Raw genomic sequence first — 120,893 nt, forward strand, 5'->3', positions numbered from 1 at the left:
ATACAGTTCGTCACCACTCCAGCCAGAGTGGGTGAAGTGCCCCCGGACAGACTCTTGCCACGAGCCTGGCAGCCCAATTGTCACTTTAGAGTTGCCACTGACTTGGCTCTCATTTTGAATAAGATGCCAGATGAGGCCTCTGCCACAGGCCTAATGCTGACAATGGTGAACAGCAGAGCCAATCCTCCCCAGTCTTTCTTCTTGGGGCCACCGACTGACAGTACTAAGGTTATCTGTCAGTGTTCGGTCACCCAGATCCCCGATGGTTCGTTCAAGCTTTTCAGACAACCTGCCTCCGGGTTCTTCTTGAGCCGATCCCCCACCGCACAGCACGTAGCTTAGGATCTCTTCAGTATAGGGGGGACCCAGTAAGTCACTGGGGCCCCTGGTAGCATCAGTCGCTCCAGGCCATGAGGGCCCAGAGTCAGGAACTCTGCGTTGTGCGCGACCCCAGGCCAGGTAGGCCATAGTGGTGGGGCCCGCGATGTGTGCACACCCTAAAGGTGAGTGCCGCACCTGGAACCTGCGAAGAACCAAAAACAACGGCCTCCGCCACAGAAATACTCCCCCCCCAGCATGCCCCGCGATGGAAAACTCCTCTAATTGGCTGCTGGGGAAAAACGGCTCCGCCTGGACCCCTCTGGTGCCACCTGCCGCCCAGGGATGGTACCTCATCCCTAGAACGCAGTCTGGCACACAGAACAATCCAGATTTGGCGACAGCCAAATTTGACATAATTCAGAATGAGAGCAAATTACCTCTCTCATTCTTCCACTAACTTTAGCGTAGTGCCTTTACTGAAAGTAAGGGGGCGCTACACTTGCAGGTTTTTTTTAAATAAATACTTTAGGTTTACTTCTTCTTTAACACAGCACAGCTTATTTTATTCCGGTTGATTTATTGCGTGTGTCTCACATAAAGTTGCAGCAGTTCACCATTCATTATATATCACTCTATTCATTGATTTAGAGTGGTTCACACTCACAGACAGCGCAGTAACCTACCTTTGACAACAATCACATTGTACTCCAAAATGTGCAAAGCTAAATCACTGAACAGTGTAAAGACAAATGTCTTTGATTGGTTACTCTACTTGTCACATCATCCTAAAATGACTGAGTGGCGCTCACACTACGACCCGCCTAACTACACTAGCCCATAACCCCGCCCACTCCATCGTTCGCCTCGGTACAAGCGACATCTCCACACAGTGGCTAGAATGTCTCCCCTACCGGAAGTGATGTTCCCTTCCTCCCTGAGAGCTCGGCGCTCTGTGATGATGTCATGAACAAGGGACGGAGATTGTAAGAATCGGTAAAGAATGTCTCCGCTGTTGTTCAGCTTGCAGGAGGCGAGGAGTAAATTTATGGTGAGTAGTTCCCGCCACTGTGTGCTTGTGTCATCTCGTTTGATATTACCTGGAAACAACGTGCAAAGACGTCCTCCGGGTTCTTCAAGAATTACAGTCAGCTTCATAGGGACAGCCTGGGGTGCTGTGCCCGGAGTTTCTATGTACTTCCCCGTGGTCCCTGAGCTGCACATGTATTGTTTGGTCCTTCAGTGAATATCATGCTTATGTTTTCCCCCATTCCTATGTTCAGTGCATGTTCCTTCAGGACAGGGTTATGAGCAGCCCACTTAGGTCACATGAACACTGGGCATCCAATTGTGGGGCGTTAGGGCCACTTTACACCGGAACGCAGTGTGGGAAAGGTGCGTTCTGTGCGTGTTTCCCGCATCACATGTGAACATACTGCCCTTGCGAGATGTGCATGGGTGCCAATTGATTGATAAAGAAGTAAACTTCCTTTACTGACCTGTACCTACAGGTAATGCTTACCTGTAGGCAAGGGCGGACTGACAACTCATGGGGCCCCCGGGCAATAGGAAATTATGGGGCCCCGGGCAATAAATTATGGGGCCACACCGTATACACAGACACACAGTATACATACACGCAGAATACACATACACACACTAAAAAGGTACTGGAGAGGCGGAGCAGCTTTAATCTTGGTTTTTTTTTTTTTTAAACAAAGATTTTTACATACTATCCCTGGTTTTACTGAGGCTGGCAACCCTGATGGGGCCCCCTAGTGGCACGGGGCCCTCGGGCAGTGCCTGAGTTTCCGAATGGTCAGTACGCCCCTGCCTGTAGGTAGTGTATAGGGATGAGATCTGGTGAGTTCGCACACTCCACATGCAGATCACGCCAGGAAGTCAGCACGGCGCTGCGCTAATCACAGGCAGGGAGACATTTCCTGATCTCTGTCCCGATGCGTGGCTGCAATGTCTCCCTGATTAGCGTAGTGCCGTCTTCCTGACAGGCTCTACACGTGGAGTGTGCGAACACGCCGGATCTCATCCCTAGTAGTGTAAATATCTCCTAAACCTGAACAGTTTAGAAGATATTTACATTAAAAGCAGCCAGTGATCTCACTGGCACATGCGCTCTGAACGAACAGATGCATGTTGTCATTCCTGTGCCATGGACAGTGGCTCCTGCGTGCATGCACGGGAGTGATGTCACCGCGTCTCTGACCAGTCACAGAGCCAGAGCCTGCGAAACCCGAAAGCAAGACAGGTGAAGATGGGGCCGCCTGCAGCGCTGACATTGTGGCGCTCTAACAGCTTTGTTTTAAGGTAAGGTTCTTGTAATGTGCTAGTATGTGATGCATACTAGCACGTTATGACTTTACCATGCAGGGAGAAAAAAAAAACGTCTAACGGTATACAACCGCTTTAATAGAACCCTGAACGCATTTCGCGAATGCAACACATTTGCAGCCACCAAACCGCAAGCTACTGCAGTACACTGCGGTTTGGTTTGGCACCATCTGAAAAAGTAGTGCTTATCGCATTACGGTAAATTTGGTAGCACTTTGAAATAAATTGTCTGGCAACACGTCTGAACTCATTGCTGCTTATTTACACCAGCTCCACAAAGAAGTCCTGGGCATTATTTAACCCTTTAGCTGCTATGCAAGACACACTTATATACGTGTTTGTGTGTGTGTGTATGTGAATATGTGTGTGTATTATTCGGCCACAAATGTGGCCGATATTTAACACATCTGCATCTGTGTCAGCAGAGTGTGGAGGAACATGGGGTTCCTCCTCCCTTCTCCACGTGGCTCTGCAGAGCAGCGCCGCGTGGGTGAAACATTAAGGAGAGAGAAGGGAGCTGTCATTAGCAAGGTCTGATGGGGTGGGCGGGACCCAGCTATCCAACATCAGCCAATGGGATGAGGTCTGGGCGGACCGCTACATGTATGCGGCCCGCCCCTTTCTTTAACGGCCCGATCATTGGCTGGATAGCTGCTGGGGCCCACCCACCCCGGGTCCCGCCCACCTCCGACATCACACTGAATCTGTGAGCTGAATCATGCAGAGAGCAGTTTCACACAGCTACATTATAGGCTGTGAAACCATCCAGTGCCACCTGCCAGTGCTAACTATTGCCAATTGGTGCCATGTGCCAACCAGTGCCACCTGCCAGTGCCACCTGCCAATGCTAACTATTGCTAACCAGTGTCAATTAGACCACCTGCCAGTGCCATGTGCCACTGATAACTAGTGCCATCCAGTGCCACCTGCCAGTGTCAATTAGGCCACCTGCCAATCAGTGCCTACCAGTACTTCTTGCCAGTGCCACCTGTTAGTGCCTGCCAGTGCCACCTGCCAATCAGTGCCATCTTCCAGTGCCAATTGGTTCCATCCAGTGCAACCTGCCAGTCAGTGCCATTTGCCAATGTCACCTGTAAGTGCCACGAGCCAGTGCCACCTGTCGAATAAAAAAAAATCGTCCGCCCCGATATCTAAATATCGGGATCGGCCAGAGAAAACCCATATCTGTCGACCTCTGTGTGTGTGTATCTATCTCTATCTATCTATCTATCTATCTATCTATCTATCTATCATCACAATAAATAAATCTGTGTCTGTAGTGCATGTTTAAATCCTAATACATAAATAATAACAGGTTATTTGATTTTTAGTGCAGGAGTATATAATGAGTTTGGCAATTCCAGAGAAATTCTTAAATGCGTTACAATTTAACCACTTGCCACCAAATCGCATACCTGTAAGTCATTGGTTTGAAGCAGTTGTACCAGAGTGACGGTTGGCTCTCTTATAATAACAATCAATGTGCTAACCGGCTGCTTTGCTGTTATTACAAGCAGCAGGAGGTTGCTGGAGACCCGAACAAATCTGAAATCAGCTTTGAGCAGAGCTTGGATATGGTAACCCAGGAGCAACGTCATGACATCCCTTCCGGTTTACTCGGAAGCCAACAGCGCCAGTTTTCATAAATCAAAAGTATTCAAAAATTCCAATCTTGGCCTTTTGAACACTTTGAAGTGCAGAGAAGGGGTTCGGGGTCCTATAGAACCCAGATCCCTCCATAAAGACTACATTCCTTGTGACGGCAATAAAAGTGATCAGAACAAACACGCAGAGAAGCGACCGCATATGTAAGCCCCCATTCACATCTAGGCGTTTTTACGCCTGTAGTGCTACGCCGCTGCCGCCAGAGGGATGAAAACACATGTCCCTCTATGGAGATGGTTCACATCTCCACGCTGAACGCCGGCCGCCTGCCGCCTGAAAAAAGGTCCCGGACCTTTTTTTCAGGCGGCTTTCGGCGTTCGGCTAGGAGATGGGAACCATCTCTATAGAGGGGGTCAATCTGGGGCACATCTAGGCGGACAATACCGGCGTTTTGTCGCCGCAAATCGCGGTACAAAATGCAGCTATTTGTACCGCGATTTGCGGCGACAAAACGCCGCAAATTTGTCTGCCTAGGTGTGAATGGAGCCTAAGTCATGCCTGAAAATGTAATCGGTGTTCAAACCTCAAGTGAGGAATCGTTGGAGCGAGAGCAATAATTGTAGTGCAAGACTTTCTCTGTAACTATAAACATTTTGAAAGTGTTGCAGATGGAGATTTTTAACCACTTAAGCCCCGGACCATATTGGTGGTCAATGACCGGGCCACTTTTTGCAATTTGGCACTGCACCGCTTTAACTGACAATTGCGCGGTCGTGCGACGTGGCTCCCAAACTAAATTGGCGTCCTTTTTTCCCCCACAAATAGAGATTTCTTTTGGTGGTATTTGATCACCTCTGCGGTTTTTATTTTTTTGCGCTATAAACAAAAATAGAGCGACAATTTTGAAAAATTATTTTTGACTTTTTGCTATAATATCCCCCAAAAATATATATATAACAAAAATCCTCAGTTTAGGCCGATACGTATTCTTCTACATATTTTTCATTAAAAAAAAATCGCAATAAGCGTTTGGTTTGTGCAAAGTTATAGCTTTAACAAAATGGGGGATAGTTTTATGGCATTTTTATTAATATTTTTTTTTTTTACTAGTAATGGCGGCGATCAACGATTTTTATTGGTACTGCGACATTATGGAGGACACTTTGGACACTTTGACACATTTTTGGGACCATTGGCATTTTTATAGCGATCAGTGCTATAAAAATGCATTGATTACTATAAAAATTCCACTGGCAGGGAAGGGGTTAACACTAGAGGGCGAGGAAGGGGTTAATTATGTTCCCTGGGTGTGTTCTAACTGAAGGGGGGGGGGGGTGGGACTGACACGGGGAAATGACAAATCGCTGTTCATACATTGTATGAACAGACGATGGGTCATTTCCCCCCCTGACAGGACCGGGAGCTGTGTGTTTACACACACAGCTCCCGGTTCACGTTCTGTAATGAGCGATCGCCCCTATTGGCTGAACGGCGAGATGACGTAGTATATCTACGTGATCTCGCGCAGCAGAGCCGACCTGCCGCCATATAACTGCGGCGGCTGGTCGGCAAGCAGTTAAGTACCTAAATTTGTCAAAGCCTGACATGTTAAGTATCTATTTACTCTGCATGACATCTTTCACATTCTACAAAATAATTGGACTAACTTTGCTGGCTGTTTGTTTTTACAATTCATGAATGTGTTCCTCCCCCCCCCCCCCCCAAAAAATGTGCTTGAAAGACCACTGCGCAAATACGGTGTGACATACAATATTGCAAAACCTCAATTTTTATTGTCTAGGGTCTCTGCTAAAAAATATATAATGTTTTGGGGTTCTAAGTAATTTTCCAGCAACAAATACGGATTTTAACTTGTCTAGCAACAAATATCAGAAAAATGCCTGGTCTTCAAGTCGATTTTTAGTTGACTAAAATGGACTGGAGATTTTAACCAACTAAAACAAAGACGGCATTTTAGTCAAGACTATGACAAAAATAAATAAAATATTTGACGTCAAAACTAACAATGGTTTTGAATGGATGGTGGCCGTATTTGTTCTGTGCTGTAATCTTCTATCAACCTGCCTTTTTTCTATGCAATAGAAGGCTAAATTATGTTACCGGTGACATGTATTCATGTGATTATCACTGCTTTTATTTCTGCTTGATTTCTCAGAATGCTACCAGAGAAGCTGTGACTAGCAAGAACACCAAGCAATTGTTGACTGCGTTTAGCCAGGTGGCTGGAAGGTAATGCAGATTCTAAAGACACAGCAAATGACTAAAGGCGGAGCTCCACCCAAAAGGGGAAGTTCCTCTTTTAAGCCGGCTCCTGTTTGTGAAATGGAGCATTTGGGGGGGTGAGGGGGCGAGTATTTGATTTTGACAGGTACCCGCTCCCACTATTCCAACCGCCTAGGCGATTGGAAGTTCTCTTTCCTCCCTCCTGCAGGCTTCTAGGACCTGTCACTTGTCCCAGAAGACTGCTGGACCGTTCAGTGGGCACCCAGCTGTGAAGCAGCAAGCTTTCACAGCCAGGTGCCTATAGTAAAAATCCTGTTGTGGACACACACACACACACAGGCCGAGCACGGTGTTTGATCATGGGAAGGGTAAGTGGCTGTTTGTTAAAAGTCAGCAGCTACAAGTTTTTTTTTTTTTTTTTTTTTTTGCTGCTGACGTTTCATTTTTACATAGGAGACTGAAATCGCCTCTTTAATTTTTGTTTCCATGCATTTCATACATCTGACCTTCTCCCCTATTTTATTTGTTTGTGTGTTTTGCAGTGAAAATGAGAAAAAGCTGACACTTGACCAAGTTTTCAGAGGTGTTTTGGAGGAGGAAATTGTAAGTAAACTATTGAAATAATCATTTGAAAAAAGACAATAGTCCATTCAGTTCAGCCTGTGTGGATATGTGTTCGTGTAGATAATAAATTTCCATATCCCTGTGTTTGCTAAGAGGCACGTCCAAGAGTCTTTTAAACTATCAATATTCCTGTTGATGCCACTGAGTGTGGAAGTGAGTTCCACATCCTTACGGCCCTGACAGTGTAAGAGGGCCCTTACGCAGCTTAAAGTGGATGTAAACCCTCACATATACCCAGTGAAGTAAACAGATGATACGCAGAGATTAAACGAATCTCCCTACATACATTTTACTTGTATATCTGCTGTCTTCAGCTTGCTTTATTCGTTACAAAGTGCACATCAAGTTCGATTTTTTTTTTTTTTTTTTTTTTTTTTTTTTTTTTTCTTCTTCCCATTCGGCACTGGGAGTGAAGTCTTGGCATACACTGTGTGATAGCTGGTTGGAGTAAAGACACACACACACACTGCAGATAAAGGAAGGAATGTGCAGAGCTGTGCTGGAAATAAATCGGCTCTCTGCTAATCTATTTATAGCACTCGCCCTGACACAAATTTTAAAGATGTTTTTTTTTTTATACGATTGCCGGAGAACTTGTCAGAAGTTATCATGCTGATAACAGAAGAATGGAGCAGCAAAAAGGCACAGGACTTAGGGCTTTGGAAAGAGAGAAGTAAACGCTACAGATAGATGTGCTTGGGTCAAATTGTATGAATCAGGTTTAGACCCACTTTAAGGTTAAACCGCTTCTGTTCAAATCTCATTGTGTGGCCCTGTGTTGTCTTGCACTTTCTGAGACTGAATAGTTTCCTACCTACACTGGGACTGCCATTGAGATATTTGTATATTGCTATCATATCACCTCTCAAGTGTCTCTTCTCCAGGGGGAATACATTTAGTGCTTGTAGTCGTTCCTCATATGTCAGCATTTTCTGCCCAACAATGTACCTCAGGAGAGTTTGGATTTGTTCAAACGGCTGCATTCATACTTCGACTCAAGTCGAGCAACTTGGATGTGACTTGATGTCCCTCTGCAAAGTCAGACCCACTGTTGCAGCACTGTTGAATGTGCAACATTCATGCAAGATTTTCATTCAACTTCTAAGGGTTAACATTGAAGTCTGTGGCCCTCAAGTTGCACGAAAGTCAGGCCAAAGTAGTGCATGAACTACTTTAAAGTTGCTGCGACTTTAAGTCACACATGTATGAATAGTAATCATTGGAAAACATAGGGTATGACTTGTCATCTGAATTTGAAATCCAAAGTCGCATGACCAGTCACACGTGTGGATGGGGTTAACACCACTGAATCAAAATGACGACAATATCTATCCAACTTTAAAAAAAAAAATAGGGAAAGGGAAAGCAGGGACTTGGAAAAAAAATGGGTTTAAAGCCTTAAGGTTTTTCACCCCCCCCCCCCCTTACCTGAGCTCAATCCAGCTATGTACACAAGCGCAGCGACTCCAGCCTCTGTCAGGGCTGGCTATGGGAGTCGCTTGTACCAGTCCTGGGAGTTGACATTGGTGGGTCCTATGGTTACTGTTTGGGACTCTCCCTGTTCACACTGGTTGGCATAGATAACTGGGCAGGATTGAATTCTAATTGTGATCCATTTAATTCTGCCCAGCAGCAGCATAGCTAGCTGTGTATGACTTGGGAGGTTTGGACTCTTTCTGTAGGTTTGAATGGGCAGAATCGAATGCATCCCACCCACCATCAGAGCTGTGAAAGTTGCATCACTTGCATAGCCTAAAAGACTACAAAGGGGAGTGTTGCAGACTCTAGCTGCTGTGGAAGGGACAGAGTCTATCAGCAGGATATGCAGAGTGTCGCATGATACTAAACCCAGAATACCAGAGGATCTGCAGACAACAGAGCAGAATGGTACAGAGGTATGATCTATGCTGGGATTGATCATTCCATTCAGTTCTAGTGAAAAAGTTAGAATTCATGTTTAAAATGTTACTTTGGAAAAATAATCTGGATTAGATTAACTATTGGGAGCAACATAAAGTGGACTGTTTGTATGTGTCGCTGTTTATTGGATCTCTACTTTTTTTTTGCAGTCATCTACTGTTTTTCTATCCTGTGTTGTGTCCAATACCAGACAGTTACTTTAAGTGCTGAGGGAGGCATTTCAAAGTTGGGATAATGTTACAAGCGACATGTTTGGGGAGCAATTTAATTTCATGTGAAATGACAAACTCCTGTAATAGGAAAGAACGTGTCCGTTTCATCAGACATGGTCCTGCCGCCTTACCAATGTGACATGGGCAGATGACTTGCCCTCCATGGGGACCTGCTCTGTCTCATTCCACTGCATATGGGAAACCTGTTGGTTGCACTGGGCAGCGGAAAAGAAAAGTAATTACATAACAGTACTGCAGGTGAAACAGTTCTAGTTACATTGGTGGGGATGTGTCCACAGAACAAACTATGTATATGATATATTGGATTGAATAAATAAGCCGAGACTTTAAATATTACTGAAGCCCATGACAGATTTACGGTTCTCTTAAAATCAACAAGTCTTTGAAAGTGATGACAGGAGATTATCTTTACACTAATTATAATTACAATGGAATAAGTGTTTAATTGGATTATTGGACACTCCTATTATAAGCTTATGTTGCAAAGGGGAATATAAGTGGCTGCCTAAATAGGGACTCCATATGATAAAAGTACCTAGAACATTATCCATATATTCATAGTGCCGTCTAAAACCTAAGTACATTTTTGCATAACTACTGTTACTATACAGTTTTCCCAATAGAAAGATAGGATGTAAAGCAGGGGTCTTCAAACTACGGCCCTCCAGGTGTTCAGGAACTACAATTCCCATCATGCCTAGTCATGTCTGTGAATATCAGAGTTTTACAATGCCCCGTAGGAGGTGTAGTTCCGCAAAACAGCTGGAGGGCCGTAGTTTCAGGATCCCTGATGTAAAGGGATGGTGAGCATCTGTTCGCATATTTGCACAATGTTTTAATGGGAAATGAGAGTTTTTTTTTTATTTATATATAACTATTTTATTGTAACAAGCAAAGTGCATATTTCATGGGAATTTTTCAAGTGGTGTCTTGTTTGGGGTGCCACGTTGTGATATTTTCATTGAAAGCGCGTTACTGCATTGCATGGCTCTGAATGGGTGCTTAAAGTTTTGGAAGGAAGGCAGAATAGGTGTTCACCATTGCAGCAGTGCTTTAGCTGAGGTATTTTTGGTACCTGTATATTTTATTATGGTGTTTATTGCTTAGTGTGTACTGTTTCATTCCTTCTCTGACTTTGTAGTTGTTTGCTGGTAACAGTGATTATTTCACTTTATTTCATACATTTGTTTATTTGTGTTATTGTAGATTAACCAAGCATCTTGTGAGAACTGTCTTGCGATTATTTCTCTTGCCATCAATGGCGTTACAGAAGGTATGAACTTTAAATCTGAACATATGAAATGTATCAAAGACCGATATAAATGCCTATTTATATTTAGCAGCGCTACCACATAAACAAACATAAATCCATAAATTAATTTTATATACAATCAAACTTCATAAAGGTGGACGTGATTTACACTTTTATTACTGGGGGCAGCGCACAACCATTCAATTGTTTTTTAAATAAAATGTATCGCCTTTGTTCTGTTTGGTAAATAGGAAGCCCTCATGGTCTTGCATCACGTCCACAGCACAGTGGAGCTGGTCTTTATCTACTGGTCTACTGTCATTATCGAAAGGCAGAAACTTCTGAACCATTCTGCAGTATGTTCTTATTATGAGCACTACTGACTCTCTGGCCAGATACTTTTATTTAGAGTTCATTTCTAAGCATGTTTGGCATGCCACTGTTGTATCTGTGTGTTCCCACCTAAGCAATATACAGAAGAGACCAATCAAATTTGCACTAATTTTCCAAACATCAGAACGGAAATGCTTTGGGAGGAAGAAGTCGGTGCAACCAAAGCTGCCAGAGGTTTGAGTGGACACTGTCAACCTAAATCTCTGCACCTGGGCTCCCAAGTTTTCATTCTCATTGCTGCCATTTGAGGAAGTGTCGCTGCTAGATGGGAGAGAAGGAGATAAAGCAAGCAAATGATTAAAATTAATTTTAATATTAAAGGGGTTGTAAAGCTTCACTGGGGACCCTGCAATCGCCGAATGCATTTTTACCTTAATGCATAGGATGTATTGAGGTGAAAAAACATGAACCTTTACAACCCCTGTAATACTTTCACCAAATAACAAGTGCTTTTGCTGTCCCAGATCATACTTTTTCATTGTGTCCAAGTTATGTTTCTTTGTAACCCTGGATCATGCTGCTCTCTACAAGCAAAAGACTTAACTGGGTTTTAAAGGTTAGTTTTTTTCTTTTTTTTTTTTCTAAATAGGTTCCTTTAACCTAGTGCATTGTTGGTTCACTTACCTTTTCCTTCGATTTCCCGTCTAAATTTTTTTTTTTCTTTGTCTGAATTTCTCACTTCCTGTTTCTCCTCGGTAAGCTTGTCCCCATCATCCGAACTGTTCTAGCTGGGGGTTAGTCAACTAGAACAGCTTACTAAGGAGGAACAGGAAGTGAGAAGTTCAGACAAAGGGGGAAAAAAAACATTTAGAAGGGAAATGGAAGGAAAAGGTAAGTGAACCTACAATGCACTAGCTTAAAGGAACCATTTAGAAAATAAAAAAACAAACATTTACAACCCCTTTATAGTACTTTAAAACAATTTTTTTTTGGGGATAAAGTAAAGGGAGGGTTATAATCCCATCAAGGTGTGTTTTTATTTTTTGTCCCATTGCAACGTCATACAGTGGAAGGAACAACGTGGCAGGGGGGAGCCTGGTAAAGGCAGCGGTGGGAGGGAGGTTGGACCCTCTTCCGCCACCTGTAATGGTAATACAGCAGCTGCTTGGCCCCTCAGATAACTTTTACATAAAAGAGGATAAAAAAAATGATACCGGATCATGGTTGGAGGCTCCAACCATGATCCCGGTATAACCACTTTCTTACCGGGCTGTATACAGTATATACGCGTATGGCGGTAGAGAAGTGGTAAATGCAGGCATGTTTATCAGCTGGGGTATGCAATGATATTTTGTTCTTCAAAAAAAATTTTTATTTATGACAAAATGGATTTGTGGCAAAACATTTATTTTGAATATAGACGTTAATATGTGGTAGGTGAATTCAGAAATATTTTCATTTTTAAAGAAAGATGACTGGATTTTTAAAACCTTTTGTGTTTGTGTATTTTTTTACATATATAATTGGGTGATTCTTTTTTTGGGGTGGGGGTCAAAGGGTTTGGGACACTTATAGCTGTCATGTACGGTTGGTTGGCATACTAAGTGTTTTTACTTTTAACTATACCGTAAACTATACTTATTTTTTCATGAAGGTATTTGTACAGCTACCACACCTTTTGTGCTCTTGGGAGATGTCCTCGACTGTCTTCCTCTGGACCACTGCGATAGAATCTTTACATTTGTTGAAAAAAATGTTGGAACATGGAAAGCCGTAAGTAAAAGTGCTTTAAGGTATACTTGGATCCTGTCCCAGAAGGAGAAAACGCTAAAAAAGGCTCATAACCGCAATAATGACGAATTCCTGTTTTTCTGTATTGGTGCCCTAAAAAAAAAACCTTCGTTCCCAGGCGAAATTTCAGCTTCCGGCACTGCGTCGCTTTAACTGACATTTGCACGGTCGTGCGACGTGGCTCCCAAACAAAATTGACGTCCTTTTTTCCCCACAAATAGAGCTTTATTTTGGTGGTATTTGATCACCTCTGCGGTTTTTATTTTTTGCGCTATAAACAAAAAAAGAGCGACAATTTAAAAAATATATATATTTTTTTTTTACTTGTCGCTATAATAAATATCCCCTTTTATTTTTTTATATATTTTTTTAAATTTTTCTCAGTTAAGGCCGATACGTATTTTTCGACGTATTTTTGTAAAAAAAAAATCGCAATAAGCGACTGGTTTGCACAAAAGTTATAGTGCCTACAAAATGGGGAACAGAATTATGATTTTTTTTCATTATTTTTTTTTTTTTTACTAGTAATGGCAGCGATCTGCGATATTTTTTTTTTTTTTTTTTATTGGGACTGCAATATTGCGGCGGACGTATCGGACACTTTCGACACAAATTTGGGACCATTCACATTTAAAAAAATGCACTAATTACTGTATAAATGTGACTGGCAGGGAAGGGGTTAACACTAGGGGGTGAGGAAGGGGTTAACTGTGTAGCCTGGGTGTGTTCTAACTGTGTGGGGGGAGGGGGCTGACTGGGGGAGGTGACCGATGCTGTGTCTCTATTTACAAGGGACATAGATCTGTCTTCTCTCCCCTAACAGCACGTGGAGCTCTGTGTTTACACACAGAGCTCCACGTCCCTGCTGTTACCGGCTGTGTTTCCCACGATCGCGTGTACCCGGCGGACATCGCAGCCGCCAGGTACACGCATCGGGTCCCCAGCGATGCGGCGGCACAGTGGTTACCCGCCGCGCGCCCCCCAGTGGCGCGCGGGTAATCCTTTTAAAATTACGTCCAAAGACGTCCACTTGGCACCTGAGAACCGCGCTGTTGACGTCTTTTGTCAATAGCGCGGGTCTCAAGTGGTTAATTATACATCTTGTTTGACCATCCATGTTAGGCCGGGTTCACATATGTGCGAATTGGATGAGAGTTTTCCCGCATCCAATTCACATGACAAACGAGTGTGAACGGCTCTCAATAGAGACGGTTCACACAGGTCTGGGGCGGCCACAGTCCACAATCCAAAAGGGTCCTGTGCTTCTTTGGGTCCAGTTCAGGTGCGAATTTAGGCAAAAACTCAGACCTGATTTGCACGTGAACAAGGATGCAACGGACTCCATGCTGGGAACCGCGGCCGCACATATGTGAACCCGACCTTGGTGAATCTTCAATAGACCCGTTCTAGGTTTGGCTATATATACACTTGATTCAGTGAGGTTTTCACTGAATACTACTCAAAACAAATGATGATCATTTTCTCATATCATAACTATTTTGCTTTGGTTTTATTTTCATTATATGCTTGAAAACCTGATCTGCATGAACTTTCTCTTCTGATTTCAGAATACATTTTATTCAGCTGGCAAAAATTACTTGCTAAGGATGTGTAATGGTAAGATCCTCAAATTTTACTAGTTATTTTTTTATCCTTATGTTTCTGTTTATCCCGATGTTCATGCTTGATTAGCATTTTGGGGGCAGAGACTTATTTTAGTTCTCTGATAGGGTAAATAGTTTCAATAAACTTCATATGGTATGGAGCAGTAAAACACTGGATTTCCCCAGTTCTTTTCAGCCATGTGACTGTAACTTTCATATCTCATTGAATTGCCGTCCCTGTTTTGAAAATTAAGAATCATTATTTTGGTGTTTTTAGCTTTGTGAATTGAGCCTGTGGTCTTTGTAACCTGGGTTGTGTAGGAAACTTTATGAATCCTTTGTACTCCTCTTGCAATGTTTATTCCAGACCTTTTGAGGAGACTCTCCAAGTCACAGAACACTGTGTTTTGCGGGAGGATTCAGCTGTTTCTTGCCCGCTTATTTCCACTTTCAGAAAAATCAGGTGAGTTTCAGACTGCTGTCAGTCGGTACCATTCGTTGGGAAAACACTTTGATAAATGAGACTGACCGTTAACAAAGTAATGACTTTTTTTTTTATGATTTGTTTCTAAGGTTTGAATTTGCAGAGTCAGTTTAACCTGGAGAATGTCACTGTGTTCAATGTCAATGAGAGTGAGAGCACTCTGGGACAGAAAGTGAGTGCCATTTTCCCAATATTAATATAGTTAACAATGTTCTAACTAATTTACATAAGCAGATAAACTTTTCACATATACATTTTTTATTTATTTTTATTTTTTTAACAGCAAGTGGAGGATAGGGATGATGGAATGGAGATTGAGGAAGGTGAAATGGGAGATGACGAAGCCCCCAACAACAGTTCGTAAGTATGCCCTTTGATCCGCATTGGAGTTGATGCAAACTATTCCCGCAATGTAGTTGTAAAAGTCGTACCCTGTAGGAATTGTATTTGAGTGCTCAGATTTAGCCCTCGTTCACACTGACATGGTTTTTCTACTGGTTTCTCTATGCCTAACTATGCTCAACATGCAGAATCCTATTCTTTCTTGTCCCTCTCCGTAATTGTACACTTAGTGCCTTGCACTCAAAGAACATGAGCTTTTTAATTTTAGCATATTAAGGCAGTTTTGGCCTCATAGACTTCAATAGGTGCGCCTGTAAATGTGCGATACATGCACTTTTGTACCCAAATAATTCTCCTTTTATAGAACTGCTTTTCTCTCCTTATTCAGCCCAGGGTACAAACGTGTGAAGCTTGATACACATGCAGTAAAGGCCTGTATTACGCCTAAAAGTGCTTGAAAAACATTGCTTCATAGTAACTAGTAATGGTGTGAATGCAGGCTTTAGTCTTTCAGCGAATGTAAAGACCAGTGGGGCTTTTCAGGCCACACAAGTGTCCTGATTGGTTACTTACCTGGGAAGTCAGATTAATTTCTAGGAATAAGCATGCAGTATTCTATATAACATAATTTCATTTTTTCTAGGTCAATTCCCATAGATTACAACCTATATAGAAAGTTTTGGTCGCTGCAGGACTTTTTCAGGAATCCAGTACAGTGCTATGACAAGAGTTCCTGGAAGATATTTCTTAAGGTATACTTCCCTTATAGGTGATATATAGAGCATAGTTTCAATATTTTCTAAAGGAGATTTTTTTAAGATTTTTGGATTACATTTCAGGCAGCTAAATGTCAAATTTTGCTAATTAATAGTTTGGTTTTACAGTGTTCAGCAGATAAGGCGCTACAATATTCTGATTACAAAATGGTATTGGTTCTCAAACTGCATTCGCACAGGCTTTTAGCTGCATACACTGTAATGACAAGCTGTTAGTGGCTGCAACTGTTTGTGTCTGTGTACACGGGCTAATTCCCTGCTCCTGGGATTCACACCGTTGCTAAATGTCTGTGCAAATGGTGCCTTACATTTTGTAAAGTGCATTTTGCTCCCATGTTGTTAAGGTCTATTTAGAATCCCCACACGGCTGAATCAGTCAGAGGAGGAACACAGCCCCTCACTTTTTTATTTTGTTGTAGCTTTAGTTCACATTTTTCGGGGGAATTTTTTCAATAACTGAAAAGTACAAGGCACTACATCAAGATCTTTAACACCTGGCTTTCTTCGTTAAAAATTGTATAGGCGAGACCATATGATATTTTATAAAGTGCATTTTTTGTTTACCTTTTTATGCTATATACTATTATCATTTCGCACAAGATGAAAGGCTGCTGTATTGTATTCTATTTCTCATAAGCTTTGCTTATATAAGAATCACCCCTCCCTTTGTCTAGTTCTCGGAGGAGGTTCTTGCAGTGTTTAAGAGTTACAAGCTGGACGATACTCAGGCATCACGAAAAAAAATCGACGAGCTGAAATCGGGAGGTGAACATGTGTACTTTGCTAAGTTCCTGACAAGTGAAAAGGTAATATAAATATCGCAAGCTGTGTGCTCGCTAAGAGTTTCTATAGTAATTGGACCAAATAGCTGTCATTCTGCTTAGTTCTGTCTCGATCAAAATACACTGCTAATGACAGGCCCAAATCTATTCATTGTATTCCTGTGGTCTTATAGAGAACAAATTTGGTTCAGTAAAGTGTGTTAATTTTTTCTGTATATATTGTTTTTAGTTGATGGATTTACAGTTGAGTGACAGCAACTTCCGCCGACATATCTTGTTGCAGTACCTTATATTGTTCCAGTACTTAAAAGGCCAAGTAAAGTTTAAGAGGTAATTTATGTATTGATACAGTAATTGTATATACTGGTTCTTTTTGGGGGGGGGAGTTTAACAAAGCAACCAGGAAGGTGGGGTTTTTGGATTTGTATCTTGTATTATATCAAATATCGTCTCTGCTGTTACAATGCTTTTTTTATTATTTAAATTTAAATTGTACTTCTAAGTGAAGTAAATTGCACTGATACTGGGAATCACAAAGTGTATCAAAACCTAAAAAAGAATATGATGCAGTTTACCAATCCTTCAATGTGGTTGCTGCATTTTTTATTTTTTTTTCTGTATTTTCACCTGGGGATTGTGCCAGTAACATGCTTCCCACCCTAATGTGACAATAGTCGCTTTACTGTATGTATGGAGGAGCAGCCTTTTCGCCCTAGGACAGGACTACAAATGCCTCTTCCCTCCTTATCTCTGTAACATAGAATGAATGTGTTCTGTAGTCCACAGAAAAAATCTGGGTAGGGCTGGTAGCACTAGTTATGGCAGGATCAATAGGTATTTTATTCCAGATGAGTGTTCCTCTCAAGCTATTCTGTGGTGTAAAGGTGTACCTTCTGGTACTTTTTTACTTTGTGTAATGAAATGCTTAGGTTGAAGGTAACAAAACATTTCCTTGTTCGGGATTTCCAGTTCATCTTGGAATACCTGAACATAATGGAAACAAACTTCCAACAGCAGATCCTGGCCAATCTGGTCATTACAAAGACTGATTTTGTTTAATATTCAGTACATATTGACGTAGAAAGGGGGATTTGAGTTGATTACTTGCTGCACTTCGCTACACCATTGACAGATTAGACCATTTTCAAATGAATGTTGCTTACAATCAAGCCATGCGTTTATGAAGAGGAAGGAGTAGCCTAAAAGTGTATCTAATGCCTAAATCTTAATTTATTGTATCCTGTTGGAGATTTCCCTTCATGTCCTGTCCTGTAGACCCAGCAAGAATTGAGTAGAAATCTCTCCAAAGTAAAGGGAAATCCCTCACTAATACAGATGTCTTCTTTTGGAAGACATTCTCTAACATTTTGGATTTTCTATCACTTTCCTGTTTTGGTAACGGTGGTCACCAGGCCACAACAGTGGATTGAACAACTCAGCGGGGACACATTTGATACTAAAAATCCTAAATGATTTTTGCCTTTTTAAATATACATACAAAACGCAGAATAAAAAGTATGTATTTACTCCTAATTTTGATATGTTCCCGATGTCTTGCTTATCGCATGCAAATTCTTTTGTATTTCAGCTCTAATTATGTGTTGCTAGATGAGCAGTCTCTTTGGATTGAAGATACCACCAAGAACGTTCATCAGGTATATAGAGGAAGACTGTTACTGCTGTGCTCACTTATATTGTGGAAGGCCAAAATGGTATAAATGTATTTTATTTTCCTTATTATAGTTGCTGCGTGAGACTCCCCCTGATGGAGAGAAGTTTTCAAAAATGGTGGAGGTATGCCATATCATATAGCACTATTGTGGTGGTTACAGAATGGGCGCAATATTGAACTTACCTTCTGAAACCTTCTATTTAGCACATACTAAGCACAGAAGAAAACTGGAATTCTTGGAAAAATGAAGGCTGTCCAAGTTTCGTGAAAGAGAGGTAATGCGTGGCTTTTGTGTCTGTGTGTTAATGCTCTGTTTGTTTTTTTCTACACTACGTGTGTGTGTGTGTGTGTGTGTGTGTGTGTGTGTGTGTGTGTGTGTGTATATATGTATCCTGAAGAATCTACTCTTCAGTACTATGGAAGTTAGTCTGCATTGGTGTTAGACCTGCATGATTAATCGTTAAGAATCGAGATCGCGATTCTTTCCCCCTCACGATGTTGACAAAGCATTTTCCCAATTCTATGCAGAGTTCTCTGCTCACGCCGACGGCTGTCAAAGGAAAAAAAAGAGGCAGGCTACCAAGTTTCACAACACTCCTTGGCTGCCTAAATATAAACATTGAAAGGTTTTGTTCGTTGGATCAAAGGAATGAACTTTGGTCTGTAAATGACCTTAAAGACTGAACCTTTTTCTGACACTTGTAGGTTTCAAGTTCAAGTATTTCTGCTGGAAAAAAAAAAAAAAATATATATATATATATATATATATATATATATATATATATATATATATAATTACAATTTAGCAGAGACACTAGAAAATAAAATGGTGGTTGCAATATTTTATGTTGCACTGTATTTGCGCAGCAGATGCAATCTTGGGGGGGGGGGGGGGGGGGAATACACTTTAATAAAACATAAATAAACGGTAAAGTTGGCAAAAAAAAAAAAATTCTTGTATAATGTTAAGATGTTAATGCCGTGAGAATCGTGATCTTTATTCTAAGCAAAATAAATTGGTGTGCATAGTGCCCTATTTTTAGCAGGAACACATCTTTTTGATCTCCAATAACATTGGAGCGCTATATACTCTGTGAGTGTGGCAAACTGTTAGGAGCACTGCCCTATTTGGATAATAATAGATGTTCAAATGGATGGAAATGTCCGAGAGCCGTATAGAAGAGCTCGGAATGGGGCACACTGGGGAGGATCATAACATTAATAGTTGCACTGATCACTTTCCCTACTACAGTCCATTATTCCCAGAGCTCATTTTCCCATGGGCTGCCCCCTGGCTCATCTGAATGGTCAGCAGTGTTGATGACCAACAAAGACCGTAACAATACATTTTTCTTTAAAACATAAACCTGGTCCAAAAAGATCCGTACACTTGCTCTTTAAGTACCAGCACTGCGCCAAAAGTAACCTAAATGTGCAACAGCTGCTACTTTAAATAAAATGATAAATAGGCATTTACAGTATAAACTAAAATAGTAGCTCTAAACAGTGTAAATAAACCCAGTGAAAGGTGATGGTGATCAACACTAATAATAAAGTTTGTGCAAAAATAGTTCATAAATGTGACTGGATTGTCTCTAACAAGGAAAGCTGAATATATCCTTATGTGAAATCTTCAAAACTTTCACCCCACCACATGCACTCAGTGTTTACACTACCCTTTGGTTAAACACTCACTGAAGGACGATGTCTTGCACTCTCATGCTTGACACCAGACATCTACTCTCCATATATAATGAAACAAAGAGCTCCAATAGTGCAGTATCATTGTAAAAAGTTTATTAAAACATTGCGCTCACACAAGCTCAAATCAATGAAGCCTAGAGGCATCCAGTTGCAGCAACAAGTACTGGTGTAATGTGGTTTCAGTGGACACAGCAAAGGTGAACTGAATCTCAGCGAACGATCGTGATCCTCTGAGTGTCACTTCTGGTATAGCGTCAAATGTAAAAAACTGTTTGCCGTACAGCCAGGTCCCGACTTACTCATGGGATCCCTTGAGTAAGTTGTTATGACAAAACGTTGGGACGTGGCTGTACGGCAGCCAGTTTTTTTACGCTTGGCGCTATACCGGAAGTGTTTTAATAGAATAAACTTTTTACATCGATACTACACTACTGGTGCGCTTTTGTTTCATTTTATATATGGAGAGTATGATATCGGGTGTCACGTCTGGATATCGGTGGAGATTTAACCCTGTAAGAGTTGATGCTACTTTGCCGAGCATCGTCATTCGGTGAGTGTTTAACCAAAGGGGAGTGGAAACACTAAGTGCACGTGATGGGGTGAAAGTTTTGAAGATTTCACATCAGGATATATTTAGCTTTCCTTTGTTTTGAGACAATCCAGTCTTGTGTATGGACTATTTTTGCACAAACATTGTTTATGTATTAGTATTGATCACTATCGCCTGTCACTGGGTTTATTTATTCTGTTTAGCGCTACTATTTAATTTATACTGTAAATGCTTATTTATAATGCATTTTCTTTACCCTGTTCCCCTTAAAGAAGCTATATGTGTGAAGGCTTTGAGAAAGGAGATTCTTGTTGGTGTCAAAGTTGAATCTCTTTACTAATATACACACTAACAGCAAGCGGTTGAACACAACTGTGGAAATTGAAATTTAGCATATATTCTACATGCTATGTTCCTGCCTAGAACAGCAAATGTATATGTTTTTACAAGCATTGTGAATAACTATTGAAATATGTATAATGTTAGTATTTTGGTGTTGTATTTATGTAGGGGGTGTAGTGCCAAAACATTCCCTCGTGGCTCAGGACAGGTTGGACATAATGATATAGAGACCATGGGGCAGATCCACGTACATTTAGATCGGCGCTGCGTATCAGAGATACGCTACGCCGCTGTAACTTACTTTTGAATTCTTTGAATCCACAAAGAATTTGCGCCGTAAGTTGCGGCGTAGTGTATCTCTCGGCGCATAATTCAAATTGGCGGGTAGGGGGCGTGATTCATTTAAATGAAGCGCGTCCCCATGCCGAATGAACTGCGCATGCTCCGTTTTAAAATTTCCTGCCGTGCTTTGCGCGAAATGACGTCGCAACTACGTCATTTTTTGAACTTGGATGTGAGTTACGTCCATCCCTATTCACGGACGACTTGCGCAAAAAAAATTCAAATTTCGACGCGGGAACGACGGCCATACTTAACATGGCAAGTCTATCTATACGCCGCAAAATACCAGCTTTAACTATACGCCGGAAAAAGCCGACTACAGACGACGTTAGAAAATGCGACGGCCGCGCATACGTTCGTGGATCGTCGTAAATCGCTAATTTCCATACCCGACACGGAAAACGACGCAAGCTCCACCCAGCGGGCGCCGAAGTATTGCATCTAAGATCCGAAGGCGTACGAAGCCGTACGCCTGTCGGATCTTACCCAGATGCCGTCGTATCTTGGTTTGAGGATTCAAACTAAAGATATGACGCGGGTAATTTGAAAGTACGCCGGCGTATCAGTAGATACGCCGGCATACTTGCTCTGTGGATCTGCCCCCATGTTTTAAAAAAAATAAAAATAAGAATTGAGTTTGAACATATGTTAATTTGTTTTCTTTTTAATGCAGACCGCAAGACGGCAAACCACAGAAAGTAGCAAGAAAACGTCCGGCCCCTGAGGACTTTCTGGGCAAAGGTTCAAATAAAAAGCTCCTAATGGGAAAGTAAGATCCCCCCCCCCCTTTCTGTTGTCTTTATATGGAAATGCAATATTTTTATCTGTCACCTAGGGGCACCCTAGTGGGTGTTCTCATTTTATAGGGCTTCATATGCCACATACTGAAGGCTTTCAATTGCATCTGTATTGTGTGCTTGAAGATGTTTAAAGCGGGGGTTCACCCTATAAAAAATTTCTAACACTACATCCAGCCTGCGCGCCGAATAGAGCCGAGCCGACCCAAGCTTCTTTCAGGAAGTCGTGACGCGCTATATGCACCTTCGTTTAGCATGTCAATAGGAACGCCCACTCCCGCGGAATTCCCTACCTGGAAGCCGCGGTGAATTCTAAGGATAAACGCTATCTACGGCCAAAAAAAAAAAAAAAGGTCAGTGTAATTTCATTTGCAGAACTGGGCTGGATGTAGTGTTAGACATTTTTTATTTAATTACTCATTCTGTCACTTGACAAAATCTGCTTGTCTCTAAGGCAGTTTTTTTTTCTGCATGATTTGAAGGGGCATCAGTAAGACACTGTTGAAAAAGGTATTTGCCCACTGACAAAGAAATGATCAGTTTTATTTTAACTGTAAGCGACAGAAAAACAACAAAAATATCCAGAAAAACACATTTCAAAAAAGTTATAAATTGATTTGCATTTTAATGAGTGAAATAAGTATTTGACCCCTTTTGCAAAGCATGACTTGATGGCAAAACCCTTGTTGGCAATCAGAGGTCAGATGTTTCTTGTAGTTGGCCTCCAGATTTGCCCACATTTTGGGGGGGATTTTGTCCCACTCCTCTTTGCAGCTCCTCTCCAAGTCATTAAGTTTTCGAGAATGATGTTTAGTAACTCGAACCTTCAGCCCCCTCCACATATTTTCTATGGGATTCAGGCTTCTTGAGCCACTCCTTTGTTGCCTTGGCCGTGTGTTTTGGGTCATTGTCAAGCTGGAATACCCATCCATGACCCACTTTCAATGCCCTGTCTGGGGAAAGGAGGTTCTCACCCTAGATTTGATGGTACGTGGCCCCACCCATCGTCCCTTTTTGATGTGGTGAAGTTGTCCTGTCCCCTTGGCAGAAAAACACCCCCAAAGCGTAATGTTTCCACCTCCATGTTTGATGGTGGGGATGGTGTTCTTGGGGTCATGGGCTGCATTCCTCCTCCCCCAAACAAGGTGGGTTGAGCTGATGCCAAAGGGCTCAATTTTTTGGTCTCATTTGACCACAACACTCGTCCAGTTCTCCCGAATAATCATTCAGATGTTCATTAGCAAACTTCAGACGGGCCTGTACATGTGCTTTCTTAAGCAGGGGCGCTGCCTTGTGGGCGCTGCAGGATTTCAGTCCTTGATGGCTTAGTGTGTTGCCAATTAATTTCTTGGTGACTATTGTTGCCTTTGAGGCGGTTTATGTGCAATCTCCATTACTAACTGGAAATATTTGTGTATGTTTACATCATTATTTCTTTTTTTATGTTAAAATGTAAGGATTAGTTGGTATAAAATATGTTTTTTTATTTTTTTATTTAATGGGTGAATATAGTTATCTGGACACAAATGAGATCTAAATTGGCAGGCTTTAGTATAAGGACTTTTTTAATTGATTTACCAGTTCCTTTTGATCTGCTAGAATTTGTGTGTGTGTGTGTGTGTGTGTGTGTGTGTGTGTGTGTGTGTGTGAGAGATATGGGAGACACTGAGCTATTTACCTGTTGTAAATCCAGATGCACAAAAAGGACCACACCAAATACCTTATGGCGGACCTTATGGGGCCGAGGTAATTGGCTGGCTCAGGCTTTTTTAAACCCCATTTTATCCCCTTTAACATACACATTTGATATGTAGTGAATATGGCCATTTGTTCAGGAATAGACAATTTTCTCAGGATAGGACCTTGCATAACTAATGCCCCATTCAAGAGAAGGTGATTACCTGGCCTAATTAAGTTTCTCTCCAAGAGAGGAAGGGTGCTAGCCGTGTTAAATCAAGGGGCTGGGGGGAATTGTCTAATCCTGGATGAGATACGCCTGGAGGGAGGAAAGGGGTTAGATAATTCCACCAATCGGAGTGGCCCTGTGCAAGTCTATGAGAGATGGTTCTTTAATTAGTTTAAGTTTAAACAGATATGGCAGAAGGAGTCAGGAATCTGATCTGGGCCCTCACACAACACCACTGGTAAATATCAGGATATCTCCTAGCACTTGCATTTCTAAATGCTTTTCCTATTTGTTTGTTTTTGCTATTTTTGTATTTTAATGTTTTGAGGAATATACTCTGGATTCCTCTACTTAACCTAGGATTTTCTTCCTTTTGTCTGTACTATAGATTGCTGTGTATTTAGTTTAGACCTTCTTACTACATACCAATATATTTTGTTGTGTTTAAAGCTTTCACTCATGGTCCGAGACCTCTCATTAATCCAAATCATATCTGAGATGTATAAAATCTCAAAATATAACTTGCGGGTAACGATATGGTCCTAGCTGCCTTGAGATTATTGACCATATTCTCCCGTGTAGTTCTGGGCTGATTCCTCATCGTTCTCATGATCATTGAAACTCCACGAGGTGAGTTCTTGCATGAAGCCCCAGACTGATGGGAGATTGACGGTTATTGTGTTTCTTCTTCCATTTGCGACTAATCGCACCAACTGTTGTCACTCTCTCATCAAGCTGCTTGACGATGATCTTGTAGCCCATTCCAGCCTTGTGTAGGTCTATAATCTTATCCCTGACATGCTTGGGCAGCTCTCTGGTCTTGGCCATGGTGGAGATATTGGAATCTGATTGCTTCTGTGGACAGGTGTCCTCTGTCCCTGCCCCCCCCTTTTTTTTTTTTTTTACAATACAAGTAACAAACTTAAATTGGGCACTCCCTTTTAAAGCGCTTCTAATCTCGGCTTGTTACCTGTATAGAAGACCCCTGGGAGCCAGAAATTTTGCTGATTGATAAGGGATCATATACAGTGCCTTGCGAAAGTATTCGGCCGCCTTGAACTTTGCGGCCTTTTGCCACATTTCAGGCTTCAAACATAAAGATATAAAACTGTAATTTTTTTTTTGAAAAATCAACAAGTGGGACACAATCATGAAGTGGAACGAAATTTATTGGATATTTCAAACTTTTTTAACAATTTAAAAACTGAAAAATTGGGCGTGCAAAATTATTCAGCCCCTTTACTTTCTGTGCAGCAAACTCTCTCCAGAAGTTCAGTGAGGATCTCTGAATGATCCAATGTTGACCTAAATGACTAATGATGATAAATAGAATCCACCTGTGTGTAATCAAGTCTCTGTATAAATGCACCTGCACTGTGATAGTCTCAGAGGTCCGTTTAAAGCGCAGAGAGCATCATGAAGAACAAGGAACACACCAGGCAGGTCCCAGATACTGTTGTGGAGAAGTTTAAAGCCGGATTTGGATACCAAAAGATTTGCCAAGCTTTAAACATCCCAAGGAGCACTGTGCAAGCGATAATATTGAAATGGAAGGAGTATCGGACCACTGCAAATCTACGAAGACCTGGCCGTCCCTCTAAACTTTCAGCTCATACAAGGAGAAGACTGATCAGAGATGCAGCCAAGAGGCCCAGGATCACTCTGGATGAACTGCAGAGATCTACAGCTGAGGTGGGAGACTCTGTCCATAGGACAACAATCAGTCGTATACTGCACAAATCTGGCCTTTATGGAAGAGTGGCAAGAAGAAAGCCATTTCTTAAAGATATCCATAAAAAGTGTTGTTTAAAGTTTGCCACAAGTTTGCCACAAGCCACCTGGGAGACACACCAAACATGTGGAAGAAGGTGCTCTGGTCAGATGAAACCAAAATCAAACTTTTTGGTAAAAGCAACACAGTTCATCGCCCTGAACACACCATCCCCACTGTCAAACATGGTGGTGGCAGCATCATGGTTTGGGCCTGCTTTTCTTCAGCAGGGACAGGGAAGATGGTTAAAATTGATGGGAAGATGGATGGAGCCAAATACAGGACCATTCTGGAAGAAAACCTGATGCAAAAGACCTGAGACTGGGACGGAGATTTGTCTTCCAACAAGACAATGATCCAAAACATAAAGCAAAATCTACAATGGAATGGTTCACAAATAAACATATCCAGGTGTTAGAATGGCCAAGTCAAAGTCCAGACCTGAATCCAATCGAGAATCTGTGGAAAGAACTGAAAACTGCTGTTCACAAATGCTCTCCATCCAACCTCACTGAGCTCGAGCTGTTCTGCAAGGAGGAATGGGCAAAAATGTCAGTCTCTCGATGTGCAAAACTGATAGAGACATACCCCAAGCGACTTACAGCTGTAATCGCAGCAAAAGGTGGCACTACAAAGTATTAACTCAAGGGGGCTGAATAATTTTGCATGCCCAATTTTTCACTTTTTTATTTGTTAAAGTTTGAAATATCCAATAAATTTCGTTCCACTTCATGATTGTGTCCCACTTGTTGATTCTTCAAAATAAATGACAGTTTTATATCTTTATGTTTTGAAGCCTGAAATGTGGCAAAAAGTTCAAGGGGGCCGAATACTTTCGCAAGGCACTGTACTTATAAATTGATTTGCATTTTAATGAGGGAAATAACCTTTTTGAAATGCATTTTTTCTGGATTTTCTGCCAATGTACAAAATCAGCAGGGGATCAAATACTGTTTCCCTCACTGTAAGGAAGTCTCCTTATGTTATCACATATCTGTGGCAAAGTAGCAGTGGTATATCAGAAACCAGGATGGATTAAGCACTTCTGACTAGAGAATATCTTTTAACAGTGATGAATTAACCCGGCTGTGGAATCTTTGTCCAGACAACATAGAGGCATGCAAATTAGAAAGCAGGTAAGCCAGGATTTGTTTTGTGCTTTATTACTTTAATGCAATGTGTAACATCTCGTTCCATTTGTTTTAACCTGAAAAGCATTAGTAAAGACCATATGAAATGTATTATTCCTTTTAAGAGCTTGGGATTTGAGTGGATGCATGTGATTTGTATTTGGGTCTGGAGGAATTGGTGATGAAGAACATTGTGTTCGGTCTTTCGGTGGAGGGGGGTTGTTATAGGGAGCATTGTGTAAGTAAAAAATTTTTTTATATATAATTATATAAATATATATATATATATATATATATATATATATATATATATATATATATAATTATATGGACAAAAAAATGGAAGGAGATTCCTTTATTGCCGCAGGTTAAAGCCGGACCGGTTTTTCTAACCTAAGGTGTGTGTGTTTTTTTTTTTGTTTTTTTTGCTGCCATTTTACTGGTGCAGAACTGTTAATAGCTTGCCTGATGGCTGCTCCAGGAACCAGTGGCAGAGCACTGAAGCACCTACGGGCCCCACGGGCTTTGTCAAAAGGTCACATTTTAAGCGCAGTTAGCCAATCTGTCTGCCTGAACTCGGGTCCTGCACGTTAAGTGTGCATGTGTATCCTACCTGTGAATGTGGGTAACATGTTAGATTGGTGGTAGGGCCAGTAAGGGGGCTGTAAAATGGCTTTGAGTTGGGTGCTAGTTTTAAAGAGACACTAAATACACACTGTTTAATTTACATTGTCCCTTCTCTTTCTGTATATGGATGATTTGTTGTGTTTACAAAGTTTCAAATGATTTGTACAGTTTCTGCTAATGCAATGTAGATTATTTTTTATTCAAATAATTAAGAAAAATCTGAGAAAATAACTTTACCCAAGTCCTCAGCAGTCCAATCCCTTTACCTTTTGCAGAATATTAGACTGTTCCTGATGGTTTTCCTGGCGAGTAATAATTTCTTTGCTGCCCTTCTCGTCACCAGGCCATCCTGAGAAAGCTCTGCACTAGGGGTTCCCCCGATCCCACAGCTGAGTCAACTGTAGGAGACGGTCCTGGCGCTTGCTGGACTTCTTTGGGCCCCCTGAAGCCTTCTTCACAAATGCAGTGGAAATGTTTTTTTTATGGCATTAAAGTGGTTGTAAAGCTTCGTGTTTTTTCACCTTAATACATCCTATGCATTTAGGTGAAAAAACACCTTGCACACTCCAGCCCCCCATTTTACTTGCCTGAATCTCCGTGGGCGCGATTCCGCGAGAGTTTCCCCCTAGCTTGAGGCGGCACTTCATTGGATGATGGCAGCGCAGCCATTGGCTCCCGCTGCTGTCAATCAAATCAATGACGTGGCGCACTGGGAGGCGGGGCCTCTGTATCACACGGGAACGCGCAAGCTAACCCCCTTGGGAGAGCGCTTCCCAGAAGGGGGTTAGCTCTTGCGGGGGGGAGCTCAGGGACCCCAGAAGATGAGGATCAGGGCCACTCTTTCCAAACGAACTGCACAGTGGAGGTAAGTATGGTATGTTTGTTATTTTTATATAAAAATAAATAATAAACCTTTACAAACCCTTTTAAGTTACTTTGCATGGCAAAGATGGACTTTGCCAATTTTTTGGGATTATATGCAAATTGCCATCATAAAAACTGAGGCAGCAGACTTTGTGAAATTTAATTTGTCATATTCTCAAAACATTTGGTCACGGGTGTCTTTTTTTTTTTTTTTTTTTTTTTTAAAGCAGACTTTAGTGTCACTTGTGGCATGTAGAGGACTCTTTGAAGGGAGCCAGTCGTAGCTAACATCATAGCCTTATTTTAAACCTTTGCTCTTAACGGTGTCTTCCATATTGTGTTTTAGAGAGTTTATGCCAACGCTGGAACAGTTTTTTGAAGAGGCCATTGAACAAGCAGATCCTGACAACATGGTGGAAAACGAATACAAGTATGTGTCAAAGACACGCAGTCATTGAACAAAATATTAAATTGCACGGTTGTTGTTTTTTTTTTTTTATTATTAGGTGTCATGTAGAGCCTTTTGAAAAGTATTTGTAATCAAGGCAGGACTCTGCTACCTGCCAAAAGAAGCAATTATGTAAAGAAGGCCTGTATTTATTTTAAATTCTCTTTTTTTTTTTTTTTTTTTACATACATACATACATACATACATACATACATACATACATACATACATACATACATACATACATACATACATACATACATACATACAGTCAGTCAGTCAGTACTCCTTGAGTATGCAAACCATAAAACATTTAAAATGGCCATTAGTATACAAATGATTCCAGAATTCTCTCCAACTAAGGTGGATGACGACAAAAAAAAAAAAAACTTGAACCCAGTGTTGTCTTAAAAATTGTGAATATTAAGGGGGTGAATCCTGAGGTGACTGCTTACTTCTGTCTCCCATAAAACACCCTTACCCCCAAGTTCCCTTACTAAATATTAATCCCAAGTACTCTTATCCTGGGGAGAAGGGGGAAAAAAATAAATATAAAAAGAAGAGAGAGAGAAGAGGTCCTGTATTCTAATGCATGATACTCCTTAAGGTCTCCCGGCACCTCAGCACTGAGAACTAAGCGATTGAACACCACTGATCGCTCGGTTCTGACGGCTCCCTGAGCAGAAAGTTGCTGACTGTTAGGCACAGCTCTCTGCTCTGCCCCCTCCTCACTCACTGGAGAGCTGGGCCGTGGAGGAGACTGGAATGGCTGGCTCAGGCTCTCGTCGGCTCGCTGAAAGCCTGAGCCGGGTGTTGGACCAGGGATCTAGGTGGATCCCAACTTCAATTGGCGTGTTGACGTGGCACCTTGACCAACTTTTGTGATGTCAGTAGAGGGCGAACTTCAGCCCGCTCTCTGCTGAAAATGGGTCACAGGTGTGCAAAACTAACTGTACTGACCCCCCCGATCCCATCCCGGCTCCATCCACCACCCTAGTCCATCCTGGCTCCATCCATTTCTCCCCCGATCCCATCCGTTGCCCCTGATCCCATCCCGACTTCATCCACTACCCTGGTCTCATCCTGGCTCCATCCATTCCCAAACATCCCATGCCAGCTCAATCCACAAACCCTGATCCATCCACCACCCCGATTCCCATCCTGGCTCCATCCATTGTGCATACAATCAATTTTACACATTTTTGATAAAATATAAATGTGAGGTTGTGTTGAGTAAATGGATACCAAATGGGTCAACCCTCAAAATGCATGTGCCATGCATTGTCCATAGGCGACGCTTTGAAAGCCTTTTTTTTACAGGTCTTCAGTTTAGAGTAATATTGAATGATGATCCTAGAATTATTGCTCTCTCCGAACACTGCTGTAATGATTAACCAAAGGGTTGGGGAATCCTCACAAAACAATTCATGTCTGTGATTCCTCAGATATTCCTTCTAAGTCTTCTCACATGTGCATTTGCTATGAAATTGATTTCCTTCCAACTACATCAAAAGGTATTAAATCATGTATTTAAAGAATTTAGAAACTGTAGAGCATCTTTTAAAACTGCCATTGAAGTTTTTCCAGAATGAATACCAAGACCTCCTTGTGTGTATTTTTCACCTGCCTTTGTTATTATGGCTTCACACAGCTCTATGTGGAGAGATTTTAAGGGAGTGTTACTGGGACTGTCACCTGTATTCTGTTTCACATGTACAACATGCAATATCTGAATTCCACCAGATGATGATGGTTGGTACTAATATGTATTTTTTTCACAGGGTAGTGAACAACTCAAATTATGGCTGGCGGGCGTTGAGGCTGTTGGCTCGTAGAAGTCCTCACTTTTTCCAACCTACCAACCAGCAGTTTAGGAGTTTACCAGAATATCTGGAGAATATGGTGATCAAGTTGGCCAAGGAATTGCCAGTAAGCTGTTTTTTCTTTTACTGTTTTATTAGGTGAAATCTGTTTGTTTGCTACTAAAACAATGTGTGGGCTGGCCAGTTCTTTCTTTCTTTCTTTCTTTCTTTCTTTCTTTCTTTCTTTCTTTCTTTCTTTCTTTCTTTCTTTCTTTCTTTCTTTCTTCCTTCCTTCCTTCCTTCCTTCCTTCCTTCCTTCCTTCCTTCCTTCCTTGTAATGGTATGCCTTGGTTATCAGGAATTGTGTGGGTTTAATAAAGGATCCTTATAGCAGAGTGTACATTTTGCTGTGTTTTTAAGTGGAGTTGTATTCACCACGCAGTGAATAGAATTGCAGCATTTAGTGTACACTAAACTAATGGGAACTATATACTGTCAGCGTCAAGGAGGGCTCACAATGGGCGATACACTTTTGATTAAATACCGTAAGATAAATCAAAGGTATTAAATAGCAATAAAATATTCATTTGATTTTTTTGTTTTGTCACCTTTTACTTAGACTCCTAAACTACACAAATTGAAGATCAGGGTAAATGAGATAAAGATCATACTGTATATAAAACTTGGTGCTCTCACCATATGGATACTAACCACTCTGTTCTATTAGCCCCCATCAGAGGAAATAAAAACGGGAGAGGACGAAGATGAGGATGATGAAGACAACGAATCTTTATTAAAGGAAAACAATGAAAGTAAGTGTAGCATTACTTCTACCTGCACACGCTTTTCTTTCCAGAAATCCCAGACCGGGAGGCTGTTTTGCTTAACAAATGAAAGAAAAGAAAGGTCTTTGTTTTTATAAGGCCCTTTTCACACGGGTGGGCCGTTTAGGACCTGGACGGATGCTCCGTGCACCTCCTATGGAGCTACGGATGTCAGCGGTGACCTGTCCGCTGACATCCGACCCGCTCTGATCTGCTAAAGTGTGACGGATGAAAACCCTGTTTTCCATCTATCGGATCGGATGAAGGCAGACTCTACAGTCCATCGTTGTCCGATCCCCATAGGGGAGAGCGGCGCTCTGACCTGTCACCTGCCTGCTCAGCAGGGATCGACGGAGCGGTCCCTGCTGAGCAAAGCAGAGCACGGACACGTCCGTGTGAAAGGGCATTAACAACGAATCTTTAGGACTGTTCGTTCCTGCAGTTAAAGTGCCAGCAGTGATCATTAGGGGCCAGTTCATTACATTACAAAGTGTTTCCTCTGTACCTTTTTTGATGCCCTACAATTTTTTTTTGCCAGTTCTCCTATATGCGTTTTATGTTTTCAGACCGATTTGTTTTGCCATTAATTTTTTTCCCACTATCACACATATAACTAATGACTTTATGTAAGCTAATTGTTGATAAATTGGAGACAATTGCGCAGCATTCACAAACTCGCCCTCAAAAATCCTTGGGATTCTTCCCAGAAGCATACACTCTGACTGCAACAAGTTTGAGGATATTAACTGTTTCAAGGATTCCCCCTGGTACCATGTTCACCACCTACACACATGAAAGAAAAGAGGACAAATGCCTCTAATTAGTCTAGTATCTGATACCCAAGACCCTTCTAGCTTTTTAAAACTAAACTTTACAATGCTATCCATTTACCAAAGTCATTATCACTAAAAGGGATTGTAAAGGTAAAAAAAATTCTCAATGGCTTCCATTACCTTAGTGCAGTCCTCCTTCACTTGCCTCATCCTTCGATTTTTGCTTTTAAATGTCCTTATTTCTTCTGAGAAATCCTCACTTCCTGTTCTTCTGTCTGTAACTCCACACAGTAATGCAAGGCTTTCTCCCTGGTGTGGCGTGTCATGCTTGTCCCCTCCCTTGAGGGGGGAGGGGGCAAGCAGGAGAGTCAGGACGCTCTCTATGTTGCAGATAGAGAAAGGAGCTGTGTGTCAGTGGGCGTCCTGACTTTCCTGTATTCCAAAGGAGGGGGCGAGCATGACACTCCACACCAGGAAGAAAGCCTTGCATTACTGTGTGGAGTTACAGACAGAAGAACAGGAAGTGAGCATTTCTCAGAAGAAATAAGGACATTTAAAAGCAAAATCGAAGGATGAGGTAAGTGAAGGAGGACTGCACTAAGGTAAAGGAAGCTATTAAGGAAAAAAAAATTACCTTTACAACCCCTTTAACATGCTTTTCTCTATCTTGCTGACTGTGGTACCATATGCATAACTATGAGCATTCCTGTTGCCATGACCTGATATTATATATAGGATAGAGATTTATTTATTTTTGGTGCCAACTTTATAATATCTGTATAAGTGTCAGTTTACACACTCAGTTTAGTACCCTCAGAGACAGAGCAGGTCCTCAATGGAATAGACAATACCCTGCAGTTATCTAGTGTTATCTAAATTGGTCCATTCAAAGGTTATGCATATAGAGTAGTTTGTAAAGTCATTGTAAACGATCACCTTGTAAAACAAGCTGTTAAGTTTAAAATGGAAATTAATGGCAAATACCTTACCTTTCTTCCCTGTTTTCAGCTGCATTAGAGCTGGGAGGAGAAGCAACAGAACACTGAGCTTCCCAGTGAATGGCTGTGCAGCGGGGGCATGTCAGTGTACTCTCATCCAATAATCAGACTTGTCCTGAGTTCCCAGCATAGAGAACTGACTGTTTAGTGTGGTCAGTTTTGTAATAGGCAAGCAAGGGGACTAGCAGGAACACCAGGGATTTTGCACCAAGGAAACAATACAAACAGAACAGGATACTTTCTCATACAAGTACATGGTACAGCAGGCACATATGAGGAATATGAAATGTTGGGGTAACAAACGCGTTAATAGAATACTGGAAACTGCCTTTCTTGCTTATCTTTAATGGTGCAGAATCCAGAGCCATTTTCTTTTGCCCTTAAAATATTAGAGGCGATTTTTTTTAATTGCACAAAAAAAATGCTTGTATTTGCCTTGTGTGCAATGCTTTTTATTCATGTGTTTTTTTTTCTATGCTATGTTTATTTGAAGACGCAGAAGGAACTTTTAGGGCTGGTTCACACTGCTGCATGGTGCGAGATTGCATGTGATTTTCACCGCACTTCAGTGCAAATCGCATACAGGTCATAGGGCTGAATTCGCATTGCATATGGACCAAACTCGCACAAAACCCCCCCCCCCCCCCCCCCCCTTTTTTTTTTTTTTTTTTCCCGATTTGCAGAGGAATCGGATCGCACTTGATTCCTGTCTGAATTTTCAGATTGTACTGCAATATGCAAACTGATCTAGGGGTGTCATTAACTTTTATTTGACGCTCCCAGCAGGTCGCATAGGGCACTGTAAACTGCCGCTGGGGAGACATGTGATGCGGGAACGTGCAGTGGATTTGCAGTGTGAACTGAGACCAAGACCCATCAGAAGTACACTTGGACACACTGCCTAGCAACATTTAGAAGTTAAACAACCAAGCTGGTGTCACGTTAAAACATAAGTCCCATATAGCTATCACCTCATCCCTATACATGGCTTCAGAACAGTAAAGGTATTAACATGCACCTCATAGCGCCTGCTAAATAGGGACACATGCATGCATCAAAGCAAAAACAACGTGCCACCCAATTCTGCACATGCGTTTTCAGGATGGTATTCATGTAGGGTTGAATCGTCCCACATTTACCCCCTACCCCTTAACTACACAAGTTTGTTTAAAGTTACTACATTTTTGGTGATTTTTTTTAGATGCATATAAAACTTTTTGATGCAACAATGTGTGCTCTAAACTTATTTGCAGGTCCAGAAGTCCAGCAACAGAATCTAGTCTCTGGTGAGCTGATGGAAGCACTTGCCACCAAGCTTGGAGAGCACTGGAAAACACTGGCTCCTTACTTAGAAATCAAAGCATCGGACATGAAGGTTATTGAATCGGACAGTGAAGACGTGAAAATGAGGGCAAAATTGTTACTTATCGCTTGGCAAGATCAAGAAGGGGCTCGTGCCACCACTGAGAATCTTATTTCAGCTTTAAATCTGGCTCATTTAAATGAACTGGCAGAAACCTTAGCCAGTGATGCAGAAAGTTGCACACAAATCTAGCAAGGTGAATCTATTTTGTAGAAGTAAGTTTTTATTTTTTTTAAATCTCATTCCCTAGCTGGTACCGCTGTCATGTGACACATTGCTGTGCAATGCATTTTCCTTGCTACCAGCATGCAAGACTTTAGCTGGATACCTTTTTTTTTTTTTGTTTTTTTTTGTGACAGATTTGTATGTACATGTAATAAATAAAATAAAAAAAAGACTTGGTTAATGTGTTTTTACCTAAAAATGTGACTGTATATTCATTGATAAAATAGGATATTTTTTTTTTTGTACTTGCCATAATCTCTTTTTTTTTTTTTTTTTTTTTTTTTTGGAGTTCATTGAAGGACACGGGTAGCCTTTTACCTGCAGGCTTTACTACCATCTATTGGACACGGGCAAACTGTAGGCCAGCCCACGAAACCTCTCCTACTACTAAAATACCCTATATGGCACTGCTTAAAGCCTCCGGCATACCATCTCACAGACTCCCTCTCTGCTTCAGATGCTGGTCCCTCAAAAAACAAGTCCTGTTCCGTCCATCCACAGCAATACGAGGCCCTGGGCAGCACTCTCATCAACTACGAGTAAATGCTACAGCTACAGTTCCCATCTGTTGGCCACACCCCTCTGATGTGTTTCATCTTCATTAGGTTTAACCACTTCCCGGCCTATGGCCGATTTACGTCCGGGAAGTGGTTATGAAATCCTGACAGGACGTTCTAGAACGTCCTGCAGGATTTCATGCCGCGCGCGCCCGTGGGGGCGCGCATCGCGGCGATCGGTGATGCGGGGTGTCAGTCTGACACCCTGCATCTCCGATCTCGGTAAAGAGCCTCCGGCAGGGACTCTTTACCACGTGATCAGCCGTGTCCAACCACGGCTGATCACGATGTAAACAGGAAGAGCCGCCGATGGCTCTTCCTCACTCGCGTCTGACAGACGCGAGTAGAGGATAGCCGATCGGCGGCTCTCCTGACAGGGGGGGTTAGCGCTGATTGTTTATCAGCGCAGCCCCCCCTCGGATCGCCACACTGGACCACCAGGGATGCCCACCCTGGAGCACCAGGGTGGGCAAAAAAAAAAAAGCCAAAAAAAAAAAAAAGTCTAAAAAATAAATAAAGAAAAAAGATGCCAGTCAGTGCCCACAAATGGGCACTGACTGGCAACAATCAGTGCTGCCACCCCAGTGTCCATCAGCGCCACCCCAGTGTCCATCAGCGCCACCCCAGTGTCCATCAGCGCCACCCCAGTGTCCATCAGTGCCACCCCACAGTGCCCATCCATGCCCAGTGCCACCCATAAGTATCCATCAGTGCCGCCTATGAGTGCCCAGTGCCGCCTATGAGTGCCCATCAGTGTCGCATATGTGTGCCCATCAGTGTCGCATATGTGTGCCCATCAGTGTCGCATACCAGCGCCGCCAATCAGTGCCACCTCATCGATGTACATCAGTGCCATCTCATCGGTGCCCATTAGTGCCGCCATATCAGTGCCCGTAATTGAAAGAGAAAACTTATTTACAAAAAAATTAACAGAAAAAAATAAAAACGTATTTTTTTTTCCAAATTTTCAGCCTTTTTTTAGTTGTTGCGCAAAAAAAAAATCAAATACCACCAAAAGAAAGCTCTATTTGTGGGGAAAAAAGGACGCCAATTTTGTTTGGGTACAGTGTAGCATGACCGCGCAATTGCCATTCAAAGTGCGACAGTGCTGAAAGCTGAAAATTGGCTTGGGCGGGAAGCTGCGTAAGTACCTGGTATGGAAGTGGTTAAACATGGAGGTACTGAAATTATTAAACTTAAAGCGGACCTTCAGTAATTTTTTTCGACTTCAAACTATTAAATCTTCTGCCTTTTTAACTTTTGGATAAAGCCTTTTTTTATTTTTTTCTGCCAGTAAATACCTTTTTATCCTGTTTCTTATCTGGTCATTGGCTTAGGTTTGTGATTTCATGCACAGCTCTCTCTGGTAAGAGTTTGCCAGGAAGAAGGGGGGTCATAAGAGGGCCAATGAGAGCTGCAGAGCTGGAAGTGTGCCTTTTGTGTAAATACAGTAAGTGAACAGGCAGCGGCTTCTTCAGCTGCCCACAGGTAAAATGGTTGTAGCCAGACTTGGTGGAGGGAGATTTCTGCAGCATATTTGGCAAGTACAGAATAGCAGTATATATATAAAATATGCAAAGTGGTTGGAGGGAAGCTTCAGAATGGCAGACTGCAGTTCCTCTTTAACCACTTGCAGCCCAAGGACATCCTGGACTTTAGAGTGGGAATATCTGCATGATACCTTCAGCTGCACGCATCATTCAGATATCGTCTTTTACAGCTGGCAATTCTGTGCACTGTAAGAACAATCATAGCAGCAGTTTGATTGTTCTTACAGGCGACGGGAGGTGACATTCCTCCGGTGCTTCTACCGGCTTGCCCATGCCAGCAGGAGAATAATGAATTGGCTGCTGCCGGAAGTTAAGCATAGATTTCTGGTGACCCATCTCTATGACCCTTGAAGGGCCAGACGCAACTTTACGTGTAGAAGTAAAATAAACGATAAAACTGTATTTAAAGCGTCCCCGCATACAGAAGCGAAAGCATACATGTCGCACCCACACATGTAAACGGCGTTCAAATGGCACATGTGAGGTATCACCTCGTGTGTTGGCCAAGAGCAACAATTCTAGCCCAAGACATCCTCTGTAACTAACTCTAAACTGGTAACCTGTAAAAAAAATCGCCTAATGGAGATTTTTAAGTACCAAAGTTTTGGCGCTATTTCACAAGTGTGCGCAATTTTAAAGCATCACATGTTCGGTATCTATTTACTCGGTGTAATATCTTTCACAGTCTACTAAAAAATTGGGCTAACTTTTTTACTGTTTGTTTCATGAAAAAAAAATCCCCCCAAAAAAAGTTTGAAAAATTACTTTGCAAATACTGCATGACGTAAAAAGTTGCAACGACTGCCATTTTATTCCCTAGAGTCTTTTCAAAAAAAAAAAAATCAACGTTCTGAGTAATTTTCTAGCAAAAAAAAAAAAAAACAGCAGAATTCGGGACATTACATATGTACAGGGGTGCCACTTCATCTCTTCACACATAGAGATGTAGGCCCTCCATGTACGATGGTAAATCTTTCGTGAAGTGGACTTCTGTGCCCGTAGCATGGTAGAAATTACCGGGCCCAACAGGCCTCGTTCCTTCAACACCTGGCTCTCAACAGCCACGCCGTCAAAGCCAGCGACTGTAAAGCAGGGTGAAAGATAAGACCTGCTGTTCCAAGGTCCTCTCTCAGGGGGTAGACGCCAGGGGCCGTCTGCCACCAGACGCACCAGGGACGGCGCGGCCAATCCAGGGCGATCAGGATTGTTGGTATCCCCTCGGCTTCCACCCTGCGTAGCAGGCGAGGAAGAAGCTGGAGGGAAGGCGTTTATTAGGTGGTAGTGACCCCAAGGCGCTACCAGCACATCTGCCCACGGGTCCCTCGATCTGGTCACAAATCGTGACACCTTCCGATTGAGACGGGACGCTAGAAGCTCCTTGTCTGGAGTGCCCCATTTCTTGCACAGAGTCTGAAACACCTCCAGGTGCAGCGATCATTCTCCTTGGTCCAGCTTTTGGCGACTTAGAAAGTCGGCTTGCCAATTCAGCACCCCCGGAATGTACATCGCTGACAGAGCTGGAATGTAGCTTTCGGCCCAACGGAGGATGTGGGCGACTTCCGTCGCCGCAGCCGAGCTTCGTGTGCCCCCCTGATGATTGACTTATGCCACGGCCGGGGCGTTGTCGGACTGGATTCTGACCGGTAGGCCCAGAGACCACTTGGAGAGACATAACTTGATCGCTCGGAGCTCCAGTACATTGATCGGAAGACGGGACTCCTCCTGAGTCCAACACCCCTGGGCTGACTGGACACCCCACCAGCCGGGGAGGCTGGCATCAGTTGTGATCACTGTCCAGTGACACGGCAGAAACGATTTTCCGTTCCTGAGTACCAGAGATGTCAGCCACCACACTAGGGAGGACTTGGTCAGTCGACTCACCCGAATCTGGTAATCCAGAGACGAAGGAAGCTTGTTCCATAGTGACAGAATCTCCTTCTGCAACACTCGAGTGTGGAATTGGGCATACAGCACTGCCTCGAAATAGGCCACCATCAGACCCAGTACTCATGCAAAAGTGAAGCAACGCCCATTTCTGGGTCACCAACCGCTGCACCGCAAAATGCAGAGTCTGCTGGGAGGAAAACTTTTCCCTCCAAAGAATCCAGGATCAACCCCAGATACTCCAGCTGCTGAGACGGTACTAGTACTGACTTCTGTATATTCAGTAGCCAACCAAATTCCCGGAGGGTCTGACAGGTGATAGACCCGTCCTCTTCTAACTCCGAGCTTGAGGAAGCTCTCAGAAGAAGGTCACTAAGGTATCCCACGATAGCGGAAGCCCCTTCCACAGGCAACGTGGTAGCTTTGTTCAGCCTGGACACAGGGGGGTCCACTGACGGAGATTTCCCCCCCAAAAAAGTGGGTAACGAACTGCAAAGTACTTTGGTACAGCAAAAGCTTTCTGCGGCTGATCCCATTCCTTGTATGACAAGTCGTCCAGATACGGAACACAAGGAAACACTTTTGCGGTGCGGGGTGGCTTGCGGAACCCAAAAGGGACCGGCGTGTCTGATGCCTCCGCCAAATCCTCAAGTTTTAGAGTATCCCGCACCGCAGTGATAAGAGCTCCAACAAATTCCTGATCCTGCTTTGACCCTGAAGCAGAATCATCCTCACTGTCCGCGTGGGTTAAGTCTGCATCCTCTGACATGACAGAATTGTGGTCAAAAGCAGAAGCAGCACCTGATTCTGCGTCAGACATCCCCAGAAGCAGGCTCAGGGAGGGGGTGCTTTTTACCCCCCTTCTGGCCACTAGCCGCTTCCATCCTGGCAACAAATGCCTCCAGGACTGCCGTCACAGCATCCAGCGAGGCCGCAGGGGCACTAAGGGTTAACGCTGGCATGATTGGGGAAGAAGCCTCACATGAGGGCCCTGGTGGTTCAGACTCCATGCTGTCCACCACAAAAAATTGCCACCTTAGTCTGCAGACCCAAAACTGACCCACCGGTCACCCTCCTGGCTGATACAGAGAGCGGGGACTCACCACCCAGAACAGGCTGTACCGCAGAGCTGAGAAAAGTGCTGTCTGTGCCGTCTCCTCAGAGAAGAAACTGCGGTGTCCACGCCGTTATTCCAGGCACTAGAGGCCAAAGAATTTCTAAAATGGCCACCAACATGCACAAAACAGCATGCGGGCTACAGTAAAATGAAAGAATTTTTTTGACCACTAGTGGTAGAGGGAAAAAAAAAAGTAAGTAAAATGGCCACAGATATATAGAGCCATGGCTCCGGCAAAATGGCAGCCATACACGTGCAGTTACACAGTAAAAAAACACAGACCGAGCACCTCAATAAAAAATACTAGCCCAGTAAAACACACAGTACCCCAACAGCAGCAGAGCCCCCCCAGGTGGACCCACACCTCAAAGCCACCACCCAGAAACGGGGAAGGAGGGAGAGGAAAAGGGAGAGAGGAAAGCAGGGCGGACCCTCAGTCGACCTCCCCAGAAATGCACCAGCCGAAATCACCCCGCCAAGGTAAGGGGACACTACTTACCCATCCTGCGACCACCGGCTGGAGGCATTCCAGACAGAACCAATGCTCGCTTGCGGCATGGCTGTCAGCCCGACACACTGTGACACAGCCATAGAGACCGGTCATATGTGCGCCCTGGAACATGTAGTTCACCGGCCGCCCCTGGAGCAACGGGGCATGTCGTGGACGGCCTAGTTATAGACCAGCACACGCTCGATGGGAGGACTTCCAGGATCAAGATCCAGCATGTCACCCAGTCGGCAGTTGATAGTAGATCCCAGGAACAAAAAATAAATAAAGGTGAAAAAAATCTCCAGAGCGCATGGACTCCAGAAAAGGCCAAGCTCTCCTGATGCTAGGCAGATTAAAACTGAGGCTGGATGCTTCCAGAGAGTGGGATGTACTAAGAAGTGTTTTTAACACTTAATGTGCGGTTTTTTTCTGCCTAGTCTCTCCCAGAGAAAAGGTACATAACCTAAGGTCATTGCTGCTGTGTCCGTCCATGAACGAAAGAGAAAGTGGTCTGGTCTTTGACCAGCAATATGGTCCGGGGCTTAAGTGGTTAAGACAGTGGAATACATACTGTCATGCCCATCCATGTATTCCTCTTAGAGTCTGAAGAAGGATGTTTTGACTTTTGAGACTGCGCATTGACAGATTTTAACCCCTTCGCAGGGTAAATGGAAATACTCCTTTTGAGTGTATTGGCCACTTGCTTAATAAATTGGACAACCTGGTCGTAATCCTCATTGCTGGTTGCTTAAACAAAGCAAGATTCACACAGTCACGTTTCTCCACATCTTCCCCTTTTAGGCTGGGTTCATACTACACAACTTTCATCCTACTTTGCTCTGCGACATTGGTCTTACATCCATCCGACTTTCATGAACAGGATACTACTTTGATCCGACTTTGAGATATTCTAACTTGTTCTTTGACCAATCAAAACAATCCCACTGTGAGATAAATTCTTTTTACTTTTGCTGTAATCACATGTCGGATGTCAAAAGTCGGATGGTAAGGACAAGGCTCCTACTTCAATGATATTCAATGGGCTGACGTAGGATCAAAGGTGGACCAAAGTAGTACAGGGAGCATTTTCAAAGTCGGACCGACTTGAGATGGCTCTCATAGGGAAACATTGATTTTCACACATAATGCGACATGAGCTCCCAATGTCGGAGCGTTTGTCGGACAAATGTGAACCCAGCCCGAGTGTCAAGAGGCTGATTTGCCTGGGAAGGCTATTAGACTGGTCATTGCCAGAACATATAGCTATATAAAGCAAGATTCATACCTCCATGTTTTCTTTATTGAAGAGCCCGAAGAAGGCCTTTTGCTACGAGACTGGTCATTACCAATAGATAACCTGCTCACAGGGTTTTGCATGCCATTTGTCAAATCGGCCCATAAAAATAATTAAAGGCAGTAAAATAGTTTGCTCAGTAACAAGCCCTCAAGGGTTAACCACTGCTAGAGAGAGGTAGAAGCTTCCATCTACAGCCCTGATTCACCAGGTGGTTAATGAACTAAACCGAGCCCTGCCAGGAATCAGGACATATTGAAAGAGTTTTGTTCAGAAGAGCAACAAAAAGGTAAAAATTTACAACAGAATCACAATAATATTCTGCAATGTACACAAACCAAGGGTAGACTTCATAAACATGCTTCTCACCCCCCCCCCTTTTTTTGGGGGGGGGGGGGTGAAAAACTAGAAAGAATAAAGAGCTGTGCCGACATGGAGCCCTCAGGAAAGATTAAAATAGATGTAAAGTTGAAAAAATTATTGAAGGCCTGCTTTAAAAACACAAGTGCATCCTTTACCCGAATAGTAAGCACCCTTTTTAAATGAGACATGAGAAATTTTTGTTTTACACTGCAAAGTTGTAGAAAGGCATCCAGCCTCATAGCACTTTAGCCAAAAAACTTCAGGTGCTTGTATTGGGAGGGGTTATCCTGAGCTGGTCTAAGTTTTTTTTTTTTTTTTTTTTAGAGTGTTCAATCCTCCTGTAGGGGGCAGCATAATGCAAAGGTAAGATTTCCTGTGTCCCTCAATGGACAAGAAAGACATTTTGTTTTATGTGTAAACTTTATATCCAATGACAAAGCAGCTAGTTACTACTGAAAATGTTCAACTGTATTATTTAATTTATGTTTAGACAAAACATTGTGTATTTAGAATGGTCTGTAATAAGAGCCATATTGCAGAGCAGGCCTGAATCCGATTTATTTTCCAAATATTTTTATGCTAGATGTAAATGCCCCATTCACTAGAACAGGCAGAAAGATATTCAAATAAAAGGTAATTGGAGACAGGGGATTGATCATAATTTTATTCTGAAGTCACTGAGATGCCAGCAACAACCTGGACCAGAGAGTCAGCTGAGGCTGGACACGATGCGAGTGTGGCCACGTTGTCAGTCATGGGAAGCAGCACTGTTACAATGAGGCAACACATATCCTTTTCTCCTTCCTGGCAGTACTGTCAGATAAGGCAAGGATGGTAAGTACTGTGGTATAAACCATGCAATGGTAACAATGGATGAGTTGTAGGTGTGCAATAAATATTTTTTGGCCTCTGTTCCAGACATTGACAGTAAAAAAACAAACCAAAAAAAGAAATATATATAGTTTTAGCACCACTGTGCAGTGGCAGGCCATTTGGCATAGTCAGATTCCAATTTAAAAAAATTTAAGACGTGGTAAGAAAATATTTTAAACTTGACACAATTTTCTCAGTAGAAATGATGTGGATTCTCAAGCTTTGCAGGACATGGTGAATTGAACTATACAATTCACAACTTTGTCTAAAACAAAGAGTTCAGGGGCAGGAGATTCTAACTGTGGAACATTTATTTCACACCTAAGAAAAAAATAATGACTAAAACAGCAAAACGTCATTATTGTTCAGTGTCTTCAGAAGCTGCGATTCTTCGGGGTCCATAAAGTAGAACATAAGCTATATGCCAGTCTCCGCCTCCAGACAGCCTTAGTATATCTTCGGGAGAGACAATGCTCACTTTGTCATCGTCAAACTTAATCCATTCATCTAAAAAGGAGAGAAGTAGATACAGTGTGTAAGAAAAGCAACATAGCCACTTCAAAATAAGCAACACCTAAATGACATTTCTAGGGTACATACACATTTCACTCACTGCTCAGAAAGGAATTTTCTTTGACACTACAGACATAGGCATCAATATGGAAGGAGCCTTGCATGTATTGTCATCTGAGGCTCAACGGCTTGGTGCAGACATTATTATTACTATACAGGCTTTATATAGGACCAACAGTTTACACAGCACTTTACAACATGATGGCAGACAGTAGTTACAATACAATTCAATACAGGAGGAATCAGAGGGACTCTCTCCTTAGAGCTTACAAATCTAGGAGGAGGGGTCAAGTGATACAAAAGTTAATAACTGAGGGATGAGATGGAGAAATTCAAAGTACAGTTGTTAGGTGGGGGCAGGATAGGCTTCTCTGAAGAGGGTTTTCAGGGATGGCCTAAAAGCAAACAGAGTTGGAGATAAAATCAGACAGACTGGGGTAGGGAGTTCCATAGGATGGAAGAGGCTCTGGAAAAGTCCTGGAGGCGAGCATGGGACGAGGTAGCTAGAGAGCAGGAGGTCTTGGGAGTAACGAATAAAACGATTGGATTGGTATTTTGAGACCAGGTCAGTGATGTAGCTGGGGGCCAAACTGTGGATGGCTTTGTAAGTGGTTTAGTATTTTGAACTTGATTTGTTGGGTGAGCGGAAGCCAGTGGAGGGATTGACAGAGGGGTAGCAGACACGGAGTGGTTGGTAAGGTGGATGAGCCAGGCAGCAGCATTTCCGATGGACTGAAGGGGAGATAGACTATGAAGAGGTAAGCCAATGAGAAGGGAGTTGGAAGTAGTTGAGGCGAGAGATGACCAGGGAGTGAACTAGGAGCTTTGTGGTGACATTGGTTAGAAAGGGGCGTATTTTGGAGCTGTTGCGGAGGTTGAGGTGGCAAGATTTGGACAGTGACGGGATGTGGGGCCTACAGAATAGATCACACCTAGCATCTTGGCATGCAGGGATGGGCTGATAGTTGTGCCATTGATCTTGATAGAGATCAATGGAAGGAGCACGTGGGGGAGGAAATACAAGCTCAGTTTTGGAAAGATTGAGCAGATTAAACATCAGATTTAAGCCAGATCTGCATAGTTTTTCATTGAGACATGTATGTTTTGGGTAGCTGCATGCTAATAAAAGACACTGCATTTTTACTGTGGATTACAATTCTAAATGTGTGAAGATAACATGGTGACCAGACACAAATGAGTATGTACCCTAAAAAGAAGAGATTAGGCAGCTGCAGGAAAAGTTACCTTGTTTCCTTTTAACCCATGAAACATAGTGCCCTGATGAACTTGATCTTCCCTGGTGTGTAAGAACTGCCTGCAGTTCATAGAAACCACAATTATTAGACCCAAGATCTACAAAACAGAAAGAAAGATTTCATTTGTTACATTTCTGCCCAAGAACAGAACAGTCACCAAGAACATTACAAAATACTGTAGCTGCTGACTTTTATCAAACATGCACTGGCCAGTGCAGTGCTTAACCCGGGCCAGTGCTTCATGGATCTTGGGGTCCCTTGCACCATTATCGCAGATGTGGGTGCCTTCTTGGTGCTTCCTACTGTGAATGTGCGAGTAACACTGCGCTCCCTAACTTAACCCGCAGGGGGGGAAACGGGACTTCCCTTTTTCTGTGACGTTCTGCTTTAAGAACACAGAGCAGATCGTTTGCACCCCTTTTGTTAATGAACAGGATCTGCTTCATTTTCTCACCGTTATAACCCCCATTGAGTCTGAGCCGCCAACCCCAACTCAGAGAACCCCACAAGTATTCTTATATACAGCAGCTTATCTCCCAATGTTGCCAAGATGTAGCGTCTCTGACCTTTCCAAAGAAATCATACAATGCTCATCAGTTGCTCCATTTGTTGTATTTAGTAAATACAGTGGAACCTCGGATTGTGAGTAACGCGGTTAACGAGCGGTTCGTAATACGAGCAATACATATATATTTTTTTAATCCTGACTCTGTTTGCGAGTGTTATCTCGCAATACAAGCAGGATTCAAGACTCTACGGTGTGCAGTACCGCGTTTGGCCAGGGGTGCTGGAGACGCTCGGAAATGCTCTATTACGAGTGTTTCTGAGGACAGTCGAACGATCCTTGAGTTTTTCCAAGTCTCTCCAGCGCCCCCATCCCCATGCGGTATTGCATGCCATAGAAGTCAATGTGGAATAAATACATTTTCGTCTCCATTGACTTCTATGGGGAAACTTACTTTGATATGCGAGTGCTTTGGATTACAAGCATTCTTCTCCTGGAACGAATTATGCTCTTAATCCAAGGTTCCACTGTATATTGCTTGGTAATGCAAGTCTCTGAAAGCATTTTTTTGCTAAAAGTTGCCATTTTAAAAAGGTTTGCCATGTCTAGTGCCTCTGAAATGTTAAAAGTCACTTTTCATCTAGCTTTGTTCTTGTAATGTTATCAAATTATTTTATTTGTAATAAGTTCTTACCTTCAGGAAAGGCAAACGGTTCAAATTTTACTTCTTTTTGTATCCCTTGAATAACCTACAATACACAAAAGGACATTATATAAACTGTGCATAGGCTATTACGGTTAAATGCAATGTTAATTTAAGTGAAGCTAAAGCTGAAATCTGGGCTACAAAAATATATTATCTAAATACAAGAAGCATGTGCACTCCTTTATTCTTGGTGTTCTTTGTAAATGTCTTCAACATCTGTACAGGACTTCTGTAATAAAAAGGTCACTGCCGTTCTCTGTCATTTTGCAGACACACTGGTCTTGGCTCTTAGGCCCCTTTCACATTGAGGAGTTTTTCAGGCGGTACAGCGCTAAAAATAGCGCTGCTATCCCGCCTGAAAAACTCCTGCCCAGCTACCTCAATGTGAAAGCCGAAGGGCTTTCACACTGAGAGAATGCGCTGGCGGGAGACAAAAAAATCTCCTGTCAGCAGCATCTGAGGAGCGGCGTGTATACCGCTCCTTCACCGCTCCTTCCCATTGAAAACAATGGGAAACCGCGGCAATACCGCCCGCAATGCGCCTCTATATAGGCGCATTGCGGGCGGTATTAACCCTTTATCGGCCGCTAGCGGGGGTTAATACCGCACCGCTAGCGGCTGATTTCCACGGCAATCCCGGCGGTATAGCGCCGCTACTTTTAGCGGCGTTATACCGCCACCGCGGCTCCCGCCCCGGTCTGAAAGGGGCCTTACTTTTCAGCAGGCAGTCTGTAGCGAGTGAACCTGATGGGTCTGCAATCGTCACAGACTATGTGCACCTCATTGATTAGGTCACTACTTTTACAACGTGAGATTTCAGTTCCCAATACAACGTGGTGCACACAAAGCAGATTTATAGCTATTGCGGAGTATTTAAATATCGTGCCAGGAGTTCAGCTTTAACTTATATTTAAAAAGGATAACACCCTCCAAAATACTTGTATTTTAAAAGGTGAAGTAGGTAAATCCAATTTGAATCTAAAGCCTCATACACACGATCAGACTTCCATCTGACTTTTCCGTGGATTTTGGTCCAAAGTGGCATTGTCTGTGAACTTGTTCTGCATAAACACGGCAGAACATCTTCAGACAACTTTCACCAAATCACGTGTTTTTTCAGCTCTTTACCGCCACCTTTTGGGCAACTTCTGCTATTGTTGTCTGATCTTTAGCATTGGTTCTGAGCATGCGTGTTTGTCCGATGGACTTGTGTACATGATCGGGTTAGCCTCCATCGGACATTTGTTGCCAAAAAGTTTGAAAGCATTCACACCGAATATTTGTCTGATGAAAAAGCACACAGACAGTCGGATTTTCCGATTAAACACGTCCATTGGACCGTTGTTGTCAAAAAGTCTGATCGTGTGTATGGGCCTTTACTCTAGCCAATGTACACTAGACACAATGTATAACAGACTTCTTCCACATAACTGCCCCAGCCATAATAAAGCTGAAATGATTGTACCACAGTCCCCTGAGGAATCATCTCATTTCAGCCTTAAGTGCCGGTTCACACTGCTGCAGCTTGTAATGCGACTGGAGTTCAAAATCGCATGACAAATCACACCCCATTAACGGCTATGGAACTGTTCTAAATCGGTGCGACTTCAGTTCCTGCACTACTTTTGGGCGACTTCATTGCAGCTTGCACCGACTTCTGTTGAAGTCACACAGGAGGTTGGCTGTCGAAGCCAAAATAGATGTGGACCGGCACTAAGGGAGTAAATGAAGACAACTACTGCAGCGAGATTCTGTTATTACAATCTGTGAGCAATACTCAAACCAAACTTCGTACAACCAATTGTATGAAAATAGTCTATAACAAGACAAATGTTGTTAGAAAATACTTCAAAATTCCATTTGCTTTTAAACATTCAATTTTGCAATGAATGGACTTTACTAAACAAAAACTGCATTCATTGTAAATTCATTTGGTCAAAAAAAAAAAAAAAAACATTTTCATTCAGCTTCCTCAAAATTTCCTCATCACTGAAAACGAACATTAATTTAACTGCAAATTACAATTAGAAAACGCAAACTTTTTTTTTACAAATGAAACATTTTTAAAACAAAAATCTACTAGCATATAGCCAGCTTAAATAAGAACTCCGGAATAGTGGTTAAACCTGTACAATAGCCCCTTATAACAATTGGTTAAGGAGGAGGCATCTCATAAGCCGCAACATCACTTCCTGTTAGCGTTTGTCACCACATACTAACTGATCATGGGAGTCTACTGAAAGACTGCACCCAGCAACAGATGAATAGTCTATGCAACCATGTGGTGGATATTATCAGATCTTCAGATTGATTGGGAAATGGGGAGGCATGGGCGAGAAGACAATCCTAGATAAATAAGTTGGGTACTCTTACCATGTGACGTGGATCCAAGTACCTTTCGGTCTGAGTCATATATTTCACTTCCATTTCTGTCACATATTTTTCTGTATGTTTTAGTGCTAGCAGCTACCCCACTTTCATTTAGCAGCGTGGTAATTCCCCCCCCCCCCCCCATATTCCACCACATACTAAGACTACAAATCCCATCATGCTCTGGGATTTAGAGTTTAAATGTGTAGCAATGTGGGCAGGATTGTGATACGGTTTAAACTCCTGGGTCCGATTGCTGAAGCAAGCGGTGGTGTAATCACGTCAGCGCTCAGTTTACCAAGCACTGCAATGGGGAATCTACAAGACCAGTTGCCAAGGGAACAGAGTGCACAGCAATCAATCTAATGAACTCTAGATAATAGGGATCAGAGGGTTTTCCACAGAACAAAGAAGGGTGGGTTACTGACTGCAAAGTAACATCAAGGAATCCTTTAGACATAGAAGTACCTGTATACATATAGTATAAAAAGACATAGAAGCACCTGTATACATATAGATAATACTACATTACAAGACCGCAATACTGCCTGCAACTCTGGACACTGCTGATCTCAAAATATTCATACTTGATAAAAATGAAGACACTAAACACATTACTTGAATATGTATAAAAAAGGACAATGAATAAATGTACTTACTTTTGGTACCGGCCCAGGAACTTTGTCTTCCAGTTCTTTAAATTTGGAGCGGAATGGGGCCATCTTTTCCTGAAGCTCTGGTGTGCACAGATCGTATATATCCAACATAAGAGGAAATTTAACATCCTGCAAATTAGAAATGTACTTTTTTTTTAGGGTAGAGTGTCATTTGCACTAAAGACCCAAACATTTTACAGGTTCAAAAATGAACTGGTGAATGTTACAACTGGCATCATTGGTTGTACAACTCTAGGAACATGACAACCATATGTAAGAAGGAGGACCATCTTAAGCAAAACATATTGTCAGAAGCCAGACTTGATACCCAACAAAATAATTATATAATTATAATTTCATTCTTACTTCAGTTTAATGACATCAGAAGCAAAAATCTATTTTATTGGCGAATTTCAGATTTCTAATATAGCTCTATATCATCTCTAATATAAGTAGTACACTGCAATATGATAGATCAAATGGGAAGCAAATTACACCTACAGTAACCAATGGGATTAACAGCTAGACAATAGAAGCTACATAAATAAATGGCAGTAATAAAAACACAAACCTTAAGAACTTTGGCATTGACAGACTCCTTCTCTTTATAAAAGAATCGGACCATCTGGATAGTCATGTAGGCAGGTAAACGGCTTATTCTGGACTACAATGGAAAAAGCACAAATGAGACAAATGATGATTATCGGGTTCTGTTTACCATACAGCATCCAAAGCTTATTGGTTTAAGCTTGCACTGCAGTCACACACCCCGCTATATAACGGCACATGAGCAAGCCACATTGTCACTACTGAAATTCTCAATTATAAAATCAAAAACATTGTAATGGAATGTAAAGTTGATTAATTCCACCTAAACCCTCCACAAAAAAAAACATTGTGCCATTACTAATTTAGCAACCCAGATCCACCAACTAATTTTCTTGTCAACTGGTTGTAGAAGTTGCTGTACTTTGGTAAACAAGCCAATGTATTAAAACTAAAAACAATTTAACATGAAGAAGGCATGTTTTAATATGTTGGTTGTATAAGACCAATATTCTAAACTTGAATCAGCCTGTTCAGCTTTTAAGGTCTCAGTGCAATGCCATTGTGAGTGGCACCCTAACACACTATACAGCAGCAGGCAAAACAACTGCACTGCATCACACAGCACATGCCATATGTTGTGTGAACTTAGTTGCAAACAAGGTTATGTGCATTTTAGGTGTGTTGGCAGCCCAATCACAATCGGCAGGCTGCTTGAACAGAACCCACATCAACATAAAAAAACACCACGTGTTAAAAAGCGTCCAATGCATACCACTATTGTCAAGATACTACCTTGGAGATTGTGTTCAATTTTGCATAGTCCAATAATCTTCTAAAACATAAAAAACACATTTTAAAGAAGGGTAATCTAATATTTGCACTCACAGTTTTGATATATAAAGCATTTCTTTGCAGTGATGGTGAATGTTTGGTGATTTCTTCTTGAAGGCGCTAGAAAAAAAAACATAATGCAGGTCAATGTCTGAACAGTTCTGCCAGCTCCAAATTACAAATTTGCTTAGTTAATTTGTCAAAAAAAAAAAACTGAGCAGACAGACTATTGCACAAGCGACCTGCCATAAAATAAACCTACCTAGCATGCGGAAAGACATAATACAGTTTTGGAGCTTTGGCATCTACAGGAGGACCCCCTATGCTAGGAAACCTCTTCACCCAGTCTTTCCACCAGCAACGAGAGCAGAGTTTTGGACCCCTTTATCATCTTGTCCGACTACACTCCTTTGATTTGTTGTTCTTCTATTCATTCTTTTTGTCCTCTCCCCTCCTTTAATTTTGAGCCTTACCCTCCTGTCCATCCTTCCCCCTCCTCCTTGCTGTATAGTTTTCTGACTCTCACAGCCTCCGAGTAGAAATTCAACCAACACCCATCTAAACGCTAAACCTACTCACAGCCACATTCTAAGCCTAATCTATTTAACCCTGTAAAGAAGAGATTGTTATACTTACCTGTTCTGCAGCCGCTTTGGTCTGGTCCCAGACTGAGCCGTCAGCGGCAGCTTCAGGTTGTGGGAGTGTGCAGGAGAGGTAGCCGACAACGGAAGCCCCATAGTAATTGTTGTCTCCTGCATACAGCATTCTCGGCTGGAAACTAGACTGGTTTGGCTTCAGAAAAGGTATGTATAGTGATTGTTCTTTACAGGGTTAGATCGATTGGGTTTTAGAATGTGGCTGCGAGTAGGTTTAGCGTTTTGGATAAACTTCTGCTTTAAAGCTGGTCATACATCAGCCAGTGGGCTGATCGAAAAAAAAAAAACACACCTGAATAAATTGCCCCCATTCACACATTTGAGGTAGATGGGGAAATCCTTCCTGTTGCGCTATTGCATCCTACATTGGGACTCCACTATCAGAATACACTATCAGAATACACGATCAGTGCTGCAGCCGACAGGCTGCATGAGCTGATTGGACAAAAAGTTGCCAACAGTCCTATTTGGGAGGAATTGTTCATCAGATCCCCTCAATCAGGACAGCCATAGATGGATCAACATTTGGCCGGCCCCTGCTGAACTGGCCAAATCTCGGTCCATCTATGGCCTACGTTGTTTACATCCTAAAGACATTTGCTTGGAAAACATTCCCACAACAGTCTATGAAAGCCCAGGGCTCCGGTGCATTCAGCTAGATTTGGTGCCAAGAATGTAAACGTTATGGTGGGTTGTGGCTGCAAAATTCAAGTATGCAGCTGGGCCAGTGACGGTAGGTAGGTAGGGCAAGGCAAGTGTAATTAAAGTATAATCACCCTTTAATGTAGGTAATATCAAACATTCACAATGACATATCAAATGAACTGGTTAATTAAAGCTAAAAGGTTTTGTCTCCTAAAATGATGATAAACAAACACATATGTATTACTATCCATTAAACAATATTTTAGCAGGACATTTTGCAGTTTGAGCATCCCACGTGAAGCAAACATTAAAAGGTGAGTTCCAGCCTTTTTTTTAATGTTTATTAAAAGTCAGCAGCTACAAAAAGTGTAGCTGCTGGCTTTTAATAAACATACACTTACTTGTTCCACGGTCCAGCGACGTGCCGCCGGGAGCTTCGTTCTGGTCCCCCCCCTTCACTGCCGGCGCCTCCATTGCAACTGTGGGCACCCGGCCGTGACAGCTTTCGGCTTCACGGCCGGGCACTCACTGCGCATGTGCGAACGGCGCATCGCTTCCTGATTGGACGTATTGCCTTAGTGGTCCCTGGGCGGAAGGAGGAAGTGGGATAGGAAGTCCCACTCCTCCTGAAGCCCCCCCCCCCCCCCCAAGAAAATTACATGCCAAATGTGGCATGCAAGGGGGCGAGGAGTGGATTAAGCAGAAGTTCCACTTTTGGGTGGAACTCTGCTTTAAGTGCATGCAAGCCAAAATCATGGAGGTGGGAGGTAAAGATGGGACTGCAAATCACTATTTTGACATGGTTAGTGCTGGTAAACAGAGCATACATGTAACTTGTATTACAATTTCATAGTTAAAATAAAATATACAGTAATGAAAAATTGTTCTCACCAGCTTGAGTCCAGTAAATAGATATTTTACTTCTTGGTTAATGAAACAGCTGAGCTGTAACTGGTTTTCTTTACTTTTTGTTACTTCTTCCTCTTCAGATTCAGTGCATTTCATGCTTTTGAAACCATTAAAGAAAACATTCACAAAAAAGTGAGATTAAAATAAAGTGGCTTGTGTGAACTAATTTGCTGTTATTTTACAGAGAGGAGGCAGTTGTTCATCTGTTGAAGGCCTCATTCAGACATGCTGCAAGAGGATGGCAAAAATGCGTGGCTGAGCTGTGTTTTTGCCACCCGCCAACCACCCCCTTATGCTGCAATAGGTAGTGGACGAGGGCGTTTACATGCCACGGCTGTGATGCTTCACGCCTGCAGCACAGTGGCTCACTAAGAGGCTGAGCTGGGTGCCAGTCCAGGCATGTGGGGGGATTCGGACTTCATTGTCGCGATCTTGCCCAAACCTGGACTGGCTCTGTAACGTCACCGGCAGTGGGCTTCAGCCCGCTGTCTTCTGAAAACAAGTCACAGGAGTGCAGAACTAACTTCACTCCTGTGGTCCACAGGAGTACAGCAAAATGAGCTTGGGCTGTACTTCTCTAAGAGGAGAGCCAGTTAGCAGCCCTGCAAATCTAAGAAACAGTTGCCCAATGCTAAAAGCAAGGGTAGATATTGGCGCACTAGAGAGACGCCTTAAAGTCAAATGAGGCTATCCTCAAAAGCATACTGAAACATATCAAATGTCCATAAAGGCATGTATAAAAATGTCTCTGGGTAGAAAATCCAAAGGGTGTCAACACTTTGAAGCAGCCAATTACAAAACAAGCTAGAAGAGACTGTAGGCAACAAGAGGAAAAGGGGAACAGTACTTTTAAGTGTAGAGAGATTAGACACATTAATGGTTAAATATTTAGGCAAGTCACGTGACTGTACAAAGCACGATTTCTTCTACCTTTGTAAGGTCTGCAGTGTTATGCAGTCCTGGGTTATCCCACTGGGTGTCTGTTCCAAGAAGCTGGCTGGCCGCTGTGCTGGTGAATTCCAGCGCTTCCTGTAGTGCTAGTGGAGGCGGAGAATGCTTGGGGGGGGGGGGGGGGACCTCACTTCCAGGTTGCTGCCTAATGCTAAAAGCCCTGCAAATCTAGTACTGTGTGGTTTGACCATCAAGGGTAGAACCGGAGTCTTGAAACCATAAGTTTGGAGTGCTTGAACCACCTAGAGATAGTGGAACAAGAAGCTGGTGTGCCATTATGGGGATCATTCAGGATGACAAAAAAAAAAATATTCTGGAAGAAGAGGTGGCAGAGAGATAGACTTGGGAAGAGAAGTCTGGATGGATGGGGTACAAATCCCAGAAGCAGAGGGAAACAAGCTGCAGCCAATGGCAACATCAGTGGGCATGCTGCAGACAGCAGCAAAGCTGTAAGTAGAGGGTGAGCTGGAGACCTGGTACAGTGGGACTGTCTTCCCCCACGTGTAGGGTAAGACAACATAAGCCTCAAGGTATCGAGGCCTTGTTTACTAACAAAACTAGATAGCTGTAGCAAGTAAGAGTCAGAGGACAACAGGTCACCAAAGTCTCTGTAGGTGAGAAGCAGAACCAATCAAAGATCAGTTTTCATTGTTGCTCTTTGCAAAGCAGCAGCAGGGAGATGCTTATTTAAATGCTGTATGTTGGAAAATTGTACTATAGTATCCCCCACTGTGAAAAATTGCTGGAAATGGGGAATTGTAAAAGGGAACCAGCAACTTTTTGTAACCAAACTACAAAAGCAACTGTTGTTTGGCATAACAGGCCCATTCACAGAGATAGGGCACGCGTTGAGACAACCCTGATGCAGCACTCTAAAAGCTAGGCTGAGGGCGTCTGTCCCCAATAGCTGCGATTGGAGAGACCAGCACTAGCAGTGATGTAGAGAACCGTCTTGACTAAAGAAAAGAAAAGAAAAGAAAAGAAAAGAAAAGAAAAAAAAATAATGTTGAACAGTCAGAACAAAATGGTCCTAGCAAAAACAGGTTAACCTTTTACACCGCAGAACTAGGGAAAAAACCCCACCCCCCTAGTGCACTAGCAGAAAAACTGAGACATACTGATAGTAGGAAGGGTTACCCTGGGCAAGCTTACACTTTTTTGGTTTGCTAGTGTCCAACCAACTTGTAAACATCAGTATAACCCAACGCTGAAAGACTTCCAGTGTCTCGCCACTTCATTGTAGATGCATCTCAGCATACCTGCGATTAGGCAATATACAGTTATGTTCATATTTGTTTGGACACAGGCACAATTTTAGTTTTCAGTTCTTGAATGGCCCAGCCAGAGACCTGACTTAAACCCAATTGAACATCTCTGGAGAGACCTAAAAATAGCTGTCCAACGTTTACCATCCAACCTAACGGAACTGGAGAGGATCTGCAAGGAGGAATGGCAGAGGATCCCCAAATCCAGGTGTGAAAACTTGTTGCATCTTTCCCAAAAAGACTCATGGCTGTATTAGATCAAAAGGGGCTTCTACTAAATACTGAGCAAAGGGTCTGAATACCATGTGAGATTTTTTTTTTTTAAATCTGCAAAAATGTCAACAATTCTGTGTTTTTCCTGTCAATATTGTGTTCTGTGTTTACATTGAGGAAACAAAATAAAACTTAAATGATACACACACACACACACACACACACACACACACACACACACACACACACACACACACACACACACATATATTATATAAACTTTTGTTTGTTTTATTTGATGGGTATAGAACACACCCTGTATGCGCTGTGGCATAAAAGATATAAATGTCCATGTGTACTTCACCACACAGACACACCTTTGCATAGATCAGCGAATCGAACAAAGTTTTCTATTCAACCCTTGAATCTACATAATAAAAAGGATACGTTGACTCGAATTCTATGCCAAAAAACTGGTCAATAAAGCTTTTCTTCTTTGGTGCAGCAGCAGCAGCGGCTTCTGAGTTGGTCTATGAAAGATAAAATTGGTTATCTAGAGCTTGCGCTTTAACGCATCGCTTCAGTCATCACAAATCATACTACGTGTTCATTTACTGAAGTCAAACTGACCGTGCCCTTTGCAAATGCATTTGCGCCAATTTTCCCCAGAGCTTAGTAAAATGTGGTAAAGCGGATTTCCATCATTTGGAAGCAAAAAAGTTTTTATTTTTTTCCTTGCACCTGATTGGGTATTCTTTACAAAAGTGAAGCTTTACTACAATAAATTTACTAAAGAAAAATCAGTGCAATCGCAGTCTATTTTCCTTTAGTAAGTCAACCCCTATAGGTTTTATTAACCACTTGCCGACCTCCTCATGTAAATATACGTCAGCAGAATGGCACGGACAGGCACATCAACGTACCTATACGTCCTCTGCTTGACGCGGGTGGGGGGTCCGATCGGGACCCCCCACGGCGGCGGTCGGCAAGCCTCGGGGAGCGATCCGGGACGATTGCGCGGCTATTCGTTTATAGCCGCTCCGTCGCGATCGCTCCCCGGAGCTGAAGAACGGGGAGAGCCATGTGTAAACACGGCTTCCCCGTGCTTCACTATGGCGGCGCATCGATCAAGTCATCCCTTTTATTAGGGAGACTCGATCGATGATGTCAATCCTACAGCCACACCCCCCTACTGTTGTAAACACACACACACACACTGAACCCCAAATGTTACAGCGCCCCCTGCGTTTAACTCCCAAACTGCAAATGTCATGTCATTTTCACAATAAAGAATACAATTTAAATGCATTTTTTGCTGTGAAAATGACAATTGTCCCAAAAATGTGTCAAAATTGTCCGAAGTGTCCGCCATAATGTCGCAGTCACGAAAAAAAAAAAAAAAAAAAAAAAAAAGCTGATCGCCGCCATTAGTAGTAAAAAAAATAAAAAAAAATAAAAATGCAATAAAACTATCCCCTATTTTGTAAACGCTATAAATTTTGCGCAAACCAACCGATAAACGATTATTGCGATTTTTTTTACCAAAAATAGGTAGAAGAATACGTATCGGCCTAAACTGAGGAAAAACATTTTTTTTATATATGTTTTGGGGGATATTTATTATTGCAAAAAGTAAAAAAAGATTGCATTTTTTTCAAAATTGTCGCTCTATTTTTGTTTATAGCGCAAAAAAAAAAAAAAAAACGCAGAGGTGATCAAATACCACCAAAAGAAAGCTCTATTTGTGGGGAAAAAAGGACGCCAATTTTGTTTGGGAGCCACGTCGCACAACCGCGCAATTGTCAGTTAAAGCGACGCAGTCCCGAACTGTAAAAACCCCTTGGGTCTTTAGGCAGCATATTGGTCCGGTCCTTAAGTGGTTAAAGGTGCATATACACAGAGTCTTGCAAAAATGAATATACAGTTTGGCAAGTTGTAACACATTGATTATTTGTCATGATTATTACCAGAAGTGAGAATATTTCTGTTTTGACAAATTACAAATGATAGTTAAAGCTTGGTTAGCTGAGCTTTTAAATTTCAATATTATAGTTAACAATTATGAAGCGTTTACTTCCTTGAGCGTCATCTTAAAATTCCAATTCAGTTTTGCCAGATAATAGAGCCTACAAGGACCTACCAAACATTTTGACAAAGCTACTTTTAAGTGATCTCAGCCATGGCTGGGTGCTGATATGAAAACAGGTTCACTTGTGAAAAACATTACTAACCACTTCCAGACCGCTGTACGACTATATACGGCCTAACTTTAAAGATACATATCTCGGTAACGGCAGCAGCTGCTGCCACAACCGAGGTATCTATCTTTACTGTCAGCGGTTCTGGTAACGATAACGGCGGTCTCCGCGGCGGATTCGCCGCGAGATCGCCGTTATTGGTGGCGGGAGAGGGACCCCCCTCCCGCCGCTCTCCCGCGCCCTCCGCCGCTTACCGGAGCCGTCGGTAGTGGCGGAGGAGATCGCGACCGTTCGGGAGCTGAGCGGGGACGAGACTGAAGGAAAAATCTCCTTCGCCCGTCCCCATAGCTCGGCTGGGCGGAAGTGACGTCAAAACGTCAGTCCCGCCCAGCCTCTTAAAAGAAACATTTTATTTTTTTTGTCATTTGAAAAAATGACATTTTCCAATTTTTTATTTTTTTTTGCATTTTAGTCTAAATATAAGATCTGAGGTCTTTTTGACCCCAGATCTCATATTTAAGAGGACCTGTCATGCTTTTTTCTATTACAAGGGATGTTTACATTCCTTGTAATAGGAATAAAAGTGATAATTTTTTTTTTCCCCAGTGTAAAAAATAAAATAAATAAGAAAAAAAAATATAAAAAATTTTAAAGCGCCCCGTCCCGACGAGCTCGTGCGCAGAAGCGAATGCATACGTGAGTAGCGCCCGCATATGAAAACTGTGTTCAAACGACACAAGTGAGGTACCGCCACGATCGTTAGAGCGAGAGCAATAATTATAGCCCTAGGCCTACTCTGTAACTCAAAAAATGCAACCTATAGAATTTTTTAAACGTCGCCTATCGAGATTTTTAAGGGTAAAAGTTTGACGCCATGCCACGAGCGGGCGCAATTTGTAAGCGTGACATGTTGGGTAACATTTTACTCGGCGTAACATTATCTTTCACAATATATAAAAAAATTGGGCCAAATTTATTGCGGTCTTATTTTTTAATTCAAAAAAGTGATTTTTTTCCAAAAAAAGTGCGCTTGTAGGACCGCTGCGCAAATATGGTGTGTCAAAAAGTATTGCAATGATTGCCATTTTATTCTCTAGGGTATTAGAAAAAAAAAATATATAATGTTTGGGGGTTTTAAGTAATTTTCTAGCAAAAAAAACTGTTTTAGTCTTGTAAACACCAAATCTGAAAAACACCCAAAGTAGAGAAGTGGCTAAAGTAAAACATCCCACAAGATGTCCACATTCTCAGAGGTTAAAAACAAATATGTATTATATTGCAGCTTACCAATCAGATGTGGTGGCTGCCTTAGTTTTCTTTGGCTTTTTTTCACCTGGATTTATGTCCAGTAACACACCACCTGTATTAGTGGGATATAACTCAAGGAATGAGCACAGCAGATGGCACTCACTGGCTAACAGGAAGGGGGGGGGGTGCAGAGGGAGGTTTCCTGGTCCCTTAAAGCAGATTAAACAGCACAGTATTTGTGCTGTGTAATCTGCCACCCCCAAAAAACTGTAAAAACCTCTCCCTGAACCTGCCACTTCCTGTATCCCTCTCTGTGCTGACCACAAAAACCCGACCACTGCGAAAAGAAGCCGCTTCCCATGGGGGCACTCCCTGTGCTGCGTCCATTGACACAGACAGCAGGACTAAGCCCGACCCACCACACTTCCTTGTCACTGGCTTTGATTGACAGCACTGAGAGCCAATGGTTCCCAGTGCCCCAGCAAAGACAGCAAGACCCAGAAGTGAGGGGAGAAAAGATTTGCATAAGTACACTGGATCGAATAAGGTCACAGGTAAGTAAAGCAGGGCCGAGGGGGTCGATGCCGACACCAAAACATTGTGTACCTTAATGCAAAAGGCATGTATTAAAGGTAAAAAAAAACAAAAACAAAAAAAAAAAAAGTATGGACTTTACAATCCCTTTAAAGGGAGAAGTCCAATTGCAGAACCCTTACACTGACTGCAAGTTGACAAGGATACAGGTAGTGGTCTACCTTTCAAGCTATCCCTTAGGCAACTGACAAATAAGAACTCTTGTCAGTAATCATCATCATCATTATTATTAGGAGCTTGGGATGTGTTTCCAGTACTTACCTCCATGTCAGTGTCCCCTTCTATGGGTTCTAACTTCTGCTGTAGCACCCTCATTACTTGTACCCAGCATTCATTGGCATCCTGAAAATTAAGATAAAAAAACAAATTAAAGGGAATGGTCACGTTTCCACTCAGGTTGAGCTAAACCAGTTAGTTAATCTACGTTTGCCAAGCAAACATTTACTAGCTTGCCAGGCCACAATGTTTCCAGCTCAATGGCTAAAATGTACCAAAAAGTAGAGAAATGTTTGCTTCATATTCCATCATGGCAAAATAAAGGCTGCACATGGTTTGCTGGCTTTAATTCTGCTGTACATTTCTATTTTGTCTCTATTTGGCAGCCCACGAGAGAGAGAAAAAAATAAAAAAAATAAAATAAAAAAGCTGGCTGCAATGGTGTTCGCCACAAAACATAAAAGCCTTATGGCTGTATAAAATTCCTACTAAGGGTTTTAGGAATATCACACACAGTCTAATGATTACCTGCTGCAGGTACTGCCCCTGGTCACCTTTCTCTGCAAACTGTGGGAAGGCCATGTGCAAGAACTGGAGGAGGATGATAGGCGGGATACTGGAAGAGGTCTTCTCCATAGATTCAAACAGATCTCTGAGGGCTGCAAAAACATGAAGTACTTTAAAGTAACATGCAACGCTAGCAATTCAAACTTTACAGCCCTTGTACTGAAACATGAAGACTACAGAACAAAAGTGTTGCAGCCACCACTTTGGCTTCTTTCACACGGAGGCACTATTGCACTAAAAACAGCACCTGCAAAGCACCCTGAAAAAGCCGCCTCATTTCTCTCCAGTGTGAAAGCCTGAGGGCTTTCACACTGGAGCGGTGCGCTGGCAGGACGGTAAAAAAAAAAAAAAAAAAAAAAAAAAAAAAGTCCTGCCAGCTGCATCTTTGAGGTGCTGTAGGAGTGGTAAATACACCACTCCTACAGCGCCCTTGCCCATTGAAATCAATGGGCAGCGCCTCTAAACCGCCACTACAGCGGGCGGTTTTAACCCCTTTTTCGACCGCTAGTGGGGGTTAAAAGCGCCCCGCTAGTGGCCGGAAATCACGGCAAGAACTACGGTAAAGCGCCGCTAAAAATACCGGCACTTTACCGCCAACGCCCGCATAGCCTCAGTGTGAAAGTACCCTAAAGAATGACATACAAGAGAATCAAAAGCAGATTGGTTAATAAAAAATTGGATGTGGGGGGGATCGGCGAGTTTTCTTTTTCCCCCGTTCAACCCATTGTTTAAATGGAAAGATGGATAGATAAATAAATAAATAAAATAGGAAGGAAAAGAGACAGTTCAATAAAAATGCTACCTTTAAAGCGGAGGTTCACCCTAAAACAATTATATACCATTACATCCAGCATACTTCCGACATCTACAGTATGCCGTTTTTTTTTTTTTTTGCCGTACATACCGTTTTATTGTTATTTTCCCCCGGCTTCAGCCGGAAGTGGCCGTTCCTATTCAGGAGGTTAGATGATTGACGTCTGGTGAAAAACTTCCCCTGGCGCGTCACCAGTTCCCCTGGTGCATAAGGCGCCTCACCAGTTTTCCGTAACTAGCCGACCTGCGAGTCGGCTCTATATGGCGCCTGCGCAGTCAGCTCTACACGGCGGGCGCAGGCGCCGTATAGAGCCGCCTCGCAGGTCGGCTAGTTACGGAAAACTGGTGAGGCGCCTTATGCACCAGGGGAAGTTTTTCACCAGACTTCAATCATCTAACCTCTGAATAGGAACGCCCACTCCCACGGGAGCCAGAACCCGGAAGCCAGGGGGGAAAACAACAATAAAACGGTATGTACGGCAAAAAAAAAAAAAAAAACACAGCATACTGTAGATGTCGGAAGTATGCTGGATGTAATGGTATATAGATGTTTTTTAGGGTGAACCTCCGCTTTAAAAGCAACTACTACTGTGCTCTCTTGACAATGCTTTGTGATCCCAGTATTATTGGTGCATCCAGTATTAAATGCCAATTGTTTTAAATATTTTATATAAAATAATCATAGTATGCAAAGTGTTTTCTGACTGGACGAAGTGGAGAGGCGTGGCAGCAACATCACACTCTCCACCTCATCCAATCAGAGAACACTTTGGAATCATTCCCAATATATTCTCATAATGGAGCCCGCACCAAGGAATTCGACTTCCTGAGTTCAAAATGCAGCAGGGAGGCCATTCAGCACAGGATCTGAAAGCAAGTGGAGATCACTGGAGTAGCGGTGTCTGTCAGTGATTTCCAGCATCCAGGAGCATCAGCCAGACTTTCTATATGCATAGTTACATGGTCCATGTTGTATAAAATATTCATACCTGTAATCTATAACTTTACTAAAAACTGTAGTTTCTCTTTAATTATAAATGCACAAACCTGCAGTAATGTACTGAGCAGAAGCCATTTCCCCAGAAGCTCTCAAGGCACCTGCATAGCTGGGGGGGGGGGGGGGGGGGGGGGTAAAAAACACACACCATGTAAAAATTATTGCACATAGAACAAAATGACCCAATAGTACAGTATTTTACCATCTACACCAAGTTTAGTCATAAAAAGCCAAAAGGATACCTTTGCTATAGAATAAATATAGCCTTGCAGCAAATAAACAGACAACTAAATCAAACCAAGCAACCATAAATCCTACCTTAGGCTTTTGACATCCCTACAGTCAAGCACAGAGGTGGAAACATGTTTTGGGGTTGTTTCTCTGCTAAAAGGTACAGGCCGACTTTGTCGCCCTAAGGGGCCATGTATTGTAAAATCTTGGATGAAAACCTTCTTCCCACAGCCAGAACACTAAAGATGGGTTGTGGACGGGTTTTCCAGCACGACAATGGCCCAAAACATACGGCCAAGGCAACAAAGGAGTGGCTCAAGATGCAGCACATTAAGGTCATGGAGTGGCCTGGTCAGTCTCCAGACCTTATTCCTATAGAAAATATATGGAGGAAGCTGAAACTGAGCTGCCACGCGACAGTCAAAAAACCTTAAGGATTTAGAGAAGATCTGTAAAGAAGAGTGGACCAAAATCCCTCCTGAAAGGTGTACAAACCTTATAACCAACTACAAGAAACGTCTTACCTTTGTGCTTGCCAACAAGGGTTTCTCATGTGTATTTTTTAGCATTTTTGGTTGATATTCTGTCGCAATCATTTAACCACTAGTGACCAGCTCACGCAGATATACTGCTGCTGGTCGGCTCTCCTCCGCAAAACCCTGTACGCTCTAGGCTGCGGAAGCGTACCTGCGGGAGAGGCGGCCGGTCACGTGAGCGCTGAGAGGCGCTCTAAAATCTGGTATAGACGGCATTTTTTTTTTTTTTTAAACACACAATTAGCAAACACAGAGGATTATATGAAGATATGACAGTGGCTTAACATCCACTAAGGAAATCCCTTGGGGACCCCAGGTCACCAGAAATGGTGTCCCAGTTGGAAGATTTCCCCCTCTGTTACTTTTCTGGGGTTTTATATAAAACTTTAAATTATAATGGTAAGCAGGACAAATATAGAGGGTGCAATCTCCCTAACTGGGGTACAGACAGCAGGGGTTCTAATGCCTCTCCATTCTATAAAAAAAAAAAAAAAAAAAAAAAAAAACACGATTTGCCTTTGGTTGTACTTTAAAACTACAAATAACCGTGAAACAATGATAAACTTCAGTACCCAAAATTTGCCATAGATGTTTCAAAGTCACTACAGTTCATCAGTTTTGAGTGGCGAATAAAAGGCCCTAGAATTATTACTCTGACTCCAGCATCTGCAGCCATAGATGACATATGTAGCACAATCAGTTTTGGCACCTAGGCATTTCCCACACTTGTGTTCATATCTGTAGGTACATGGGATTTGAGGGGGGCTCGAAATAAAAAAAAAAATTAACCCCCCCCTTTTTAACTTAACTTTAGTTTTATCAAATAGGGAACCAAATGTTCCCTATGTGATAGCACTTTATTATTACAGGTTCTCTTTGAGACATCAGGCGAATGAAGCGCAGATCACACACTACCAGAGGACCATGGAAGCGATAGGGTGGCTGTACAGTCGACAGATCACTTTCACCTGGAAGCTGACTCAAATAACATGTAAATCCTCCCCCTGCTGCCAATGTAGGATATACATCAGTGGCAGCAGAAGGGTTAAATCAAAGGATGTTCATCCTTCATTTCATTTATGTAAACTATAAATAAAAATACCGTTTAAGAGAGTCTTTCAGCTCTGGCACTGAGCGGATACACTGAACAGTGGCATTCATATAACAGGTGTTACCCAAATTTGTTAAGCCACAGGGCAGTTCCATCTGCAAGACAAGATATGTATATTCAGCAGTGTGCACAAGTAAATTAAAGCAAAATGTAAAAGAAATACATTTAAATTATTTAACAAAAAGGTGAAAAGATGCTCAGTTTTGCAGAAGTAGCATAAATTAGATCTGTGGAACTTTTCACAGAAAAGTATCATCTTAAAGTATACACATCGTTTTAAAAACACTACAGTGGAAACTGAATCCAATTTCATGATCACTTGCTGCACTTGCAGGGCTCTAATGAGAAAAGTGGCAGGGCCTGCATCCCTTTAGACATTATTTCTCTTTGGGAGTAGCTCACCAAAAATTAGATTTTTGTTGCAGGGGGTGCCCAAAATCTGACTTGCATCTTAGTGCAGACTTCTGAAAAATCAGTAAGCATATATGCAGAAAATTACACAGTATCTCACAAAAGCGAGAACACCCCCTTTGTGTACGGCTTGTAAAACAGTGTAAAATTTGCTGTCCCCTCAAAATAATTCACACTGCCATTAATGTTTAAGTGAAAATGTCCAAATTGGGCCCAATTAGCCGATTGAGAGGTGTGTTGAGGTTCGGCAATTTTCGTAGGTCCGCTGCGCAGGACAGAGCGGGCAAAATCCGCCGGGGGACAATTCTCGGCAGGACACCGGCACACATTTCCCTCCACAGTAGGATGTAGGGCACCGTACAGAGGTCAGTAGTAGGATGTAGGGCAGCGTACAGAGGTCAGTAGTAGGCAGAGCAGTGTACAGGGGTCAGTAGGATGTAGGGCAGAGTACACAGGCTTAGAGGGCCTTGTGTTTGACACGTGTGTTATAGTAAACGTAGAGGTTTGTAATGCAACCATCACCACCACCACTACTATAGCTCTCCGTTAAACAGATAGGAAAAACAGAGTGCATGTTTTGCAATCAGTCTGCCAATTCAGACTTGCACTCAGAAAAGGAGCCGTAAAAGCACACACAGTCATTGTATAATACTAATACAGGAAGCATGGCTGGCTTATGTAATGGGCAAATAGTGGGTATAGAAAAGAATCACCCCCCACCTTTAAAATAAAAATCTAATTTTGCGATTACTCCACTCCTCAAGAAAGGCCACATGCAGTCACTACTGAGCTTTGCAAAAACGCACCTTAACCACTTAAGCCCCGGACCAATATGCTGCCTAAAGGCCCAAGGGGTTTTTACAGTTCGGGACTGCGTCGCTTTAACAGACAATTGCGCGGTCGTGCGACGTGGCTCCCAAACAAAATTGGCGTCCTTTTTTCCCCCACAAATAGAGCTTTCTTTTGGTGGTATTTGATCACCTCTGCGGTTTTTATTTTTTGCGCTATAAACAAAAATAGAGCGACAATTTTGAAAAAAAATGCAATATTTTTTACTTTTTGCTATAATAAATATCCCCCAAAAACATATATAATTTTTTTTTTTCCCCCTCAGTTTAGGCCGATACGTATTCTAACTATTTTTGGTAAAAAATAAATAAAAAATAAATCGCAATAATCGTTTATCGGTTGGTTTGCACAAAATTTATAGTGTTTACAAAATAGGGGATAGTTTTATTGCATTTTTATTTTTTTTACTACTAATGGCGGCGATCAGCGATTTTTTTCGTGACTGCGACATTATGGCGGACACTTCGGACAATTTTGACACATTTTTGGGACCATTGTCATTTTCACAGCAAAAAATGCATTTAAATTGCATTCTTTATTGTGAAAATGACAGTTGCAGTTTGGGAGTTAAACACAGGGGGCGCTGTAACATTTAGTGTTCACTTAGTGTGTGTTTACTACTGTAGGGGGGTGTGGCTGTAGGACTGACATCATCGATCGAGTCTCCCTAATAAAAAGGGATCACTCGATCGATGCGCTGCCATAGTGAAGCACGGGGAAGCCGTGTTTACACACGGCTCTCCCCGTTCTTCAGCCCTGGGGAGCGATCGCGACGGGGCGGCTATAAACGTCGTCCCTGACCCCCCACCCACGTCAAGCAGAGGACGTACATGTGCCTGTCCGTGCCATTCTGCTGACGTATATGTACATGAGGAGGTCGGCAAGTGGTTAAAGATCTGAGGCCACGTGGAAAAAGGGGTTATATATAGTCAGATGAGACTAAAATATTATTTGGCGTCAACACCAAATGATATGTCTGGAGGAAATTCAATACAGATCATCATCCAAATAACACTTTTTTTATAGTAAAGCATGGAGGTGGAAATATCCTGTTATGGGGGCATTACTCTGCGGCAGGGACTGGAGCATTATTCAGGATAGATGGAAAAATGGATGGGGCAAAATACTGTTAAGTTCTTGAGGAAAATCTGCAGCAGATTTTTTGGGTCAATGGGAAGGTTTACCTTCCAACATGGTAAACCCAAAGCACACAGCAAAAATGACCACACAGTAGTTTGATAAAAATTTGAATTATATGGCTTAGTCAGAGCCCAGACTTAATCTGTGAAATGACTTGAAGACTGCAGTCCACAAACAGTCACCATCAAATTTACCCGAACTGTGAAGAAAAGTGGCAAACATTGCAAAGTTTAGATGTGCAAAGTTAGTAGAAATATATCCCAACAGACTAAAGGCTGTAAGTGAAAGCAAAATGTGGTTCAACAAAATACTGACGCAAGCGGGTGACCCCTTTCCAACTCAGTGATTTTGTTAAAAAAAAAATTTATATATATATATATATATATATATATATATATATATATATATATATATATATATATATTATATATATTAATAATAAATTATTCTTACAGGTTGGCTTCATCTTTCACTTGGATGTTATAAGTCGCATTGAGTAAATATAGTGGGTATAAAAAGTCTACACACCCCTGTTAAAAGGTCAGGTTTCTGTGATGTAAAAAATAAATAAATGAGACAAAAATTTCAGAACCTTTTCCACCTTTAATGTGACCTATAAACTGTACAACTCATTTGAACAACAAACTGAAATCTTTTAGGTGGAGGGAAGTAAAAATAAAAAATAAATCATAATAATATGGTTGCATAAGTGTGCACACCCTTACATTAATACTTTGTTGAAGCACCTTTTGATTTTATTACAGCAGTCTTTCTGGGTATGAGTCTATTAACATGGCACATCTTGACTTGACAATATTTGCCCACTTCAAAAACTCCAAATCTGTCATATTGCGTGGGCATTTCCTGGGCACAGCCCTCTTCAGATCACCCCACAGATTTTCAATCGGATTCAGGTCTGGGCTCTGGCTGGGCACTTCCAAAACTTTAATCTTCTTCTGGTGAAGCCATTCCTTTGTCGTTTTGGATGTATGCTTTGGGTCGTTGTCATGCTGAAAGATGAAGTTGCTCATGTTCAGCTTTCTAGCAGAAGCCTGAAGGTTTTGTGCCAATATTGACTGCTATTTGGAACTGTTCATAACTCCATCTAACTTGACTAAGGCCCCTCCCTGTTCCAGCTGAATAAAAACAACCCCCCCCCCCAAGCATGATGATGCCACCGCCATGCTTCACGGTGGGTATGGTGTTCGTTTGGAGATAAGCAGTGTTTGTGCCAAACATAATTTTTGGAATTATGGCTAAAAAGTTCAACCTTGGTTTCATCAGACCAGAACACTATTTCTCACATGCTTTGGGGGGACTACAGATGTGTTTTTGCGATATTTAGCCAGGCTTCAATGTTTTTCTTTGTAACAACCCCCCCCCCCCCCCCAACAAAAAAAAGGGGGGGGCTTCCATCTTGCCACTCTACCCCATAGCCCAGACATATGAACAATACAGGATATTGTTGTCAGATGTACCACATAGCCAGTACTTGCCAGATATTGCGGCTCCTTTAATGTTGCTGTAGGCCTCATGGCAGCCTCCCTGACCAGTTTTCTTCTCGTCTTTTCATCAATTTTGGAGGGACGTCCAGATCTTGGTAATGTCACTGTTGTGCCATATTTTCTCCACTTGATGATGACTGTCTTCACTGTGTTCCATGGTATATCTAATGCCTTGGAAATTTTTTTGTACCCTTCTCCTGACTGATACCTTTTAACAATGAGATCCCTCTGATGCTTTGGAAGCTCTCTGCGGACCATGGCTTTTGCTGAAGAATGCGACTAAGAAAATGTCAGGAAAGACCTACTAGAACAGCTGAACTTTACTTGGGGTTAATCAGAGGCACTTCAAAATGATGGCAGGTGTGTACCGACTCCTATTTAACATCAGTTTGAATGCGATTGCTTAATTCTGAACACAGCTACATCCCCAGTTATAAGAGGGTGTGCACACCTATGCAACCACATTTTATTTTATTTTTACTCCCCCACTAAAAGATTTCAGTATGCTTTTCAATTGAGTTGTACAGTTTATAGGTCACATTAAAAAGGTGGAAAAAGTTCTGAAATTATCTTTGTCTCATTTTTTTACATCACAGAAATCTGACATTTTAAACAGGGGTGTGTACACTTTTTCTATCCATTGTACTGCTGCATAACACAAAAACTGTGCGTTTTCATTTCAGGCTGCAAAGCAACAAAATGTGATTTTAAAAAGAAAAAGGGGGGGCGATTCTTTTATACCCACAGTATGCTGGCCCCCATGTCGATTTGTACTATACACAGTCTGCAGCCCTTCAGTCATGGCTGCTTCTACTACAGTCCCAATGGTATAGATACACTATAAGTTCAAAATGTTTTTGGCGACCATGGGTATAAAAAAAAGGGAGTTACATTTCCCCAAACCTGACAGCTATAGCTGCCTTCAGTCAGTTGGGAAGGCTTTTCATAAGATTTTGTATTAAGTATGGTTGAGGTAAGGGCTCCGGATGGAGTTCCTCCACACTGAATTTATCAAACCAAGTCTTTACAGACCTGTCTGTCTTTGTGCAAAGGGGCAGTCATGCTGGAACAGAAATTGCCCCACCCCCCCCCCCCCCCCCAGGTTGAAGCTGAAAAAAACAAACAGTCTATAAATATGTCTCTGAATTTTGTAGCATTATCAGGACCCCTCACTGGAATCAACCTTTACAGTAGGCACTATTCAGTCTAGAAGGTAATGTCCTCCACACCTACGCCAACCCAGATTCACCCAACTAAACTCAATGGTTTAATGTATTGAAGCCTGCTAGTACCCGAATACTTTCACCACCCCCAATTATAAAGGCTGCAATGAACACACACACATATAATTATTTATTTATTTTGTAAATATTTTATTATATCTCTTCATGTGAAAACACTGAAGAAATGACACTTTGCTACAATGAATTGTAGTGAGTGTACAGCTTGTATAACGGTGTAAATTAGCTGTCCCCTCAAAGTAACTCACAGAGCCATTAATGTCTAAACCGCTGGCAACAAGAGTACAAACTGGGACCAATTTGCTATATCCCCTCCCTGGTGTCATGTGACTCGTTAGTGTTAAAAGGTCTCAGGTGTGAATGGGGAGCAGGTGTGTTAAATTTGGTATTATCGCTCTCAGTCCCTCATACTGTTCACTAGAAGTTCAACATGGCACCTCATGGAAAAGAACTCTGAGGGTCTGAAAAAAAAAAAAGAGAATTGTTGCTCTTCATGAAGATGGCCTAGGTTATAAGAAGATTGCCAAGACCCTGAAACTGTGCTGCAACACGGTGGCCAAGACCATACAGCAGTTTAACAGGACAGGTTCCCTAAGAACAGGCCTCGCCATGGTCAACCAAAAAAGTTGAACGCAAGTGCTCAGCATCATATCCATTTTTTTTTTAGGGGGGGAGAGAAATAGATGTATGAGTGCTGCCAGAATTGCTGCAGAGATTGAAGGGGTGGGGGGGGGTGGTCAGTCTGTCAGTGCTCAGATCATACACGGCACACTGCATCGGCATGGCTGTCATCCCAGAAGGAAGTCTCTTCTAAAAATGCATAAGAAAGCCTGTAAACAGTTTGCTGAGGACAAGCAGACTAAGGACATGGATTACTGGAACCATGTCCTGTGGTCTGATGAGACCAAGATAAAAGCTTATTTGGTTCAGATGGTGTCAAGTGTGTGTGGTGGCAACCGGGTGAGGAGTACAAAGACAAGTATATCTTGCCTACATTCAAGCATGGTGGGGGGAGTGTCATGGTCTGGGGCTTCATGAGTGCTGCCGGCACTGGGGAGCTACAGTTCATTGAGGGAACCAAAAATGCCAACATGTACTGTGACATACTAAAGCAGAGAATAATCCTTCGGAGACTGGGCTGCAGGGCAGTATTCCAACACGATAATGACCCCAAACACACCTCCAAGGCGACCACTGCCTTGCTAAAGAAGTTTAGGGTAAAGATGGACTGGCCAAGGATATCTCCAGACATAAAACCCTATTGAGAGCGTCTGTGGGGCATCCTCAAAAAACGGAAGGTGGAGGAGTGCAAGGTCTCCAACATCCACCAGCTCCTTGATGTCGTCATGGAGGATTGGAAGAGGATTCCAGTGAATCTGTGAAGCTCTGGTGAACTCCATGCCTAATCGGTTTAAGGCAATGCTGGAAAATAATGGTGGCCACACAAAATATTGACACTTCGGCCCCAATTTGGACATTTTCACTTAGGGGTGCACTCACTTTTGTTGCCAGCAGTTTAGACATTAATGGCTGTGTGTGTTATTTTCAGGGGACAGCAAATTTACATTGTAAAGTGTAGCAAGTGTACAGCTTGTATAAAACATTGTAGCAAAGTGTAATTTCTTCAGTGTTGTCACATAAAAACAAAAGTATTTACAAAAATGTGAGGGGTGTACTCACATTTGTGAGATTACAGATTGTGTGCATCTAATGGAAAATATATAACATATACACATACATATTATAATCTCTCTCTCACACACACACACACACACACACACACACAAAATGTATTATAAAGAAATGGTAATACATATGAAACAAACTTACAGCTGAGGCCAATTGCTCCTCTGTCATGTCCTCTACAAAGACGGGTCTTACTGCTGGCTCTTCAGGAAGAGCCTCGGCTGACCCAACCATTAACAAGCTCATTCCCTGGAAACAAAATGAATAAAATATAAGACTCTACTGCAAAACATATCTACCATTGCTTAAGATGAAAACAGAATGATCTGGCTAAAACCGATAGCTCCTTTATGAGTGAGCGTTCCAAAAAAAAATATATATATATATGTCCTACAAAAAAACTGAAGCATAATATATTTACACACAGATACATTTACCCTTAAAGCCGTACTCCATGTTTTAGTGAGCTTTAATAGTTTGGGCCAAGCTGGTCCAAAGGAACGATTTTCTCCAAGAACACATGAAGCAGCCATCAGTGCTGTATAAAGCATCAGCTAAATAGTAGGTCTTTGGGTTTATTGAATATTTGTATGTAATGTCCTCATTGGGACACTTTAGAACATAGAATTTGTCCAATTTAAACCATTTGTAATAGCGGAGGCACTGCTGTTTGATGTACAGGAGTCCCCCGATTTCATTGATCGAGTTTATTTTTTTTCTGCGATTTTGGTTTTGTTTTTTCCTATGCGTGTGTGCTGTTTGCATCAAGATCTTTCTTGGTCGTCTCCATTATGGCCGCCATCCTGGTCTCCAGATGTTGCTATCCTGGAGACAGGATATAATGCGCCAACAGGGGGTATAGTTATGAAGCAGTCGCTTACGTTTGACATCACTTTCCTGCGCATGTGCAGTATAATAGGAACACCAATCTTGTATACCGGTGCCATTCTTTCCTCACCTGTGCAGGGTTTAGACATTCCACTGTTGTGGAGCTATGCCATACACCCCAGAACAACCAGCAGCACATCAGAAACTTGAAGCATAATACAGCTGACATCTGCATACTAAATCTATTTCTTAATGCAAGATCGGAAAGGATTTTATACCAGTTCATTCAATATTTTGAATATAGGCAATTACTGGGCCAGCCTTCAGGTGAATATCATGCAGGTTGACCCAGTATCCCATGGAATAGATACCAATTATCTTCCAAGGGATTTTTCATAATTTTTTTTTTTGTTTCGTTTCCTTTCCTTTCCTTTTCCTTTCCTTCTATAGTGCATTCTTTAATACTCCTTTGGGGGTAATGTGAAACTGGTTGCTGATGGGTTCATGCATTTTGGTGAAAAGCATGGATACATTGATATATGGTTCTCTTGTCATCAAAAGGAGTGCTCTTGCTATATTTAAAAAAAAAAAAAAAAAAAAATGTAAGTGTATATATGGATATGTGTCATTTTTTGGGCTTGTGTACACATTTTTTGTATGCAGCCACATGCATGGTTATATACAATACTCGTTTGTTCTTCAAATAGAAATAGTTTTTTTGCAGAAGTGGTATTATTCCCTGAAGATGATTAGCTTATATCAGCGTTTGAAACACGTTGATATCCCCACCTACTTTATCTCTTCGTATTTCACCGATGAAGGAACTGCAAGTAGATGGGGACTACCACTTCATGTTCACATCAAATTTCTTTATGTAAAGTGATATCATTGCTGCAACGTTTTGTATTTTCCCATTTGGAATTTTATTCAAAACCATTTGTAATGTATGTTTTATAAATACAGTATATTTTTTCAATCACCCATATAATCCCACTCTGAGGTTTATTCTTATACAGCTAAATACAGTTTTCCGGAAACAGGATGGGGACTTGCCACCCTCCGCCTGAATAAAACCCGAATTGGGCTGAGCGCTGTTCAACCATTCATAGGAAGCTTATTTTCTCAATGAATACAAGGCTTCCTCTAAATCGGCAGATGACAATCTCAGCTTCAGCCAAATAGAGGAAGCCTTGTACTCATTTATAAAATACAAAGCTTCCTGTGAAGCGCTGAGCAGCGCTCAGCTTCATTCGATTTTGTTCCAGGTAGGAATTCCTAGACCTGCTGCTGGAAAACAGTGCTGTATACCATGTGTAGCTGATGCTACATACAGTTCATTTAGAGCCGACAGCCACCACATGTGTTGCTGAAGGAAATCCTTAAGCCAACCTAAGACACTACCTCAGTCATGCAGATCAGAGTAGCTGCATACTTTGGCCCTGCTTGCTTTTACCGACAGGTGTACCTCAAGCGTCAATATGATCCTTTTAAAACGAGGCACTAACTTCACTTGTTAAGGGACAATTGAACAATTTTAACCACTTGCAAAAGGAACAGCAGTCTGCTCACATAATTTGTAATAAAAACAACTTTGCCATTCTGAAGCTTCCCTCCAACCTATTTGCATATTTTTATATATAGTAAATCCAGGAAGTGAACAGGTTGCAGAATTGCAGTGTGTGTATGTATGTATATCTATATCCACACACACACACACACACACACAAATTCTGCAACCTGTTCACTTCCTGGATTTACTGGGCACACATCCAGCTCTGATTGGCCCTCAAGACTCCCCCCCCCCTCCCTTTCTGGCAAACCCAGGAGAAAGCGAGCGCTGTGCATGATCTCATAAGCCTTGGCTAATGACCAGATAAGAAACATGTTTACACATTTACTGGCAGAATTTTTTTTTTTTTTTACTAGACAAAAAGTTAAAAACCAAAACAAGGGCAGAAGGTTTAATACAGTGTAACCTCGAATTTTGAATAATGCGGTTAGCGAGCATTTCGCAATGCAAGCACTGTATTTTTAAAAAACCCGAATTCTGTTTGCGAGTGTTGTCTCGCCATACGAGCAAGATTCAGGACAAAGCGGTGTGCAGTACCGCGTTTGGCCTGAGGTGGGGGGGGGGGCGCCGGAGCCGAATGGCACCGTTCAGAAAGACACGGAAAAAGGATCAATGCAGAACAAATAATTTTTGTATCCATTAACTTAGATGGGAAAAAAAATAAAAAATACTGAAGGTCCGCTAAAGCCCATTTCTGACACTTGTTTACAAGTTAAAATCTTTTTTTTTTTGCTAGAAAATTACTTCGAACCCCCACCACACACATACATTTTTTTTTATTTAAGGACAGACCCTAGAGAATAAAATTGAGATCATTGCAATACTTTTATGTCACACCGTACCTGCGCAGTAGTCTTACAAAACACATTTTGAAAAAAAAAGGCCAAGAAGAAAAAAACAAACTGTAAAGTTGTCCCAATATGCATAATTGTTCGCTTCTGCGCGTGGGCTTGGAGGGACGAGGTGCTTTAAGTTTTTAATTTTACTTTTATTATTTAATTTATACACATTGTCCATTTAAAAAAAAAAAAAAAAAAAAAGACAAATCTCCGTCCCAGTCTCAGGTCTTTTGCAGACTCCATCAGGTTTTCTTCCAGAATGGTCCTGTATTTGGCTCCATCCATCTTCCCATCAATTTTAATCATCTTCCCTGTCCCTGCTAAAGAAAAGCAGGCCCAAACCATGATGCTGCCACCACCATGTTTGACAGTGGGGATGGTGTGTTCAGGGCTCTGCCTATCTATTTATAGCATCCTCCCCATAGTAAAACTCCATCTGCTTTTATCATATGTGACAGAGAACTTGTCAGGAGTTATCATCAGGCTGATAACAGAAGAACGGAGCAGGAGACAGCTACAGGAAATAGTGCTTTAAAAGAGAGATAACAAAACTCTGCAGATATATGTGCCCATCTTAAATTTCATGAATCAGGTTTACATCCACTTTAAAGCAATAAAATAAATAAAAATGGCCCTTTAAGGCCAGAGGGCAGAAGTGACCTTTGATGTCGGTACGGTCCTCCAAGGGCATAGAGTCGAGTGGGGCCTATCTTGCCCTCACTCGACTTCCTGCCCACCAGGCATTCGGATCAGATTGTTTTCACCACTACAACGACTCTGGTAAGCAGTGCAAATTAACAAGTGGCAGGAGGGCACCTCTCGCGCCACCCAAAAAGGGATCCTGTGGCGAATGCACCGCTGGGACCATTTTAATGCTAAAAGCGGATCACCAGCCATTTAAAAATATACTGCCCACCATGCTACTTTGATGTTAAATACCAGGGTTATGAAGGCTATCTGCTGTCATAACCCTGGGAATTTAATAGCAACGCATACACACAATGGGCAGTCCATAAGTGGTTAAAAGCACATCCTTTGCATTTATGTAATCCAATACATTTTTGGGTGAATAGTCTCGTTTTTAGAATGCAATTGTTCGGTACTCCTCCTCCTGTTAATGAGCTGGGAAATCATTTTGACCAAAATCTCCCTTTCTCGTTATTTGTTGGCAATCATGTTTGAAGCCATAGACCATAAAGACTGTTTACACTTGTCAAACGGTTTTGACAGTTAAGCCTCGTACACATGATCAGACGGAAATTGTGTGATGACAGGCTGGTGTCGGAAAATCCGACCGTTTGTACACTCCAGACAATTGTTGTCTGATAGCATGCTGTAAAATTTTCCAACAATTGTGTATTGTCGGATTTTCTAATCGTGTGTACACAAGTCCGGACAAACGTCCAAAGTACAAACATGTATGCTCGGAAGCAATGCTCACCAAACAAAAAATTATGAGATGGTGCCCAAAGGGTGGTGCTAAAAAAAAAAACACGTAGTTTCGTGTGTGTTGGCCAACAATTCTTTGCAAGGCAAGTTCCTGGCCAACGCCCTTCAGACAAAAGTCTTACGCTTTGTCCGTGGAAAACCCGTTCACGTGTATGAGGCTTTATACAGAAATCAGATGATAATCAGTACAAATGTGTGCCATGCTGAGCATAGGATATCATTGAACAGAATAAGAGGATTATGTACTTACATTTTTTATTTTAAGGTTCCCCCAATCATCGTCCTATATAAAATAAAATAAACAAAAATTGAAAATTATACTACACATTTCATAATTATCACCTGCCAGGTCAGTAACAGGTTTCATACGTTTCCGCGTTCAGAACACTGAATCCTACACATGATCCTCGTAAACTTTACCCCCACACCCCCCTAAACTCCTTAATACGTTTGACAGAAAGCAGACCTGGGAAATACTACCCACTCGGGCTCCAGATATTTAATTGTGGGAGAAACTAAGCGGTCCCCCATAAAAAATAAAAAAACTACCGGATTTAAAGGAAATAAAGTCCTGGGATAAGAAAGGCAGGGGCAGAGTTCACATTTTATAAAGCTGAAATCCAATAAAATAAAAAAACAGACTGACTGTGAAAGATGTGCCCTGCTCTTTTCTGCAGAAATGATCTGGCTGCCCAGCAACCTCTGCAAACCCACAGAAGTGACTGGCAACTGTACAAGATTCAAAGCATGATTTATACAAAAGTAAACTTAATGTTATTTACTTAAAATTGCATACCTTTAAAGTCCCTCCTTTAACCATGACTTTTTGCCTGTCTGGCTGCACACCACTCAAGGCAAACAGTTGGGCCTTAAAAACCATTGGTGGCTCATCAGTGTTCAACTCCACATTGTCAAACTTCTCCTTTCCCCACTTCACATTCACTAGGATAAAAAACAAAAAACAAAGATTACATGTACTGGAATTAACACAGACCACAATATCTTGCTGGAAAGTAATAAAGTTATAGAAATCTGGCACAAAAAAAAAAAAAAAAAACCAACACACTTCTATTAGGTTTATATAAGCAGTAAACAAAACAAAAACAAGGTTGATGACAAGAAGGATTATCAAATTGAATTACTGTATTAATTGGCGTATAACACTCACTTCTTTGCCCTGAAAATAGAGGGTAAACTGTGCCTGCGTGTTATACGCAGGGGGCTGTGGAAAGTTTTTCCCCTGAAACTTCCCTCTTAAAGTTAGGGTGCGTGTTATATGCCGATAAATATGGTAATCTCAAGCACTAAATGATCGAGAAGGTCCAATGTTGGTTATAAAACATATTTTAGGCTGAATTTGACACCTGTGTGAAGTTGGCACCCCATGTTTGTAAAATCTGAATAAAAATATACCATTCGTTTGTGCCGGTCTGGTTTCTGAGATATTAAACATTCAATTTAATGCAAGCCCCGCGCTCACTTTGCACCCCATGTTGCTGAATTTTAAAAAAAAAAACCTCGCCATTCGTTTGTGCCGCAAAAATAAACGTTTGTGCCACTTTAGTTCCGGAGATATTGCGCGTTATATTTTCTGTAACCCCGCCCACTTTGCACCCCATGTTTCTGAATTTAAATTGACAGCTGGCTCTGCCTCACTAGAGCCTGAGCCAGCTGTGCCCGCCCCCTCCCCGGTCTGTTCCTCCCCCATCTGTTCTTCCAGTCAGCGCTAGAGAATCGGAAGGGGGGGGCGCATCTCTGCAGGGAGAGGATCGGGAAGGGGGGGGGGGGAATCCCTGCGGGGGGTGGCAAAACTACGCATGTGAAGTAAAACATCATGCATAATATCCACCAAATCTGCACAAACTGGGAACAAATGAATCTAGTTGTATGTAAGATTTAATAACGAGGTGTAAAGTCAGTGTGGTTACAGAAAATATAACGCTCAATATCTCCAGAACCAAAGCGGCACAAACGTTTATTTTAGCGGCACAAACCAGCACAAACGCGGCACACACGAATGGCGTGTTTTTTTTTAAAATTCAGCAACATGGTGTGCAAAGTGGGCGGGGTTACAGAAAATATAACGCGCAATATCTCCGAAACCAAAGCTGCACAAACGTTTATTTTTGCGGCACAAACGAATGGCGCGTTTTTTTTTTTTAATTCAGCAACATGGGGTGCAAAGTGGGCGGGGCTTGCATTAAATTGAATGTTTAATATCTCAGAAACCAGACCGGCACAAACGAATGGTATATTTTTATTCAGATTTTACAAACATGGGGTGCCAACTTCACACAGGTGAATTTGACACATAAAAAGCCATGTACTGGTCTAGAAAAAAAATATGGTTTGAAAAATACTGGGACCTGTCATTGCAAAAAAACAAAAACAACGTGTCTAAATGAGGCTGTACGGATATGTACATGGACAATAACATGGTCCCTCTGATTCTTTAGGTGGTTCTAAAGGCGTATTGTTAATTTTTTTATCTTAAGGGCCCTTTCACACTGGTGCGTTTTTCTCGCGTTTTTGCGGTAAAAATAGCGCTATTAAAACGCCCATAAAACGCTCCCCATGCCCCCTCCATTGAAATTAATTAAAAACCGCTGTAAAAACGTGGTAAAAACAGAGCGTTAAAATCGCTGTAAAACACCACGATTTTACCACGTTTTTAATTCATTTCAATGGAGAGGGGCATGGGGAGCGTTTTAATAGCGCTATTTGTACCAAAAATTCTGTGTGTGGGGTAGCCCCCCCTTAATACTTCTCCGTCCTGATTCGCCGAGACACCACAGTGTGTGCCATTGGCTCCTACTGGGGTAAAAAGTTAGTGAGCCAAAGAGGAGAGAGGGGGCGGGGCTGAGCCAAGCCGCTGTGGGGGCATTTGGAAAGAGGAAGGGGCCAGGAGTGCCGGCGAGGGACCCGGGAAGATCGGGGCTCCTCTGTACAAAACCACTGCACAGAACAGGCAAGTATAACATGTTTTTTTTGTGTAAACACTAAAATACAAGACTTTCGTATCAATTTAAAGCTAGGTTCACACTTATGCAAATTGTATGCGCTTTTCCCACATCCAATTTGCATGACATGAGAGTGTGCACGGCTCATAATGGAGCTGGTTCACACAGCTCCAGGGGTGGCTGCAGTCGGCATTTGTAAACCAAGCCACAAAGTCCAAGGAATTATCTGTAGTCCTCTGAGACAAGGATTGTTTTGAGGCACAGATCTGGGTCAAGGATATTTGGCCGTTTTGGAGAAATCTGCATCGGCCGATTTTTATCCAAATTAGGCAGATTTTCAACATGGCCGCTAGCGGTGCCACGGATCTGAAGCTAGGCCACCGCGATCACAGCATCAGGAAAGGCCGCGGCTTCGGCCTAGCTCCGGGGGCGCGGCCATCTTAATACACCCACAGAGAAGGAGGGGCCCGTGCTCGTGGGACCCACACCGCTCTCTGGTGTCTGTACTACAGGGTGGCAGGGGGGGGGGGGGGGGGGGGGTGTCTATACTGGAGGGAGAGGGGGTCTGTACTGAGGGGAGTGACTATTTTTTTTGCACCAGTGCCACCTGCCAGTGCCAATTAGTGCCACTTGCCGTCCAGTGCCATCTGCCAATGCCATCTGCCAATGCCACCTGCCAGTGCCAATAACAGTGCCAATAAGTGCCACCTTCCACCCAGTGCCATCTGCCAGTGCCACCTTCCATCCAGTACCAACTAAAGCCATCAGTGCCACCTGCCAATACCAACCAGTGCCATCTGCCAGTGCCAACTATTGCCATCCAGTGCCAATTAGTGCCACCTGCCAGTCAGTGCCACTTGCTAGTGTCATGTGTTAGTGCCACCTGCCAGTGCCACATGCCAATCAGTGCCATCTGCCAATCAATGCCACCTGCCAGTGTCAATTAATGCCACCTGCCAGTGCCAATAAGTGCCATCTGCTAGTACCATCTTTCAGTGCCATCCAGTGCAACCTGCCAGTGCCAATAAGTGCCACCTGCCAATCAGTGCCTTCTGCCAGTTCCATCTTCCAGTGCCAATTAGTACCATCCAGTGTCAGCAAAAAAAAAAAAAAATGGGCCTAAAATATCGGCATCATATATCGCCCGTCCCGATTTCTAAATATCGGCATCTGCCAGAGAAAAACCCATATCGGTCGACCTCTAGTCAAGGGTACAGAAACATTTCTGCAGCATTGAAGGTCCCATAGTGCACAGTGGTCTATCATACGTAAATAGGAGAAGTTTGGAACCACCAGGACTCTTCCTAGAGTGGGCCGCCTGGCCAAACGAGCGATCAGGGGGGAGGGCCTTAGTCAGGGAGGTGACCAAGAAGTCGATGGTCACTGACAGAGCTCCAGCCTTTCTCTGTGAAGAGAGGAGAACCTTCCAGAACAGGGGTGTCAAACTGGCGGCCCTCCAGCTGTTGCAAAACTACAAGTCCCATGAGGCATTGCAAGGCTAACAGTTACAAGCATGACTCTCACAGGCAGAGGCATGATGGGACATGTAGTTTCGGAACAGCTGGAGGGCCGCCAGTTTGACACCCCTGTTCCAGAAGAACAACCATCTCTGCACCACTCCCCCAACCAGGGCTGTATGGTAAAGTGGCCAGACAAAAATCACTCCTCAGTAAAAGGCACATGACAGCCCGTCTTTACCAAAAGGAACCTGAAGGACTCTCAGACCACAAGAAAGAAAATTATCTGGTCTGATGAAACAAAGACTGAACTCTTGCCTGAATGGCGAGCATTGTGTCTGGAGGAAACCAGGAACCGCTCATCACCTGACCAATACCATTCATACAGTGAAGCATGGTGGTGGCAGGAACTGGGAGACTAGTCAGGATTGAGGGAAAGCTGAATGCAGCAATGTACAGAGACATACTAAAAATATGAAAGGAAAAAAAAAATGGCAACTTTTCCCTAGCGCTCATAAATTATTAATGCACAGAAAGATCAAATGCACATGAAGCCGCTGCAATTGAATTTGTACAATATAAATCTATATGCTTAAACTTCCCAACAAACAAAAGCATTAGCAGCGCTAAGCAGGTGACATGCAGATTCCAGCGGCTGGAGCCGGATCCTGGAAGAGTTGGTTGTCAGGCTATGCCAGGACAGAAGCCAAGTGGTACTAAATACTACTGATGAGAGGAGGATCATTACACTCAGCGAATTCTGTTGGAAGAAGGAGTTTGTGCTTAAAAGAGAGGTAGAGGGGTAAAGACCACTAGTCGGGGTAAGAGGTGGCGTGCAGTTGGCATCACGCCACATGGGACAGAAGCCAGCACGACAGAGGAGGAATCGGACTCTTCCTCCCTACTACAGCTCCAACTTTACAAGTCCCTCTGCATTGTGAGTCAGAAAGCCCAGACCACAATCTACCAGTTACCCGTCTGCGATCTACTGGTAGTCAGCAGAACGAGTGACCTCATTGGAAGATATCCTCACCATTTCTGTTCTAGGAACAACCCAAAATTTGGGATTTTTATTTACTTTCACTTTTCAGAAGAATGGTAAAAAAAATTGAGGGCGACTCTCCCAAACGAGGACACAGACAGCAATAAAAACCTGACAGATGTTCTAATCACATATCGCCATGCACACTGGCCTAAGGTCAATAATTCTGGGGCCATTATTCACAGTTTACTCTAAATTGATGACCTGCAGGGGGCTTTGAAAGTGTCGCCTATAGGGTACTAAAGTTTGTTGCAGTTTCACAAATGCACACAATTTTAAGGTGTGACATGTTGGGTACCTATTTACTCTGTGCCAGAGCTGAAACTAATTGGCATAATCGATCAAAATAGTTGTCAACTATTTTCATAAACGATTAGTTGGCCTGCATACAGAATGCATTATTTGTTTACACACAGCTCAGTACATCATCCGTATATACAGTGCAGCACACATACAGCTCAGTACACTGTTCAAACATGTCAGTAAGTGTCTGAAAAAAACTTGTGAAAGGAGCAATGCCTCATGGGACATGTAGTCCTGGACAGGAGAAGGAAGTGATTCTACAGGCAGACTTTTTTTTGCTAAAGGGGCATTCAGTGCAACTTATAAAAGTCTAAATACGCAACTTAAAAACAGATATACAACAGATAAGTGTGCAACCCATGAAAACATATATTCCAATGCAAGATATTCAAATTAAGTCCAAAAAGACATAAGAAAAAGTCAATTTAACCACTTCCCATCCACACTATAGCCGAATGACAGCTACAGCGCAGATCTACTTTGCTGGGACGCCCCCCTCCCTTTTGCACGCGCTGTGGTCACTGAGACTCGGGTGATCACAGATCCAAGTAAGGGGCCAATCCAGGCCCCTTACAACGTGATCAGCTGTCAGCCAATGACAGCTGCTCACGTGATGTAAACAAAGGCTCAGTAATTTTTTTTCTCCTCATGCTAACAGCATGAGGAGGAAAAAAAAAAAAACACGATCACCAGCTTTTGTGCAAGGGACATTGAACCCGAAGAGGAAGAGGCACATCCGCCTCATCTGTGACCACCAGTACCGCCTGCCAGTGCAAAACAGTGCCACCTATCAATGCCCATGAGTCACACCTATCAATGCCCACCAGTGGTGCCAGTGTCACCTACCAGTGCTGGTCAGTGCCCATCACTGCCAGCCATCAGTGCAGCCCATGCGGTGCCCATCAGTGCAGCCTCATCAGCGTACATCAATGAAGGAGAAAAATATCCTGTTTGCAAAATTTTATAACAAAATATAAAATGGTTTTGTATTTTCTTTTTTTATTGGTACGTGGTGACGTCACAGAATTGTGCTCTACCCGATGCGTTTCCCCGTAAGAGGACTCTGTACCCAGTCGATGCATCTTGCAGGGATACACATTGGCTGGAGCAGAATTCTGTGACATCACCATGCAGACGAGGTCCGTGGCTGTGTTTTTATTGCCTTTTACCATTTTTTTTTCCCCCATGCAAGTGCAATGGTTACTTTTAAATAAATAGTAATTTTACATATGGCACCATAAAGTTTTTTCCTTCTTAAACCCCCTATGCTGAAAAATATCCACAGTAAGATGACTTGTGGAGCCGGGGATATTTGAGAGATGAATCAGAGTAGAGCTGCACGATTAATCGTTAAGAATCGAGATCGCAATTCTTTCCCCCTCGCGACCTTAACAAAGCATTTTCCCGATTCTATGCAGAGTTCTCTGCTCAAGACTACGTATATATTCTCCAGCACGCCGTGGATCGTAGAGAACGTCCAAAAATGTATTGCAGTGAAAACATCACAAGGATTGCAACGTTTCAAAGTCGCGCAGGACCTCTTTGTCAGGCAAGTGATACCGAAGAGGTCCTGCGCGACTTCGAAACGTTGCAAACCTTGTGATGTTTTCACTGCAATACATTTTTGGATGTTCTCTACGATCCACGGTGTGCTGGAGAATATATACGTATTATTGTTCCAGTTCCCAGCTGGTGATCGCTTCAGCACCCATTTTTGCACTTGTTGGCCATTTCTCCAGGAAGGTGTGCGATTGGAATATTGACCAACTCTGCTCAAGACTGACAGCTGTCAAGCAAACGATAAACATTGTAACATTTTGTTCCTTAGAGCAAATATATACACACACACACACACACACACACACACACACACACACACACACACACACACACACACTCCCTCGGGTGTCACATTTGGCACCTTTCAGGGGGAGGAGGGAGCAGATACCTGTGTAACCCAGGTATTGCTCCCACTTCCGGGCATAGGTCGCTACGGCAACCTACACCACATCTGGTGCCTCCTCTGTCGTCGTCCCCCCCCACCCCAGCTGTCTTCTGGGAGACACATAGGTCCCAAAAGACAGCAGGGACCAGCAAGATAGCGCAGCGCAACTCACGCAGTAGGGAACCAGGAAGCGAAGCCGCAAGGTTTCACTTCCCGATTCCCTTACCAAAGATGGAGGCACCTCCACCCAAGGGACAGATCGGCTTCGGGTGCCAACATCGCGGGCGCCCAGGACACTTAAGTGTCCATATAATAAAAGTCAGCAGCTGCAGTATTTGTAGCTGCGGACTTTTAATAAATGTATTATTTTCTTGGCAGAACTCCGCTTTAAATTTATATTAAAAAAACAAACAAACACAGTAAAGTTAGCCCAATTATTTTGTATAATGTGAAAAATTTTACACCACGAGAATCATGATCTTTATTCTAAGCCCAAAAAATTGTGATTGTCATTTTTCCCAGAATCGTGCAGCTCTATATCCGAGTGAAGCTGGCCCCTTATCAAGGAGTGTTCTCAAAGGAGCCTTGGGAGTGGAATACCTCATCTGGCTGACATTGACACGAGCGAGTTAAATCCTTCTATTTTGGGATCCAACCGTTCTGGTAAGAGGCGTACAGTTTTTGTGTGGGAGAGATCACCGTCTGAAGCGCTGATGTTTTGGGAATCACTTTTCATCCACATAAGAGCACCTTAAATGGACTTTTTCTTTTATCTTTTTAAACTTAAACTGTTGAATAGCTTACATGGAAATATATTCATTTTTTTTGGGGGGGGGGGGGGGGTTTTCAACACTTACTGTATTTATTGGCGTATAACACTCACTTTTTTACCCTGAAAATAAAGGGCAAACTGTGCCTGCGTGTTATAAGCAGGGGGCTGTGGAAAGTTTTTTTCCTGAAACTTCCCTCTTAAAGTTGGGGTGCGTGTTATAAGCCGATAAATACGGTATCTGTTATATAATGGAAACAACAACAATCGGTCGACCAATCCGTGCATCCTCATCTTTTACATTCTACCAACAATTGGGCAATAAAGGTTTCTAAAATTCACTGTTGTATATTTCTACTGAAATTTTGTGGTTCATAAACTGTTGCGCTAATATTATGTGACTTAAAAAATTGGAACTGCCACTATTTTATTGTACAGGGCCTCTGCTTTCAGAAAATATATATACCTCTGGGTCGGGGGGGGGGGGGGGGGGTTATGTCATTTTCAGACCTAGAATGATTTTTTTAACCACTTGCCGACCTCCTCATGTAGATATACGTCAGCAGAATGGCACGGACAGGCACATGTATGTACCTGTACGTCCTCTGCTTGACGTGGGTCAGGGGTCCGATCGGGACCCCCCTGCTACATGCGGCTGTCGGTAAGCCTCGGGGAGCGATCCGGGACGACGGCGCGGCTATTTGTTTATAGCCGCCCCGCCGCGATCGCTCCCCGGAGCTGAAGAACGGAGAGAGCCGTGTGTAAACATGGCTTCCCCGTGCTTCACTATGGCGGCGCATCGATCGAGTGATCCCTTATATAAGGGAGACTCGATCGATCACGTCAGTCCTACAGCCACACCCCCCTACAGTTGTAAACACACACAAAGTGAACACTAAATGTTACAGCACCCCCTGTGTTTAACTCCCAAACTGCAACTGTCATTTTCACAATAAAGAATGCAATTTAAATGCATTTTTTGCTGTGAAAATGACAATGGTCCCAAAAATGTGTCAAAATTGTCCGAAGTGTCCGCCATAATGTCGCAGTCACAGAAAAAAAAAAAAAAACGCTGATCGCCGCCATTAGTAGTAAAAAAAATAAAAAATATAAAAATGCAATAAAACTATCCCCTATTTTGTAAACGCTATAAATTTTGCGCAAACCAACCGATAAACGATTATTGCGATTTTTTTACCAAAAATAGGTAGAAGAATACGTATCGGCCTAAACTGAGGGGAAAAAAATGTTATATATGTTTTTGGGGGATATTTATTATATTGAATTTTTTTCAAAATTGTCGCTCTATTTTTGTTTATAGCGCAAAAAATAAAAACCGCAGAGGTGATCAAATACCACCGAAAGAAAGCTCTATTTGTGGGGAAAAAAGGACGCCAATTTTGTTTGGGAGCCACGTCGCACGACCGCGCAATTGTCTGTTAAAGCGACGCAGTCCCGAACTTTAAAAACCCCTTGGGTCTTTAGGCAGCATATTGGTCCGGGGCTTAAGTGGTTAATGTGGGCAAAAGAGACTGATAGTGAGCGGGTTTTGGGTGGGAGTGGGGGGATCACGCGCCACCTGTCCCAGGCCAGGGGGGGGGGGGGATTACATAGGAGACATTGGTTGTTAGGTAAGGGGGACGTGTCTTCATAGAGCTGACATATACCGTAGCGCCTCACCAGAATTCTGTACATTTCATTGATAAAGACCAATTACATTTTGAGATAGAAATCTAACCACAGGCACTGCTTTGTATATTTTGCTTTACTTCTGTCACAACCATGTACCTTCCAGAGGCAGAACTCCCCTGAAATAAACCTAGCGCTACATGGAGGTTGTACAGTCCTCTGGTATAGGATAGCGCTACAGAGAATGTACTAGTAGGTCTCCCCAGTGCCACCCATCCCCCTCAGTCCTGAGCAGTGACGCCCATCCCCAGCCATGTGCCCCGGGGTCTCCGGTACCTGTATACAGGGGCATGATGGGTATTCGGGGCGTAGGTTCGGCTCACGGGGCGCTCTCTCTCTCCCAGGTTCATTCAAACAGGGCCCCGCACAGCAGTGACGCTGCGAAATCACACGCTGCTACGAGACCTCAGCCAATCGTACTGCACCGCCCGGTCACCTGAGCAATCACAGGTCACTGCTGCCGCACCTCGGCCAATCAGAAGCAGGGAAATGTGACTGCCGGTGTTTCGTCAGAATAGCAGCTGTCCAATCACAGTATTGTCGCCTTTCCGGCGACCCGGAAATGATAGTGTCGCCATTTCCCTGCGTCACTTGAGTGTTAGGAATCCGGGTGAAGAGGAAGCTGAGTCTGACAGACGCCCGGGAGATTTAAATGAGGTTGTCCTTATTGTAATTAGACCTCAACAGACAGAAGCCCTGTATAGTTGTGTGCCATAATTGGAGGGGGTTCTGGTAGTTCGAGGAAGTGCCATGGAACATGTGAAAAATGTGTGAGAGACAAACGATGCACTTGCAATGTGGTTAGTTCTCTATGGCACCGTTGGCACCTCACATGTGGCCAGCAGATGCGGGTTATTGCACGCTACTAAACACGTGAAATTCAATGTCCAGAAAGCTGTGGAAGCTTCTTTGGCATGTTTGTCACACACACTCACCGACCACTTTATGAGGTGCACCTGTTCAATTGCTTGGTAACACAAATTGCTAACCAGCCAATCACATGGCAGCAATGCACTTAGGCATCTAGATGTGGTGAAGACGACTTGCTGAAGTTCAAACCGAGCATCAGAATGGAGAAGAAAGGGGATTTAAAGCGGAAGTAAGCCTCCACCCAGCAAAAAAAGTCAGCAGCTACACTAATATTAGGACACGTATCTATCCAGGAATCCAGCGATGTCTGCATCTCAGCTGATGTTTCCATCGGCTCTCAGGTGCTGCTGCTGCCATTCATAGTAAGGGAACCCAGCTTCACAGCCGGTTCCCTACTGCGCATGCATGAAGCGTTTTCTGAATGGCCCAGCGGTGGGAGGAGGGGGGCCAAACTTCCGAGTGATCGTGCCACGGCCCGATCTGGAAGTGGGAACAGTTACCTGTCAAAAACAGATACCCTCCCTCCCGAAATGTGGCATCGAAAGGGGGGGGCAGATAAGTGAAGCTTCCACTTTTGGGTGGAACGCCGCTTTAAGTGACTTATGGCATGGTTGTTGGTGCCAGATGGGCTGGTCTGAGTATTTTAAAAGCTGATGATCTACTGGAATTTTCATGCACAACCATCTCTAAGTTTTACAGAGATTGGTCCAATAAAGAGAAAATATCCAGTGAGCGGCAGTTGTGTGGACGAAAGTGCCTTGTTGATGTCAGAGGCCAGAGGAGAATAGGCAGACTCGTTCAAGATGATAGGAAGACAACAGTAACTTATAATCACTCGTTGCAACCAAGGTATGCAGAATGCCATCACTGAATGCACAACACATCAAACTTTGAAGTAAATGGCTACAGCAGCAAAAGACCACACCGGGGGCTACTACTGTCAGCTGAGAACAAGAAACTGAGGCTACAATTTGCACGGTCTCAACAAAATTGGACAATAGAAGATTAGAAAAACGTTGCCTGGTCTGATGAGTCTCGATTTCAGCTGCGACCTTTACATGGTAAGGTCAGAATTTGGCGTAAAACAACATGAAAGAATGGATTCATCCTGCCTTGTATCAATTGTTGAGGCTGGTGATGGTGTGGGAGATATTTTCTTGGCACACTTTGCGCCCATTAGTACCAATTGAGCATCATTTAACCACTTAAGCCCCGGACCAATATGCAGCCTAAAGACCCAAGGTGTTTTTACAGTTCGGGACTGCGTCGCTTTAACAGACAATTGCGCGGTCGTGCGACGTGGCTCCCAAACAAAATTGGCGTCCTTTTTTCCCCACAAATAGAGCTTTCTTTTGGTGGTATTTGATCACATCTGCGGTTTTTAGTTTTTGCGCTATAAACAAAAATAGAGCGACAATTTTGAAAAAAAAGCAATATTTTTTGCTGTAATAAATATCCCCCAAAAACATATATAAAAACATTTTTTTTCCTCAGTTTAGGCCGATACGTATTCTTCTACCTATTTTTAGTAAAAAAAATCGCAATAAGCGTTTATCGATTGGTTTGCGCAAAATTTATAGTGTTTACAAAATAGGGGATAGTTTTATTGCATTTTTATTTTTTTTATTTTTTTTACTACTAATGGCGGCGATCAGCAATTTTTTTCGTGACTGCGACATTATGGCGGACACTTCGGACAATTTTGACACATTTTTGGGACCATTGTCATTTTCACAGCAAAAAATGCATTTAAATTGCATTCTTTATTGTGAAAATGACAGTTGCAGTTTGGGAGTTAACCACAGGTGGCGCTGTAGGAGTTAGGGTGCACCTAGTATGTGTTTACAACTGTTTGGGGGTGTGGCTGTAGGAATGACGTCATCGATTGTGTCTTCCCTATAAAGGGAATGACGCGATCGATGCGCCGCCATAGTGAAGGACGGGGAAGCCGTGTTTACACACGGCTCTCCTCGTTCTTCAGCTCCGGGGAGCGATCGCGACGGAGCGGCTATAAACAAATAGCCGCGCCGTGGTCCCGGATCGCTCCCCGAGCGGACCCGACCTCCGCATGTAGCGGGGGGGGTCCCGATCGGACCCCCCACCCGCTAATAGGCGAGGACGTACGTGTACGCCCATGTGCCTGTACGTGCCATATTGTGGACGTATATGTACATGCGGGGGTCGGGAAGTGGTTAAACACCACGGCCTACCTGAGTATTGTTGCTGACCATGTCCATCCCTTTATGACTACAGTGTACTCGTCTTCTGATGTCACAAAGCTCAAATCACCTTAAACTGGTTTCTTGAACATGACAATGAGTTTACTGTGCCCCAATGGCCTCCACAGTCACCAGATCTCAATCCAATAGAGCACCTTTGGAATGTGGTTGAATGGGAGATTTTGTATCATGGATGTGCAGCCGAAAAAAAATCTGCAGCAACTTTGTGATGCTATCATGTCAATACGGACCAAAATCTCTAAAGGAATGTTTTCAACACCTTGTTGACCATGCTACAAAGAATTAAGGCACTGAGGGCAAAAGGGGGTCCAAGCCGGTACTAGCAAGGTGTACCTAATTAAGTGGCTGGTGAGTGTATGTTATCCCATTTATAACAATTTCTAGGGGGCACCCAGAGTGTGTAACAAGTAAATCTGCAGGTGAAATGACAATCCTCCACCAACACTACAGCAAATCGGGCCTCTTACCCTCAGAAGTGGACCACTAGAGTATAGGTGGTCTGACAGCGCTCAAAGACCCATCAGGCTTGCTCCTGTTCACCATAGACTGCAACAAAAGGTTAAAGCGGTTGTAAACCCGCGATTATTATTATTTTTTTTTTCACCTGAAAGGCAAAAGCCATAATGAGCTAGTATGCACCGCATATTAGCTCATTATGAAATACTTACCTCGGAATGAGGTGAGAGGAACTTACCTGGTCCACGCCGAGCGAGATGTCATCTCGGCTGGAGCCAATCACATGGAGCGGCATGCGCGTGGGAGACTTCAATTCGGCAAGGTCCGGCGGCTGCCGGTCCTTTAGCCGAGGATCCCCGCTGCGCCGCTGCAATCAGCAGCGCATTGCTGGGGGAATATCTCCTAAACCATACAGGTTTAGGAGATATTCTTTATACCTACAGGTAAGCCTCATTATAGGCTTACCTGTAGGTAAAAGTCCTAAAGTGGGGTTTACAACCACTTTAAGACTCAAATCCTGTTGTCCCCTCTGAGAACATCTCTCCACCACAAGTTAGATTCTCATGTAGATGTGCCAAAATGAGAACAAAGACTGCCTCATGGTGTAGTATGTAAAAGAACTTGGATATTTATTAACCACTTTAATACAGGTCTTTAAAACCCACCTCCATACCGGGCCTATTCTGGCACTTCTCTCCTACATGTACAAATCATCATTCTTTTTAGGGTTGTCCTGATACCACTTTTTTAGGACTGAGTACAAGTACCGATACTTTTTTTTATGTACTCGCCGATACCGAATACCGATACTTTTTTTTAAATGTGTCCCCAAATGCAGCCATGTCCCCCGTATAACAGCCATGTCCCCCGTATAACAGCCATTGTCCCCCGTATAACAGCCATTGTCCCCCGTATAACAGCCAATGTCCCCCGTATAACAGCCATTGTCCCCCGTATAACAGCCATTGTCCCCCGTATAACAGCCATTGTCCCCTGTATAACAGCCATTGTCCCCCGTATAACAGCCATTGTCCCCCGTATAACAGCCATTGTCCCCCGTATAACAGCCAATGTCCCCCGTATAACAGCCATTGTCCCCCGTATAACAGCCATTGTCCCCCGTATAACAGCCATTGTCCCCCGTATAACAGCCATTGTCCCCTGTATATCCAGCCATTGTCCCCAGTATATCCAGCCATTGTTCCCTGTATATCCAGCCATTGTCCCCTGTATATCCAGCCATTGTCCCCTGTATATCCAGCCATTGTCCCCCGTACCTACTGTTAATCACCGCGGCGGGGAACATTACAGACAGCGTTCGTTTGAACAGCTGTTTTCCCCGCTGCGCATAGACACTCCCCCTTTCTCGCGATTGGACAGATCCGTCCAAGGGGGAGTGTCTATGCGCGGCGGGGAAAACAGCTATTCAAACGAAAGCTGTCTGTAATGTTCTACGCGCCGCGGTGATTAACGCTGTAGCGGCGGCGGCGTTGTTGGCGGTTGCGGGGGGGGGAGTATTCTATTTTAGTATCGGGGGTATTAGCGGGAGTACGAGTACTCCCGCTAATACTCGGTACCGGTCCAGATACCGATACTGGTATCGGGACAACCCTAATTCTTTTGCTAGAAATTTACTCAGAACCCCCAAACATTATATGTTTTTTAGCATGTTTTGAAAGATGATGTTATGCCGAGTGATCGGATGAACACGAACCATCTGTCTGTGTTCACCTGATCCGCCAGACGGATTGAAAAGTAGGTTTTTCCTCCGTCACACTTTGGAGAGTCGGATGTCAGCGGGCATGTCACCGCTGACATCCGCGGCTCCATAGAGGAGCACGGAGCGCCCGTTCAGGTCCGCAAAAAAAACTGGCAGGCGGACCTGAACGTGCGCTTCGTGTGAAAGAGCCCTTAATCGGCAAGAATCGTTATCACAATTTTTTTCCTGTTGCATTCTTAACAAAGTATTTCCCGATCTTTCTATGCAGAGAATTCTCTCTGCTTTGCTGAAGCCACAGCTGTCAAAAGAGAGGAAGAAAAAAAAACAGGCTGTTTGCCAAGTATCACAACAACAGCAGTGGAACTAAGTATAAAAATTACTTAGAACCCCCAAACATTATATATATATATATATATATATATATATATATATATATATATATATATATACATTTTTTTTTTGTAGAGACCCTAGAGAATAAAATGGTGGTTGTTGCAATATTTTATGTCACACTGTATCTGCGCAGCGGTCTTTCAAATGCAATTTTTTGGGGACAAAATTACTTTAATGAATTAACAAGAAAAACTAACCAGTAAAATTAGCCCAATTTTTTTTGTATAATGTGAAAGATTTTACGCTGCAAGAATCTTGAGAGAATCGTGATCTTTATTCTAAGCAAAAAAATCGTGATTCTCATTTTGGCCAGAATCATGCAGCTCTAATTCACAGAGTGGAAACCAGAGATGGGCTTCACAGTGACTGGCCACTGTGATAGCCAATCAGAGGCTATCACAACAATCAAGTGACTCGGAACTGGGAGATTTAGGTCCCAATCGTTAGTACAGGACCTATGGCTGCCCCTGAAACCCTGGTCTCTGTTCTAGGAGAGCGCTGTGTCGCGCGATTCTAGCACAAAGACAAATACACATATATGCAGCCCCATGGGAAAAAAGCCCAGTCCAGTGAGGCCACATATATATGTTACATTGGCCTGAAGGGGTTAAAGTCCATACACTGTCTCATCCTGCTCTGCACATTCTCAGTTGCTCTGTCTACCCAAAGGGGCATGGCAAGATGAGGACCTTTGTCCACAGCAGAAGTGAGAATATCAACATTGACAAGCATTTACATGAAGCCATAATATCAGGTGCATATGAACCAGGTGTTGAGAAACTTTCTGCTGCCTCCTCTAACATGGCTTCTGGGTCCACTTCATTCCTTTCTATGTCTGCCTCTGTAGAATGAGAATTTTAGGATCCAATTTTGTCTGTATTAAAGCCATTAGTTGCCTGTCTTAGGTAGCTTGTCATGTGCCTGAGATAATGATAGAATTGGTTGCAGAGGAGGATGTTAAAATTGGGTCCTGATCTGGTGCAAGAGAAGCACTGTCACTGTGAGACTGAGGGGCTGATTTACTATTAACAGTGCGCTGCGCTGGTTCATGGCTTAATTAGTGCACCAGATGAATGCTTAATTAGGCGCATGAACCATCGTAGCAGCCAGCGCAATGCAAGTAATATGTAAAGCCCCCGCCGAACTCCCTTTAGAAGTCTATGGGAGAAATCAAAAGTGTTAATTTTAAAGGTTAATATGCTAGTTCTTGTCCTAAAAAGTGTTTGGGGTCCTGAGTCCTGCCCCAGGGGACAAGTATCAATGCATTTTTTTATTTTTTAAAACGGCCGTTTTTTCGGGAGCAGTGAATTTAATAATGCTTAAATTGCAACAGTAAAAGTGAAATATTTCCTAAAATGTCGTACCTAGGGGGGGGGTGTAAAGTAAGCATGTGAAAAAGTGCATGTTTTCCGTGCTTAGAACTGTCCCTGAACAAAATGACATTTTGAAGGAAAAAAAGTCATTTAAAAAAATCACTTGAGGCTAGAATGAATTGTCGGCTCCCGGCAATTCTGAGAGAATTCATTCATAAATAAAAAAAAGCGTGGGGTCCCCCCTAATTCCATTACCAGGCCCTTCAGGTCTGGTATGGATATTAAGGGGAACCCCGCCATAAAAAAAAAATAAGACGTGGGGGTTCTCCCCAAATATCCATACCAGGCCCTTCAGTTCTGGTATGGATTTTAAGGGGAACTCAACCACAAATAAAAAAAAATGGCGTGGAGCTCCCCCAAAAATCCACACCAGACCCTTATCCGAGCACGTAACCTGGCCGGCCGCAGAAAAGAGTGGTGGAACAGAGTGCGCCCCCCCTCTCCTGAACCGTACCAGGCCACATGCCCAAAGCACCTTGTCCCCATGTTGATGGAAACAAGGGCCTCATCCCCACAACCCTGGCCGGTGGTTGTGGGGGTCTGCGGGCGGGGGGCTTATCGGAATCTGGAAGACCCCTTTAACAAAGGGGACCCCCAGATCCTGCCCCCCCGTGTGAAATGGTAATGGGGTACATTGTACCTCTACCATTTCACAAAAAAAAGTGTCAAAAATGACAATAGCCAATTTTTGACAATTCCTTTATTAATGTCTTCTTTCCGCGCTTCTTCTTCTTCCATCTTCTTCTTCTTTTCTGCTTTCATTTGGGTTTCTTTCTCCATCTTCTTCTTCTTCCTCTGCTTCTTTCTTGGGTCTTCTCGTCCGCATCTTGCACCGGCTTCTTCCTCCATCTTCTTCTCCTTCCGTCGGCCTTCTCGTCCGCATCTTGCACCAGCTTCTTCTTCCATCTTCTTCTCCTTCCGTCGGCCTTCTCGTCCGCATCTTGCTTCTTCTTCGATGCGCTTCCAATTGAAGTTCCCGCTGTGTGACGCTCCTGTGATCCTGCCCCCTCTGACGCCACGGGGAAAACCAATTGAAAGTGGATGCATCTTGCGCGGCTTCTTCCCCGGACAATGCGCTTCCAATTGAAGTTCCCGCTGTGTGACGCTCCTGTGACCCCGCCCCCCTCTGACGCACATGTACCATTATGGCTTTCCCCGTGGCGTCAGAGGGGGCGGGGTCACCGGATGATGCCGCGTCCTCAGTGATAAAAGTACAGTGCTCTTTATTGCTACACCTATTTTAGATGGAGGTTGGCTGGTGACACACACCCCTAGTCACCTGCTCTCCATCTACTCATTAGCACTTGTATGCCTCCACTGAGGAAACTAGAAAAGTTTAGTTAGGACCACAGGAATGCAGAGAGCCTTGTAAGCGGCCTGTGGCTTATCCATATATTTGCAAATGTGTGCAACCAATCCACTGCTTTTAACATACTAAGTTAGACTAAGTTGAATTTGGCTTGCAATTAGGTTGGTAAGTTTGAGCCTGGTTATTACGCTATACTACTTTATTTATTTACTTATACATACTGTTTGCATCAACACGCATCTCATTTAAAGTCCCAACCCTCTCTTTCTTTCAGTGATAAAAGTACGGTCTGAAGAACGGGAGCGTCACACGGCGGGAACTTCAATTGGGAGCGCATCGTCGGCGAAGAAGAAGCAAAATGCGGACGAGAAGGCTGACGGAAGGAGAAGAAGATGGAAGAAGACGCCGGTCAAGATGCGGACGAGAAGACCCAAGAAAGAAGAAGATGGAGGAAGAAACCCAAATGAAAGCAGAAAAGAAGAAGATGGAAGAAGAAGAAGCGCAGAAAGAAGACATTAATAAAGGAATTGTCAAAAACCGGCTATTGTCTTTTTTTACATTTTTGACACTTTTTTTTTTGTGAAATGGTAGAGGTACAATGTACCCCATTACCATTTCACACAGGGGGGGGCGGGATCTGGGGGTCCCCTTTGTTAAAGGGGTCTTCCAGATTCCGATAAGCCCCCCGCCCGCAGACCCCCACAACCACAGGCCAGGGTTGTGGGGATGAGGCCCTTGTCCCCATCAACATGGGGACAAGGTGCTTTGGGGGGGACCCCAAAGCACCCTCCCCATGTTGAGGGCACGTGGCCTGGTACGGTTCAGGAGAGGGGGGGCCGCACTCTGTCCCCGCTCTTTTCTGCGGCCAGCCAGGTTACATGCTCGGATAAGGGGTCTGGTGTGGATTTTTGGGGGGACTCCACGCCATTTTTTTAAATTTGGGGTGTAGTTCCCCTTAAAATCCATACCAGACCTGAAGGGCCTGGTATGGATATTTGGGGGGAACCCCACATCATTTTTTTTTTTGGACGGCGGGGTTCCCCTTAATATCCATACCAGACCTGAAGGGCATGGTAATTGAATTTGGGAGGACCCCCACGTTTTTTTGTTTTTTTTTATGAGTAATGACTATTCTTTATAGCCATGAGTACTTTTAACCACTTCAATACCTGGCTTTTATACACACCTCAATACCGGGCCTATTCTGTCACTTCTCCCCTACATGTAAAAATCATCATTCTTTTGCTAGAAAATTGCGCAGAACCCCCAAACATTATATATATTTCTTTTTAGCAGACACCCTAGGGAATAAAGTGGCGGTCATTAAATGTTTTTCTTTCCAACGGTATTTGCGCAATAATTTTTCAAACGCCTTTTTTTTTTGCCAAAAAAAAAACAGTTTCGTGAATTAAAAAATAACAAAGCAGTAAAGTTAGCCCAATTTTTAGGGATAATGTGAAAGACGATGTTACACCGAGTAAATAGATACCTAACTTGTCACGCTTTAATATTGCACACACTCATGGAATGGCGCCAAACTTCGGGACCTAAAAATCTCCATAGGCGACGATTGTTCACTTCTGAGCGCAAGCTACTAGGGACAGGGACGTAACTCGAATTTGGTGTGAACGACCCGAAACGGTTGTAGTTCGACGAGCGATCGAACATACGATGTTCGAGTCGAACATGAGTTTGACTCGAACAAAGGGTCCTACTATGTCTGTTGGCTTTTTGTATCTTTAAATCAGGGGTGCCAACCAGTGGCCCGGGAGCCCTCTGATGTCACATAGTTACATAGTTAGCTTTAAAAAAGACACAAGTCCATCTAGTTCAACCATAAAAATAAATAAATAACATCATACAATCTTATACACACAATCCTATACCCACAGTTGAATGAATGAAAAACTTATAAAGCGCGGCGCATGCGAACTGAATCGCTTCTGGGCGCTAGTTGTTCGTGTCTCATGACATCAAAAGAGCAGAGTTTTGATCTGTCTTCTGAAAGTCAGGTGGTTTTCCTCCAACCGAATGCTGGTTGGTAAAGCGTTCCATAGTCTAGGACCCTGAAAAGCAAACCTTCTTTCTCCTTTGGACTTGTATTTGTTTTTTGGTACCCTGACCAGATTTTGGTCGGTGGATCGCAGAACGCGATTCGAATTGTGAGGTTCTATCTTGTCGCAAAGATATTGCGGACCCTTCCCATGGATGCACTTATGTGTCAGGCAGAGTGCTTTAAATGCAATTCTGTCTTTTACTGGCAGCCAGTGAAGGGTTCTCAACGAAGGTGAGATTGATTCCCATTTTTTTTTCCCAGTCACCAGTCTGGCGGCCGTATTCTGAACGACTTGCAGACGGGAGATTTGGTACTTTGGGAGTCCGAGGTACAGGGCGTTAGCATAGTCCAGTCTGGAATTCACGATTGTTCCCACCACGACTGCTACGTCTTCTTTGGGGATAAATGGAATAAGTCTGCGTAGTAGGCGCAACAGATGGTGCGCTCCGCTGACTACTGACCCTATTTGTGCGTCCATTGTCATGAAGGTGTCGAAGATGACCCCGAGACTTTTGACTTTGGATCTAGGGGTGATGATTTGGCCCAGAATGGGCGGGGGTGTCCAGGTTGTTGCCAGTTGACTCTTTCGGCTGGCGTGAAACATAAGGAGTTCTGTTTTTGAACTGTTGAGTTTAAGATAACTCTTTGTCATCCAGTTTTCTATCAAAGAGAGACATTTCTCTAAACTGGGATGATGATCCTTTTTGTTGCAGATGCGAAAATACAGTTGCGTATCGTCTGCATAAGAGTGATAGAGTAGTTCTTGGCTACTGATAATATCAAAGGAGGGCGAAGATAGATGTTGAAAAGCACCGGTGACAGGGGGGATCCTTGGGGGACTCCACATGACACCGTGCGCTTTTCCGACGTGAAAGAACCCAATTTAACTGTTTGTGATCGGTTTTCAAGAAAGGAAGAAAATCATGGTAAATCACCTTCTGCGACTTCTGCTACCTTGGCTAGTCGCATCAGTAACAGTTTGTGGTCTACCGTGTCAAAGGCTGCGCTTAGGTCCAGCAGAACCAGGAGACAAGATTCTCCTTCGTCTGCGGCCTCGAGGGCATCGTCCCATATTTTGAGTAAGGCCGTTTCTGTCCCGTGTCCGGGATGGAAGCCTGATTGTAATGGATCCAGTAGATTGTGGGTATCTAGATGCTGTTGCAGCTGTTGTACCACTACTTTCTCCATTATCTTGGAGAGAACATTTAGGCCTGTTATGGGACGGCGGTGAGTTGGGTCCTTGGGATCCAGGTTAGGTTTTTTCAAGATGGGCTGGATTGTGCCCTCTTTCAACAGGGATGGCACTGTGCCTTCCTTAAATGATTGGTTTATAAGCTGTGTGATGGGTGGTGCCAGGATGTCGGCACATTCCTTCAGCAGTTTGGTGGGGATGATATCATTGGGCGATGTGCTGTTCCGCAAAGCACCAATGATATTTTTTGTGGTATCGATGGAGATCGGTTCCAGAGTGAACTTTGTTGATTGTAGAGCGTTTCTGTGGGTGTTTTGTGGTTGATTGACGGTGGGGTTGAGGGGGGTATTGTTTTGCAAGATGCTTTCCCGGATTCTTTCAATTTTGTTGATGAAGAAATCCGATAGTTCATTACAGAACTCTTGGGTGTCTGAGTTGGGGACTTCAAGACATCCTGGATTCATGGTCTGGGTGACCATCTTGAAGAGTTCGCGGGAGCGGTTTAGGGCGCTGTTAATCGCCATAGAAAAATGATGTTTCTTGGCTTTGAAGATTTCTTTATGATATCGTGTTGTTATTGCCTTGTAGATGATGAGGTTATCCTCTGCAGGGCTTCTTTTCCAGGCGGCTTCCGCCCTTCTGCGCTCTTGCTTCAGAAGCGACAGCTGGTTGTTGAACCAGCCAGACTTTCTTTTTCGGATGCAGGCTTTGCGTTTCGGTGCTACTAAATCGGCTGACTGTAGCAGGGCTGCGTTTATGGCATCCAGTGTATCTGCGGCTGTTTGATGTGGATGGATTGTTTTGATTCTGTTTCCCAAGGTAGATTTAAAGAGTTCCGAATGGAGCTTCTTCTGAGATCTAGCCCAGTGTATTGTCACCGGCTTGGGTGCTTTTATCACTGGGGGAATTTTGGAGATTATGAAATTGATTGCATGGTGGTCTGTCCATGGCAATGGTTCATTTTCTAAAATGCTTATTTTCAGATTTTGTCTGAAAATTAGGTCGAGTGTGTGACCTGAAGCATGTGTTGGCCCGCATATAAGTTGCTGTAGCCCTAATTGATCCAGAGGAAGGTGAAAAACCCCAGCAGAGCATGATCCAATTTGCAACAGCAGGGGAAAAGATTCCTTCATGATCCCCGGAGAGGCAATCGGATTTTCCCTAGATCAACTTTACCTGTAAATGTTAGTGCACAATTATATTATGTACATTTAGGAAATAATCCAGGCCTTTCTTAAAGCAATCTACTGTAGGGTGACCAGACATCCCCGGTTTCCGGGGACAGTCCCCGGATTGAGGACACTGTCTCCAGACCAAGTCTGTCTGTCTGTCCCCCAGTTTTGTTCCCGGATTGGATTTGAAGAGGGACTGGGGCAATTTCAAAGACAGTCAGTGTAGAATTACAGGAGCTCCGCCGCTCCTACTAGCTTAGGTGGGGTGTCTTTTTTTCCATTATCTTTGCCCCTTTCTGATTATCATGTGCTGGTCGGAGTGAAAGGAATATTTCTTCAGTTTCGGGCACATGCCCATTCATCCCTTGGCTCAAGTCCCTGCCATTAGCCTGCCTGCATATCTCCCTGCCTTCCCTGGCATAGTGATCTTCCTCCGCTCCCCACCCAGTAGTACCTGGGGCCCGGAGAGTGAGACTTGACAGGCTGTGAGGTGGGCGATGGTGGCGACGGGCAGAGAGTAGCTGATTGCTGCCATTACTAGTTAAAAAAAGTGTCCCCGGATTTCATTTAAAAAATCTGATCACCATAGTCTACTGAGCTGGTAAGAACCACCTCTGAAGAGGGAGTCTATTCCACATTTTGGAGATTAAATCTTTTTTCTTCTAGACGTAAAGTGCCCCCTTGTCCTGCATTGTTTATGTAGCGCGTTCCTTAGCCCTGCATTCTGAAAAACAGCGCCCAATTTTAGTCTTGCATTGATGGGCACTGGTGAGGCTGCATTGATGGGCACTGGTGAGGCTGCATAGATGGGCACAGCTGAGCCCTGCACAGATGGGCACAGCTTAACCCTGCACAGATGGGCACTTGTGAGGCTGCACAGATGGGCACTTGTGAGGCTGCATTGATTGGCACTGATGAGACTGCATAGATGGGCACTGGTCAGGCTGCATAGATGGGCACAGCTGAGCCCTGCATTCTTTATGTAGCACACTGCTAAGCCCTGCATTTTATGTACCACACTGCTGAGCCCTGCATTTCTTATGTAACATGCGCCTTCGTCCTGCATTCTTTATGTAGCATGCTCCTAAACTCTGCACTTTTTTCTCTATCTTATCTTCTTAGAATTTTTTGAGATATGACTACCAAATGTTAAGAAGTATCTATTTTTTATCTCAGACAAAATATGAGAAATAACATGTGTGTATATATATATATCATACAATCATTCCATAAACACATGCCACATACACTGCATATTTATAATTTGAGGAAAATATGCTTATTAAATAGTTTACCATTTGCCAATAAAAAACAAACAAAAAAAAAATGTCTCCGGATTTCATAAAAAAAATATGGTCACCTTATATTAACAACAATTTCATTAAATGCTTCCAACATTGCAGAGATTGTCATAGTACAGCCTGTAATATCCAGCTCCATTTATGCATACCGCCATACCCCATGGTACAAGTTCCCCAAACGCAGGAGAGGATGACAGGATATACACCGGCTGTACACTCCAACATTCTAACATTTCTCCCAGCATATCTGTCATAAAAAGGCACCATGATTCTACACCTAATGCCGCGTACACACGGTCGTTTTTTGTCTTGTAAAAAAACATTGTTTTTACTCATGAAAAAAAACGAATTTTGTCAAACTTTATTTTAAAAAACGACGTTGCCTACACACCATCGTTTTTTCAAAATGCTCTAGCAAAGCGCGGTTGCGTTCAGCACGTACAACGGTATTCTGTTCCATTCAAGCTCGCGTCATAACTTGCTTCTGAGCATGCGCGGGTTGAAAAACGTCGTTTTACCCACACACTATCATTTTAAATGACACAAAAAACGACATTTTGAAAAACGACATAAAAAATTGAAGCACGTTCAAATTTTTTTTTGGTCGTTTTTCAGAAGACATAAAACAATGTTTTGCCCACACACGATCATTTTAAATGACGTTTTTTAAAACGTTGTTTTATTTCATAACAAAAAACGACCGCGTGTACGCGGCATAAGACCTTCCTGGGGTCCTTCATGTTCCTGGGGACATGGAAAGAATAATTTACTAATGCCTAAGGCCCTGTACACACGATCGAACATGTCTGCTGAAACTGGTCCGCAGACTGATCCGACTGTGTGTACAGCCTAGCAGACAGGTTCCCAGCAGACAAAAGTTTTAAAGCATGCTTTAAAACTTATCTGCTGGAAACCCGTTCGTCCGACATGTCCGCTGGTTAGTACGCTTAAAGCGGAGGTTCACCCATACCCTACACATTTTCCCCTTCGCTTTATGCTCGTTTTGTCTAGGGGAATCGGCTATTTGTATTAAAATATGATCCGTACTTACCCGTTTTCGAGATGCATCTTCTTCCGCCACTTCCGGGTATGGGCTGCGGGAATGGGCGTTCCTTCTTGATTGACAGTCTTCCGAGAGGCTTCCGACGGTCGCATCCATCGCGTCACGATTTTCCGAAAGAAGCCGAACGTCGGTGCGCAGGCGCAGTATAGAGCCGCACCGACGTTCGGCTTCTTTCGGCTACGAGTGACGCGATGGATGCGACCGTCGGAAGACTGTCAATCAAGAAGGAACGCCCGCTCCCGAAGACCCATACCCGGAAGCGACGGAAGAAGATGCATCTCGAAAACGGGTAAGTACGGATCATATTTTAATACAAATAGCCAATTCCCCTAGACCGAACGAGCAGGAAGCTAAGGGGAAAAAAAAAGAAATGGTTGAACTCCCGCTTTAACCAGCGGACCGAAATCTCCCGCATGCGCCGAATGGATTCGACGCATGCGTGGAAGCATTTTACTTCCTGGTTTGCGGACATGGCGGCGTCAACGTCACCGCGCTGTCTGTCCGCGGGGATTTTGGTTTGATGGTGTGTACAACCATCAGACCAAAATCTCCTAGCAGACATGTCCGATGAAAACGGTCCACGGCTTTTTAAAGGGGCTTCCTCCCCACTGGAGATATCCAATGCAATAACCTGGTGCTCTCCTAGAGCGCAGCCAGGTGCGGGAGTCACCACAAAACTCTCATGCCGCGTACACAAACTTTGTTTTTCAGCATGTCCAACTTTTCATTAAAAACGATGTTGCCCACACACCATCGTTTTTGAAAAATGATGAACAAAGCGCGGTGACGTACAACACATACGACGGCACTCTAAAGGGGAAGTTCTATTCTCCAAAGACTGCTTTTAGCTGATTCCTTGTTAGTAAAAGACGATTCGCACTTTTTTGTCTGTTACAGCGTGATGAATGTGCTTACTCCATTATGAATGGTAGTTTTACCAGAACGAGCGCTCCCGTCTCATAACTTGCTTCTGAGCATGCGCGGGTTTAAAACGTCGTTTTAGCCCACACACAATCATTTTTTACAACCCGAAAAACTATGTGAAGCTCACACACGATCATTTTAAATTACGTTTTTAAAAACGTTTTTTTTTCATGCCGAAAAATGATCATGTGTACGCGGCATCAGGCTCAGTGTCAATAATCTGTTCCAGGTCTTCTCTATGGATATTTAGTTTGGTATACCACACCATTAACTCCTTTATGGGTTGTGGGCACGACCTCTGCGATGTGCTCAATCTCACTGGGCCCTTCCATCTCCTGAGGGATATCTTCTGCAGCAACAAACGCACACTGGACTATAAGTTGCTCTGCAGGAATCATGTCCACTCCACTGTTATACACTGAGCCTTCTTGCAGTAAAGCCAACAGACTTGTTGTCCATCTGTCCCAGTCTACCTTCTCTGTGATCCCATCAGAGGTACTCTGCAGTACCTCTCCAAATGCCAAAGGAGACTCAGGACAGAGTTGCTATATACGTCCTTAGTTTGAAGAGGGATATCTCGGTTACGGCAGCTGCTGCCACAACTGAGCTATCCATCACTTCAGGCAGCGGTCCTGTAAACGATAATGGTGGTCTCTGTGGCGGATTCGCAGCGAGATCACCCTTATAGGCGGCGGGAGAGGGCTCCCGCTGCTCTCCCACTCCCTCCGCCGCTTACCGGAACCTTCGGCAGCGGTGAAGCGATCAGGTCCTTTCTCGTGCTGGCCATGGATAAGAGTGAGGGCAAGATGGCCCCCACCCGTATCCATACCATAGCAGGGCGGAAGCAACGTCAAAACGTCACTTCCGCCCATACGTATTAAAGGGCCAATTTATTTTTTTCATTTTTTCAAATGACATTTTTTTTTTTATTGCATTTTAGTCTAAATATGAGATCTGAGGTCTTTTTGACCCCAGATCTCATATTTAAGAGGACCTGTCATTATTTTTTCTATTACAAGGGATGTTTACATTCCTTGTAATAGGAATTAAAGTGACCGATTTTTTTTCTTTTAAAAAGACAGTGTAAAAATAAATAAAATCTAGTGAAATAAATAATAAAAAATATTTTTTTTAACGCGCCCCGTCCCGACAAGCTTGTGGGAAAAAGTAAACGCATACGTGAGTAGCGCCCACATATGAAAACGGTGTTTAAACCACACATGTGAGGTATCGCCACGATTGTTAGAGCGAGTGCAACAATTCTAGCTCTAGACCTCCTCTATAACTCAGAACATGCAACCTGTAGAATTCTTTAAACGTCGCCTATGGAGATTTTTAAGGGTAAAAGTTTGACGCCATTCTACAAGCGGGCGCAATTTTAAAGCGTGACATGTTGGGTAACAATTTACTCAGAGTAACATTATCTTTCACAATATAAAAAAATATTGAGATAACTTTACTGTTGTCTTATTTTTATTTTATTTTTCCTAAAAAAAAAGTGTGCTTGTAAGACCGCTGCGCAAGTACGATGTGACAAAAAGTATTGCAAAGACCGCCATTTTATTCTCTAGGGTGTTGGGAAAAAAATTATAATGTTTGGGGGTTCCAAGTAATTTTCTAGCAAAAAAAATGTTTTTAACGTGTAAACACTGAGCCAGATTCACAAAGAGATACGACGGTCTCCTGATACACCGTCGTATCTCTGACTTAAACTGGTCCTATCTATGCGTCTGATTCATAGAATCAGTTACGCAAAGATATGGCTAAGATCCGACAGTGTTACACTGTCGGATCTTATTTTCAATTTGAAAATGGCGCCGGGGGCGTTCCCGCTGATTTACATTGAATAATATGTAAATCAGCGAGATACGCAAATTCACGAACGTACGCGGGCCCAACTGTTCTTACGACGTTTCCGTAGCGGCTTTCCCGGCGTATACTTACCCCTGCTTCTATGAGGCGCAGCCAATGTTAAGTATAGCCGTCGTTCCCGCGTCGAATTTAAAAAAATTTACGTTGTTTGCGTAAGTCGTTCTCGAATACGGATGGACGTCGTTTACGTAAGCGTCGAAACCACTGACGTCCTAGCGACGTCAGTGGGAGCAATGCACGCCGGGAAATTCCGTGGACGGCGCATGCTCATTTAAATCGGCGCGGGAACGCGCCTGATTTAAATAGTACACTCCCCTAGCCGCGGAATTTGAATTCCGCTGGGGGATTTACGATCCGCCGCCGCAAGTTTGGAGGTTAGTGGTTTGTGAATTACCCACTTGCCTCTCAAACTTGGCGGGAGCGGATCTTAAATCAGGTAGATGGAGTGGATCTAAAGATCCGCTGATCTACCTGAATCTGGCCCACTGAGTCTGAAAAACAGGCTTGGGTCTTAAGTAGTTAAACACAGCAGGCTGCAATAACAGAACTTCACCACTTTGCTCAGGTGGCGCTTCATTAAATTCATGAGGACTTTTGCTGTCAGCAGTGACAGACCGCAGAAACCCATTATCACCACAAGAAATTTCAGACATTTAGTTTTACCACTTGACACATTCCCATCACCAAGGTCAAGTACCCTCTTATCCATCAGAGCGGCACCACAGTTGTGCCAGGCAACCTTTGGCTCCAACACATAGAGCTCCCTGGAGGTTTCTAGGCTAAGGCGAACAGATTTTTAAAATGAAACAACATTTTTATAAGCATATTTTTCTCCAATGATATATGCAGTGTATGTGGTATGTGTTTATAAAATGATTGTATGATATATATGTTATTTCTCACATTTCATCCATGAGATAAATAAAAAGTTTCTAAGGCCCCGTACACACGACCGGATCTATCCGCTGGGATTGATCCGCGGATCAGTTCCAGCAGATAGATCAGGTCGTGTGTACGGCCTAGCGGACATTTCCCAGCGGATAAAAATCCAGCCGACGGATTGCCAGCGGATAAAAATTTCTTAGCATGCTAAGAAATCTATCCGCTGGAATCCAGTCCAGGGGACTGATCCGGTCGTCTGTACAGACTCACCGGATCAGTCCGTCCGCTCCCATCCCTCGCATGAGTCGTAATGATTCGACGCATGCGTGGAAGTATTTACCTTCCAGGGTCGCGCACGTCGATGCGTCATCGTCGCGGCGACGGTGCGGCCACGTCACCGCGGATGTATTCCGCGGGGATTTCGATCTGATGGTGTGTACAGCCATCAGATCCAAATCCGCCAGAGGATTTATCCCCTGGAAACGGTCCGGCGGACCGTTTCCAGCGGATATCCTCTCGTCTGTACGAGGCCTTAGAATTTTTGGGGATAGGACTACTAAATGCTAAGAAATTAGATAGAGAAAAAAAACTTGGGAGGGAGGGATGGGGCGGCAAAAATCCAATCCAGGCAGAGGCGGCTTCGGACACATTTTTTGGGGGGTGCTATGGTGGTGCTTGAGGTAAAAGTGAGGGTGCTAATGCGGCGGGCTACCGCACACCCATGGATGTGCCCAGCAAGTGGGCGTGGCCTGAAAGCAGAGGTGTCTTCATGGCATACAATGGTGACCAGTATGTCCTGTCCTCTGTATACCAATACACAACCCTCCTTTATACAATTCTACAAATGGACTTATAAGTGCAATGGTAAAACCTATAAATGAATATCCAGTGCAAATCAACCAATGTATTGCAATATAGTAGTGTTGGTGTCACCCCCGCTGCAAAAATATTTAGAGAAATTGCAGAGCTTCAATGTGCAAATAATGGTGAAACCCCCTGCATAAAATAATAATAACAGAGATGCAAATCAACCCGTGTATTAGGACATAGTAGTGATGGTGTCACCCTCTCTGCAAAAGGTAGGACTTATTGCAGAGCTGCAATGTGCAAAATCATAATAAAATGTACAATTGATGTACATATTTTAAATTCGTTTTTTTTTTGGTTGTATGGTAGTCGTTTTACTTGATTCGTTATGTCCTCTGTATACTGGTAACCACTGGCCCAGCATATTGATGGTCAGTGTGCCCCCTGTATGCTGGTGGTTAGTGTACCCCTGTATGCTAGTGGTCAGTGTACCCTCTGTATGTTAGTGCTTAGTGTGCCCCTTGTATGCTGGTGCTATGTGCAGGAGGATGCTACGTGCAGGGTCCAGCAGGATGCTATGTGCAGAGTGCAGGAATCAGGAGGATGCTACGTGCAGGGCTCAGGAGGATGCTATGCACAGAGTGCAGGGCTCAGGAGGATGCTATGCACAGAGTGCAGGGCTCAGGAGGATGCTATGCACAGAGTGCAGGGCTCAGGAGGATGCTATGCACAGAGTGCAGGGCTCAGGAGGATGCTAATGCACAAAGTGCAGGGCTCAGGGGGATGCTTATGAAAATAGTGCAGGGCTCAGGAGGATGATACGTACAGAGTGTAGGGCTCAGAAGGATGCTACGTACAGAGAATCCTGTTATAAGCAGCTCGGCCAGGAGCTGAGCTCACTCACAGAATTTCTCTCGTGTGGAAAGGACGTGAATTCTGTTGCTCTGAGACAAGTTGCTTATTATTTCATAATAGCGCGTTTTCATAGTAAGAGAAGTGCGATAAAGTCAGCGGATCTTCTGTTTATCATCAAAGGAGACCCAATTATGCAATCAAAACTGGTTTTAACTGCAACAGCGGAAAACCAGCCCCCCGCACAGCCCAAAGCCCCTCGTAGGAAGGTGTGTAAGGCTATCAGGCGGGGGTTCAGGGCAGTTCTAAACACCATCTGCCCCTGTATTCACCTAAAACCCCGACAGAGAGACTCAGAAGGTAAGTAGGATTTCATTCAATTATAATGTAAGAAACTGGAGAGAATTCTATAATGGAAACATTTTTATTATTCAAATATAATCTCAGCTCACTCCCTCAGATGGTAGTTGGGTGATCTTCTCAGATGGCAGTTGAGCATCAAATTTTTCAGTTAGAAGCAATCCCAGGTGTGTGGGATGAATGCCCAGATCTCATTGACTGCCCGATGTAACTGACAAACACTTGTGTTCCATCACCAGTTTTAATTATAAATTCAAAAGCAAAGTCTATGGGCCATATTCTGAGAGAAGTTACGATGGAGTATCTCAGGATACTCCATCGTATCTCCCTTTTTTGGCCCATGTATCTATGCGACTGATTCTTAGAATCATTTTCGCATAGATACACTTAAGATCCGCCATGTGTAAGTCACTTACACTGTCGGATCTTAAATGTAAGTACACCGCCCGCCGCTAGATGGCATGTACGTGAAGGACTCATTTGCTTATGCAAATGAGCCTGCTACGCCGATTCCCGAACGATTTCGCATCGCGTACCCGTCGCTAACGTTGTTTGCGTAAGCGGAAACTTACTCCTGCTATATGAGGAGTAAGTTTCCGCAAGTCCCACGTAGGCCATGTTACGGATGGCGTCGGGTCCGCGTCGTGTTTTTCTGTCGGCTACGTCGTTTCCGTAAGTCGTTCTTGAATACGACTTTACGTCAATGACGCACACGTCGGCGTCATTGACGTTTTCCGCCGAGAACTGGAGCATGCGCACTGGGCTTTTTTAAGCCCGGCGCATGCGCAGTTACTTGGAATCGGGGGCTTGCTTAATTTGAATAGAAGCCGCCCCCTTGGAGATACGCGTGGCTACGCCGGGGCATTTACAATCCGCCGCCCCAAACTACGGAGCAAGTGTTTGGGGAATACAGCACTTGCTCCTGTAGGTTGGGGCGGCGGAGTGTAAATGCCTTACGCGCAGCCCGCGGAATATTAGCGAGAATATGGGCCAGAATATCTATAAATCTATATACCTATATCTATATCTATCTATATATCTATATATACAGGGTCGCTGATAGAAATCATGGGGCCCCGTACAGCCTACCTGACGGGGCCCCCTTCAGCTCCACCCCTGGTCCCTCCTTCAGCCCCGCCCCTGGCCCTTTTCCAGACCCTGCCTTGAAACAAGTATACAGAGCAGTACACAGAGCAGTATACAGTACACGGAGCAGTGTACAGAGCAGTGCACAGAGCAGTATACAGTACACGGAGCAGTATACAGAGCAGTGCACAGAGCAGTGCACAGAGCAGTGGGGGGGGGGGGAGTTACTCACAGTTGCAGAGAATGAGGAGGAAATCGTGCACAGCTCCGATGTCTGTGATGGAGTTCTGTGAAACCCACCTGCTGCTTCTACATGCTGCTGAAACTTCTTTCCCTTCACTCACTGCACTGGGACACACAATCCCGGGCTCTGCAAAAATGGACTGTAGTGCAAATCTGTAAAAAGCACTAAAACTGCATAGGTGTGAATCCAGCCTTAGGATTAGTTGGGAGTTATTTTCATCTTCCCCTGAACTCTCTATGTTATCTTATCAGTACATGTACACGGCGACGTTAATAGTCGTTTCTAGGCAGTTGAGTTTTGAAGCATTTTTTGGAAAGCAAAAAAAAAAAATGCGTTCAGGATGGATGTTCAGAGACAATTGAAACGCCAAATTCCTGTAACAGCTTGTAATCGCAGTAACTCACGTTGAGCTGCGTTTCGTTTACAGGCTTTTTAATCAAGATACATTTTTAACTATTTAAAAAAAAGTCTCCTAACGCAAATGTGGCAAAACTGACATTTTTAAACGTTGGTTACTATCTGTCAAGCTAATTCATTCAGGAGAGGTTTTTAAACATCCCATGTACATTAAGAACCGGTTTACACCATGGAAACGCAGTCCAGATGCGTTCCAAATGCTTTCCTGCATGCGTGTTTTTGATGCAGTCCAGTGCATTGTTTCCTCCTTTTTTTACTTAACCTTAAATAAGGGCATCTGTGTTCCATTGCGTTTTTGGTGAGTTACGGTGTGTTTTTTATGCGTTTTACAGAGTTCCAGTACAGTCCAGTGCAGTAAAAATTCAACATGTAACATTGAAATTTTGAGGACATTGGAAATCTACAAAAGATTTTGTTTTTTGACTTAGGTTTTATTGTTAACTGTGGGAAGTTAGAAGTAGTAATATTCTCATTGTTGTTAGTTAAAGTACAAGACTGTGGAAGGCTTGCAACTGAAACTAATATCTGCAAAAGATTATTAGGGTAAAATAAGGTGCATTTAGCATACTGTATTGTATACCTTGAATTTTTTGTTTTTTTTGATAATCTAAGTTGGTGGGAGATTTGTTTTTTTGTTTTTAAAACTAAATTGGGTGTAGCAAATATTGGGGTAAACATAGCTGTGTTTACATTTACATTGCACCTAAAGGAAACCTATTGATCCTTGGGTGTGGATCTTAGCCCTTTTGTTTTGGTTTCGTGTTATGTTAAAGTGGAGTTCCACCCATTTTTTTATGTTTGTCTGTGCTGCATGCTCTAATCTCATAGTGTTCAGAATGGACAATTTTTATTTAATTTGTTGCTTGTAAATACCTTTATTTTGTAGTCCTTCATTACTTCCTCCTCCTTATTTGCCTAGGCTATTTGCAAGGGTTTCTGGGATAGGCATTCATGTTTCCCAGTAGTCCTTGCAAACCTGACTGAAACCTATTACATTGCTTGTGCACTGAGCATGTGCAAAGCTGAAATCCAGGAAGTCATACAGTCTGGCTTCATGATGCCCACACTTAAGATGGCCACGGTCTATTTCTAGATTATAAACTATGTAAATGCTGTAACAACCTAACAAAACGGACCTTAGTTTACAGACTAACTTTACTAGAATACATAAGCTTGTGTATTACAGGGGTATTTATATTTAAAAAGTGAAATTGTGGGTGGAACTCCCCTTTAAGACTTGTATCTGCACTCTGGGGCAAATTCTAAGTGCTAGACTTTGATAAGTCTGTTCTGTGGGTAGTATTGTATCACCACTGAACTTTTAAATCATGGAGAAATTGATGGCCAGGATGGCTAAAGTTAAAAATAGCGCAGAGATAATAAGGGCAATGGAGGAATCCAAAAGCCCATGGCACCATGCACAAGAGTATGTAAATATAAAACTTACAGAGAGAAAATACAGCAAACGTGAGGGTAAAACTGCACTACGGCCCGCGTATTGTTTACGCGCGGATTTCTGTATGATGGTGAGTACAGCCACCATACAGAAATCCCCGGGCATACATGCAGTGCTTTAACTGGGACGGAATGCGGCGGCACTTCCAAAAATGGCCCTGCAGAGTACCAGCACCTCTCCGTGCGCCCAGTACGTGGGTTTCCCGTACCGGAACGCAGGCACGGGCGTAGGAACCGGGGGGACGCATCCCCCCCAGGAAATAATGCGGGGGGGACGGGTATGGTAAAATCCCCCCCAGATGTGACAGCGCAGTCACTAAACTGTATGCCCGCTGGCGCCGACTCACTGGCTGCCGCGTGCGCTCCTGGCTGGCTCCCGTTCCTCCTGTGCGTCTCCTCGCCCCCCCATGGAGGATTGATTTGGTTCAATCCACCGACGTGCGCCGCGTGACGTCACGCCGGCGGCCGGAGGTGAGAGGGGAGGAGGGAGCGAGAGTGACTGTCGGCGCCAGTCAGAGAACAAGTCGTGACTCACGAGGAGCCTGCTGCTGCGCCTGGGCCCGGCCTGCCTTACTGTATACAGGCAAAACTCTGCAAAAAGTAAGAAAGTATTGTGTATTGGGGAGGGGAGGGGGGGGGGGGGGGTTGGACTGAGCTGAGGACCTCGATGTTTTTTTTTTTTTTTTTCTTTAGTCAGAGAAGGCAAGCTCAAAATAACAAACATTTTTTTAAACTGCTATTTTTTATTTAAAAAAAAACATTTCAGCATAGCATTGCTTGATTCATTGGTTTTTACTAATGCTATATGTCGGTTTATTTTTACTAATGCTATGATGGTTTATTTTTTTACTGCTGGATATTGCTCTTCGCATTACCCTCTCTGGATTGCTTTAATAGTTTGATTTATTGGCTTGAGATACGAATATACCTGGCGAGTAAAAATGCTGTCCCCCCCAGATTTGTAAGGGTTCCTACACCCATGGCCCCAGGCCAGGAATATGATGATCATCATATTCAGTGCTGGACTGGGCTGGCTATACTCTAGCTGCAGCATACAAGGGCCTGATACTAGTATCAGGCCCTTGTATGCAGAGCAGCAGCGGCCACGGCGCTAAAACTTCCTGCTCCCGGCTCCCGGCCCCCGGCCCCGTCACTCACCCTCCTCCCCGGCGCCTAATAGAGTACCGGCACCTCTTTTGGCCCACTTAAAGCACTGCATACATGTATGGTGAAAACGGTCCGGCGGACCGGTTTCATCGTACATGTATGCTCGTCTGTACGCGGCCTAAGAGTTTCTATGACAAATACGCATGCTAGCCACCAGCAGCCAACAATAAAGGGGCTGAATGCTGCAGACAGTAAATGTGAAAAATTATCTGCATCTTCCAGCACAGGGCAGACGGTACAATCTACACATACCATAGATTGTAATGCAACCAGTTTGAGTATTTCTAGTTGCAACAGGAAAGTACCTCCGTCTGGAGTAGGTGGTAGTGCCAACAGCTCATTGAAAGATGGGAGCTCGTTTGAAAGGGCCTCTATTTCTCATACAGCAAAAGGTGTTAATCAGGTTGTAGCCATTGAATGTTCTCAGCCTAAACCCACACCAGTGGTTAAGAGACGCTTTAATACTTTACAGAAGATAAAATGCTTCTCGTGTGGTTTATTCAGCCACATTTCCCAGTTTTGTTTAGCTTCTGGTGAAAAGATATTAAAGCCAAACCAGTATACAACAAAGAGGCGTGACGTGGAAGTGTACTCACCTCGCTGGGGTGAAAAGCCTAAGAAATATGAAAATACAAATTCATACATCCCTTCCTCAACTATTAAGGTCGAAAATGAGGCTTTACAGTATGAGATTAGGCAAATGAAACAGGAACAGGATGAGTTTGTGAAAGAATTCCAATCCTTTAAAAAAAACTTACCTGACAGACTCCATGGCAGCCTACGTGTGGGTTTACCCAGCCTCCTCTCCAATGCTATAGGACCCCCTACCCTATAAGTTTGAGCTCACCGGTAGAGACTGTGTTCCCCCTTCTCGTAGCAGGAGAAGAAGGTTTGTGGCGGCTAGTGTCAGTCCTGACTTACCTAAACAGTGCATAAAATCTGAAAGAGTCAAAGGAAGACTCTGTCGACTACCTGTACAGCCAGACCAATGGCTATTCTCAATCGACTTAAATACTTATCTCCACGTTCCAGTGACAAAGGAGTTTCTCAAATACCTCCAGTTCCTAATTGGACAAGAACATCTACAGTTCGTCTCCCTTCCTGTTGAGCCGACCACCTCACCCAAGTCTTCTCAAGAATTCCTCTGGCCATAATGGCCCTCATCAGAACGAGAGGGGTTCATTGTGTCACTACTTCGACCTCTTGTTGCTGACGCAGAACAAAGGGTAGCTGCTGGTTCACAGGGAGAAGGTAGTCTCCACCTTGGCCAGCTTTTGGATGGTTCATAGGTCAGGGTAAAGGGCCACCTGGGACCAATCCAGCACCTAGTGTACTCTGGAGCCCAGCTTAGTTTTTTTTTCCTATGGTGGAAAGCACCATCCCACTCCCAGTGGGGATGATCCCGGTTTCTCAGAAGAGAATTTTGCTATCTCTAATCTCTTCACAGCCGAGGGCCTCACAGTGCCAAAGCTTTTTGGCTCAATGGTCTCCAAGACCCCTATGGTCAAGTGGTCCCTGCAGACGTTGCATCCTTTTTTCTTTGCCAATTATGTTTCCTGCAGCTACATATGCCAAGGGGCAACGGTCAATTTAATTATCCGGTTGGGGAGCCCTCTGCAGATCGGATCTTGCCCTAGTCAAGCTAGGTATACGTTTTCTCAACCCGGACAGGAACACCTTGGGGATTCAGGCAGCTTGGTGTGCCCTTCAGTCTTCTCCAGTTCCCGGAAGAGAGAGTCAGTATCATTAAGAGTGATCAACACCACGGTGATCTCCTATATGAAGAATCTGGGAGCACTTAGAGGGAGGTCAAGTCCATTATGTCTTGGGTCCAGAAAAACCTATCCTGCATGTCAACGGCTTACATCCCAGAGTCCAGAGCGCCCCAGTGGTCTTCCTGACATGTATTCGGCTGGTCACCAACGAGTGGTCCCTTCATGTGCAGTCATTCAAGCAAATTCTACCCCTGGGAAGTCCTTCCCGAAGTGGTCCTGCTCTCTAGTCTTTACCGGCAACTTTAAGCTTAAGAGGTATTACACTCTGGATCGTGCAGCTAGGCCTCTGGAATGGATGCCATGACTGATCGATTGGTTTTAGAAGACATTTGCCTTTTTTCCTTTGATCGACTCAAATCTATGATTGCCTCAAGGTCTCATAAGAGCCAGTGAATCGTCCTACCTCAACTTTTGGACCTACCAGTCCACTAGAATTCATCCTCTGGACATAGATGAAATCTCGGGGGTATGCTTGTGAGCTACTTCCTCCGTCTCAGACACTCTGTCTAGTTGGTCGTCCTGCATGCTGGCAGTTGAGCCTCGAGTGGAATGATTGTGGCCGGGATTGTCCAGTCTGTCCAACAAGCTTATAAAGGCGAGGACCCGGTTCCTCCGGAGTCGGCAAGGGCACATTCCACTAGGCGTATATCGGTTTAATGGGCAACAGTCCAGCTTATGGTTCCAAATGTCTTCTGTAGGACGGCCTCGTGGGCCTCCATTATTACCTTTTGTCACTTTCTGTAGTGAGCCTGCTCCGTTACCTTCTATGGTCTTTTGTTTGTAAAACTTGTCGGTTGACAGGTCAAATCAAATGTATTTCTGTTCATCATACCCACACATAGGCTGCCATGGAGTCTGTCAGGAAAACGGAAAATTTATTATCAGTACTTACCGTAATTTTCCTTTCCTGATGGACTCCATGGCAGCCGGAGTTCCCCCCCCATCGGTCTAGAGTAGGCTAGTTACGGAACACAGTCTCTACTGGTGAGCTCAAACTTATAGGGTAGGGGGTCCTATAGCATTGGAGAGGAGGCGGGGTAAACCCACACGTAGGCTGCCATGGAGTCCATCAGGAAAGGAAAATTACGGTAAGTACTGATAATAAATTTTCCGTTTGATTGACTTGAATTTAAAAAATGGAGGGAGTAAATGTGTCCATCGGGAACCAAACCTGTACACTAAATGGGGGATGAAATGCAAGATAGAAGGGTTGTTTTAGAGGTCTAGGACATTTAGTTTCACTAGATCAAAGTTTACCAATGTAAGAATGTTGTATTGTTGGCTTTAAATAAGAAAAAAAGTGGCATAAGTAATAACTGTTTTGCTGCAATTTTTTTTTTTTCAGGGTGAATCACAGAAAGCTGTACATATGCGTAAATACGCGCCTAACAAAAGGTCAAGTATAGGTTTTTGTTTTTCTCTCTTATTCAGTCCCTTTGTATTCTCCCAATGGCCAGAAACGCCTAGCAATTCATTTGCAAATTACCAAAGCTAGGGGATTCAAGCTAAACAAAGGTGTGTGTGTCATGGAATGAATGGGTATTAACGGTCCATGTGTAAACAAGACTTTTTTTGTTGGTTTTGATTTTTTTGTTCTATGGCCATCAATAAGTGTAATCACACTAATGCGCATACTTTGTACGGTTTGTTTATTTCATAATTTTTTTTTCTCTCTCTCTCCCCCAATCTCTCGTTTGTAATGAGCTCAATACTGGTACCAGTTTAAATTTATACTTTTTCTATAATTAAAATGTATTCGCGAATAACAGATACAAGATAAGCTTATTTTGTTTTTCTCTCTCCTTTTCCTGGGGTTGGAGTGAAGTGTCATTCACTCTGACACTTGGAAACTGCATAAAACATGATGCTGCACCTTGTGGCATATTATGGATCCAGTAGGTCCTATATTTCTCTGGTTTTCTCCTTCCAAAATTGACGCATGTGCTGGTAATATGCGTAAAGGGGGTAGGTCAGCATGGGGTCTTCTTAGACTGTAAGTACTTACAAATCCCACCATGTTTTCCTATAATTTTTGTTTGTTAAAATACAGATATGTGAGGGAGTCGGTTACATGGGTCACTGTACTTACTTTGGATGGACTCATTACCTCCGCTGGCAGTCTGTGCCAAGCATATACTGTCAGTTAGCCCATTAACCTCCTCAGAAGAGGTATAGTAAGATGTTATTAATGGTTTGGACTTTTGTATTTTAGGAAGAAATACACACATGGACAGATGATCGAAACCAAGACTGATCAAATTACTGTGAAACACAGAGGACCTTAAAACATAGTTTTTTTTAATGTTTGTTTTAAGGACAATCCTTGAATAGAATTAATTAGAGTCAGGCCTAACTAAATTCTAAAATATTTTTATTTCGATTTTTTTTAGTGGTCTGTTTCATTAAACAGGGCCGGGCCTCTCTCTCTCTCTCTCTCTGATACCACTTTCTGTGGACTGACAAATTGATTTTCACTGAGAATCAATTAATATGGTAATCATTACAGAGAGGACATTGGGGTCAATTCACAAAGCTTTTTTTGCCGATACCGGTCGTTATGTAAACGATTTCACACGTTATTGAATCAAGTCCAATTCACTAAACGATTTAACGCTTGTAAAAATCATCAAATAACGTTTCACTACACAGAACCGATATTTTTAGTTTTGAGTCGTTATTGAACGTATTGATCGTTGTTTTAACGACTCAAATCGTTAAATATGTACAGAAGTGCAATTCACAAAGGTTTTTTAGACAATTAACGATCGCTAAGCAATCGTTAAATAAGCACCTCCCTGAGGGTGGCGTTATGACATTTCCCAGGCGATATTTCATTTGTTGAGAGGAATTTTTTGGCGGTTTAGGCTTGTGGTAAATTTTGTTAGGAGTTTTGTGCAAGATGGAACCATTTGGATGTGCTCTATTTGAACTGAAACTGATCCAGAGGCGAAGAAGGACACGTCAGAATGTCGTTCAGATAGAGAAACGTGTATTTCGTTCACGTACCTTTTTGGATCAATTTTCTGAAACCCAGGTGATAGCCAAATTCAGATTATCCTCTCCCATGATATATTCCCTGTATGATGAAATACACTTGGCCCTAGAAACACGCACGCGGAGAAGTAATGCAGTACCAGGTCTTGTGCGTTTTTTGGCAGTACTTCATTTTTTAGGAAAGGCCTCATACCAACATGTCAGTGGTGAGATTGTTGGCATCTCACAACCCAGTTTTTCCCGCTGCTTGGTCGAGGTCCTGCAAGCACTGCGACAACTTGCTCCAAAATACATTCATATGGGCAAGTCACGTGAAGAGCGGGATCAAATAAAACGTGTTTTTTTTTACCTAGCAGGAATGCCCAATGTCATTGGGGCAATAGACTGCACCCATGTGCCATTATGTCCCCCATCAGAACAGGAGCACATCTACCGAAACCGTAAGGCTTACCATTCCCTCAACATCCAGGTGATCTGTGATTCAAACCTCATAATCCGTGATGTTGTCACCGGCTTTCCAGGATCCTGTCATGATGCCCATATATTGCGCCAATCGGGAATATATGATACTCTGGACAAGGACTTAGAAAATAATGGATGGCTGCTGGGTAAGTGTGCTCCACTGTTTATTTTATGGTGTGTTTTCCAGTTATAAATGCGTATTTATTTTTTTATTCCATACTAGACTGACATTAGTGCTATATCAGTAACATGACAGCTCAACAGCTTTACATTAATCAGTATTTCAAAAACATGTAATAATAAACTCAGAATTTAAATGTCCAAAATACTTTCAAGTACTTTTTAGTTAGCTATCACCTGGTTCAAGGTCCACAAATCTTTCCTTTCTCATGTGAGGTGTATTGTTGTTCCACATGTTCCGTGTGCACTGAAAAGTAGTCACTACTTCAAGCTTGCTTAAGTGATGTATTACACTATCATATTAAGACATCACATGAGAGAGCTAGGAACTACTTATCAAAACACACATGACCAAGGTGTGCCAAAGAAGCCACCCACCAGAATTAAGTACAGTACCTATATGTAAATGATTGCAGCATAAGATGCAACAATTGTGTCAGTAGTTGATTTACTTGAATGTATAGTTAATATTTAAATCTGGGAGTTCAACACTATCCCTTCGGTTAACCCCCCAATATGCATAACATCAAGCAGCACTACCAAGCACAACAATCACCCCCCCCCCATTGTGCATATGTATTGTACATGAAACAGACATGTCCCTCTGGTTCTCCGTTATAGTCCCATATGAGGTCTGCACTATAGTATTGAAATATTTATGACAGGCAGACTTTTCCTCCAGCATGTTTTTTTTTAATAACATTCACATGCACTACAGTAATCATGGCCCACAACTGTGGTATGCTGTTGTGTTGTGAGTTAAGTACCATTAATGCTCAATCAAAAGTACAAATCCAGAACCTTGCCCCCCAAATAATTTTAAAATGTGCTTTATTAGACGTATGTTATCCATATGTGACTAACAATGGAAAATTTTCTAAAATGACCACACAATTGGCCACTACATCATGTGATTTAGCATGATTTCTTCTATACTTACAAATAAATTTATATTGTTTTAAAATTTATAGGAGATGCTGGTTACCCCTGTCTACCATGGCTCTTAACACCAATCAACAGGCCATCCTCTCCTGCAGAAGCAGCTTACAATGTTGCTCATACAAAAACAAGAGTGGTTATCGAAAGATGCTTTGGTGTCCTAAAGAGCCGTTTCCGTTGCATGTCCTTGTCTGGTGGATTCCTTCAGTATTCCCCCAGTAAGGTAGCTGATATGTTCCTAGCATGCAGCATTCTCCATAACATTGCAAGGCATGGCGGACTACAAGAGGAACTAGACACCACAGTGGAGGATGACATGCCCACAATTCCAGTGGAAAATGATCACAGGGGAAACGCAGCAAGAAGTAAACTGATTACAAACTATTTTTCAGGTAATAAACCACCGTAACATGTTTTTAATTTTCCAAACATCATCAGAAATGATCACAAACTTGCATTATTAAGTTGAAGAGACAGACATGCTGTAAAATGAATTATTTGGGCTGATCTTGTTTATCAATGTCAAATCTTAACCAATGATGTTTTTTTTATGATTTCAGGTTAACTCAACTCTAAAAACTTTGGAGAACTAACATAAAATTAAGACAAGAGTACAAAAATTGCAAAAAAATGATTCTTTATTTTGTTTTTGTATTTTCACTTTGTTTTAATTCTTTTGCATTTATTTTTTATCTTGTAAAACATTGAACATTAACAGTTTCAAACATATAAAATAAAAGTTTCACTTAAAAGTCTTCTACAAAATCTAAATTGTGTTTGAATTCTTTATTGCAACAAGTGTAAGTGTGGGTTATACACGCAAAAATTCTGTTCATCTGCTAATAAGTACCAACATTTTTTTGACATTAGTGAGAAGCAATAAAATAGAAGACCGAACTGTGTGCCAAAGACAGTTGAAATGCTGCAGTTGCCTGAAACCATGTCCTTGCCAGAAAGATGGTGAATGAAATGAGTGCTGTTAACTGCGTTGTGTGGGAGAGGGGAGAAATGAAATAAAACTAAAATAAATACCACCAATTGACGTAATGGCAGATGGCTATAGCCAACCTAAGGTAAGGAGAGTAAGTGACCTGTAAAGAAGCCGTTGATATGCAAACCATTAAATAACACAATAATTGAATCATAATATTATATTTTTGGTGTTATTTATTGTTTTGTATATCATCACCTTCATCACTGGTCACTTAACTCTACCTTTGGTTGCCTATAGTCATCTACCATTACCCCAAATGTTACATATATTTTAATTTCTCCTCTCCACCCCACACCGCAGTTACCATTACTCATTTCATTACTGAGAAACAATGCACGTTAGTTAAAATGTTAACTATTCCACGCAGGGCATTTGAAAGATGGAATAGCGGTTGTCTACAAATTGCAGAAACATTTTTAACCTCATTAGTCAGGAAATGATACCTACATTCCATACCAATAACATGTGGTTTCAAAAGTAACAGAAGTCAAATTACAGCCAACACAACATCAAAAATATATGGTTGGGCAAGATGGAGTATGCAACCATTTGGATGTTTTTTTTTTTAATATGAATCAAACTACCGGCGAAGAAGACGACGTCAGCAACTAAAATATGTATATTTTGTTTTAAACTTTACAGAAACACAGGTGATATCGAGATTGCAATTATCAGCTACTTTGCTTTATTCTTCATAGGAGAAAATACACATTACTTTTGAAAACCACACAGAGAAACATGGTCCTTGCTGTGACAACAACAATGGATGGCGCATTTTAGTCACAGAGTACAGATACAAATCCAAGCACTTGAGTGAAAATATCAATAATTTACATCCACGTGGATAAAATATAAAAAAAAAAATTTAGATCCAATAGTGTGCCTTCCTGACGGAAGAAAAGCATGACAAACCTGTCACATTTTCTGCTGTGACAAAGGGTGTCTGTTTCAAATGCGTAGACGTGATGTTATGTGATGTATTCTCCTATTAAACGAATATGATTGATGATTTTATGTAGTGCTGATGAATTATATCTCTACTCTGTAACTTCAACTCTAGTATTATTGATAGTTCACTTCTACTTTTCAACAATCCTACCACTTTTTTGCCTTACAACAAAAAAATGGTTCTGCTTTTGAACAAAAAATATACATGTTAAAACAAATATTTGACAATATTGTTGCACTTGCATTTCAACGTGTATATACAAACAATTATGAAAACCGTAATGATAACAGTAATGAATACTAGAACATGCTTGATAGATAAAAATAGATTTCACATAATTCTCAACCTTTTTTGAAATGTTTTCAGAGGCAATAATGTCATAGAAAAAATCCCATATAACATTAATTGTATATCTATTGAAAATAAAATCAAAGCTACATAACTGTCTAAAGACGTTTCATTGGTCATCCAACCAGCTTGATCAATGATGGCCATTGAAACATCTAAAACTCAAATACAAACGTCATGTTGATTACACATATTTGGTACAGATCTGCAACGACATGGTCAAATGACATATTTAACTGGAAAAAGCATCTATATAGCAGTCAACTTTGGGCAATATATGACTTAACAATGTTGCGTGCTGAGTAAAAATGTAAAGAACAAATGTTTGCAAGCTCTTTAAATTCAAACTCAGTTGTGAATTATGTGAAATGTATTAAAAAAAAAATTGTACTTCTTATAACATTTAAATATCCTGAATAGTAAAATTATCAATAGCATAATTTTCGATAATACTTTCACAAACAAAACTGCTGTGGTTGCTGCTGGTTAGATTCCGAGCATTATGAGATTGCTCACCAGGAGATGGCAGATGTGCTTCTAAGAGTTCAGTTAGTTTGGCCATAAAGGAGAGCTTCTGCTGGCGATAGGTGTGTTGAGCTGCATTATGTTGCTCTAGGAGAATATTAGATTTGCATATGTTACTATTTAGGTTATCCAATCTCTGCATGAGCTGTTCTCTAAAATTTTGTTGTTCACTATGAAATCTATCACTCTGTTCTCTATCAAAATGGTACTGTTCCCTATCCATGTTTCGTGTCCTACAAATTGTTCTCCTGTCTCTAGGTCTGCTTAACTCTGGGGGTTCAGTAGCAACCACATCAGGAGTACCCAGGATGGGTGTATCTAAAGTTATATGGTTGGACACAGTTGGGTTTGGCATTACTTCAGAAGCATTTACATTACTAGCATTTTCATGACTAGATTCTTCTAGGAAAAGGGTGATTGATTCCTCAGGGTTGCTTGGTGGATCATCCTCCACCTGGAAGTAGACAGACGGCTGTGCATTCAAAGAGTGGTCACTTTCAATTTCTGCTTCTGACACTAACTGCCTTTTGTCAGCACCCTCTTCCAAATAAATTTAAAACAAAATGGTTAACCGGATAGCTACTGGCGATCAACATTTTTTATTAAAAAAAATTACTTGGAGAAAGATTTAAACCATTTTAAAAACATTTAAACACACACAATTGTGCACCAGTTGGTTATCTTGAAGATACAAGATGGAAGTATATGAGAACATGTTAAATGTTTGGATTTCTCACCGTTTTCATGGTGCCTCGAGGTATCAAAACCAGCCTTGATGCCAACAATGGAATCTAGATCTATGTATGGACGCAGTAACTCTTCATACTGGTGGTAAACTATTTTCTTCTCAGGGCCACCCCCTGTTGCTTTTCTTGAATTATAAGATAAATAGATGTTAGAACTAAGATCATTAATACAACAATCAAACATGCATGCCTGAAATTGGACAGAAAATACCACAACATCAAAGTAAACATTGTTTTTAAATCAGGGCTCACAAATTTCAAGTCCTGAGCTATTAGTCAGACCATAAGAGTGTCTAACTCGCCACCAGTCACCCCACCTAACCCTTACCGTGACTATCCAAGAAGCGGGTGGAGGAAACGGACAGTGGTTAAAGATCACACCCTGTATTTCCACTCACCCACACACAATTTTCATTCATCAATTGCAAGGGGACGAGTTGAAGTTTTGAGCTCTGTTATTACCTGCTCTTGTTTTCATCCGAAATCTTGCGCCTTAGTAGAAGCCGAATGTCCTGGTACCGCTTACGTACGTTATCTGCTGATCGTGGAGAGACACCCACACTCGTAA

At 42.9% G+C, this 120,893-nt stretch overlaps 4 protein-coding genes across 6 annotated transcripts in view; 2 read left to right on the forward strand and 2 right to left on the reverse strand.

The window, feature by feature from the left end:
• Nucleotides 1–1,200: 1,200 nt before the first annotated feature.
• Nucleotides 1,201–34,916, forward strand: THOC1 (THO complex 1). 2 transcript variants are annotated; one of them, XM_040354042.1, is made up of 22 exons: nucleotides 1,201–1,369; nucleotides 6,449–6,522; nucleotides 7,059–7,119; nucleotides 10,500–10,566; nucleotides 12,533–12,651; nucleotides 14,238–14,286; nucleotides 14,641–14,736; nucleotides 14,847–14,929; nucleotides 15,041–15,117; nucleotides 15,743–15,851; nucleotides 16,550–16,681; nucleotides 16,887–16,987; nucleotides 18,246–18,312; nucleotides 18,401–18,451; nucleotides 18,534–18,604; nucleotides 21,941–22,036; nucleotides 26,812–26,877; nucleotides 28,709–28,792; nucleotides 30,592–30,739; nucleotides 31,232–31,261; nucleotides 31,340–31,424; nucleotides 34,461–34,916. In XM_040354042.1, exons 1-22 carry the CDS (start codon nucleotides 1,322–1,324, stop codon nucleotides 34,760–34,762), a joined length of 2,016 nt encoding a protein of 671 aa, XP_040209976.1. In that variant the 5' UTR covers nucleotides 1,201–1,321; the 3' UTR covers nucleotides 34,763–34,916. The 2 variants fall into 2 exon arrangements, with proteins under 2 accessions (XP_040209976.1, XP_040209977.1); XM_040354043.1 differs by lacking the exon at nucleotides 31,232–31,261 and having other exon boundaries at nucleotides 1,202–1,369.
• A 7,783-nt stretch (nucleotides 34,917–42,699) lies between these two features.
• On the reverse strand, nucleotides 42,700–85,642 carry USP14 (ubiquitin specific peptidase 14). The gene is made up of 16 exons (XM_040354044.1): nucleotides 85,479–85,642; nucleotides 75,834–75,979; nucleotides 75,288–75,320; nucleotides 70,496–70,600; nucleotides 63,511–63,614; nucleotides 61,692–61,750; nucleotides 59,793–59,923; nucleotides 59,310–59,390; nucleotides 55,456–55,538; nucleotides 52,562–52,676; nucleotides 50,424–50,489; nucleotides 49,561–49,653; nucleotides 48,993–49,118; nucleotides 45,952–46,006; nucleotides 44,742–44,849; nucleotides 42,700–43,430 (listed from the first exon to the last, which is right to left on the reverse strand). Exons 1-16 carry the CDS (start codon nucleotides 85,492–85,494, stop codon nucleotides 43,282–43,284), a joined length of 1,470 nt encoding a protein of 489 aa, XP_040209978.1. The 5' UTR covers nucleotides 85,495–85,642; the 3' UTR covers nucleotides 42,700–43,281.
• Nucleotides 85,643–115,535: 29,893 nt separating this feature from the next.
• On the forward strand, nucleotides 115,536–117,360 carry LOC120940910 (putative nuclease HARBI1). 2 transcript variants are annotated; one of them, XM_040354046.1, is made up of 3 exons: nucleotides 115,536–115,790; nucleotides 116,796–117,155; nucleotides 117,324–117,360. In XM_040354046.1, exons 1-3 carry the CDS (start codon nucleotides 115,541–115,543, stop codon nucleotides 117,326–117,328), a joined length of 615 nt encoding a protein of 204 aa, XP_040209980.1. In that variant the 5' UTR covers nucleotides 115,536–115,540; the 3' UTR covers nucleotides 117,329–117,360. The 2 variants fall into 2 exon arrangements, with proteins under 2 accessions (XP_040209980.1, XP_040209979.1); XM_040354045.1 differs by lacking the exon at nucleotides 117,324–117,360 and having other exon boundaries at nucleotides 116,796–117,317.
• A 174-nt stretch (nucleotides 117,361–117,534) lies between these two features.
• LOC120940911 overlaps nucleotides 117,535–120,893 on the reverse strand; it is a 5,925-nt gene continuing 2,566 nt past the window's right edge. Inside the window, exons 6-8 of the mRNA XM_040354047.1 lie at nucleotides 120,788–120,893; nucleotides 120,317–120,450; nucleotides 117,535–119,666 (exon numbers count right to left, since the gene is read on the reverse strand). The exon at nucleotides 120,788–120,893 is cut by the window's right edge and continues 565 nt beyond it. Of these exons, the coding sequence (XP_040209981.1) occupies nucleotides 119,458–119,666; nucleotides 120,317–120,450; nucleotides 120,788–120,893 (449 nt within the window). The 3' untranslated portion in view covers nucleotides 117,535–119,457. The remainder of the gene's footprint in view (nucleotides 119,667–120,316; nucleotides 120,451–120,787) is intronic.

The sequence above is a fragment of the Rana temporaria genome, chromosome 5, assembly GCF_905171775.1.
Source record: "Rana temporaria chromosome 5, aRanTem1.1, whole genome shotgun sequence".
NCBI classification, from domain to species: Eukaryota; Metazoa; Chordata; class Amphibia; order Anura; family Ranidae; genus Rana; species Rana temporaria.

What these genes read in the sequence shown, in the direction of transcription:
- THOC1 (XM_040354042.1), top strand. Translation starts at nt 1,322, where the DNA reads ATGTCTCCGCTGTTGTTCAGCTTGCAGGAGGCGAGGAGTAAATTTATG. An exon ending in CCTGGAAGATATTTCTTAAG is followed by an intron (nt 15,852 to 16,549) that starts GTATACTTCCCT and finishes CCCTTTGTCTAG; the next exon opens with TTCTCGGAGGAGGTTCTTGC. An exon ending in GGCCAAGTAAAGTTTAAGAG is followed by an intron (nt 16,988 to 18,245) that starts GTAATTTATGTA and finishes TTTGTATTTCAG; the next exon opens with CTCTAATTATGTGTTGCTAG.
- USP14 (XM_040354044.1), bottom strand. An exon ending in GGCATAGAATTCGAGTCAAC is followed by an intron (nt 52,677 to 55,455) that starts GTATCCTTTTTA and finishes TGGTTTCAAAAG; the next exon opens with CATGAAATGCACTGAATCTG. An exon ending in TATTTACTGGACTCAAGCTG is followed by an intron (nt 50,490 to 52,561) that starts GTGAGAACAATT and finishes TTTTTTTTCTAG; the next exon opens with CGCCTTCAAGAAGAAATCAC.
- LOC120940910 (XM_040354045.1), top strand. Translation starts at nt 115,541, where the DNA reads ATGCCCAATGTCATTGGGGCAATAGACTGCACCCATGTGCCATTATGT. An exon ending in AAATAATGGATGGCTGCTGG is followed by an intron (nt 115,791 to 116,795) that starts GTAAGTGTGCTC and finishes TAAAATTTATAG; the next exon opens with GAGATGCTGGTTACCCCTGT.